The sequence below is a fragment of the Oreochromis niloticus genome, linkage group LG14 (assembly GCF_001858045.2).
Source record: "Oreochromis niloticus isolate F11D_XX linkage group LG14, O_niloticus_UMD_NMBU, whole genome shotgun sequence".
Taxonomy (NCBI): domain Eukaryota; kingdom Metazoa; phylum Chordata; class Actinopteri; order Cichliformes; family Cichlidae; genus Oreochromis; species Oreochromis niloticus.
Genome location: NC_031979.2, coordinates 15,251,745 through 15,395,923, shown reverse-complemented (window position 1 = coordinate 15,395,923; position 144,179 = coordinate 15,251,745). Strand labels below are relative to the sequence as shown.

General features: G+C 40.9%; 1 protein-coding gene across 1 annotated transcript; it reads left to right on the top strand.

Annotated features, from left to right (window-relative positions):
• The first annotated feature begins 49,898 nt into the window (after positions 1 to 49,898).
• clmpb (CXADR like membrane protein b) lies at positions 49,899 to 124,807 on the top strand. The gene is made up of 7 exons (XM_005474590.4): positions 49,899 to 50,372; positions 99,438 to 99,589; positions 105,612 to 105,816; positions 108,697 to 108,864; positions 115,848 to 115,970; positions 116,473 to 116,614; positions 118,867 to 124,807. Exons 1-7 carry the CDS (start codon positions 50,324 to 50,326, stop codon positions 119,201 to 119,203), a joined length of 1,176 nt encoding a protein of 391 aa, XP_005474647.1. The 5' UTR covers positions 49,899 to 50,323; the 3' UTR covers positions 119,204 to 124,807.
• The last annotated feature ends 19,372 nt before the right edge of the window (positions 124,808 to 144,179 follow it).

Here is a 144,179-nt window from a genome sequence, read left to right as displayed (position 1 = left end):
GTGGGAGGACGCCGGAGTACCCGGAGAACAGGAATACAAATCTTTAGCAAACAAAAATAATAAAGTACATCAGCTCCTTTGCTTGGACCTAGCAATATATCAGCAGAGTAGTGGCTCAGAAAGCTAAAATGAGCTAATAATCTCTAGTGATTTAGGCTACATTAGCTAACGCTTCTGACACTATTTAGAGAACAAATAAAAATAAGCGGACACTTTATAAGTCACAACATTGCCCTGCATTATCAGCACAGTGATAACTTTTTCTATATTCCAGTTAAAGTGTGCTTTAAATCTGCATCACTGATTTGTTTTGTGAAAGTATCTCTTCATCTTCTTTTTGCCACAGCAACTCAAGTCTTATTTAGGCGTTTAATGACGACCCACGCTGCTGAAGCAGCAACGCCTCGGTGTTAGCACACTGTAACATCATGACATCAATAACACTGGACAGTTTTCATTCTCTCCTGTCTCCAGTAGAGGAGTTGGCAAAGTATAACAATAGAACACAATGTCTGAAAATGATACTAAAATACATTATCATTACTACTGTTATTATCTTTTTTTTAGTGGTGCTGTGATTAAATTTAGGGGTGCCTGAGCCCCCCAGCCCCCCAAAAGAGTCTAAACTCGCCTATGCACACTGTTAATCCTGTATGACACCATGAACTTTGAGGGAGAAATTAAGCATTCAAAAACAGTACTTAATGATACCCCTATGTACAAATCACAAATGGTGGAACAACTAAAATACATATAGTTTTACTCATCTTAGAGAAAAAACCATCCAAATAATTGGAGACAGTAAGAAAGGCAAAGAGGGCAGATCCATTTATGTGGCTGCCATTGACTTTTTCTACAAATCTAATGAAGTTCAGCACTGATTGTTTGTAGAGCTTTTTTGGCTTAAAATATTTTCTGCTTTGTTGCTTTGATTTGAAAAAGTTTAAGAAATCATTTTGCTCTCATTGATCCCACAGAACCTACAAAAAAGGAAACCGGTCTGTTATGCGTGACCTCAGGACATTAGTCCACTCATAGTTTTGTGGTGCTTTGTTGCCATCCTTATTAAACTGCTCTCTCTGCCTCTTTGTCTCTCTCCTCTGATTCATTCCAAGTGCTGAATGGGTGAAAAAGAATCACAGCAGGAATATAAATCCAGAGCAGGTGGCGCATGAGTCGGCAACTGGCCTCTTCATTGTTCTCTCCTCCTACCTGATCTCCATCAGCAAGGGCTTCATTCCATTATTGCTGCTATAGCTTTGTTTATTAAGTACAGGCCAAGTGTGAGTTACCAGCAGCACTGTTTTCAGTGTTGGTTACCTTTAGTTTAGTTTCCCAGAACCAGGTTGGGGGAGAAGTCTGAATACGATGGCCCATTATGCAGCTGGTTCATGGTCTATTCGCTTTAGCTGGGGCTTCCATCTTGGATCGTGTTTTGACACCATCAAATAAGGAGTATTTAAACCTGATGGTCAATTTAAAGCCTATTATGTCAAATGTATTAATTTTTGGTGGGCTGTGCTTCTACCACTAGCTCAGTATTAAGATGATGACCTGCTGTGTTGGTATAGTTTGAATGTGTTAATATTCATTTGTTTTGTATGGTTTGCCGCCCCTCTTGGGCATAGTTGGTACTTGGGAAATATGCCCAGCTAGTTCAGTACAAGGGCGCAGTTAGAAGTGAAACCTTGGCCCACACGTGCCAGTTTCCATGGTGTATTATAACCTTACTATTTGATTTGTGCTGCATATATAATGCAAGCATACTCAGTTACTTGTTCTGCTGTGTGGCTATGAATCATTTGTAAATCCAGTGCTAGCGAATATATATTAGCATTTCTTTGCTAACTTGTTATGAGAAATAATGCTTGTTCACTGAATGTTATATTTGATTAGGGCTACTTCGAGATTTATATTGTTGCAGTTTGTCACATTTTACAAAAAAGAGAAAGGAGGAAAAAAGTGGAAAATGGATAAAAGAGAGCATGTATAGAAAACTCAAAGTAGCGTGCCATTGGAATAGAATAGAATAGAATAGAACAAAATAGCCCTTTATTGTCATTGTACATGTACAACAAAAATATGGGTGTTCCACACCAACTGTGCAGGAATAAAATATAAATAGTAAGACAGCAGGAATAAATAACAAAGAGGAGAAATATATACAATCAATAGGAATACATAGAAACTAGAGGAACAATAGAAAAGAACACAATGGAGAACAAAGTGCTTAGAAATAGTGCAAAGGCCTAAGTGAATATAGTCCGTATGCAAGTGGCCTAAGTGATGAGGGTTATTCAGACTGTGGCTCAGATTGGTGATGTGCTTGGGCAGGGGTGGGGTGTGGGGGGATAGTGTTTGTTGACAGTCCAAATAGCCCAGGGGAAGAAGCTGTTTGTGAGTCTGGAGGTGTGGGACCTGATTGAATGTTAAAAGAGCTCAACAAACACAACCAAACACACAGACTGTTTCTGCACAATTTGTGTCTGCTAGCTAATATACATGTCCCAGGAAGAGGAAAAAACCTGCACTAATGTGTCATAAATTAGCACAATCTTTCAGAGATTGAGAAAAAAAGAAAGGAAAGGAAGATGAAAGATTACTTTCAAAAGTAAGGAATGTTTAGCAAGTCAAATTTTATAAAGCAGAAATTTTAATTTGCATGAAAATACTGTGCTATGGTTTGTTGTACAGTTTAATGCAAGTTGAACTGGTTACTTTGCGGTACTGTGATGAAGTTTACAGCGATGCACTTGACCGGCGCGGAGCAAGCTGTGGTGTTCATGGCCAATGTTAGATCACATGAAGTGTAGTAGACAATTTAAATTTACTGTGATGCTGCTAATTAGATTCACTCACTGAACTTATGCCATAAACAATGAAGATAATTAAAGCTGTGGACTCATGACTCAAGTGGAAGCATGACCCAACATACACAGTGTGTCATTTTAAAAGATTTATTTTTCAGGAGTTCGGGATTAAACAACCGGAATTTGCAACAGAGAGCCACAGGAGAGCTTCAGTTCACAGAGCAGGAGGAGACTTCTGTAAGAGAGGAGAAGTAGGTTAATCCTCGTTGTCAGTGAAATACTGAAGACTTAGAAATTTGGATTGAATTGGATTCTTACTTGGACTTCCAGGTGAAACTGGCAGCTGAGAAAGCAGCTGGCCAGAGTTTCCCAGGAGATAAGAAGATGGTGTTGGGTGAGCAGGCAGGTGAGTCTGCAGATAAATGAAAACACAACTTTCTCCTTTGCAGCAATGGACCAGCTCAGGATTGCAGCTAAACAATTTCCACAGGGAGAAGGCCCTTCAGCTTACAAGCAAGGTTACTAAGAAGCAGAGAGAAGTGGCATCATCAAAGGTTTCTTGCGAGGAACTTCAGCTGGTATTGGAGAGGCTGAATATCAAAACCACCACAACAACAGGAGAGTCCTGAATCTTAAAGGTTGAACTGGTTTTTAAAGTCATGTTCCAGTTGCCTCGGAAGTCAGAGGTCACAACTTAGGAGTGACATCACTCCTGAGTTAGCGCTCTAGTAGGTAAGTGAGAAAAGTGAGGTAAAACAGGATTTGTTTAGCTTTTTAGCAAGGTGGAGCCATTCAGATGTCACTAGCATTACAGCATTACACTTGAGTTTTGCACCTAAGAACACTGATGCAGCACGTTTATGGATAGAGCCTGATCAGTGTTCTGTTATTGACCTATTTAGCAAATAACAAATACACAGAAGTATGAGGACAGATTAAAAGTTTTATAGATTTACTACTTGTTACATTCACTGCTGCTATCTTAACTTGGGGTTGATGGGGCTGCTGGGACTTTCCAAGTTGGAATCCACGAATCCAGATGAAACTTCTGACTTAATCTGGAATGCCTGATGAGGAATAGGTGTGTCAGCTGTACAGCAGAAAATTTCCACCAGCAGGCAGAGCCCAAGGAGGGAATTGCCCACCTCCACCTCAGCGCAGAGGTAAGGAAAGAGACGAGACAGGGAGCAAAAGAGGGAGAGAAAGCGTTGAGCGCCTAGACCAGGGGTCTCAAACTCCAGTCCTCGAGGGCTGGTGTCCTGAAACTTTTTCATGTGTCCCTGTTGCAGCACACCTGAATACAATTAGTACGTCATTAGCAAGACTCTATAGAACTTGCCTGCATGCTGAACTGTCAATTCAGCCATTTGATTCATGCTACAGCAGCTCATGAGTGAATGAACATGGTGCAATGAAAGTACTTTTAGAAGTTTAGAAATCTTTCCTAACACTTACATTTACTTAAATTTACTTGAGTAGGGTTTGGGGTTTGCAGTTCAGCATGCAGTCAAGTTCTATGCTCTTGCTAATGACCTACTAATTTTATTCAGGTGTGGTGCAACAGGGACACATGGAAAAGTTTCAGGACACCGGCCCTCGAGGACTGGAGTTTGAGACCACTGCCCTAGACCACGACATTTTATATACTGTCTAGGGTAGAGATGGGGAACTCCAGTCCTCAAGAGCCAGTGTCCTGCAGGTTTTAGATATCACCCTGGATCAGCACACCTGATTAGTTCATTACCAGGCCTCTGGAGAACTTCAAGACAGGAGGTAATCTAGCCATTTAAATCAGCTGTGTTGGATCTGTGAAGGACACATCTAAAACCTGCAGGACACCGGCCCTTGAGGCCTAGAGTTCCCCACTCCTGGTCTAGGGGTTAAAACTCAGCCATAATAGCTATCATAACATCTGCTTTTTGTTGAATAAGCTGGATAATTCCACAAAGAGCACTAAAAATTAGAGTAGTAGCACAGGTCATCAGATCACAACCTGAACACAGACAAATCAGCTTGAAATAGCTACAAAACTATAAATCACTAAAGCTAAAGTTACTCTGTTAGTTATTTCTAAGTAATTCTTTACCACATTATTTTTACTTTGGAGTTTTTTAGCAAAACTCTGAATCCAAGGAGAATGCCTGAATCCCTAAAAGACAGGTGTTCTTTTTTGCCAAATAAAGAATTTATTTTGTCAGTAAAATGCCCTTACAGTACAGAGAGTAAACACTGCAGGTCACTAGAAAGGACTTCAAACACATGCTACAGGCTGGAGTCTGTCAAATCAATAACACCTCCTGTGCATCACTGCCAAAACCACTCTCTTGATGACATTAAAGGCCTGTTGCAGACTGGGAAAGGAACTTTCCTGCAAGTTTGTGAACAAAGTAGCCAAACCTTAATAATGAAGTCACTGAGCTTCACACATACCCAACAGAGTAGAGACTTGCACTTGACTCTTGAAAGTGAACACTGAACAAAACTTTAGTAATCTTCAGAAAGTTATTTTTCTTAAAAGGTATCCATTCAGAATGTTTAGGTGCTAGAAGCTTAATTTGTATCATAGGTTTATACAACATGCCTGATATATACAAGCATTTTGTTCTATATCTAAATGCTTTCTATCTAATGTTCACACTAACAATAAACACATTGGAGAGCAACCTGGCAATCAGCATCTTGCCAAATAATTACGGTGGCCCTGAGAGGCCAAACGGACTGCAACGTAAGAAAACACCAGCAATAAAAAAAAATGCTGCAAAAGCACACAAAGAAATAGGAAAAACGACAACGGCAATAGGAAAAAAGAAAACAGAAATAGACACAAGGGAAGTGTTTCTGGGGAGACAATAACCTGACGGACCAGTTGCAGGAACCCAAAACATGCTAGGTGTGTTTTATCATGATTCATATAATACTGATGACGGATTTTTAGGCTAATAGTCAGGCTAACACACTTACCTCTCATCTTTTCTTTCCTCACAAAACCGATAGATCCTCCACTTCTTTTAAGTGTCTTCCAGCGCAATTCTTTGCATATTTTGGTTCCTGCAACTGGTCTGTCGGGTTATTGTCTCCCCAGAAACACTTCTCTTGTGCTTTTGGAAATCTGTTTTTTCCTATTTCCGTTGTCGTTTTTCCCATTTCCGTTGTGTTTTGTGTGCTTATGCAGCGTTTTTCTTATCGCTGGTGTTTTCTTAAGTTGCAGTCCATTTGGCCTCTTAGGGCCACCGTAAAGAATACTCTGGCATGCAGACTGCATGGAGAAACCAATCGCATCAACCTTCCGATTAACAAATGGCCTTCTCTACCTTCTGAGCTACAGCCACCCCGAAGTAACAGTATTAGAGGTTGAAGCGCTTTTCACAGATTAATACAAATATTAAAGCATTTCGTAAATGGTATCTCAATATCTATTTTATATGTGTAGACAGTATGATTTGGGACACTGACAACCAAATGAATCTAACAACCAGAACAATATTTTTGACACAAGACTGGGATGCACTCACTCTTCATAACCCAGGTAGATGTTTTTATTTATTTATTTATTTATTTATTTCTGGACAAATGCATTATTTTACAGAGAAAATCAGGCAAAGCAGTGTTTGAAAAGTTGTCACTGTGAATAACTGCCAGAATGTTGTGAACCACTGAACCGTTGCCAGTGTTGTGTCCTGCTGATATTCATTTTTGCTGACAGTCCCTTCCCAAAACCCCCTTATCACCCATTCTTGTGGACATATTATTGTAGCATGTCAAAGGAAGGTCTCTCTCACTCAGTCACAGGGATTCAACCATCCAAAAGCAGACACAAGAGTTTTTAGGTGTCGCTAAAGTATTCTTCAATCAGCTGCCCCATTCAGTGTGATGATAAGGAATGAGTTGAGCATGAGAGAAAAAGGAAAACAACAACACAGTGTCACTCGACTTGAGCGAGTGACTGCCTCAAGTTGTTATCGAACTGTGCAAAGCTGACAAATAAAAAAGGAGATGAAAACACTATGTCAGTTCTTCAATTTCACGCAAGGCTGCCTTGCATCATTGCAGTGTATCCCTATAATAAAGAGCCTTTGCGTTCTGAATAATGATTACTTCACCTTCACTGTGGCAAATTGCTGCTCATCTAGCTATTTTTAGGATTCCTCACACCCAGCTGTTGACCTAAGTTCAGTCACTTAATGAATGAACAAGTATAATATTTGTTTATTTTCGCAAGAATTTCTTACATTGCTCACTGGCAACATATTACAGAAGGAGCCACAGAAGCAGGTGACTTCCTATCAGCTGGGACACCTGTCACATGAACATCTCTCTAGGGTACTGCACCCTCGTGAGGGAAAAGAAAAGAAGGAAAAACAAGCGGCACAAGAGGAATTAGGCCGACAAGGACGCCTGTCAAACTAGCCAGCAGGTTGCCTGACACGATCTTGCAACTGTGAATGTGATCGATAACTGCCTGATGTTGCAGACAGATGCACAGACGCGCACACACGCACACATGTTCCCCAAGCTACAACCATCTCTATCCCCTGATTATCCTAACTCGTTTATTTATGTGTCCACTTATGCCAGCAAGAAAAATGTCTTGCATCAGCATTGTGCCACTGGGCTGTGTTTGCCATTAAGCTTTTGATTGCATTATGGGACATAAGCATGATTGATGCACGTGGGGAAAATGGTGATGCTGCAGAGGGAGGACAGCACCTCCACGGATAAATCAATCCGTTTGCAGACGGATCATTTTGATCATTGTGTAAAGCATTTGCTCAAACCAGGACTGTTGGAGGAATTGTGAACAATCTAGAGTGAAACCACTCTGAGAAACAAAAAAATTAATAAAGCTGCAAATTCTGACCCAAACTATTCATATTCAGACTTGTTGTTGTAGAGGCTAAGTGGTAAAGATAAGTGCAAAAAACTGAAATAATATTAAGAATATACTGACATAATAACCTAACAGAAAACACAACAAGCATCACAGGAAAATTATTTACAAAAGAGACATTTTTTGCTTTTCATGTTAAATAAAGCTGCTTAAAGTTAATAATAGTAAATCCAGGTGCTATAATTGCGGACTAACTATAAGTAATCCAGCTTCTTCAGACAACACAGCAAAGTGTAAACTAAGATGTAAAGAGTAATTACAACAATGCTTGTGGTTTTTAAGTGCTTTGAATGTGAAAACACCACACTAATAAAGTGTGTTTAAAGCCAGGAAGTAAAGCTGGGAAAAATGTGGACAGTGTAGGTTAATAGTCAATATTGCTAGCATATTGCTAAGGTTCAGATCTATAATTAACTATAATAATAACTGTTGCATTGTGTTCATTGTTGCAGATAGTCCAGTAGCATATGAGGCAATTTTAATCTTAGTTTTTAAGCTGCAACTTTGCTTGTATTAAATGGTCTGACAGCAAGTAAAGCACAAACATAAAAAAATAATAATTAAAAGCAGTAAGGAGGCTTGCTTGCAAATTTTATATAGCGTCAGCACAGTTTTAGTGCTCTGTTATAGGATTGTATTGCAATTTTAAGGCCTTAACAAACAATAATACTGCTCTAAAACTGCTGACAGCCAGTGGGGGTAAAGGAGTAGCCTAAAGTTGCTCCTACAAATCAATAATTTTTGAGACAATCTTTAAAACTATGAAGCATCTTACTTATACCTAATGCATTTGGACTGATGTGATTTTGCACATGATGATCTCTTAACTTTAACAATACCTATGCAGCATGAGTTAACCTTGTGATGTACCCATGTAAGAAGTGAGCCATGTGCATATGCCTGAAATCACAGGGTAAGCCCTGAACTTACCTCGCTAAACCCCAAATTTACATTCACTGTACATACCTGTACTGCACCCATGAAGAGTTCAGAGTCAACAGAAAGGAAGAAGGTAAGATTAGTTAGACTGGATTCATTGAATTTGGTATACGTGACATTATTTTTTAGCTACATTAGTAGGAGTATTGTGTCAGCATGCAGTACAATACTAATTGTGTGTACTGACTATATTTTTATTCTCTGGGTGTGAGGGAGTGTACTAGCTGAAATTTGACATAATCCCATTTCAGTGCACTGTCTTAAACGATATGATGCCAGATAAATGATAATATGAACATGTACGTGATGTCAAATCTTAAAAGTATTTAGAATTTTTTTTTCAGTCAAAAATCAAAATCATGTCAAGAATCAAAAAATGACCATGAATTATGGACGATAAAGATAATGGAAATTAATTTTCATAATGCTGTGGTATTTGATTCGGTTTATTCTTTTATAAAACACTGACTCTTCTTGAAACGGTGGTCCACTACTGCTCAGACACAACGGCTGCTTGTTTCACTCCTGATATGCCTTCCAGCGTACAACATGGAACAAAATATGGAAATGTTAGCGAGGTAGAAAAAAATTGATTTTCATTGGTGACCTTAAAATGATGTAATTATGCCTTGGGATATCGCAGTATAAAAAATGAATCTGTCTCTTAATAATCCCCTTGTAATACCATTAGTTTGTAGCCTGATCAACTGAGTAACAAGTAATTCACAGTTGTAATATGGCATTTGCCCTTTACGTTAGGTTTCAGTGCTGAGTCAGAACATTATTCAGCATTGTTATTTCCTAAGCTTCCACCTTAGGGCAGGGTCTGTGGATGATGACTATGACATATGACTCAGTTTTGGTGTTCTTTTTATCCACATATCTGTTTCTAAGCCATAACAGAACTATCACCAATAATATCCATTGTTGTCACTTCTGATTAAACAGATATGCACAGTCATTGTAAAAAGAAAGTATACCCTCTTTAAATTCTAAGGTTTTATGTATTAAGACATATTAAAAACACTCTAATCCTTAGCAGGTTGTTTAAGTACAACTTTTGATGACCTATAAAACACGACATGATACACTGAGCCATGATGCTACAGCGCTCTGAGAAACTGCAAAACACCCAATAGCTAAATCTCAGACTCTGACCTCAGTTAAAGTTGTGAAATGTTAAAGTTCATGATAGTAAAATTAGAAAAAGACTGTGCAAGTATGGCTTTTTTACAAGTGTTTCTGGGAGAAAGCCTCTCTAAAAAGAACATGGTAGCTGAATAAACCGTAAGACACAAGACCAACGTGCAGATGTTTAGCCATGAAGCACAGTGCTACATTTAGCAAAAAAACAAACTCAGCACATCAGCACAAACACCTCGTACCCACTGTCAAGTATGGTGGTAGACGGATAATGATTTGGGCTTGTTTTACAGCCACAGGAGCTGGGCACCTTGAAGTTCTTAAGCCAACCATGTCTATTTACCGGAGTATTCTGGAGTCAAATGTGAGCCTGTGTCCCACAGATAAAGCTTGGCCCAATTTGGGATCATGCAACAGATTTGCACATCAGCAAATATACAACAGAATGTAAAAGAAAACAATGGCCCAGTCAAAGTCCAGACCTCAACCTGAAATACTACAGGGGGAGCTGTGCATAAACAAATACCTGCAAACCTCAATGAACTGAAGCAATGTTGTAGAGAACAATGGGCCTCCACAACTATTTGAGAACCTTAAACAAGTCATAGAGAAAACAATTACTTCAAGTTATTTCTGCTAAAGGCGATTCTACAGGCTATTGAATCTTGGGGTTTACATGGTTTTTCACTCACGGCTTCTACATTTTGGCCTAGTTTTTACGAAATCGGTAATGAAACTGTGTAACATGATGTGGTTTTGTTCATCTGAGGTTGGACCTGCTATGGGTTAGATCATATGTTGCATTCAGTCTTTGTTGTCATTTACTCTTCTTTTTACAAAGTCTCTACTCTCATGCAGTACTTCTGAGTTTATTTTCATGCCTCTGGCTTAGCATTGGACACATTACTCCTTTTGTTTGGAGGGATATAGTCCAGCTACTGTACAGCTGAATGAGGCATGGAATATTCTATTTTCTTCCTCTTCCACTTATTCCTCCAAACCCCTTTTCCTGTCTTATCTTCACATTCTCCATTTTGAGAGAAATGACAAGTTGATCTTCTGGAGCCAGCCAGACATGCTCTACTGGGCGGACTTCTGTGTAATGAGTGACAACTGCATGCTACCCAGTTCCAGCAAATCAACATTCAAGATAGAGAGCTCATTCACAGGCCTTATGGACATCACTGGTACTGTAAGTGCCCGTTTAATGGGGCAGACACATAAATACATAAACACAGACACACAGAGAACACAGGAAGTCAGAGGGCATAAAAAACAAATGATAGTGTCGTTCTGTTCATCCCTCACTCGTGAAATCCCACAGATTCTTTGTCACCACTGCCATTTGATTATGTATGACTCCAAGAAAACTAGATGTTTAAAAAAGCAGGATATGCCTGCGACAAGGCTCAAGTGAGCTCCCATGTTCATTAATTAATTCATGGTTGTCACGGTTCTGGGTCCGTTGGACCCAGTATTTTGAGTTTATTATGCTTTGGTTTATTTTGCATCTGGGATTGTTTTATTGTTCTCTTGTTGTGGTGATGATTATGATGTCTATTAGTTTCATGTTTCTGTTTATTTGTGTTTAAGGAATGGTTCTTAGTTGTATCTCACGTTTAGTTTAGTTCAGGTTCCATGTGTCATTTTCCATGTGTCTCTCAGTGTCGGGTCTGCGTCTTTGTGTAGTGTTCTTGTTTCCTGTTTTATTGTGAAGGTCTGCGTCTCATGTGAGTGTGTTCAGTTTTACCTCTGTCTCGTCTTGTTAATTACTCCCAGCTGTGTCCACCACCTGTGTGTAATCTCCCTGTGTTTCTCTGTGTGTATTTAAGTCACGTCTTTAGTCATTGTTGTTGCTGGTCCGTCTGTGTATCCACCATGTCTCATCCGTGTGTTTCCCTGCTGTCACCATCTTGTACCGTCGTCCACCTTGCTTTATGTTCAGGTTCGTGTTCTTGTTCGTGCTCTGTAGTTTAGCTGTCCCAGTATAGTTTAGTTCTCCGTTTTGTCGTTTGCCTCCCGATATTTTTGTGTCAATAAATCACCTTCACACCTTCACGACTGCCTGCGCTTGGATCCTCTTTTTCCTTTTTTCACACGGCTCTCCTCACTCGCCGTGACAGTACGGACCAGCCAGCCATGGATCCAGCGGCATTCACCCCACCCCCGGAGCTTCGAGGGCTCATAACGGACTCAGCTACAAAATTAATCGATCTGTGGCTAAAGCATGAGGGAGAAGCGTTTCTCTATGCTGTGGAGGACAAGCTACAACAGCTTATTTCCGGTTACCCCTGGTTATTGGACTCACTGCACCCGCTCGTACAGGATTTTCTTCTTCACGAGCTTCACCTTCACCCTCCCGCCGCTACCGCTCGCCCACTCGCTTCAATGGAGGACGTGCCGTCTGACCCGCCGGACGAGGAGTTTCCCGGCCCGTCGGAGCGGTCTCCAAGGAGGAAGCGACATTCGCGCCGCCGGCGCAGCACCCCACAGCCGGATGTCGGGACATGTAAGCAGCCGGCTGTGGTGAGTAAAAGGGACACTTTTTCTGCTGCGTCACACTCTGTGACTGTTGTTTCTGGGGCAATTTTTTGTGTTTCGACTGAAGATAACAATGATTCCTCAATCTCACCTATGGCCGCAGTTTCTAAGACTGCCTGTTCTGAACCCTCGTTCCGAGTTTATGACCGTGTCCGCTCCGTTGTCCCATCCTCACTTCCATCCCAGTTAAATGCCCGGCCCGTAACACTGCCCGCAGTTCAGTCAGCAGCCCAGCTGCCCGCAGTTCAGTCAGCAGCCCAGCTGCCCGCAGTTCAGTCAGCAGCCCAGCTGCCCGCAGTTCAGTCCGCAGCCCAGCTGCCCGCAGTTCAGTCCGCAGCCCAGCTGCCCGCAGTTCAGTCCGCAGCCCAGCTGCCCGCAGTTCAGTCAGCAGCCCAGCTGCCCGCAGTTCAGTCAGCAGCCCAGCTGCCCGCAGTTCAGTCAGCAGGCCAGCTGCCCGCAGTTCAGTCAGCAGGCCAGCTGCCCGCAGTTCAGTCAGCAGGCCAGCTGCCCGCAGTTCAGTCAGCAGGCCAGCTGCCCGCAGTTCTGTTGGCCTCTCCACCACCTATTACGCCTTCACTACAGTCGTCTCCGCTACCTGTAGGTCAGTCTGTAGTCGCTCCGCTGCCTATAGCTCAGCCGCCACTTGTTCATCTGTCTGCTCACTCACTCATTCAGTCACCATCCTCACCGTCTCGTTACGAGCAGGGAACACACTTCATACAAACTTTAGCTGGTTCCCTTAAGCTGGCCACCTCTGTGACAGTTGCTCCCTCTAGGGCCTCCCCAGAGGCTGGGTGTCACTCACCAGCTGACTCTGGACCCCTAGAGGTCAAGACGCCAGCGCCAGCAGTTTCACTGGGGAACTCACCAGAGCAGTCTCGGCTCTCAGCGCCCCCTGAGAGCTCAAGTGAGTTCACCCGTCCGCCTCCGTCCTCTGCTGAGTGTATTGGGGAACACTTTCAGCCCTCTGAGGACTGCATCCCACTGTTGCTGCCTGAGTCTAGCCACTGTGCTGCTCAGTTCCAGCCAGTGTCCACAAATGGCCCCGGCAGAGGTCTGCGTACCTGCTGCCTCAGTGTCTGTTTCCGCTGGAGGGCCCGAGTCGCCCGTCCAGCCTCAAGTTTCGTTAGCTGGGGGTTTGGGAGAACCCAGCCAGCATCCTGCCTCGTCGGCTGGAGGGCCTGAGGAGCCCGTCCAGCCTCAAGTTTCGTCTGCTGGGGGTTCGGGAGAGCCCAGCCAGCTTCAAGTTTCGTCTGCTGGGGGTTCGGGAGAGCCCAGCCAGCTTCAAGTTCCGTCTGCTGGGGGTTCAGGTGAACCCAGACAGCATCCTGCCTCGTCAGCTGGGGGTTCGGAGGAGCCCAGCCAGCTTCAAGTGTCGTCAGCTGGGGGTTCGGAGGAGCCCAGCCAGCTTCAAGTGTCGTCAGCTGGGGGTTCGGAGGAGCCCAGCCAGCCTCAAGTGTCGTCTGCTGGAGGGCCCGAGTCGCCCGTCCAGCCTCCTGTGTCGTCAGCTGGTGGGTCCGAGGAGCCCGTCCAGCACCACACCTCGTTAGCTGAGGGTCCTGGAGGACCCAGACAGCACATCCTCCCGTCTGCTGGCGGTCCGGGGAGGGCTGTTCAGCCATCACCGGCTAAATCATCCCCCACGACATCTACATCTCCGCCTGCAGCATCATCATCTCCGCCTGCAGCCGCAGCTTCATCCGCAGCCGCAGCTTCATCCGCAGCCGCAGCTTCATCCGCAGCCGCAGCTTCATCCGCAGCCGCAGCTTCATCCACGCCTGCAGCCGTCCCGCTGCCGTCAGGTTCCGCAGCCGTCCCGCTGCCGTCAGGTTCCGCAGCCGTCCCGCTGCCGTCAGGTTCCGCAGCCGTCCCGCTGCCGTCAGGTTCCGCAGCCGTCCCGCTGCCGTCAGGTTCCGCAGCCGTCCCGCTGCCGTCAGGTCCGGCCTCCGTGTCTTCATCCACGCCTGCAGCCGCAGCTTCATCCACGCCTGCAGCCGCAGCTTCATCCACGCCTGCAGCATCATCGCCTGCAGCTTCATCCACGCCTGCAGCATCATCGCCTGCAGCTTTATCCACGCCTGCAGCATCATCGCCTGCAGCATCATCGCCTGCAGCCGTCTCGCTGCCGTCAGGTTCCGCAGCCGTCTCGCTGCCGTCAGGTTCCGCAGCCGTCTCGCTGCCGTCAGGTTCCGCAGCCGTCTCGCTGCTGTCAGGTTCCGCTTCTGCTCTGCCTTCGCCTGGCCCTGCCTCGTCAGACTCGTCCACGCCTGGCCCTGCCTCGTCAGACTCGTCCACGCCTGGCCCTGCCTCGTCAGACTCGTCCACGCCTGGCCCTGCCTCGTCAGACTCGTCCACGCCTGGCCCGGCCTCGTCCACGCCTGGCCCGGCCTCGTCCACGCCTGGCCCGGCCTCGTCCACGCCTGGCCCGGCCTCGTCCACGCCTGGCCCGGCCTCGTCCACGCCTGGCCCGGCCTCGTCCACGCCTGGCCCGGCCTCGTCCACGCCTGGCCCGGCCTCTGTGTCTTCATCCACCCCTTCTGCTCCGCCATCGTCTGGCCCTGCGGTTGCCACGCCGTCATGGAACCCGGCTCGTCCTGTTCCGCCTCCCCTCTGCCGGCCGTTTTCCAGGCCTCTAAGTTGGCGTCATGGCCGTCGAGGCCGGCCTCCTGAGAGGGATCGTCGCCGCTGCTGGCATCGCAGCCGACCTCCGGATCTGCTCAGTGGCCGCCACCGCCTTCCACGTGGCTGGCCTCCCGAATGGTTTTGCCTGCTCCACCGCCGCTGCCGTGTGCACGGTCGGCCTCCGGAACTGTTTGCCCGTCGCCGCCGCTGCCGTGTGCACGGTCGGCCTCCGGAACTGTTTTCCCGTCGCCGCCGCTGCCGTGTGCACGGTCGGCCTCCAGAACTGTTTTCCCGTCGCCGCCATTGCCGTCCGCACGGCCGGCCCCCTGACCTGTTTTGGCTCCTGTGTGGCCGACCCCCGGGTCGACCTCCTGAACTGTTTATGGACTCTTGTTGAGCTTTGGTTTTTGTATTTTCCTGTGCTTTGGGACTGTTTTCTTGTGTTTTTGAACTGTCTTGCTCCTTGTTTTTTGTTTGGTTTCTTTCCCTCCGTCCTTGACCCCCTCCACCCGCCCTGGTCTGGTGCTTTGTTGTGGTTTTTCGTTTAGGGCTGTCGGGAGCCAGCCCTTAGAGGGGGGGTACTGTCACGGTTCTGGGTCCGTTGGACCCAGTATTTTGAGTTTATTATGCTTTGGTTTATTTTGCATCTGGGATTGTTTTATTGTTCTCTTGTTGTGGTGATGATTATGATGTCTATTAGTTTCATGTTTCTGTTTATTTGTGTTTAAGGAATGGTTCTTAGTTGTATCTCACGTTTAGTTTAGTTCAGGTTCCATGTGTCATTTTCCATGTGTCTCTCAGTGTCGGGTCTGCGTCTTTGTGTAGTGTTCTTGTTTCCTGTTTTATTGTGAAGGTCTGCGTCTCATGTGAGTGTGTTCAGTTTTACCTCTGTCTCGTCTTGTTAATTACTCCCAGCTGTGTCCACCACCTGTGTGTAATCTCCCTGTGTTTCTCTGTGTGTATTTAAGTCACGTCTTTAGTCATTGTTGTTGCTGGTCCGTCTGTGTATCCACCATGTCTCATCCGTGTGTTTCCCTGCTGTCACCATCTTGTACCGTCGTCCACCTTGCTTTATGTTCAGGTTCGTGTTCTTGTTCGTGCTCTGTAGTTTAGCTGTCCCAGTATAGTTTAGTTCTCCGTTTTGTCGTTTGCCTCCCGATATTTTTGTGTCAATAAATCACCTTCACACCTTCACGACTGCCTGCGCTTGGATCCTCTTTTTCCTTTTTTCACACGGCTCTCCTCACTCGCCGTGACAATGGTCGGACAATCCAAAAGAGACAGGTTGTCAGTTACTAGAGTTAGAGTAGACTTAAAGAGGAAATGCTACACATACAATATAAAGCCTAATTTACATCATGGAGCCCTGTTCTCAAAACGTCTTCTGTCAGTACAGACCGTGACGTCATGTGGTTGGTTGGTTGGTTGCGGCTAATAGATGTACATTAGTTTATGCTAGCTAATTGGTGATAGAATCAATAACTCAGAGGAAAATAAGGAAAACTAAAACTGTTTGAGGAGATCAATTTTGTGCTGCCCCTAGCTGCAACAATGAGATTTATGCTAAGAAAGCAAGGACATACTGTCCTCTTTAACTCTCTGTCTCTTTAGCAGTAAGCAGCTCTGTGGTGTTTGGCTAGCTGAACTCAAACAGAAACATCCACCTGTTAACTGTAATGTTTGGGTTTGTAAAGCACTTGAGGACAGTGTGGAGGAGAGCCTGTTTGAGTCAGGTGACAGGTTGCTTATCTGAACCGACAAGCTGGAGTCAGAAATTCCCTTTTCTTCCGTTGCAGCTGTACCCAGCAACACAACCAGCTGATGTGAGCAGTGCTATTTTATGCAAAAAAATATATTCTTTGCCCAAGCACATCCAAACAGTTTAGTACATAGTTATGTTTGTGGTGTCGTGTAGTTATCTAAGTTTCATTCTAGCACAACCGGCACTGGGAATCCCATCAGCGGTATGTCCACAGGAAAAATAGGTCAAAGAGTGCAATGAAAAAACAAAAAAAACAAAAATGCAGCTCTGAGGAAAAGATGCCATACTTTCTGGACACCTTTTTTTTTTTCCTCACATCATCTCACTGGACTGGATTACTTCATATTAGAAGTGATGAAAAACGAATCTCAAATGTGAGTGAAGGAGACTCCCCAAAGGCTTTGCTAAGAAACAGTTATGCACGTTCCATACTGACAGAAGATGGTACTAAACATGTTTTTAAAACATTTTTTTAAGCACTTTTTTCTTAAATCCAGTTACATCTATGTCTGTTTTTAAGAGCAGGGCTCCATGATGTAAATTAGCCTTTATATATGCAACTTTTCATGTCCTCTTTAATGATGTGAAAATGCAAGATGCTTATTGCTGTAACGAAGAGCATCTGCAGACTTTCACCTATAGCCTTTTTTAAAGTTGCCTCTCTATTTTTTTCTTAAAGCATACCCTAGGTAGAGCTGGTGGCAGACAAGGGTTAGTAACTGTCTGGACACTCACCCCAAAGAGCACCCACTAAGGGAAAACCACCCAATATGAGGCCGTGCACCTATCATATTATATTTCGTGTAAAACGGTGATGGGTGGCACCTTTGTTGACAAGTGTACATTCTGTGTCTCCCAAATCCCCATCCTGACTAAATCCTGAAGCTCCTGGACACATTGTCTCAAACACTCATTCAGCCATCCCTCAGAGGCTGGCTGTGGGACAGATGGAGAGAGGTGAGGATCCAATGATGGAACTGTTTTCCCACAAAGGACTCTTAGCAGCTCCTTGTCTGTGCATTTTGATACACATGAGACTGGCAAAGAGTGAATAACAGGGAGCTTTGTGAGAAGAAATCAGCTGGAAAAAATCTCGAGGGCCACAGTGCTGAGATAAAATAAAGTTATATCTGGCCTCTGCCAGTCATCCAGGTGAGGGTTAGTGGTGTGAACCAGTTCACGTTTGTGCTGCTTTTTCCTTTAATTGATTACAGAAAAAGTTAGACAGCAAATGGACATTTAATAAATGATTATCTGTAATGGTAGCGGTTCACAAGTCCACTTAATCTGTGAGCTATCCTGCCATTTCCACACTTATGTGGGTGTTAAAAGGCTGGAGTCTCCACTTTCCCTAAATAGTAGTGTAGATGGGTCGCAAAGAAGCAGGGTACCATTGTGTGACCCGTGAGTGGCTTCTCTCTAAGCTAAAGTGAGACTGTAAAGGGAAACCACTGATGTTCTCCTCATCTTCACTGATGCCTCTCACTAAATGTAAAAGGGCAGGAATCCAATCAGAAAAAGGACTCTGGAGTAACAAGGCGTGATCTGTGGGCCTAGGCCTATGTGAGTGTCTAACCCAATTACTATGATGCTGGCGGTAAATTGCTGTCCAGAGTGTTTTGCTGTTTTGCAAGGCTCATGTTTTTGTTTGTTTGGTGCCATGACCTAACTGACCTAATTGCAGCCTTGACTGGAAAAGAGGAGTTCAGATGTAAACACAATTACTTCAGAGAAACAAATACAGAGTGGAAAAAAGGAACACGCTTAGAATTAAGGTTTGTTAAGCAATATAAAACAACTATAACTAATATAGTAACCCTATAGTAATGCCAGAAATTCTTTTCTTTTTCCCTTTTTTTATTGAACCTTCTGACTATGACACAGACTAACAGAGTATTTTTTTCCCCACAATTTAGAAAAATAAAGAATACTGTCTGGACCTGGTCAGGTAGCAAAGCTAAACCAGCTGTGTGATGCCCATGCAGCCCCTTCTGTGGACACCTACATTTGCATTAATTTATGCTGGAGCTAATTCAAACAACGGGCTGCGTGATGTCCTGCCAGCATCAGCAATCTCATCTGCTGCCTCACAACCTCACCAGCCGCGTGCTACTGAACCACATCTGACGTGCAGGAGGTGACGTCGAATTATCCTAAAATACATTCAGTGGAAGCGGCACAAAGTGACAAAGCTACCTCACGTGTGTCAACAAAACAAATGAAGGGCTTCTCATTTTAGTGTCACATCAGGGTCATGTTGCTTATCATTATCATCAAGCTCCAGCATGTAAATGTCACTGAATGCCATAATGAGATAGAATAGCCTCCTCTTATACATGTAATTGTTTATATTCATTTCAATACAGATTACAGAAAGATGCACAACAACCTAGAAGTGAGACATGGAATGGTTTGACATATTTTAGTAATAATTACAATATTTTCACATGTTATGAATCCAGTCATCACAACAACTGTAGCAGCTGCTTCAGATTAAGAGTGCTGCTGATCTCGACTGTGGATAAAGTTAGACAGTTAAAGGAATAATCAGACGATCTCCCACGGACACACCTTCCATAGAAAATGCACAGTCTGGAAAAAATCTCGAGGGTCACCATGCTGAGATAAATAAAGTTATATTTGGCCTAATGAAGTTAAATAAAATAATTATTTTTTCATGAGGGTGGATCAGATTTCGCCTATGTTCCTCACGGATGTGTGGGTGTAGACAGCTTATTTCCCATTCCCAGTTGTTCCACCGGAGGAGAGCCAAACAAACACAAACACTTAAGATACACTGTTTTCACAAGATTCAGAAATAATTGCATTCTAACAACTAACTACATTATTAAGACAACATACTAATATACACTGTACCATATTTTGGCTATAAATATAGTACACCAATAACTCAAAGCATCTCTCACATCATGTGATTTATCACAATTTCGGAGTTTTCAAATTGCACGTCATCCTGCTATTCTCTTGTTTATATCTGCTCCCTGTAAATGAAGAGGTTGCTCAGACTAATGTAGCATAGAGTATAGCTATACTTATACTAAGTGTAAACAGACGATTTCCTGCCTGGTGATCTGGATTTTAAGTGTTGGTTTCTGTCACAGTACTTACCATGTAAACAAAGTCCAGTGTCGCAGTGTGCAAAAGAACAGTGACACTGATGTGTAAAAAAGAAGCACAGGTCTCTTGCTTCTCTGCATGTTGTCTGTCTGTGGTTATTTAATGTGTGTTTGTGTGTGTGAAAAAGAAAAAAGATGGAGAGAAATGACAAAAATGCAACATTTATCTGCCTTTGAAAAAAATTCCCTTTCTTTAATTCACATTTCTAAACAGAAAGGTTTGGTGTAAAACAAAGTCAAGGCAGTATCCATGTCTGAAAGATCTCCTTGTGCTCTGTAACTGCTTTTGCTGCCATTAGTCCAACCAGCTCCTACTGTTCTGCGCAGGATATTGCCCATCATCATCACAAGCAAGGCAAAGGCCAAAAACACAGACCATACTTTCTTCTCCACAGGCCCATCTCTGCGGATGCCTCACCAACAGATGTCCAGGGATTACCCAGTCCCTTTGGAAAGGAACTGGCTACGGTTTTGTTTGTGAGTTTGCTTTACTCATTTTTCAAGTATTTTTAGACAAGGCTGTGCTGAAACGCTGAATCAGTGGGTGGAACAGAACATCGAAAAACCACAGGTCTTCTGCTTTGACAGCAGGTGATGCGTCACAACCACCGCACATCTGGAATATGGCACTGTTTTATCTTCCATTTAATCCTGTATACTGTATGACTGGAACAGAATCATTTATAGTTAATAGGACTGAGTATGACATTACTCCGGGAATAGCAATCAAGCTGTTTATCCTATAATCATGATGTTAGTGTTTAGTATGTATTTTGTTCAGTGGCTAAAGCTATTTATATACCATTTAACGTGCAACAGTGAGTCATAACGTTGTAATAACTTACTGAAGTCTCAGTCAGAGCATCTCTATAATGGCAAGACTTGTTGGGTTCTCCCAGTCAGCAGTGGTAAGTACAAAAGGATAGTAGTCCAAACTATTAACCAGACTGAGATATGCTGAAATAATTCTTGTATATGGCAACACCAACATGGATGGATTAATCCCTTCGTAGGAGATACTAAAAAGCATCTTTGTATAAATGTAGTGGTGCTAACAAAAGATGTTATTATTATTATTATTTTCTGTAGTCATTTATATTTGGTGATATTGCTTCATTGTGGAGGCTCCCTGCCCTTCACTGTAAAAACCTGAAAAGCCCAAGGCAGGAAAAGCATGTCTTCCTGCTCTTCCATGTACATACATAGAAAGCCTAAGGCAGGACCAGAGGGAGCACCCCACCTCAACTACCACTTCTCAGCTACAGAGTAGAGCAGACATTAATACCAACAAATAGGAAATTAATTTAGAGACAGCCCTAAATGTGGGAGCTTGAGTAGAGACACGTTACAAAGCAGCTTGCCAAGGAAACACGTGTAAAAAGCAGCTTATTCTGTGTAGCCAGCTGGATGTGTGTACGATGAGCCATGTGAACGTCTCAGGTGGCTCTATGAGACATAATATGTATAATAACCTGTAGGGTTGTCCCAAATAGATTTTTGTGTTGTACTGTGTGATCAAACCAAAAAACTGGAGGAGATGGTGCTCAAAATTCATCATCGTCTTGAGTTAAAAACCACAGTTGCTTCAAAAATGATTGTTACAGTTAAAAATTACAGTTTAAGACAGCAGGACAGTTTCATGTTAAATCTAATTTTTTTTCAGGTCTTTCACTGCTGACCTGCAGGGCTTAGTAGCCCTTTGACCTTGTCAAAAGTAGAAAGCAGATGCCTAAAGTAAACAGCTGACTTCTGGTCAAAATACCACAGCAAGGTGTAATATTTATACTTGTTCCTGAGAAAAAGGCACAGTAATACATTTAAATACAAATGCATTACTAAATTTAAAACATTTAGTAATACAAAGAACCCAGAACCAAGTGTCAGGGCCAAATTGAACTTTCAGTAAGGAATATTTTTCAAACTATTGATCACTTATGATGCATCGCTCATTTGACTAACAATGGCATACTTTTGTGTTTCTTTATTGTTGTCAGCCCAAATTACTTTGTAATTTTTTTTCTTTTTCATATGCAAACTAAAGCCTATATATATAAATCATGTTACACATTGTATATTATACAAAGTAACATGACTATAACACAGTCTGAGTAAGTTGGTTATCAGTGATCCAAATGAACATTTTCTTTGTTGCTTTATATTTGTCTGCAAAGTATATATGGCCTAGCATATATATACAACAAAACAACAACAAAACAGCTGTTAAAACAAACAAAAATGCTTTAGACCACCTTTTACATCATACACAAAGTTTTTTTTACAACTCAAAAAAGGTGTCAGTCAAAATGAACACACCCAAAAAGATCTGGGAGTTAGTCGTGAGGGTAAGCTCTTTGTTCTTATGATTAGTGGTCATCTGCAAGTCGGAGCATCTGTGAGAATAAATTCTAAATGTCGTCTTAAAGTATTCATTCGCACAATGACTTAAATATATAAGGTCTATTACATAAGGTCTATGCCCCGCTAAAGTAGTTAATATGCTAGCTAATTAAACAATTTAGTTACAGTAGGTACAGCTCATATCTGAAAATTAAATTGTTAAATCCACAAACTGTCAAATGAAGTATAGCCAGAATGGACAGGTATGGAAAGTTGGTGCTCAAGTGCTGTCGATGCTGAGGTCACAGTGTCTCGCAGAATTTCATTGTGTGTTGCCTTTGCTTCTGCCCCCTCTCTCTGTCTGTCTTAAAAGCTTTTCTGCCTGTCAATTATCTATTCCCACAATGACTCACTGCCATCTGGCTATGTGATGTACTGATGTAGATTAATGCCACAGAGACCCGTATTAAGTCGTAAGAGAAAATTTAGTTAACCCTTGCTCGCAGGAGAATCCATGTCTGTCACATTCATTTGCATACTGTTTATGTTCTCTGCCTCTTACACATCAATTAGCTTTTCGTTTCACTCAGCTGATTCTTGCAAATTATTCTTTTGCAAAGCCAAACACAAAAATAAATTCTCCACTGGACTAAAGTAAATATCGATCAATAAAACTATAGAGCAGTTTGAAGTGAGATTTTAAAAGCAGTCGCAGGAAGGTGATAATAAATGCTACGCACACTTTCTCACACATATAATCACTCATACTCTAAGAACTGCTGCTTCAGGAAAAAGGAAGACAACCAGGCCAGCGGCGAGGTGACAGCCTCCAAGCCAAGGTGACCCTTTTAAATCTATCAGCTACTCATAAGTGTGCACACATCTCAAGAGGCAACAGCATGCTCACTTATTGTAAAGTCTCTCTGGCATAAAGACCAGTAGCATAGAAAGCATTCACAGCCTTTACTTACATAAATCTATAAATAAATATCTGTGCAGGCATTGTTATGCAATCAAGCTTACTCTTAAAAGTAGGAACTTAAATAATAATAAATAAAATGTAAAGGCAATTCAGAAAAATGTGCATATTGTACAGTAATATCATTAGTTTTCTTAGGTCAGTGCTGGTCTTGCACTAATGTAAACTTTGTGCTCATTTTTAATTATTTTGTATTCAGCTACAAGTTGTGAGTTTAAAATCTTTTGTATGTATGAACAGATTTTTAAAAAAGAAAGTGGATGAATGGATTTTCTAGTTCCTTCTTATACTTTGAATTTTCTAAAAGTATTGAGATGGTTGTTGTAAGTGGTAAAGGATTACCAAGGGCCAATTTTCTGTCAGTTGACTGTACTTGTATAAAGTTTAGTTGTTTGCAAAATGTCAAATGTTAAGTGAGTTCTACATGATAATAAAAATAAATTCTTTGCAGGTTTGTCTCCAAAAATCTTGTTTTCTTTTTTAAATAATGAATAAATAAAGTACCTTGAGTAGATGTACACACTTCCATTAGAATGTAGAGAAGACATGATGTAACCTGTATATTGGTGACAGATAAGTGCTTAAGCGAATTGTATCAAAAGAAATACGAATCACCTCAAACGGCTGCTAAAAGCCACTGACTGTATCTGAGTTTTTTGTAGTTAAAGGTGGGAGCTAAGCAAATCCAAGTGTTAATGTGCAGTAAGGACTTTCCAGCCAAGGTCCTCTCTCAACACAGCTATAAAAATATATATATATATATATATCTTCCTTAGATGTAATTAAAGAGCTCATCCACTTGGACTGTGAGGCTAGCCCACGCTCCCTAATATGGCGCTAATTGAGGCAAACCCTCTCGTACTTCAAAGGTCACAAGGTTCTCCTCCCCTCTCGCCATAAATGTGCAGCCACAGCTGGCAAAAATCATCCTTCACGAATTGGTAGAAGCATGTTGACAGAGGGATGAGAATATATTCAATGAACCATAATACCCCTGGGTCAGTTTCACTGACGTGCTTGTCCTTGGGTTCTTGTACTTCTATAAATGGTGGCACTTCTTCATTGTCTTTGCCTCCACTTTTTTCACACTTTGAAGCCAACTCCTATCTATTTTCCTCTCGCTCACTCTTACCTCCCGCTGGCGAGAGTGCTGGCTCTTTCCTCCAGTTGCTTTGAGCAAACTAATTACAATAACTACACCTGCGGGAACCATTTTTTGGTTTGACACGTTGGCTAATAGAGAGCGGCGATTAACTGCTGTGATTCATTGTTCACCTTACTGCAGTCATGTGTCATTTAAGGGGTGTCTGCTCCCAGATTCTGTACATACAGGATATATTGTAGTTTTCTTTTATTTTGTTGTTACTTTTTGATTTTAGTAATGTGCCATAAATAATCCAATAAATTGCATTTTTCTCTTGCTGTAAAAAATACTGTTTTAATATGTGTGATTTAGTATCATTAATAGACACAGTTTCCAGTTCTAAGATGTTATATAACACACGACCCTAATGACATTGGCCGGTGGGCACACTAATATGTTCAGTAATTGTATGCACTAAGTAAACAGTACTCCAGCTGAGAAATTAGCCTGAGGAGCACATAAACAAATTGTGTCCCTAAGCTTGTTAGCCCACCCCCTTTCACAGGCTAATTACGACAAAGTTTGACTTTTCCATAAAATGGTCAGTGTTTCCCTGAGAACACAAGCACAAAAGCTCCCCTTTGAGTGACACCTGCCAGCAGACAAGGCATCTATCTGCATTCCCATTAAGGCAGATTCTTCAGGGCAATAGACTCTCCTTCCGTTGTCCTTTAAAATCAAGGTGGTGAAATAAAATCAATGCTGCTTTACTGTGGTTCTGCATCCACACATAGGATGCTGAGTGTATGGAGGTGGCAGGCATCACTAGGGGACAGGCTAGTGAGGCTATCTGGAGGAAATCAATAAAAAAAAAGCCCATAATAATAGCAGTAACAGTGTCACAATGTTGCTGAGAGTATTTTCTTTTAGTGTATTGATTTATAAAGATGAAAGCCTTATCTTCACGTGTCAATTACAGCTTTGGAATATAAAGAAAGAAAATGCGAGAACTGCAGGCACTGTTTCAGTCATGTTTCATTTACTGCTCCAGTAATGGCAAAGGGATTTGATTTGGCTGTCCTATAGTCGCTAAGAGGTCCCAATATATCTGCCAAGCCAGAAATGGAAAAAATCTCTTGGAAAGACCTGGAGAGGAAAAGGTTCCTCTGTAGAAAAGGAAAATGATGAAGGCAATCACCTCATGAGTGAAGAAAGATAAGGAGCTCTGAACCAAGGGGCTTTGCTCTTATGGTTTAGCACACTTGACCTCGTGGCCTCGTGAGATCTTGCAGCCACAGTCAAAGCTTATTGTTAACTCTTTGGGTGATGGAGACGTCCACAAATGATAGTTTCATTTGTTACATAACAATGTGGGCTTTTGTTTGTAGAGCCCAAACTCACCGACATATAACTGTTCATGTGAAATTAAATCATCATTTTACTATATATAATATTGTGGGGCATTATAATATCACATAAAATTAAATAGCCCTACTTGTCCTGAATGATACATCAGTTATGTATTCAGTTTTATTAAAGTAAGAGATCTAAGACACTGTGAAAATGAAACTAGTAAAGAAACGCTTGTGATAATTAACCTTATTCTTGGAATATTGAGTATGTCAAAGTGTAAGGATCCGATTACTGATATTTTCTTTAGTTACTTGAACTGCATCTCACTGAGTCTCCCACCTGAGATTTTGCTGCTATTGAAATGTACATCTATATGCATCCATAATGACTACTTATAGTACTGTGGTTCGTTTCTTATACTCAACTCTCTCTATATATATTTAAAAAAAACAAAAAAACAATTCCCCTCTCACTCCTGCGGGCGGTCTATCCTTCAAGCTCAGGTCCTTTACCAGAGGCCTGGGAGCTTTAGGGTCCTGCGCAGTATCTTAGCTGTTCCTAGGACTGCGCTCTTCTGGACAATGATCTTGGATGTTGTTCCCGGGATCTGCTGGAGCCACTTGCCTAGCTTGGAAGTCACTGCACATAGTGCTCCAGTTATCACTGGGACCAGTGTTACCTTCACCCTCCACATCTTCTCGAGCTCTTCTCCGAGCCCTTGGTACTTCTCCAGCTTTTCGTGTTTCTTCTTCCTGATGTTGCTGTCATTCGGTATCGCTACATCTATCACTACGGCCGTCTTCTTCTGCTTGTCCACCACCACTATGTCCAGTTGGTTAGCCACCACCAGTTTGCCCGTCTATATCTGGAAGTCTCACAGGATCTTAGCTCAGTCATTCTCCACCACCCTAGGGGGCGTCTCCCATTTTGACCTCAGGACTTCCAGGCCATACTCAGCACAGATGTTCCTGTATACTATGCCGGCCACTTGGTAAGGGCATTCCATGTATGCCCTGCCTGCTAGCATCTTGCACCCTGCTGTTATGTGCTGGATTGTCTCTGGGGCATCTTTACCCAGCCTGCACCTGGGGTCTTGCCTGGTGTGATAGACCCCAGCCTCTATGGATCTTGTGCTCAGAGCTTGTTCTTGTGCTGCCATGATTAGTGCCTCTGTGCTGTCTTTCAGTCCAACTTTCTGGATTTGAGACACTTCTTCTTTCTGCCTTATATATATACTGTATAAATATATAAAATGAGGTTAATTTGAGAGTTTGTGCGTGATTTTTACATCGGTATTATAGATACATGAATTTTCCTGCATTGTAGGCACAAAATCTTCACATAAAAGAATGCTAATTTGTGCTGCATCATTTCACATCTAAACATTGCATTTATTATTTATTCATTTTATTTATTTAAAAGGAGCTACTCTTCTATATGCCAGTGTTAGCCAGCTGGCTTATTTTCAGCTGCAGTTCTTTGGCGTGATGTTCCAACACCATGCAAAGCTGACCATCTGGCAGCATGCAAAGGACGTGGGACAACTTAACAATAATTTACTAAAAAACTGTTTTAATTCTAATACTAATAAAAAAGCACATGTCTGCTTTTCCATAAGGGAACACTTTTTTCTTACATGTATTTTTTTAAATAAGGCTGTCACATGTGCCTACAATGTTGCACTGATGGTGCCAATGGCTTTCAGCTCTAACACTTTAATTTGAAAGTATAGACACTGACTAATCCTTGTGGAATGAAATCACTGGTTGGGTATGTCACAAGTTTTCATTCGGCTAATGTTGGGCAGTTACCTGCAAGATTTAAATTCTTTAGTGCCCAAGGACATTCGCTGCCCTGTTAAAATCTCCATCTGTCCTGTCCCATCTGTGTAGAAACAGAGATTTGCTCTCTGCTTGCTCACAGGTGAACGTGCCCGGTATTCAAGGTGAACAACGACTGGCACACAACGACTGCTACTCTTGAAAGAGACTTTCAAATGCATAGTTTTCATAAGGAAATGACTGCTGTACACCGCTGGTAGTGCTAACCCATGTCATTCTCACCTATTACCTACTGAAAAACAGGCTCGCCACACATTACTGACATAAATCAATGGTCTGTTGATTTTTGCCTCTTTGAGGCTTCATTTCTGAAGAAACCTTGCCACTGATAGAAAAATGCTCATTATTTTTAATACTCATACTCAAATTAATTCTATTGGATAACCTTATAAAACAGGGGAAAAAACTGGGCGTTACATGGGCTATCTGTACAGGGAACGTGCTGAAAAACTGCTACTGGGCTTTTTTCCTCTAATGTCAGCAGCTTGTCAACAGGGGGACAGTTACTGAAATATTCCTCCTAAAGTCATAATTCCACTGACTAAGCATTGTGACCTGTTTTTAAAATTCAACTGACTAATTCAGCTGCTGTATCATTCCTCATTTTGTTCTATTCAGAAAGACACAGCAAAAAGAGAAAGCCATCTGGCCGTCAGCTTAGTGGATCGATACATTATTAAAAACATCTCAAACGCAGCATTTCTCTGGTAAGTTCCTGCCTCATGTCCCATTAAACAATCAACACAGACCCATTCACATTTGTCTTGATTTTTTTCGTCTTTAATGTTTGAGGCAATCTAGACATCTCTTCTTAAAAAAAAAAAAATTTCAGTGACTAAAGTGCTTCGGATCTTGAGATCTCAGAACAAGATGCACTCATGTCCATGTGAATTACTTTATAAATTCCAAGGAAAAATATTCCTATTTGGGCTTTTTACTGTTTTTAGCTTTTAAGCCTTCAAGTGTGGACAGATCCTATGCTCCTTTGTTGTCAGTTCTATTCCACTCAGCACACTTTCAGCTGTAATTGTGCCTGTTAGACAGAGGAAGTCTTAAGAAGTTCTACAAAGTTGCTGTCACAGTGTAAAAATGTGTGACTCATTTACGGTGCGTGCACTTTGGGTTAAAGAGGACGCTGAAGCAGAGTTTTCACTCACAGCAACTATCCTATGTATTTTATGAACTAGTTTCCATGAGACCTAAGAGAAACTGTCCCTAAGGGGCAATGACTTGAAACGTGTTATCCTAGATTTTTACATGAAAGCTTAGGCTAGATCTGCATAGAAAGAGGATACGGGCTGCAGTGGCCCTATTGTCTCTGGACTGAGACCACTGAACACAAGGTGCCATTTCAGCATGGTTTTTCAGGGCTTTCAATGATTTTTTTTCTTTCTACTTTTATTTTTCTAAACTAATTTCAACATCGTTGAGACAACTGGCTAATTTAATTTTTCTTATTTTTCTAACGTGGTATTTTTGTTCATTGGACTTCAGCTCAGTATCTTTAATGCTGGATTTGCCTGCTGTTAAGAAACGTTTGAGTTGCCAGTCACTTTTGTACTGGCCACATATTAAGGCATAGACTTACGTACAGACTGAAGAAGCCCATGTACTTGATTTGATTTCATTCTTGGTAAATGTGTTGGTTCTCAGAGGCATCAGTAGAAAAATCATTATTTTGATTCAGTGCAAAAGTGCAAAAATCAGGTTGATGAGTGATTTTTTTCAGTTTACAAATTAGCAGAGTATATCTGATACAATATACATTCTATTCTTTGATTTTAAGAATTGTTTTGTTTCTTTGTTAAGACACCATCTCGATCTAATTCTTCGGCTATATCCTGCACCCAGGTTTGCCTGTGAATCTTGAAAGTGGAGTCACTGTGTCAGGAAGTGAAGTTTTAAGCCCTGTGGAGGACCAGACTGGAGCCTCATGGCAGCTTCGCAAAAGGGAGCTTTATTTTTAGCAGTTGAACAACAGGAAGGAGAAAAGGAGGCCAGTTCTACCTGGCAAGATATGTAGGAATGATGACATCGGCTCAGTGGAGTGTAAACTGAGCATGTAGAGGTTGGTACAGTTTGATAGGTTGAACACTGTTGGGGCATGAAATACGAGTTGAAGAGAGAGAAAAAAATAGACAGTGGAGCAGTGACAGAGATCCCAGAGCACAGAACTCCGGTCAGGAAGTTCCTGTGATGAGCAGTCACAGGATTGGCTTATAGGATTTCAAGAACCATCCCATAAAGTGCAAAAATAAGAAGTGCAAGTATGCATGCACCATATCAACACTGGCTCATAACCCCAGACAAAGTCATGACAGTCAAGCCATTTGTAAACATTTAAATATCAAAAACTATTGTTTGTATCGCTAAAAAAAAGTAACACCTACAACATAAACAGCGAGATTTAGCTTCCTAAATAATTCATAAATAATACCCGAGTAAGATTCCTCTTATACTTATAAGTTATTTATATTAAACTTATAGTCATAATATTATCTTTTGCACTTTTGAAGCTTGTTGACTGGTGACCTGGTTATCTTCTCGGATTTCCTGATTACTCTGGGAGTTCACATAAGCTTACCTGCTGTTGGGAAAAGTAAAGGATGACTAATGATACTCAGATCACCACTTGTGAGTGGCCCACAGAACAAACCAGAGCACTGAAGGTTTGCCTCTCACCTTTCCCTGTGACGCTTTAGATGACCACAACTCTTTTGTGGTCAGAGAGCGCAGACTTTCATGGCTACTTATTCCTATAGATTTTAAATGCTTGGCTTTAAGTAAAGTATTTAATTGTTGAAATGTTTTTTTTGCTGTTGTTGCTGTTTTTAATAACTGGAGTTCCCAAAAGGTTGATTCTGTTCATCTGGACATAGAGTTTCGTCACTCATCCAAAAGTCTTCTTCAATTTCAGCTGACTGCAGGTTGTTCATTCAGTGGACTGGTTTCAGTTATTGTGCAAATGTACCGTTTATAAGGTTTATAAAGTTGGGGAAACCTTTTGGGATTTACTTACTTGGATGATTGAGCATGCATCAAGAGAAATAACTGGAGTTGTTTAAACTCTGAAACTCTGAAACTCACACTGGAGTCCTCCTTTGTTTCTCTGTATATGTCCTCTTCTAACCAAATTCCAACATTTTGACTTCATGCACTCATATCCCACTTTCACTTGTCATGTGTCGGTGCTAAAGCCTGCTGCTTTAGGGCCAACATAAGCTTATTTATGCTTTATCTTCCAGATGGATCAGTGTAATCATCTCTTGCCTGGACTTTGTGGGAGGAAAAAAGCTCACATTATGTTTGAAGGGAAATCTAAGATTATCTGAAAGCTTGTTCTAGTTGAATTCAGTGGAATGGCTAAATAGCTAAATGGTGCATTTCTGATTTGGACACTGGCCTCTACTATGATTCGTTGCTGAACTGTTGCTCTGCATGTTTTAACCATTTTATACTGGTTTTCAGTGAGTTACAAATATCTTTTAATGTGCAGCTACTATTAAATGAATGAACTTTTGACAAGTCAGGATACACCTCAGAAAATTTAAAACAGTTTTGGACCTTAAATCCATGGACTCAGGCCAGCTAGTAGAGGCAAGAGTCCAAATCAGAAATGCACCATTTAGCTATTTAGCCATTCCACTGAATTCAACTGGAACAAGCTTTCAGATAATCTTAGATTTCCCTCCATATCAGGCTATTTTCCTTTCAGATTAAAACTCACTTTTACAGTATGAGCCGATGAGATATATACATATATATATTTATAGTCAGTGTTTATCTTCACTTCTATGTTGTATGTATTTTTGTTGATGTAGATTAGTTTTTATTGTATATGTACCAAGATATATATATTTTTTAAATCCTTGATATAATAGATATATTATTGTTAGGTAATAATAATATAATTTTTTTATAAGAGTCTTGATAGTTACCTTTGACCTCTCTGTTTCCCAAAGCTTTTGTACACACTCAAGTATGCTTTGCTGACAGCGCTCAGAAACCGTGCGTGACTTGTATGCTGAAATCTCAGACTTGGCTCAGTGTGTGACTGGTGGTACTGCACACTGGAGATAGCGCTCATCTCAGTGATAGCCTCTTTTCAGCGATTTGTTCAGGTACCAGAAACCAGTGAATTCATTGCTCGTCTTATGACAGGCTGCAGATATTGTGCCTGCAGAGTTTGGCAAGGCGGGCTTTTCCTTTGCTTTATTGTTAGTTATGTTGTTTTGAGCATTGGTGTAATAGCGTGTGAAAAGACCTCCACTCCGAGCCACAATGTAAGCATTCAGCTACAAAGTGGAAAATACAATATGTGCTCAAACTGTTTGTACGGCATCTATTTGTCATCCAAGATAGCACAGCACTGCTCTTTTCACAAAAAGAATGAGTTGCATCCTGAAATTGTTTAATGTTTATTAAACTGAGAATTTAACAACAACAAAAAAAACAATTTGATGTTCAGTAGCCCACAATGAGAAGTTTAAACATCCTCTGTGTAAGATCTCATTTTTAAATCAAATAACAAAAGAAAAAAAAAATGACAAAGTCATAACCCACATTTAAGCTTTTTGTTTTGCTTGTGAACCACCTGTATGCTGCACAAACCTTTGTCTGACCCACCTTCAACCACCTGCCTCTTGAAGTACTGCCAGCACTTTAGATGCAAATAACATATCAGACCAAACAACATGGGAGCCTGTTCAGGGGGCAGTTGTGTAGATAGAGAGCAGTGAATAATTTAACAGCAAATCCAATCTGTAAGTCACAGGGGTGGCATGTGTGTGTGTGAGTGTTAACCTGGCTTACAAGGAAGTGCTTCAGGGGAAGGCCTCCTCTTCTTTTCATTACAGAAGGCAGATTGGGAAATGGATCAAGCCCTGCATTCATTAGTGTGCACAAGGAGGAGCGATTATGGCACATAGACTTCCAATTCCTCACCTGTCAGGATTCTCTTGCAGGGAAGTTTTTATCAAGTGGAAAATTAATGTTCTCTACCATAAACACCTTTGAATTTTGAGCTCTCTCCAAGTATGACAACCATTAGCAGTTTAAGTGGCATTAGAAGCAATTAAAAGAAATGACAGGGAGGTAATCGCTTGGTACCCAGAGCTATCGCCTCCACTGATGTGTCTGAAATATTCATAGGGAGAAAAAGGCTCTGGACTGGGTTCAGGCTCTAATTAAATGAAAATGCTCCAAGTAACTCAGATGTCATGGAAACAGCTTGATGATAAAGCCTAAGGGGAGGAAAGGTCAAGCTCCAAACCTAACTCTGGACAACATGTGTACAAGTTATCTAAGACTATCAATCCTAAGGCAAGTTTTCCATTTAGAAATCATTGCAAAAAAAAATAAATCTTTGATTGTGCTTTAAAAATATAAGGTTTTCATCTCGTCTGAACTCTTTAATAGCAGCGTTATGAATTAGAGTGCGCAATGAGCCAATTACCAAACATCTGATATCTCAATTCTTCCCAACTTGTGCATTTTTCTTGTTTCAAAACGTTATCAATAAATAATGCTGGCAGCATCCGGGCGAGTGAGTGAAATGCAAATGAGATTTGGTTTCTGTCTCCCATGTTCCACCGTTCACTTCTGGTCTTCCAGGGAGTTATTTTTGAGGCAAATTTGGGTCACGACTCACAAGGTGTTATTTTTAAACATCAGCCCCTTTAGCCAGTGTCTGAGCTACAATAAATTCAGCCAGGCTTGATTTGCATTTTTTAAAAGGACAGCTTGGAGAACTGGTGTACTTTGTTAGTCCTGTTGCTGTCTTTTCTCTTTTCCTCCTCCTTAGATGCAAGCTATTTCAAGAACGTGGACAGAAGCGTGACGTCGTGCTTTTGGTGGGGTCTGTTGTGATGTGGAATGAGACAGATCGTGCTTGAAGATGCTGCGTCTCCACGCCGTCATTCTCAGAATACTGAAGAGCATTCGGCTGACTTGTATGCTTGCATAGCACTGTGCGTCACACAGACTGGCTTTAATTAGTTCCTTAGTTCTGTGTTACAATCCACAGTGTCTATATTTGGATGTTGAAAGGCTCACTTCTTATATTTGTTCCGCAGTTTAACTTTTAGCCATTAGAGTTCGGCTCTGGTGACTGACCGCATTTTGGCATTGGGTTAAATTACTTCAAGGCCGCAGTGGGCGTGGGTGTCGCTGATGGCTTTTCCACTTGACCCCTTTTCCATTACAGAATTTGACAGAGCTAGTATTTAATATTCTGGCACTATTCTGGGCCTTTCAAAAATCCAATTAGACTCCCGAATTTACTGGATTATGACACAACCATTTGGGATTTAAAAAGCCTCTGTTCAGTCTTTGTAAAGGAATCATCGTAGATATTTGAGACGGGGAAAAATTTAATTGCAGCTCTGTTTATGCGCAAAAGGGTACCAATAAAAAAAATTTGCTCTTTGTTGGGATGACAGATCTTGCACATATTGTGTTTTTATGCAAACTTTACATTTATTAAATAAGCAACTTTGGCCTAATAAAGGTGGAGAAAATAAGTATTTGACCTCGTGCTGAACTTGTACGTTCGCTCACTTACAAAGAAAAGAACAGTCTCTAATTTTTAAGGTAGTTTCTGGATCAACCAAAGATCCAGAAAAAGAACACGTTAGATAAAAGTTATAAATTTATTTGAATGTCATTGAGTGAAATAAGTATTTCATTCCCTACAGTCCAGCCACAATTCCCTGATGTTGCACACAGATTACAATCAATTGATCAATTACAGTCTGGAGCTCCATGCAAAATCTGATCTCCTAGAATTAGGATGATTATTACAAAGTGGTGGATGAGCCCAAAACTACAAGAGAGCAGCTTGTTAGAAAATCTGAAGGCAGCTGGGACCACAGTCACCATAAACACTATTGGTACGATTACTAAGCTGTAACGGACTGGCCAAAGGAGGAGAAAGAAGCCACTGACATGAAGACGAGGAAGCTCCTAACCATGCATGGAGGGTTTCACCCCAAATCCAGCATCCTGAGAGTGTAGGCTAAGCAAAGGGATGGAGGCCAAGGACTGGTGTGTGTCAGAACCACTATCCAGGATGAGGCATCAAACATCCACGGGTACAGGGAAGATGGTTACAACCTACCATGTGCTTAGAGCAGCAAGGAAAAGAACGATCATGGAAGGACAAGCCCCTGCATGGTATTTAGCACCGGTAGAAAGAAGAAGTGGCTCAAATCCAGAAATCCTCCAAGTTCTTGGACAGAGCTGGACTAAAAGGCAGTGCAGAGACACTAGTCATGGCAGCACAGGAACGAGCCATAAGCACAAGATCCATGAAAGGAGGGGTCTACCACACCAGGACATCTTTTTGCAGTCTGCAAAAAGATGTCCCAAAGACAATCCAGCACATAGCAGCAGGGTACAAGATGCTAGCAGGCAGGGCATACATGGAACCATAACCAAGTGTTCGGCATAGTGTACAGAAACATCTGTGCCGACGCCCCCAAGGGTGGTGGAGAATGACTGAGCTAAGATCCTGTGGGACTTCCAGATACAGACGGACAAACTAGTAGCTAACCAGCCGGACATAGTAGTGGTGGACAAGCAGAGGAAGGCGGCTATAGTGATAGATGTAGCTATAGCGAATAAGAGCAACTTCAGGAAGAAAGAACACAAGGAGCTAGAGAAGTACCAAGAGCGCTGTGAAGGTAACAGTGGTAATCGGAGCACTAGGTGCAGTGACTCCCAAGCTAAATGAGTGGCTCCAGCAGATCCCAGGAACAACATCGGAGATCTCTGTCCAGAAGAGCGCAGTCCTAGAAACAGCTAAGATACTGCGCAGGACCCTCAAGCTCCCAGGCCTCTGGTAGAGGACCTGAGCTTAAAGGACTGAAGGATAAATAGGGATATATATATATCCTTCAGTCCTATATATATAAATATATATATTATCAAAAATCACTCTAATAACATACGTAGCCTGGCTTTTACAATACTCTAAAAACTGCACAATAGATTCCTATTTATTTTTATTAGTCTAGTGATCTGCCCTCAAAACACAAAAGCTCACTGAGAAAATTCCTTGCGTGGAACATTTAATTATGTCATTGGGTTCACAGCAGCTCGTCGTAACATAAACACATTGTCAATCTGTTCTGTTAAATGTACCATCTTGCTTTCAGAAGCTGCGTGCAGGCGTTTTCATGGAGGGAAAAGTGTGACCCACATGTTGTTAACGACAGGATCCATGTTGCACTGCGTATACAATTTGTGCCTGCAAATGTTTCACTCTGAAACAGTATTGCTTTTACATTGCCAAGGCAAAGAGCAAATTAGAAATCATATTGCAGAAGACTGTTTTCAATTTCCTTCTGAATTTCCTCTGAATGATGCCCCCACCCTTTGTGCGGTGAGGAAGCCTGAGCTCCTCCATACTTTATGACACAGGAGGTCTCGTTGGGGGTTTTTTCTGTCACATTTTGAGTAATCTGTTTGCTGAATCACACCAAAAGCCTCTCTCACTTCAACGAGCACACGTCAGGATCAGCCAGAGTAAAAACATAATGATAATAATACATTTTTTAAAAAGAGTTTCTTTAAGTAACGCTCCACATCCATGTAATTTTCTATTATTTTCCCCACTTGCGTGACTCGAGAGTGGAAAACACAGATTGTGTACTCACCGATCGCAAACAGCAAGCGACAGAGGATATTCCACCACAGTGGCCAAATATGTAAAATGTCTGGAAATGGATTATAGTGAGCACAGTGCAAGAGTGATCTGCAAGTTAATTGGTTCTGGTTTGCATGGGATTATCTAAAGTAAGGGAAGCATTTAATGAATTTCAAAGTCCTATTTAGTATTATGCTATTGTGGAGGGAAGCATCAATCATTTGTTGGACTATTCCCACATGGCCTTGTGTACTTGACCATGATGTTTCTGGAGTGGTGCTTTGAAAAGAATGTAATTAGAATCGCTGTATGACAACTGAATAACCTGGGGATCTGAGACTTTCTTCTAAAGGCTTCACGGTGTTTCCCAGGCCTTGATATTCCAGTCAAGACTGAAAATTATTCCTTTTAGCTTTAAAAACAAACCAGCAGCAACAACAAAAACATCCTCGTGCCATCTTTGTCTTTCAATCTCGATCCATGAGCTCATTACACAAAGCTAAGGGACTGGGTGAAGTAAGCGGTGTGTTCTCAGGATTACTTTAACATAATGCATCCCGCCTTCGGGCATGCTGGTCTGCCTCTCCCATCTCTGTTTGCAGTTGAGCTATGTGTGTGTATTTGCTATTATTAGGAGCTGAACCGCTGCAAGGTATAGAAAAATGTCATGGAGGGCAGCTATTTTTAACAGCCTGTGCTTAGTGTTGATCCTTCTTTTCTCTCCCTCTTCTTTGTGTGCTGGCTGGACATCAGTGCATTGCTCCCTCCTTCACCTCCATAGCAATTAACAAATAAATCACAAAGTGTCACACCCTTCCCTAAAAACGAACGAATTAACTCAGAAGCAGCCTAAAGATTAAAAAAAAGAGAGAAAGGAAGAGTAAGGGTATCAGAGACTTATGCGTGCTATTTTTAGAAAATGTCTTGGAATTACTACTCTGCCCGAAGCAAATTAATGAACTCCATAAATAGTTTTTTGCTCAAGCTTTGCAAAAAGCCATTCACACATTCACTGATAGCCACTAGTCCTCACTGACATTGCAGTGCTAATGCAGGTAGGAGAACTCCTCCTCTTCTACTATGCAAGCACCACAAGCTGACAACAACACAAGCAGCTCTCCTCTCTGCCTCTCTGTCCCTCTCTCATACATGTGCTTGCTCTCTCTCTGACACCCTGCTCAAACACTTGTCTCCTCAGTTTTGTTTGACTATCATTTCCTTCCCTCTATCCTAAAGCTACAAAACGTTTTCTTTTAGCTCCGGCTTTTTCTTCGACCTCTAACTATCCCTTTGTCTCCTGCCAAATGAGAACGCAGATGATGGGGTGAAAAAAGAAAAAAAAAAATCCTCCCCTTCCGCCTCTCAAATGCTTTTCCTGGGAGACACGGAGCACAATGTTATCAACCACTTTAAATATCATCAGGGAAGATAATCTCCTGATTGCTTTGATCATACTGTTTCGGGGGCACTTTTTAAAAGAGACAAAGAAATGAAAGTGATATGACACTGCGATTATATCATCCTCCAAAAATATCCAATTTGTGAGCTGTCACTCTAGACTAGGAGATAATCATTCTACCCATTCATCTGTGGGGAAAAAAACATGATTTAACTGTTCAGGGAGTTATTTTTGGTGCTGAATGTGACAGGTAGAATTACAGAAGCCATATGGTCTTTTCTTATTTGTATTCCCATGGCATGGCAGAGTTTTATGTTGAATTTAACAGTGTTGTCAAGGCTACCACACGCAGGATATGAGCCCATGCAGAACACGCTATTTTCTTGTTCTGTTTTTAAACCTTGACCACAAGCTGGACTGTGGACACGGCCCCATGTGCTGTGTTCCAAACTTAATGTGACTCATTATGAAGAGGAACTTGTAGCTGGTGTCAGATTTAAGAATCAGACAGAAGTCTGAAGTCAAAATACATAAAATGATTGCCTGTGTCTGCAAACGCAGAGCTATAAAGCGATCCTCGGGTATTACAATAGCAGTGAAAGCCCTCACCAAGGGAGACACAGCAGAGAAAGGGAAAATTATGATTATGAAACTCTGTAGATGGAAAATGAGACAGGAAGCAACCGAATGAGAAGACAGAGAGGCTGCACAGCTGGCATCGGCCCAGCAAACTCATTTTCTGAGGCCACAAATCAGTCAGTGTTATGTGAGTCAAGATTCACAACTTGTGTTTGCAGTGGATCGACAGCAAGTGCTGGCAGTATTGGAGCACGATCAAAGTGGATTGCAGTGCAAGCGAACGCACTGAAGCGGACCTGGAAAGCATTTCGCCTTTAATTTACTTAAGTTCCTTCTTTAGCTTATTTAATGAACACTTTTGTTAGAAGCATTAAATACAGCTGTACTCTCCACCTACAGTGTAGCAGCTGACCCTGCATGGTGCAGACCAGTTCAGTCATGCATAAATGGCAACTATCCCTGCAGGGCATGTTGTGTACAAAAAATACCTAGTTTAACCTTACCTTGTTAGTGTATATGCAGTAACACTGACTTTCCCTATTTTAAAGAGAAATCCTTGACTTGGTCCTGAAATTTTTAATAGTTTGTTAATTGCAAATCAGCATATTTGGGCTGTTAGTACCCACATCCCAATGCAACCAGAGTGAACATATGCCAGAATGCTTCCTTTGTGTACACTGCAGGGTGTCCTTATTAGAGAAATCTCTATATAGATTGCCTTTTTTCAGCAGCTGTAAAGCTTGGTACAGTAATGAGCTAGGTGATATTTAGTGGGTGGCCCTTCTGACTAAAGCAAAGTGACAGCTGCATGCTAGGTTGTAATTTGTTTCTTATAAAACCCCGGTTCAGTGTCCGAGCTCATTACATGTGAGAACATGTTGCAAGGAGTATTTCAGTGGTAAGTAAACAGCAGTTTCAAGCACACTGCATCTCCAGTCTAAAGGGCTGATGCAAGACAACATCATGCTGTATCTCAGCATGAGGGTTGTTGTTTTTTTATCTATGATTATTTTTTTGTTGCCGTTGTCGCTCACTAAGGGTGGTACGTTGTAAGTGTATATTTACATACATTTATATATTTACACACTCACTGATAATTTCGTTTGATACGTCTTGCTAACACTGGGTTGGACTTCACATCCATCACCTATGGATGTGTTTCACCACATACCAAAGATGCTCTATTGGATTGAGATCTGGTAACTGTGGAGGCCATCTAAGTGAACTCATTGGCATGTTCAAAAAAACACTTTAAGATGAGGTTCTGTTATCTTGCTGGAAGGAACCATCAGAATATGTACTATCTGAATGCGGCAGCAGAAATTAAGACTCATTCGATCAGGCAGCGTTACTCCAATGTTTTATTGGCCACTTTTGATGAGCCTGTGCAAATTGTAGCCTCAGTTTCCTGACTGACATGGGTGGCACCCAGTGTGGTCTTCTGCTCCTGTAGCCCATCTGCTTTGAGGTTTCATATGTTGTGCATTCAGAGATCTTCTGCATAACTTGGTTGTAACGACTGGTTATTTGAGTTACTGCTTCCTGTCGCTAAAAGCACACAGACCATACTACTTTTTCCTCAGACATCAACAGCATTTTCACTCTGAGAACTGCTGCTCACTGGATATTTGTCTTTTTTGGGCAATTCTCTGTAAACCCTAGAGATGGTTATGTGGGAAAATCACAATAGCTCAGCAGTTTCTGAGATACTCAGACCAGCTCATCTTGCACCAACTATATGTATATATATGTATATATATATATATATACATATTGTGTGTTATTTTGATGCATTTGATTATATGAAAGGAAAACATACTATCTCTGTATTTTTGTTGAAAGAGGCTGAAGCAATTTCTCTATTTCTATACAGAGTTAGCCACAGGACCTCCCAGAGGACTCTCATACTTGGAACTGCATTTGATTGTGTTTCTTCTGTCCGCGTCTCTCGAGCGTTTGCATTATAGTTTCCACAGTGTGTGCCACTTTACCTGATTCAAACACGACTGACATATGAGGCCAAGCGAGCCTCTATTACCATATTCATTACCTGTGTTATTGGAACCTGCACATGCAGCTCTGAACTTTCCCCCTCATACGCAAGCAGCCCTTCCCAGGAGAGTGGTGGGTACACCTGCCTCTTTCTCCAGCTATTGTTAGTCTTATATGGAATGACTCCCATCATGATTTGTCCTATTGAAGCTGCGACTAGGTGTGCGCATGGGAGTGAGTCCATCAGGACAAATTAGGAAGGTCACAAATAAACTTCTCCGAGGGAGATGGTGGAAAATCAAGATGGGCATTAGCGTGGCACATGTGAAGCCTTAAACTGCTGTTATTTGATTTTTCTCCAAATAGTTGGCCAGGATAAAATACGAAATCTAGCAGCTATGCTTTCATCACAGAGAAGATGTGCTGATCTATATCTCTTCTTTCTTCAAACTTTGATGGCAAATGAAAACTGTGCCCAGCTGAAAAGGTCAAGACAGAGATGGAGACTTGTGCGCTCAGCCAGAAAATAGATCAGTCATAACAGTGATAACTGGAAATTAACTTTTTTATCCTCATGGTGGCTGCTCCATTTTTGAAAATGCGCTGTTGTGACAAACACGTTTGATGCGAGTTGTCGGATAATGTTAATCATTCAGACTGTTTGCAGACACCATCATAAAAAGTAAGAACTGAAAATTGGGCTTTTCGGTAACACGTATTTTAGCTTCCATTTTCATTCCTTATTTTTGTGTTGCTATAATTCTCCTCAACAGACAGCAGCACATATTTAACATAAGTACACTTGTGTGCTAAAGGGTAAACTTGCTCAAGTGCTGCTTGTGAGAGCTGGAGTCAAGGAATCAACCAGAATCAAACACCAGTTTGGACAGCAAGTGAATGGATAGATCAATTGATTGATTAGTGTGTAAATCCTCTCTTGCAAATGCTCCTAAATCCCCTCTTCATGATTACCGCTTCGTACTGTGAATGCTAAGTAGCCAATACAGCACACACATCCACAGTGGTCGATAAGGATATTATTGCTTTGTGCTGAATTTTTCATTTCTTGTCTTCTTTTCTTAGCGGTGCTTGTCAAAGAAATGATCTCGCTTCACTGGTCACTGCATCAGTCACGCCTCAGCTTGTAGTTGCTCTGGAAAATTGCCTGGACTTTAGAATAGTTATCAGCTTGGGGCATGGGATTGTTTGCAACCTTTTTTTTCTTCTTCAAAAAATGATTTTTTGTCTGTTAAATTCAGGGGTTATTCAGGCAGCCCCCAAAGCACACACTCACCACATAATCCTACATCATCTTTTTATGTCTAGTTCAAAAAAAGAAAAATCACACACAGCTCATTTTATCCTTCGGCTCTATGTGTCCCTTTTTTATTTATTTGTTTGACTGGCTCTGGAACAAGATTTTCCTTATCTTCATATTGTAAAAATAAGTAGCTTCAAGCACAAAACACCACAAAAAAATTATCAAGTTGCTCTGGCACAAAAGTCAGAATCCATCCTTGATTACTGGACAATGTCTGATTTGATTAAAATAAAAGTAAATATAGTCGATATTTCATGGAATTCAGATTTTTTCCTTTACTGACCCAGAACCTACAAACTCCAGTTATTTATTCTCTTGCTTGCAAGTAATTTCAGTTTAGACTTGTTGTTTGCATGAACTGCTAAAAAAAACACAGTCTACTTGGTCCCTTCTGCCTCTTCGGGAAACAATGAATTTTAATTGTAGTTATATATGTATTTTACTCTCCTTTGCTCTTGAGGAAAAGAGCTTGTTGTTTAGCAAATAAATATTTAACCATGTTTATTAGGCACCAAAGTTCAATCAAAGCAAAATATATATGTGATGTAAAACAAACTATATTTTACAGGAGTACTCGATGGTGCACTTTTCATCAGATCACTAGATCCAAAAGTATTTGGACGGTGACACAGTTGGGTACAAGATGTGACTGAAGTGCAGACTGTCAGCTTTAAGGTGTTTAATGAAAGTATTCCATCAACTGTTTAATACAGCCGTTTACAAACAATTATAATTTTGGTATAATTATTATTTTTATTACCTAAATCAAAATCCTTTGCAGTCAGTTACTGCCTTAAGTCTATAACCTGTGTTTACACTGAGATACTCTGCCGGGCCTTTACTGCAACCACTTTCAGTAGCTGCCTGTTTGTGTGTCTCTTTGCATTCAATTTTGTATTTAATAACTCAAAAGCTGCTCCAAGGAGTTGAGATACAATTTAATTTGATTTCTATTTTATTTTATTTATACAATAACAGTTGCCTCAAAATGCAGGAAGGAAAAGCTCCCTTTTACCAGGAAGAAGCCTCCACCAGAACCAGGCTGAGGGAGGGGCGGCCATCTACCGTGACCGGGTGAAGGGAGGAAGACAGCCAGAGATTAATAATAAGTAACAATTTAATGCAGAGAGGTGAATTAGAAAATAAACTTGAACTGGTTAATAAACAACAAGCGGGCAGCACGGTGGCACGGTGGTGAGCACTGTTGCCTCACAGCAAGATGATCCTGAGTTCAATTCCACCATCAGGCTGGGGTCTTTCTGTGTGGTGTTTGCATGGTTTGCGTGGGTTCTATCCGCGTACTCCGGCTTCCTCCCACCAAAGACATTCAGTTAGTGTGTCTATGTCTGTGTCTATGTGACAGACCTGTCCACGGTCAGGTCTGTCAGCTGGGATAGGCTCCAGTCCCCACGCGACCCTGAAAAGGATAATAGATGGATGGATGGTTAATAAACACTTCACGGTTTGTTCTGTTAGCACTCACATCATCAGTGAACACTTCTGTACTGACACCCATTGCCTCTACTATGTTTGACAGATGATGTTGCAGTCTTCGGATCATGAGCCATTTCTCTCCTTCATGCTTTTGTCTTCCCAACATTCAGGTACATGTTTATCTTGGTTTTATCTGTCCAAACAATGTTTTTTTGTTTGCACATTATTCTATTTATATTCATAAAGACATTTATGATTGTAGACTTTGACCATGATATACCCGCCTCCTTAAAAGTTTTCTTCACTTGGCTAGAAGTCATAAAGTGTTTGTTTTTTCTTAAGCAATACAAATATTCTGCATTTATCCCCTTTAGTTGTGTTCATGGGTCTTTCAACCCTTTTGGTGTTGCTGAGTTTACCAGTGCATTCCTTCTTTTTAAGAATATACCACATTGTTGAGCTCACCACTCCTGAAGCTGCTGCTATCCCTCCGATAGTTTGGGGGTTTAGCCTATGACCTGACCAATGGCCTCTTTCCCTTGCATCAACATGTCTTTGGAGCTCATTTTAAGAGTTTCAGTGAAGAGCAACCAATTATGAGTTCAAAGTTCTAAATCTTTTATGAATCCCTAATTTTCCATCGAATAGTGAGGGAGGTGCTTCTCAGTTAATTGTCTAAGAAAATCTGAACCTCTGAAAATGTGATTCTATGTATAAAAAGTGATGAATTCCTAACTAGCTAATACAGGGGTAGGCAACTCCAGGCCTCAAGGGCCGGTGTCCTGCAGGTTTTAGATGTGTCCTTGATCCAACACAGCTCATTCAAATGGCTAAATTACCTCCTCAGCATGTCTTGAAGTTCTCCAGAGGCCTGGTAATGAACTCATCATTTGATTCAGATGTGTTGACCTAGGGTGATATCTAAAACCTGCAGGACACCGGCACTTGAGGCCTGGTGTTGCCTACCCCTGAGCTAATACAATACTGTGGCGGAGTTGTGGTCCCTGGCTCAGCTGGGGTGGCGCAGTGAGCTCAAGGGGGTGGTGCCAGGGAGGCTGGTGGGACAGGTGGTGATGATTTTCCTAATGATGAGTCTCCTTTTTATAGTGAAGCTGGAGACCAGAGGGAGAGGAGTGTGAGCTGGAGACCAGCTGGAAAGTTGGTGAACCGGGTGCCGAACCAAACAACACTGTATGTGTGAAACGTCAATAAACACTCCTAAAAGTGATCAAGATAACAGTGTGTCGGGTTGGTCCTTACAAACACTTTGTCAAATCCCTTGAATCAAAGTCTGCTCTTCAGCCACATCTTGGTTGTTAGGCTTAAAATTCACAGTAGTAGCAAAACTACCAAAAATCTGTCATCATCCAAAAACTTAAGGACCTAACAGGATGACCCTCACGCCAAATAGCAGATAAATTCTGTTCTGTAAAATAAATAAAGTCTTTTGGTCCTTAGCTAAGTGACAAACATTTTTGACACAAATTGCTTCAAAACTCCAACCACACATCTGACATTGCAGGATCTGGAAGGATGTAAGTGGATAGAGATGCACCTGTTAGTCAGTCAGCAGATAAATGGAGTGTATTTGTTGAAGAGGCCTTTGACATCACAGCACAAACTTTCATATTTTAATAGACACATAGTTTTGTCAGTTTGCCTAGCTGCACTTTGGTACTAGAAGATATATCTAGATAAGGTTGGGGTTTTTATCAAAGAACAATGTTTAAATTTCTTTTGATTGTAGATTTGAATCCTAGCGCCTAAATAATTCACCTACAGTGGTATGGACTTACTAAGACCAAAGGTAATTCAAAAGTGTACCTTGTGGTGTTACTTTTAAAGTGTTTATCTACACTTTGGTCATTTTCTCTACTGGTGAATGGAGACATTTTAAAAATGGATTCCTCAGCCCACACCTGACATACAGTATGATGCAAAGCATCTGCTGATTTATGCTGGCTCTTCCCAACCATACGGCTCACATCACTCACTCCCCAGTGACCGGGCTGAAGACTTCTTCATCAAAGAGAGGGCAGAGAGGGTAATAGTTGTGTTGGGTACTGAACAAGGGTGGGAAAGGACAGAGGAACTTCTAAATCAGACAAATCAAACAAACAGCACTTCACTCGCTTCCCTCCGCCTTCGCTTATACCTCAATCAAGCCTTGTTTATTTGCTAAACGAAGATGGGATTGTGAGCGCTCTGTCCTGTGTCAATAAAGCTGAAGAGGCAAAGCGATCAATGACAGAGAAGGCATTCAATTTACGCTTAAACCTGAGGCTAATCAGCTAATTTGCTAGCTTGTGACAAGGGCTCCTTGAATGTTCTGGTAATGAGCATTAAGACTGTTGTATCATTTCACAGAAGTAAAACTGTAAATAGAAAAGTTTGTCTACACATTTTCATTTGTATGAGATTAGCTGCCAAAAAAAAGCTAATGTCATAACACAAAGAAGCCCGTTTTAGGGAGCAAGTGAGACACAGAAGCTAACATACCCTGTAGATGTACTTTTGCAGATGAGCAGATCATGGCAATTATGTCGAAATGAGTTTATAAGTGGTTTGTTTTGCTAAAATTAAGTTTACTTGTCAGCAGTATTTGACTAAAAATATGCATTTTATTCTAGCATGGACTATATTTGTGTGATTAAGTTGCAAGCCTCTCAGGTAGCACATGACACCTTGGTGGTGGTAGTGTGGTGTTCAGTCAAAGCCCTACTTTGTTTAAAATCCATGTCTAAATAGCTCATACAACCTTCTCTAATTAAACATTTATTTGATTTTCTCCTTTTGGGTGATTGCTAGAGACAAGCAGAAGACAGCATTTTCCTGTAGCTGCTGGCATGGAAACTGTTAGTGTTTGGGGAAATAAATTCTAATGCAGCTTCCAATGCTGTGAAAATTATAGTCAAATATGATTGATCTGTTTATTCTGGACTGGAGCGGGCAACCATTTTTTAATTTATTTATTTTCTTTATCTCAGTCATGCATTTTCAAATGAAACAATCATCGCTCTTTCACTCTTCCAAATGACCCCATCATGTGTGCTCGGTTTATTTAGTCATTTTCTCTCGTTTTGCTTGATGATTTCATCCACATTGTTCATTTGCCCATTCCCATTCAGTTCATTCATTTACCTGCTCACTGCAGACTGAAAGATGTGCCATAGTATAATAAAGCTGGGCACGCTGTTAGCTTCTTTGATGCCATTCTGTTCGGCCTCAACTTTAATTAGAGCATGATAATATGTTTTTAAACCCCATCCTTCCCTGCCTCGTGTTTCCTGAGAAAGGCTCATAAATAAATTGAGGCAGACCACCACTTCTGAACTCACTGGGCTTTACAGTACACGGAAACAGGCATTGCACTGGCAGGAATGTGGAATGGGAAGTGGTCTAAAACTGTAAATAGCTACATCTTCTTTATCACACTGTATAAGCGATCTGCAGTAATGACACCAAAGAGTGCAGCTAACTGAATGATATCCTTTAAAATATCCCCACAGAAACACTGCATAATCAGATAATCATGATCCTGTAAATCGATGAACTTTCTGCCATATGTGCTACAAAAGATGCAAAATAAAAAAATCTCAGATGGCTCCATATTTGGGGTTGTTGTGTATACAACACCATCCACTGCTCCTTAACACATCACCGCTGGATGTCATGCTTATATGCTTAAGGAGACGACTACAATAACAGATGAAGACTATACTCATTTTATTGGCTAAAGAAGACAATTTGCCTCTGTGGCGTGGTTGCACAGTGCAGGAGGGAAAGAGCTTTACTGAACCATAAACAAACATCCAATTTGGATCAATAAGCCGCGTGGCCAATGTCGCCTTGAGATGTTCGCTGTAAATCTCAGAGGGCCGCCCTCTCCCTCATTAAATTATAAAGGATCCATGAGCCGTGAAACACTAACGGCAAAGCATCACATTGGTTGCTAAAAATAGGAAGCCCTAGACAAAAGAGTTTCTTTTTTTTTATCCTCATTCATATTGTTACTCAAGAATCCTTTTAACCATCCACTTCTATCTTTGCCTTAAGTCAAGTAGAGAGACATGGCCAAAGCCTGACATCCCTGCAGTGCCTCGCGTGTGTTTGCACGGTATCGTCCTTGCGTCAACAAAACAGTAACACGTCCCTGTGATGTCATGATGAGGGAGATACAGCTGTTCTGGCGGACGGGAACACAGTTGGTGAAGTGCTCCGTCTCTGACAGGAGGTCCGAGGTGCATCTTGTTGCTCCAATTTAAATTTCAAATCCACTTAAAGTACATAAGTCAGGAGTGCTCCCAGCTAAAATGCAAGCCGTGTTGGGCCTGGAAGATATTTAAAAAATCATGGATATTGCACTTGGGAGGATTACATCTTCATGTGCTGAAAGGAAAAGGACGAGGGAGAGTCCCAACGCAGCATCATCATCACCTGAAAAAGGGGGCACCCCTCACAGCAAATGATGTTTATTTTAAAACAATGGTTATCATGCCCTTAGCTAAAGCCTCGTAATGAATCTCGCAACCAGTCATATGCTTTCCGTGCGGTGAGATATTGTCGTGCTCTTGGTGATGTGAAACTAATCAGGGAGAAAGAGTGGTTTCCACACTGGTGACTTTTCAAGGCCCTGTGGTATAAATATCAACCATCTGTGAGGCCATCTGCATTGGGGTGCTATATCATGCACCAAGGCCAAACTACCAAACACAGACAGGTTGCCTTCCGTGGCACAATTTACACTGCATGCAAGACAAAGTAACCTATTGCACAATCGCTACTGTCAACAAAGGATATGCCCTCATACCTCATGTTGCGCTGTCATCAGCTTATACATAACAAAGCTCCTCATTTGAAATGATAGTGTCACTGTTGTTTAATGTATTCTACAGCCACATACTCTCCTCTGCTTCCAGATCTCATTTTTGTGCAGAAAGACTCATTTTAAAAGGGGAAAAATGATATATGTTGGCTGTCAGGTGCATTTTCATTCAAGTGTGTTTATCTGGACTAAGAATACAGGAGGACTGTTGTCACTGCAGGTGAAATGTGTCTTTTGAACCTGGCGATCCATCATGGTTACACTGCTAATATTGCATCAGTTCCGAGGATTTCTTGCTTTTGTATTTCACTACAGTGCATGCTGCTCACTTTCTGTAAATACTGACCTCTGCAGAAAAGATCTGTGATGAAACTGGGATGGGGTTTTTTTTGTTTGTTTTTTTCATGGAAAAGCAGAAGAAAGACAATGCAAACAGAGAAGAGAGACAAAAGAGACATGCGACACTAAAGACCTCAGTTTTACCACTTCTTAGCTATTTCTCACAACATCTGGAATTATGTTGTTGAGTCTCATCCTCTGCTTTCTGTGCACGTATCTTCTTTTCTGTTCTACTTTTTAAAGGCGTATATATGTGTGTGTGTGTGTGTGTGTGCGTGTCTACTTGTGCGTGTGAAACATTGTTTCAAGCTATCTAGTTATTGGAACGGAAAGGAATGGCGGAAGACTGGTGCTGAAGAGCAGGCCTCTTGAGGGGGAAAGAGAGAGAAGAGAGGGGCCACAGGCGAGTGAAAATCCTTTTTTGTTGTTTCGGCTGATTGTTGAGACACAGAAGAGGGGGATTAATTTGTCTCAAGGTCTGAGAACAACCATCAACAGACAGCAGCTTTCCCCCTTTTTTTTTCTTTTTGTTTGTTTATATAACTGGTGCCAGTACGGGGTGTGGGATGACAGTTTTGTAAAGATGCACAGAATAATCAGAGCATGGTCACATTATAACATGGTAAACGAGAACAAATATGCCCTATGATTCCAGACAAATCTTTAAATTTAATTCCTTTAATCATAACTATACATCATCATACCTGAATAATATAGTAACAAAATGCATACCTTTTCTGGGCTTTAACATGTGGACTGGATTTCCCTGTTCCTATTGTAAAGTCACACCAAATCCTCAAAAAACAGTTTAAGACAACATTATTTGAAATACTCATGTAGTATAGTAGCTGTAGTATCAACAAAAGACATAGAACTTTCCCACAAATATATGAACATTTGTAAAAAAAAAAAAAGTAAAATACTTATAGCAGATTTTAAAAAAACAACAACAACAACATTGTGTGGTTTTTTGAAATACTGTAGTTATGAGGAATACAAGAAAAAATAAGCTTTGGGGAAAATGTGACAATTATTATAGCCTGCATATTACAGTCTCTTAAAATATATGTTGGCTTCACTGATTTAAAAAAAATAAAAATAAAAAATAAGCCTTATTATTTCACATAAAGACACATGCGTGACATTTTCTGCAGCAGCTCGTAGCAAGAAGGGACACAAATATAAAGGTGCAGCTTTTCAAGACATCCAGTGTTATCTGAAGTGGAAAAATATTAACATCACAGAGAAATATAATAACAAAGACGAGGGTGGATCACAGATAGTCTTTTTTAAGTTTGATGCAAAACCTCTAGCTGCTATTTAACTTCTGGTAACTACACAGTAAGACGTTTTATACCAGTTCTAAAATATTTTGGTCTCTAATAACTGGTTGTAAACTTTTAAAAGTTTTGTCACACACTCATGAACCCTAATCACGCCCCTTCCTTCCTGTTTCTCCCTTTTTTCCCCAGTGGAACAAACACCAGTGCCAACCAGTCAGTGTTTTATTGATACAGAGCAGAATGCTGTAATTTTAAGTGTTAATGGCTTATGTTAAAAAATAAGAAGGAAAAATGTAATGATAAGGTTTTGTTATCAAAACTCTGGCTTTCAGCTGGTGAACGCTGCCTTACAAAGAGCATTGTTGATATACTGTATATTGCATTAATATACAGATCAAAGATACAAAAATATAATTCCAGTGTCTCAACTTCATATGCAGCTTTGTTTAATGGGACTGTGTGTAGCTATTTATCAGCTAGCATGATTTTCATTCAGTGATACGTAAACAGATTCACTCCTGTCTGCTGCACCTAACTATCGACTCCCAGCCACCCAACAAGCAGAGCGTGTGTTGCCGGATGCTCAAGCATGTGTAAGAGAACTTCAGACTCTAGAGGTCTCCATCCTTCAGCATCCCCTCATCATCATCCACCTATTCTCCCTCCTCCTCCTCCTTCCCCTCTCTGGCATTTTGTGCAGCGGAGGAGGATAGGAGGAGAGACTGCTGAGGAGGAGACAGAGGGGACTCTGAGACAACACGTCCCACGCCAGAGCCAGACAGCCAGGGAACTTTGATTTGACGCCAAGTAGCCTGCGATCAAAATTACAATGAAAAGAAAGAGCCTCGTTTCTTCCTCTTCCTCTTCTTCTTTTTCTTCTCGGGAGGCTTAGATATGTCGGGCGTGTGCAACATATGATGTCGTTGGACTCATAAGCTCAATGAAGATTTATTTATCTGTGATTTCGGTCCTTAATTCGCTGATGGTGCCGCTTCGTTGTGCTTGCGCTTAGGTCAGCCGAATGAATTTGAAGGCAGTCTGAGCGCATTGTTTCCAGCTCCGTTACATATGGGATTTCGAGCCGTGATGTCTGCAATCTCTCGCTCTTTGTTTCTGGGTAAGTCACTTTCCATTTCTTTAAAAGATCGGATTTATTTATGTAAAAGCAGCGCAGGCGTGTTGCTCTGAAAATTGCTGAGGATGTGAACACTGAGGTTCATTTTCCGTATATATTTGAATATAATTCTCTTTCGTTGTTTCACGTGTCGTTAACACCACATCTGACAGCTTCGGCTCAGAATGATGTCAGAATATATCTGTTGTCTATTTTCTCTTCCCCCTTATGACACTTTAAGATTTGGGTGAGAAATGATTACATTTCCATTTAGATTCATCTTCAAAAACGCAAACGCGCTATAGCCAACCGTGCGCTTTCTCTCAACCTGGGAGCTCTCGAAAATGGGACAAATTAAAGCAATGTGAAGGGGATAAAAGTTCACCTGACCCCTCCCTTCAAATCTGCTTTCAAGATTTATTGACCCTGCGCGTTCTTGTATTGGCATTTTCTTCAAAGGCAGGCCCGCAGCAGATGCACAAAAACCTCCTTTGTCATATTTAAACAAAGGGAAATAATTCATTAATTTCAGTAACCACCGAGAAAACACTAGGCTAGAAAAGATCTCTATTCTAGCTCTTCTGGATGTTAATGATTAGATTTGTTAGGATATTTGTTAGGATGTCTTGAAAGGATCTCCAAAAAGTCTTGTTTTAAATTGTTACTCTTATTTTATTGTATCATAAACCATAGATGGACCTCTTTTTATTTTATAGAAACAGAAGCTTCATTTGTCTCCACAGCTTGATTTTATCACTACTGCTATTTGCTGTGTTAACAGTAATCCTGCTTCTATTATTACTGTTACTAATATTATGGGATTGTAATGTAGAGGCGGCCTGGAACTGTTTCCAGGTCCGAAGCTCAATGAGGAATGTTTAATTCCACTGTGACCTCTCTGACTGGAAGTTACTGTTAGCACTGCGGGACGGTGTGTTAAAAATGACAGCCAGTACGAGGTGTTATTCACCCCACTGCTGTCTCATCACCTGCGGTGTAACTGAGGGGAAAACTAGTTTTGAAAGCCACAGATTTGAAAAGACAAACTAACAAAAGATTTAAAAGTTTGAAGAGTGTCTTTGACTGGGTGCTAGAAAAACTTTGAACCCCCACCCTGGTTGAGAGTTAGATTGGTTGAGTGTAGCCGTATGAGGAGAAATCCACACGGCTCGTGCGCTGTGGTCTGAGTCCTGAGGTCGTGCTCTGGTAGTTTCTGTGTGGCTTGCTGCTCGTTGCGTATTGCAGTCTGGAGAGAAATCAAAAGACCCCGGCATTTGTTTTTAATTTTCTATTCCATTAGTTTAGACATACAACTGATGTTATTTGCTTATGCTTGATGTGGTTTGTGCTGCAGGCTTGTAAATGCCTGGAGAGTTTGTTATCTTCGTCTCCCATTATTCAGTCACTGACATATTGTGGTGATATGTCTGTGGAATACCCTGTCCAATGCCTAATGCGTTCAGTGGAGAGATCCTCGTCCCTCTGGACCTGGTATAAAATAAATAGATAGTTGAAGGATGGAGATATGTATGGATAAGCTAACCTGTCATGGCTTACATTGGTAGACCAGCAAGTCCAAAGAGTGTGGTACGCTGTAATGCATACTGATCCTCTGTTAAACTAAAGGAGCTGACCCTGCAGAGAACACTGCATACAAGTAAATCTTAGGTTTAGGTCAAAAAGCACTCTGTAACACTGGGCAATGATGTAGGCTATTTTAAGCTAAGCATGCAGATTATCATAACACCAGCAGTGCTTTTCCGGTAATGGCGATCTTAAATAACGCAACCGGCTCATTCAGGAGAAGGTGAAAACATTACACATTATCCCTAAATAATAGCAGTTGTTTGCTTTTCTTAAAATAACCATATGACTGCGCCTTGAGTATTAAATGACTTGTTGCCATGGTGAGGTATTTTTTCCCTCCTTTGTCATGTTTAAGACAATGGAAAGAAAACTATATTAAACAGTTTGTGCAGCGATGTGTCTGGATGGCATGTTCAATACAGTTGGAACCGGGGTCACACGTCTCTCATCCAAGAACAAAACATCCATCAGTCATCCAAAAGAGTATTCACCCACCCCCCAACCGAGGGGATATATGCAGCTTTTCAAGCTCGGCTGCTTGGCTGTACCATACCGAAGGACTTTTTTCCTCTGAATTTATAGCCTGTATTAATTCAAGATCAACTAAAAGGCCAAGCAGAGGGAGGAGGTGGCTGTTTTATTCTAAAAGAGGATCAATAGTCATTAATAGGGGCTCCTTTTCTTTTAATTTGGATTTGGCTTCGCAAGTCCTGAGACATCCTTAAATTAATATCTGTTGGAAATGTAATATCCACTGGTCACATTACAGATAAGTAGCACAATTAATTGCCACAGAGAGTTCAATAGCTCCCTTCGGTAACTCTGCTGATGTGAAGTAAGAATCAGAACAAGGTCAAACAAAACTGAACAAATCAAGTAACTCAGTAAGAGCACAGGGCACGTGGCAATTCGGCCAGGTAATGGAGACCAGTGATTGATTGCGTGTCTGTCCCAGTGCCAGGATTAAATGATTCTGAATGGGGGGAATTTGAAAGTGAAATGACTGTCCAAAAAGTAATAACACAATCTAAGTCACTTGACGGAAATCTAATTTGAAAGTATGATTAGCTTTTATATGAGAGCCGAACCTTAGCACCTTTGCCTCTTCTTCTTTTTCCTGCATGGCCATTTGGGCCTCAGTGTCTAAGAAAACTGCAATGTGATCACTGCAGTACAGCAGAATCTTAGCATTAAGATGTGTGCTGATGTCCACATTCATACATTCGTACAGTATAATACCGAGAAGATGGCAGTGCCTATGCAAGTATGCTAGTGTGTGATGTAGATAAAGAGAGCAGTGGCTCCAAACAGAAATTCTGTCCCCATTCTATATTTAGCATGTCTGCCGGGGTAGGCAGAGGATCTCTGAAATGTGAAGATGACAGGAGCCTCCTGAGCCAGAGGTTATGAAGTGACATCTTGATGTGTTTGTGCCTGAATCACACTCCCACACACACACACACACACACCCTCGCCAAAGACTTCTGACATTCCTGCACACCCAAAGACGTTTCGATATTTGACGTCTAGTTATCATACATTAAGGCTTAGTTTTGATCTTCTTTTGACTCATGTCGTGCGTCAGTGTTATCATTTGGCATCCCCGTTCTATATTCTCAGCTTTGAAGGTATTTTGTTTTTGGGAGGGAAATATGTGGTGACTCTGGAAGCTCTGCTTTGCAGGACTTGAACTTGTGTGATGTTTGACTTTTTACTTGCATGAAGAGTAATCTCATGTTTTTAAAGTTTCACACATTGGGACTAGTGTGGTGTTTCACAGAGTGTGTGTAAAAATCCCTATCATTTAGCTCATGCATTTAGAATGCAGGACTTACAGTAAAGTGTAGCTGCAGCTGTTGAAGGAAATTTTGTACCAATGCTTTTGTTGAATGACTTCCCTTGCACCTACAATGTCAGTTATTTTACATGCAGAACGAAGTGTAAAAACACTTCCATCCAGAGAGGATTGTATTACTCAAAACAAAAGTGCAGAATCTGACTGGCTCATCAAGGGCAGAGCCCTCTGGAATACAAAACCTGCAACAATGGTGACTGAAGAGGCCTACAGATGAGTGCAGAGGTCCTGCTGTCCTCAAAACAATTGAACCATATCATTAGCAAACACTGATTTGCCTTCCAAGCACTTTCCTTCTGATGTGTATGGCCTTTAAATGACAGCATGGTTCCCTGAATAACAAGCCATCCTCTTTTCGTACCTGGGGGATTCTTCATGTTTCATTGATTGTGGTGCTTTTAGTTGGAAGGTCTTTCTATTCTGTCGCAGCAAACCGAATGCCACGCTTTGAATGAGAGCGTTTGTAGGTGAAAGTCTAACTGCTTTGTACAGTAAGTGCTTTTATTCCTGGAGGATCGAGGCAGGTTTGTGTTTTCACTGAAACCGAAGACATCCGAAGGAAAAATATACAAAGATTGTACCGCTGGAATCGTCTGCAGTTTTCCACAATATTTCTTTGTTTGGCAGTTCCTTCATCTTCGTTTCACCACACCCGCAATTTCCGAGCCACCCGGGCGTTATTCTGCACGAGCCGTTTGTCGCTGGCGTCCTGCGAAATAAAATACATATGCGTAGACAGAGGTGGGTTTGTGTAGTGTTTCTGACCTACACCCGGCCCCTTTCATCCGTCACTGGGAAAATTACTCCCAGATTATTTTGGAACGTATGAACAGGAACTGCCTTTTTCACTTTACTGCTAATCTTTGACAGATGTTCTGGAGAAGCTCACGTTCACATTAACCAGAGACACATGTGCAGTCTATGCTGGGCTGAACAGCAGTATTAATGAACGTCAAGACTCCACTGATAGTCAGGATGATCAGATTGAGCTGTGACACATTTTAAAGAGAAGTGAATCTGGTTACTGAGTGGAGGAAATATTTTCTCTCGTTAAGTCGCTAATATTTTGCAAATTAGCTTTTAGTGCTTAAACATTTGCTCGATCAGTTGATTAACAAATTGGAAGAAAATGAACCATCGCAATTAGGAAAAAAAGGAGATTAACTGTAAAATAAAACAGCAAAAGCACATACACTTTACGGGAAACATAACCGTTCCACCTGCATGTGCTTTTATTTTTAATGTTTGCATCTGGCAAGAAAATGTGCTCTAGCCATGTTCTTTACTTGTTTACTGCAACCATTTGATCTTTGTTTACAATATCCATTCGTAACAACTAAACCAGCTTAAATCTTATTTATGGTTATGTTAAAGGAACCCACACCGCATAGGGATAGGGAAAGATTGTGGTCTTTGTTATTTACTGAAAAAGTCAACAGTGGCTATAAGAATGAGACACAACTTGATTGCAGTATTTAGCACAGCATTGTTTAGAGTATTTAATGTTTAAACTAAAACTTCGGGATTCAGAACTTGCCCTCTGAATAGCTAGTATTCACCCCGACCATTTACCAGTGAGGCAAACAAATCTCAAGAACATGTTGGAATCAAGCACGCAGCAAGAATATGTTTGCCTAAAAATGTGTTGTGCAATCCAGATTAGTTCTGCATACGCATCATTTGTTGAAAGCAGTACTGAAACCAGGAATGCCTCCACTGGCTTTTTGTTTTGTTTCGGCTGTTTCACAGCAGGCTGGACAAGATGTCACCTTGGGGAAGGGGTGCGTCTGAATTGATTAATCAAAAAATCAATAGCTCATTTTGTCATTTTGATCAAGTGTCTTATTAGATGAGCTCAAGACAGCATTCACCTTACAAAATAACCCTTCACCTCATCACTTGACCCCACTTCACATAGCTCTCTCACCAGCTGACCTAAGCATATAGATTTAGTTAACCATGCTTTTTACTTAACCTGCAGCTGTCGTGAACAATACAATATTTCAGTGCTAAGCATGCATATTTCATATGATCACGTTAGCAGTGAATTAAAGTAGCAACAGCCTAACTTGCTCCCACAACCGATTAGCATGACCCTTTTTTGTTTCTTCTGCACCACACCATATTCTGCTTATCTGCTGATAAACTGATTTGATCTTTTGAACATCCTTTTACAGTACTGTGCAAAAGTCTTGAGCCAGTCCCTTATTTCTTTATATATGGCTTCCAAGGAATCAGATGTTTCTCCAGGGTTTCTGAAGGTTTGGACATTGGCTGCTTTTTCACTCAGTCTATTCCTTGTTTCTGACCATTTTTAGACCCAGTTTTTATTTGTCTGTTTGCTTGTTAAACTACTTAACACTGACTCATGAATCAGCACACAGTAAATACTGTGTCCTCACATAACAGACAAGTTGGAGCAAAAACATTGTTTCTTTAGGTACATGGTTACTAGCAGACTTGTGCAAAAACATTAGCCGAATTAGCTGAATCTATGAAAAATAGCAAAAATAATGCTTGTCACAGTGTGTCGAGGTTTGTTGAGGTATGTCAAATTATACAAGAACTGGACTGCTAATCAGTGACAACAGTTCTGAATCACAATTTGAAATTTCTGATTCAAACTGTCATCAGTACAAAGGTAGTAAGGAGAGAGTAGCTACAGCCATCTGTAAAACACAGTGGAGGCTCTTTCATTGTCTGGAACTGCATTTCAGCCAGTGATGTTATAGATCTTTGTTAAAATCCATGGAATTATGACCACAGAAAAATATAGTCAGATTTTAACTCACCATGCAATTCCATCTGGAAAGCATCTGATTGGCAAAGGATTCATTTTTCAGCATGACAGTGATCCCAAACACTCTGCCAGTGCACTAAATGCATACCTGGGCAGAAAAACACACAATGGATCACTATCAGTCATGGATTGGCTTCCACAGAGCCCAGACCTCAACATCACTGAAGCAGTGTGGGATCATCTTGACAGAGAACAGAACAAAAAGCTGCCAACATCCAAAGGAGAGCTTTGAATGTCCTTCAAGAAGCCTGGAGAGCTATTCCTGCTTAAAGGTGTTCATACCAAATATTTAAGGCTCCCTAGAATTCGACATATGCTGTTTTGCCTCATATACTGTATTTGCATTTATGTTTCCACATGTCTCAGTAAATTATTACACCTACTTCAGAATTTCTTACCAAAACATAAAGAAATGAGAGTACAGCACTTTTAGTAAATACTGCCACTTTGTTAGAAAACATGTTCTCATCCTTTTAATCTGCTTAACAAGCAATAGTGATGGATGGCCTCCATCCCTGATCTCGAGCACATCCTTGGTTACCAAAGTTACACATCCAATGACAGTGACCATTTCTGTCAAACTAACTTGTAGAAAATTATGGTGAAGATTTATCAAAAGCATTACAGGTTCTGACCAAGTGTCAGTATGAAATGTCTTTAAAGTGAGAACAGGTTGTAAAACCGGGTTGCAGATTTGCCACATTAGGATCAGATAGTACAAAAATAAAGCATGCTGTTTAAAATTTCAATAAACTATCATTCTGATAGGGAGAAAATGTGTAGGAAAGTGAATGAGTGGTTGGAAACATTGTGTTGTTCTCAGCAATCTGTGATCTATTCTACCGTGGCCATTTGCTCCAAAGGGAGGATTCTTGCCTCATTTGCAGAAGTGATACACTGTGAAAGTAAATGAAGCTAACTCGGTTACTAGCTTTATAATTTCTTGGAAAATCTGAAGTGATTTGCTGCTTGTGAGCATAAATGTTTTAATCAAGGTCTATGATTGTGTTATGTAAGCAGCGGGCAGATCAAAGAGTGAACAAAGCTGAGATAAACGCTGATGCGGTTGGTGAGGTGGAGCAAAGAAGTGTCTCCCATTGATTCAGCACACTGAAGGTCTGTCTTGATATTAATTTCTTTGCGGCTATTGACAGTACTAGAAGTGGGATGCGGCCTATCGCCAATCAAGCGTTCTTCAGCTGCAATCAAAATTCACACACCTTGCAAAAACACCATTTAAAATGATTTGTTTATCAGTGGTGGGGGTTGAGATGCTATCATCTCTGAGCTCCCAGCACTGTTGTGGTGCTTTCAAGTGCTTTCTGCCTTAGTGAAAACTGGCAGCGCGGAATAAAGCTGGCATGCTTGTCTTCTCTAAGCAGAACATGCTTTTGATCTATGTTCTCTGTCTCTGAAACCAGGTATATCTCTTGTTTTCTATGCAGCTGTGCAATCCAACTGTGCAGAAAAATAAACTGCTAAAAAAGCCTATTGCTCAGCTGCCTTTCATTTCCAAGCAGGTTGGGACAGTGCTTACACCCATTACTCAAAGAAAGTAAAGTTACACTACTGATTAAACATTTATAAGCAATTATGAGCACACAGCGGTCAAGCATCCATGCCTCACCAAAGTCACCTGGAAGCTTGTTAGGATGATTGAAAATAACAACATGTGAGTTTACTGCTTTCATATAAGTTGTTTACTCAAAAGACTGGACCTCGACCGAACACTCGGATGTCTTCATTTTTGGACAAGTCTCTCGCATGGTTCACATTTCCAGTGTACTGTCTGCCAATAATTGATCATTTCCTACCAGTCGTACTTTAATTGGTCATGGGGTGCACCTGTCAGAACCCAGTGTGTGTGGTGCCTCATGTCACACTGTGATTATTGATTATTGTGTCCAGATTCCAACTTGTAAGTTTAAATGGCATCATGCTGCTTAGATGGGAATCAGCAAGAGAGCACAGCCAGACTCTGACCACAGGGAATCCTCTCCATAAATCTACATAAATCAGAGAGGATTTTTTTTTCAATTCTGAAATGTATATGAATTAATTCCAGCGTGTCACCAATGCACAAAATATTGATTTTCTTTCTCTCTGCGTGGAGTTCGGCTGTAATTCAATTCCACAAATTGACTGCAAATGAATGAAAGCAACTTGCACTAAGCCAAACAATGAGATCCTAAGTGAGTTTTTCTTTCCACCCTCTTCTCACACTTTTCTGACTGACTGAACAGGAGGAAATGTTCCACGTCGCTCTAGTTAGACGCCTGCCGTTTCTTTCAATTTGACGCAGTCGAGTAGCCCAGCAAGCAGGACACTCCATTAGGTGTTTTGAATGCGCACGCTCCTTTGTCTCACTCCATTTCCTCTTTTGCTTGCCAGTCTTCCCTAAAGCCTTCGTTGCTTTAATCAGCAGAGGCCCTTCTGCCCTTCAGACATTTATCTTCACCTGCGCTTGGTCATCACAGCGCAGCCAGGAAAGACCCAAAGATGGATGCTGTTTTGGAGAGAGCGAGAATTCGATGGTCATTGATTAGAGAGGCGGAAGAAAAAGTGGTTACCTGCACGAGACCTGAGCACCATCTGGAGGATCCCTTCCTCCCTTAGTGCATGATAGCATGAAGTCAGATCTCTGCCCACTGTCCAGCTGAGATCTAGGACAGTTTTATATCAGCAGGGAGGCAAGAAAGTTGTAAATTTAGTAAGTTTAAACAGTGGCCTTAATCTCTTCATGGACTGCAACAAAAGTTTGGAAATGACCTTTTAAAGCTCTTTATAATATGCAATTCTGCTGATTAATTCTTCATAGGGAATAAAACCCCTTGTCATCAGAACCTCACCTTGTGTAATTGCGCTTCAGTAGAAACTGTAAAATCCCATAATTTAGGTCCAGTCTTGGGTTGGCAGTCCTGTTCTTCTGCAGTGGATGTTGCGTGATGGATGATTTCATTATCCAACCACAATGTCGGCCACTTGGTCTTTCATACCACAGCGAAAACATTGTAAACCCAATATCATTGATCAGTTGCTCCATTGTCCACAAATTAAGTATATAATACCGTTGATTGCATTGGAGTCAGTATTTTCAGATTTAAGCACCCAGAGCCTTTTACCGGGCGAAAAGGTTGAGAAGTTTTGTTGTTTTCACTTTTGATAAAGTAACTTATGCATGCACTCAGGCTGTGGTCAGGGTACAGCATGATGTCAGTGCTGAAAAAGCTTTTTTTCCCCTCTTGCCCTCCCGTTTCTTTTCCCCCCTTCCCGGCAAAGTGGTTCAGAACAGATGGCACCACCACCTTTTTTTCCGACTCGTTAGACTTGACTTGTTGATGAAATGGAGCCTTTACGCTATACTGCCCATGCAGATGTTTAGCTGTACATATTTCTATGTGTGTATGTGTGTGTGCATGTATGTGTGTATGTGTGTGTACACTCTCTTATTAACTGCCCTGCAGCAAAGGAGGGAGAGTCCACAGCCTGAAGGTATCTAAAGTATAAATGTTACATTTACATCTTAACAGCCTCTATATTTTTTCCAGGACCAGGAAAGCAACTATATGGCTTTGTATAGATATAAAGAGAACAGTGTGGAATGTCTTTGTGTTTGCTACTGCTGCATAGCCACATATATACCCGAGTGCTCTGCAGCACAACAACCCTCCAATTAGCCAATGCAGAGTTCATTCAACAAAAATTACGTTTTTGCCATTTTGTTTGTGACATTTTCTACAGTTTCTCCGAGTGCGGCCCTGTTTAGCCTGGTCTGTCATGGAGTTTGTCAGGCTCAACTTACAGAGTACCACATCTCTTGCTAAGAAACAGACAGGGGCTTAGGACTGCATTCAAGATGCCTGTTATGGTTTGGCAATGTTGTCCAAACTGTCACATTTTGTATGAAACTTGTCTTATTGTAGTTGCTGGATGAGTAAGACGAAGTGTTTAAGTGTCTAAAACTGTTATAGTAGCAAGCAAAAACTGTACTTTACTTCGAGTTTGATGCCTCTCTTAAAATTCTTAAGCATGTAGCTTTTTTCTATTTTGGACTTTCCGTTTTTCTCCCAGCATCAACCCTTTTTTTTTAATGGTATGTCTTTCTTCAATAGGGAAATCAAGAGTGCAATAGCATTTGGCTTGATTTGCTGTCTGGGATCCAAAGAAGCTGTGGAGGAGGAAATAGCAGAGTTTGCAAATTCAAGCTCTTAAAATAATTAAAGTTGGCGTGATGACTCTGCTTTCTAGACGGGACCAAGCTTTAAAAAAGGCAGCACTGGGAGTTACCACACAGCTACAGCGAGCTGTGTTGTACTCTGAAATTAGGAATAATGAAGGTTGCTATATGCAATATGCAGATAAGATTACATTAAAAATCTGTCAGTGTGGAGTGAAATAAAGCTTTTGGCCACTGACCCATCATAGTAGAAAAATAAACATTTTTTTCTATTTAGAAGAGGGAGATGTTGTTTACTCTATTAACCTTTCCTCTCGGTTGCACTCTTGACATTGAACAATGTGGAAGAGGCCGACTCGTCGCTGGCCCTTTTGCTAATGAGGCAATTAAGTCTATCCTGCGTTGCTTGAGCAAGGGGCCGAGAGAGCAAGCCAAGTCATCTGCTGTCTCAGCAAACACCAAGCATCTTAGCCATGCCGCAGTCAGAATATATAACAAGCTCTCCTTTGTTGTAATGGTCTTCCATTCCTTGTGGTTCTCCCTTGTCAGTGTGACCCACAGCACAGCTGGAGATCACAGGCACCATCAGGCTCTGTTTATCTAAGTGCACTGAATGGTGGCAAATGGAAACTGAAGAAAAACACTAGGTTAAAATGATGTTTGAGCTATACTCGGAAGCTGTTGTGAAGCTGTGGTGGAAATTGGGTAGCATAAATTTGGTCATTTGTTAAAATAATGTAAAAAACACAGTGGGCACTATTTAGGAATCAAGTTCCATCCATCCATCTATCTGTCCAACCATCCATTCTCTTCCACTTATCGTTATCAGGGTCGCGGGGGGCGGGAGCCTATCCCAGCTACCATAGAGCGAGAGGTGGGGTACACCCTGGACAGGTCGCCGGTCTGTCTCAGGGCTAACACACAGGGAGAGACAACCATTCGCACTCACATTTACACCTATGGGCAATTTAAAGTTTCCAGTTAACCTAACCGCACTAACTGCTTATTTTTGGACTGTGGGAGGAAACCAGAGTACCCGGCGAGAACCCATGGAAACATGGAGAAAATAGAAAGACCCCGGCCTGATGGTGGAATTGAACTCAGGACCCTCTTGCTGTGAGGCAAGTTGCCTGTTTTGGGAACACAGTGATCAAACCCTGATACAAGGTTGGTCAACATATTAAAATGTTCTAACCTGCCAAAATTAATAAAAAAATTTACATATCTATACAATTATCCTAATAAGACTTTCCGTAGGCGCCTTTGCGCTACTCTCAAACCTAAGCGAACAAAGCAAAATGGAAGGACTACCTTGTAGTTGGTATGCTACTAAATTAGCAAAACTAAGGTAATGTGCAACCTACTCGCCTAGGAAAAGACACGTAAAAATGCAATGACTCAACAAATGATATGTAGCTGGTATATTTGTTCAAATACCTAACTCTATTTGTCATGTTTCTTTTATAGTATGGCTTATTTGTGGAGAAAAAAGAAAGACTGAATGACTCTAACACTTCTAATAGACTGCATCCTGTAGTCAGGGGTGGTGTAGGTTGTGTTCGGAGTTTTATTTTAGTACATAATGGAGTAGAGTGAGGAACTGATCCTAGACTCAAAGGTTCTCTCTGTCTTTTGAACCTGTATGCTGATAATCATTGCAATCCAGGTGCATGTACGACACAAAGACATATTATAGAACCACGTGCATACATCATTGATAGAGAAGCTGTCAGTGTGTGAGGCTCATACCTGATTCCCGTTCTTGACACATTTGAGAGGCAGTGTGGAATTGTGGCTTCCTTGAGCACTGTCTAGGATAATGTTGATTGCTGTGAAATGTGCTGCATGCATTAAAAACATCCTTGCTACCCATTTAAATGTGTTTGACAGCAATTAGCATGTTTCCGCCCTCTTAGCCTACTGACTGTCTGCAATGAGCAGCTGCTGTGTCATACAAAAGGGGCCAGCGTTAGGGCCTAAGTTAATGTGTTTAAGGGATGCACAATTCTAACGAGCGATAACCGAAGGCTTACGGCTGCTCAGAGGGGATTAAGGGACGTCGTTGTCTGTCTTAAAGCTCAGGCTTAACCATCATATTCCTTTTTTTCCCTCCTCCATCTCTCCTCCCTGGTAATGAATCGCCAGTATTCCCTGACACAAGGCATGAAAAAAAGAACATCTTACTCGGTAGGGAATAAAGATGGCTGCTCATTAGCAGCGGAAAGGTGTACCGAACCAGAAAGAGGAGATGTCTGAGTAGATTTGTTTGAAATCAATGCTTGTCTTCTGAAGCTTCCTCTACAGTATGGGGCTGCCACAAGATATCAGGCAAGATTTCCAAAGAACTTATGTAGGCATGCAAGAGTGTGTGCATAAGCCACACAGGCATTTGTACATTTTTCCATGTTACAGCAGAAGGACCACGTGACCTGATCAATACGGAGAGATTAGCCATGCATGGCGTGAGACACAGGTGCCCCCGAAGTTGCAGGACCGTCACAGAGGTGACGGTTTTCAATTACAGGACATTAAAGATGCATAGTGGCAAGGGCACCACAAAAAGAGCACAGTAAGCAACAATCTGCATTGGCAGCTGGCCACATGTGTTCGCTGCATGCTGAAAGTACTAGCACCAAGCATGACAGGTTACATGCCTTTTCAGCAAAACATACTAATTTACCCTGAAAGCACATGAAACTTTCTTTTTTGTCTCGGTGGAGAAATATATGCTTGAGTTGTAGGCCTAATGCAGTTGAGGTTACAGCACAAGCCATTAAAAGTTTACTTTATGCTTTGGTGGTATTTAGTATGTAGAGCAACGGGTTAGAGGGACAATTTAAAGCAGTCTTGTTACAACAAGATTGAGGCAAATGATACGACTAACCTTTGGCTCCATGCATGTACCTGCATTGTCATTTATCTAAAGCGGGCGGTCCTGTGTTAAGATAGATAGACCAGGGCACAGTTTTTCTGAGGTAACATCAATAGCTCTGTCACTCGCCCCTGTGGCGCCCGATCGGGAGACCTTTTCCATTGACATGCAAGTTAGCGCTTGATTGTCATCTGGTAACTGTACTACATCGAGTCTTTGGGGAAATCACAATGCAACTGCATCGGCTTATTTTTGATTATTATCAAAAGTTATTGCATTGAGCATTCCTCGCGACATGGTTAGAGCACCGCCCACTCTAGCATCGCCTTCATTTCCATATTTCACTCCTGTTCTCAGCATGTATAATTGAAATTCTGCAACAGATTCAGTGGAAGGGAGAATAGAGGTTATGCTGTAGGGGTTAGAGCAGGGTATTTAATCCGCCCTGTCTTGTGGGTGGACATTTCGATGTATTACTGCACACATTATTATCTGAATTAATTAGCATGAGCAGCAGAACATAGGTTTTGCAAGCTTTCGTTATTTTATGTATTGATTTTTGTTTAACATCACCTGTAGCTGAGCTCAAGTAATCCCACTTATTGTTTATTTATCACTCCTGTCACAGCTAAAGCATATTTGAGTGGAGAGCAGAAAAACAAATAGATGCCTTTCTTTCTTTCTTTTTTTGGTAGACTCCAAATGTTCTCCTACATTGCCAGTGTTTGCCTGTATGGCATTGGAACGCAATAGAAGCATGACTGATATTTCAGTAGACTTACCAGCATGGTCATTAATCCTAATATTTGGACTGTAGCCACCATCCACTCCCAGCCGGGGCTTGACTACGTGTAATCATAGCCGTACACCCCTGTGTATTGGGCTGCGGGAAAAACACTACACGCTCAGAAGCTTAGTCCATCAATCTAAGAGGCCAGACATTTTTCCTCCAACCCCGATGTCAGAGGATTTCACATGGCACCCTCCCCCTTCCAGCCGGAATATGTTTATGAGCCCTTTCTCTTACTGTCCTGTCTCTTCCTAGTCCCCACTCCCTCTTATGAGACGAGGGGGTCTGAGCAGACAGCGCCCGCATAGCTCCCCGCTGCAGGGCCGTGATGGATGGCCACTCAGCTATACGTGCCTTACTCACCAGAGGCCGACCATATTTCTCCTTCACTGCCCGCGTAGGCCTGCATCTGCATGAAGACTGTCAAAGATGCTGTTTTCTGTGAGCTCAGCAGGGCTGAGGCAGAGTATTTGATTAGATGTAATGGAATTAAAGTAATCTGATTCCAAAAAGATGACATCTGTAATCTGTTGCAGTTACTGTAAATATGCAGTAATAAGATCACAGAGTTATTGCATTGCTCAGTACAACTGTGGCATCTAAATTGTGGTGTTTCCTTGTGTATTGTGAAATAGTAGATTTAAATGATCCTTATTTAACTGAAAACTCAGGAGTCTGACATAAATTAACTAACCTTGCCATATTAGCGGCTACAATTTTCTGCAGGTAATCAGCTCTTTTGGTAATTGCTTTTAAATGTAATCCTCCTAACCCTCATGAGTGGTGATGCAGTGAATAGTGGGCTGTGTGTGTGTTTGGTGCGATGTGTCGGGGAGGTAATAGCTACGGGATGACCTGAGGGCCTTATTGGAGGCCACTGCTCGGTCACAGAAGGAACACATGCTGCAGGATTCTCTGCATGGCAGCGCACTGCTGCTTATGGGTCAGAGACATAAAGGAGGTTTGAGGAAAGAGGAGAAAGGGAGAGAGAATATCTATCATTGATCCTATGGCATTAGCCAGGGCTGCAGTCTTAATGAAGCTAGTGCTGTGGGCTCTAGGAATGCATGTGTGTGTTTGTGTTACTGATAACTCCTGTAAATATCCACATCTGGAGTGTTTACATCCTGGTGATTAATTATAAGTCATGTGGACACAAATAAATCACTCAGAGTGTGTGCTTGTGTGTGTGTCTGTATGCGTGTGTATCCCCAGATGGCCCGGCGTGAGCATATTGGTGTGTGTGTGTATTGTATCTGTGCAGGTGTGCATGAAACCGTGTATATCTGCAGAAGCCTTTTTGTGAACATCTTGCACGGTACGCATTGTCACCATGTGAGTATACTGTCAGTGCATTTCCCTGACTTTGAATGCATGTTTGAGTTTGTGTGTGTGTGTGTGTGTGTGTGTGTGCGTGTGTGTGTGTGTGTGTACACAGTGGTGAGGCAGGAGAGGCTGCTTGGCGACTCATCCATCATTTTCCCCCCTGGCCTGCGATGCCCTCGGAGGAGCGCTGCGCTGTCACGGTGACATTGGGCTCATTTTGGAATAGAAAAATGGTGCATCCGCCCCCAGCGTCATTGCCGCACGTCGTTACCCCCCTCCAGCCAAACAGCCAGCTTAAGATGGTGCAGTAACAATCCCTCTAACGGTCTCAGACACGCTCCCTCGCTGTCAGGTTTACACGCCATATCCACAGGGACAGATTACTAATCAGAGGAAGTGCTCTGTTGAAGGGCCTTGCGATGTCCACGGCTGCTTAGTGAAGCTGCTTTAGGTGGCCTGTCATCTTTTCTTCCTCTCCCTACCCCGACCACTGCTACCTTTTCCACTCTCACCTCCCGCTGGATAACCTTGGCAAGGGTGGAGGAGGGGTAGCAAATGGGGTAGAGAAAGGGGAAAGATGAGACCACTTTATGAGTGTCCTGGGTTCCCTGTGCCCAGCGTTTCTCTCTTGCTGGTAATGTACAGGGTGAGTCAGCATGAGCAACTGCAGTATAGCGGCCCAATCAATTTGTTTACGCTTGCCTCTATAGAGACAATGCCATTGCCAGTGCTGCTGTGTGCGAGTGATCTCACCACTTCACTTCACAGATTTCCTCATGTCGGACAGCAGCAGCACACACTAGCCAACTTTCTGGCATTGCTCAGAGTGACACCTGCCACTCTGAGCAATGCTGGGAAATAAACACACAGTCAAGCAAGAGGTTGGAAAATGGGGAACAGAAAGAAAGCATGATAGATAAAGAGAAAATTATGTGCTGGCAATCTTTCTCAACCCTAAATTGTTGCATGTTGCTGCAATACATGGACGATGGAGTCCTGCTTTTTCATCTAGAGTTAGGAAGGCAGAGTGTGTGTTTATGTCTACGGTTTACAGTGCATGCTTTCTATTTCAGGATAGAGTCTTTCCAAGGGCATTAGGATAACCTGTGAACAAATTGCACACGGGTGATAAAAACAAATAGCAACAATTCCCACTCAGACACACACTCACACACAGAGAGATGTCACTACTCGACAAATAGACGCAGACTGTTAGCGCAGACAGCGATAAGCAGATAAATGCATGCAGACGTAGCTCACCTACCAGCTCCCATTATGTAACCGTGTTCGCCACATTTTAATGTCATTCCTTGTTGCTGGAGGAGGAGGGGGATGTGAGACACACAGAGATAAAATAAATAAATAAAGCGAGAGAGGCGAGAAAGGAAAGAACAGAGGAAGACTGGAAGAAGAGAGAGAAAAAATGTTTGGCCCCCCCCTCCCCCGCCATCCTCCTGCGTCCTGACACTTCACACGCATTCACCGTAGTTTCGCAGATTTACTGATACATCAAAAGAGATGCACACAAACACTCACACACACAGCTTTTCCTCAATAAGCCTCCTTTCATAGATAACCCCTCTCCGGCTGACAATAGCAACAATAGCATAAATCCTGATCCCAACAACAACAACAGCAGCGGAGGACAGCCTCGTCCTTCACTGAACTCACGTCAGCACATTGTCCCCTCTCTGTCTGTCCTCCAAACCTGTTTTTTTTTTTTTAACTTTTAAAAGGATCAGTTTCCAGAGCTGAAGTATTCTGGTAGGACATGCTGTGATGGTGGTGATTGATCACCCTGTTCTGTTGCTGGAGATCAATTGCCATCCATCCTCCTCCACTGAAGATCTTGTTTCCTCTAGTTGCCTGTAGCAGCTTTCCTGGGGACTTTATATTCCCGAATGACCCCACCTTTCCTAAAAGTCAGGCCACAGGTCAACACCTATTATAAAGTTGTATGACCTCGTCGACTATAATGCCCTGTGCCTGTATTGTCTTTCATACAGTCCTGAGAATAACTTCCTTCCTGGGCGGGAATCAATAATGTAGCTTGGTTTATGAGAAATATTATGCCATTTCCCTCCCAATAATGGCCGGAGTCATGGAGAATGTATGCTAGCCTGCATGAAATCAATAGCCTAAATGTAAACGTAAACCTTTCTATTGTCTTGCTTCAATGTCTTTATGTACATTTCAATACACTAAAAGCTGATTTCTGTCTGAGAAAGCCACACCGAACACATTTCACAGTGCTGGGTGCAAATATCACTCGCAGTTTTCCTTTGAATATCACATATCCCAGTCTTATGATGCACGGCTCCATGGCCTCTTATCACGGTCTCTCACCATGAAGGAATAGCACGTTTCAATCATCCTGTCATGGGAGAACTATAATCTTTTTCTTTTGCATGGCATATGTCCTTCCACTTCTAACTAATCCTTATTATGCCTCAGAAGCGAAGGTCATTGTCAAAGCCGAGGGGTGATTAAGTTAATCCACTTGTTTTCTGAATCCGATTTACCTCATTTTCCAAACTAGAGAACAATGTTCCAGCACAAAGACATCAAGATGATAGTGTGGCATGCATTAAGGAGGAGGGCCCCTACACTGGAGAGGATTCTTTTATCTGTCTACATCATCTGCATCCCATTCTGATTCCCAGTTCTATCAGCTGATTTCTAATCACAGCATTCAAAGCTATCTCTGCCATATGGAGAGCCAGAGCAAAAGCGAGAGGAGAGCAGGCAAGTTAAAAGCAGCATGATCGCTCATATTCCTGAATCAATCTATGTCGCTGCAGTATGAGACACTAGTGAAGCAAAGCACAGTGCCCTGGTGTGTGGGAGTCCCGCCATGCAGCCAGCAAGCCTCTGAGTTACGCAGTGCAGTGGCATACAGTTGACTTCATTAGCAGGTCCCTCCCTTCAAGGGGATGGGTTATTTACTACTGCACCGTGCAGGGCCAGATGCTCCACAGATATTATACTATAGAGATTTGCACAAGAACAAATAGGTTTGCATTATTGAGTAAAAGTGTGTGTGTTTTAGGGCCAAAGCTCTTTGTATCCCTTGCAGTCAGCAGTGAACCTGTAATAAATCCTCAGCAAAAGTATATTTGACTTCAGAGAATGCAAATAAGGTGATTAAAATGCATCCACGTGTCAGTGAGGGAATACGTGTGGATTATTGTTTTAAACGGCAACTCTGCCTATGAGCTCACATACAGTACAGACCAGCGAACATCCCTGATTTTAGCATCTGCACCTCACTGCTAATGTGTTATGTATCTTGTGCTTTTCTCTGTATATCATGCAAGTCAGCATCTATGAATATTTAATATAGATTCAGTTCAATTCAAATTTATCTATATAGTGCCAAATCATAACAATAACCACCTCAGAGAACTTTGACACTGTGATAATACAGAGAAAACATACGACCCCCTGAGAAAGTGGGAAGGAAAAACACCCTTTTAACAGGAAGAAAACTCAAACAGTACTGGGCTTAGGGACGGGAAACCATCTGGTGTGACCAGTTGGAGGTTAGGGTAGATTGCTTATTAGTGTGTGTGGCTTTTAGTACGTTAATATCACCATTAGCTTCTTCCTATCCAGTTTTATCGATGTCACTTCTCCTTATTTTGTAAACTAAAGACCATACAGTATTAGAGAAAATACCATAATAGTCAGATGATCCCCAATGAGCAAGCGTTTGACCTTCAAGGTCATCTGCTTGTGCATTAAAGCACCACTTTCACAATTCCTAGAAATCCACTTGCAATTGCGCGTCCCCCAATATGTCAAAACACCAACCCATCACTGTGGAGGAGAGGATGAAATTTAAGGGTCTAAATATAGTGAGCTGGGGGAAAAAAAACTCCTGCCTTTTAAACGTGCTTCTTCAGCCTTTGACATCATGGGCTTTTCGGCTGAACATTGTCTGGCCTCTGGAGATCAGTCCTAGTCACCAGTAATGGCCCTTGACATAGAGGTTGGGTCAGTTTGACACAGAAACTTCAGAACATGAAGAGAGCAGTGTCTGGCCCCCCAAGGAGATGACATTAAAGGAGATACTGGCCAATTTACAATACTGTGCAAAAGTCTTGAGCCACAAGTCATTTCTTTATATTTTACTCGGTGTATTTTTATTTTTTTTACATGTGCAAATAGTATATAAGGCAAATGTATAGTTTCTAGAAGTGTAATGAGCTTGAAAGTCAGTATTCGGTATAACTAACATAATTTTTCAACACAGCCTGAAATCTCTCGGGCAAGCTTGTAGTCTTCAGGAATAGTTCTCCAGTCTTCTGGAGGGGGGGGGGCTTCTTCTCAAAGAAGAACCTCCTTTTCTAGATGATATTTTTCTAGATGGTATTGCATGGTGGATCAAAATCTGATGGCACTTTCTGGATTCATAATTTTCTTCCACACCACCGGCTAAAATCTGATTCCTTCTGCAATAAAATGGGTAACTTATGTGTGATGAGTTGAATGACGCAGTTTTAAAGACGCATTGCTAACAGTGACTGTAACATTTAATGTCCAAACCCAACCTGAACTGCAGTATTCACAACAAAATGAGCTGAAAGTCTGACTGTTAAGCCTGCTGGGAGTTTGAGATGGGTTTCAGATTTCTGTTGCACAGTCTATCACAAGCATGAGGCAGGAGGGGCGAGAAAAAGACAAAGAAAGGAGAAAGAAAAACAGACGGGAAGGAAGAATGAAAGGAAAAAAGAGACTGAATGTGAATTAGAACAATAGACAGCAAGTTAAAAAAAACAAGATGTTTAAGCGTATTTAGCTCATCCTATTGTGAAGCTCTCAGTCAGTCGTAATAAGCAGACCTAATGCACAATTAAAACCACCTGGAGCCCGCCCGTCACTTCCAGAGTCAACCTTACAATCATTTCTTTGTGTGCGTGTGTTCCTCGTCAACCCTTCAGTCTATCACCCCCACAGCTTTGCAAATTAAGGTGTGACCGAGCCAAAATGAGATCTCTCCGTAGCCAGAACAAACACCATAATAGACATTTCAAACACAGACCCTATTATTTTTGTGTGACGGGTGTGCTGCATTTGAAGTAACACTGGTGCTTTGATAGGCTGTGGATCCTAAGAACCTTCCATTCAAAAACACCCACATCTCCCCCTCCAAAGATCTGAATCATAACGTCCTCGTCCTTTCACATAAATGTCTCACTCCTACACTGAACAATTATGTTTACATAACAAAAACGCTTTATTGCCTTTAGGTGAAGAACTGGGTAAGACAGATTTCCTTGAGGATAAATTGGTGCATATCAGGGTCACCCAAGTAGTAGTAGTCTTTTTGCTGCCTTGATTGTTGTGTGGCCTTGGATTTTGAGAAAATTCAACATCGCACAAATAGTGTGACTCTCTTTTAAATTCATAAAACAATGAAAAACATGTATTTTCAAATTGAAGATCTAGGAGATTCTGATTTTACGTATAATATCGGATTTGCTTTGAGAACCTTTGGAACTACCTTTTAATAGAAGGACTTTGGTGGAAGAAGCAGATTTGTAGTTGTTCCCATTTATTTAAATTCCTCTCCTTTGGCGTCAGACTGTGAGTATTATGCAGCAGGATGCATGAGGTGTGTTTAACTTGGACTCATTGTGGGGGAAGGCCAGAAGCTCAGAGTGAAATCTGCAAAAGCTCACATACGAAAGACACTTTTATCTTCTTTGTTTTTCTCCGGTTCATATAATGTGGATGTTTGTTCTTGCTATGCGGTCCCTGATTGTTAATGTAGTGTTGCTTTTCTCTAGAGGTAGACCAAAATAAAAACAGCTCCAACATATTCCACTTGTATTTTCCCTTCTCTGTAGCTCGCCACCCAGGGTTGTTGTGTATCTGCTACATTTCGCAAAGCAATCTTGCTTAAACAAACCCTTTGAACTCTGTCTGATTTGGGCTCATTTAGACCGGGGAGCAGAGGGAATAATCAACTCTAAAACGTCAGAGTTGCACCAATCTAAATATTTAATCACCTTTGACTCTGGATGATAGCTGAGCGTGAGGCAAGAAAGATGGAAGATTACCTCAGTGACTTCACACAAAAAAAATCTCATGACTGTATTGACTATGATTAACACTTAAATTAATTATTACAGAGCATTTCATTAGAGATAAAAAAACATACTGGAGGCAGTGTGATCTCAGCCCACTTACCTCCTTTATTGTTTGTAATGATGGAGCAGTGTCGGTAGTGGCCAGTGTGGGAGCTGATTCTTATCACTCTTGTTCTCATAGCTCTTGCCAGATGCAGCTCTTGGTGTCAATTTTGAAGCTGCGGCACAGTGAAGTAGGAAGTCCGACACACTAATGATAGAAGGCCTTAATGGTTAAAGCGTTAAACCTTGTCTCACCACACATCCTTATGAGCTGTTAAGAGTTTATGTTAATTAGCTTGTTTAACAGCCCGGCTGACCTCTCTTGGTCTGTCTAATATGTACTTTCTTGAATCCTGCTGCCTGTTAATGATCGCAGGTACTTTAATCAGTGATGAGTAAGAGTTTGGCTTTTTAAAGAGTGCCATTAGCTGATACACTAGACCCTCCAAATTTCTTTCCATTTGGTGAGGTTATGACCGATTTTATTAACTCTTTCCCGTCGCGCGAGTTAAAGTGCATCTGTCAAGGTCAGTGACTAAACAACTATATCACTGTCTACTTTGAAGCTCTGCCTGTCCCTGCAAATTATCTCTTGCCTCACCCTGTGAGGTGGAGTGCAATGATCCATTTGAGCAAGAGAGACACCTCCCCCATTACTCTGAAACTCCGCTTGGCACCCCTAACACTGCCATGCTGGTCATTGACACAGCTGACTAGAATTTGTTTGTGTTTGAGGTAAAGGTGTTTGTGTCTATTAAGTGTCCCTGAATGGATGAATCTGGTGCATTTGAGTGGTTGCACGTGCAGACGTGCAGCTTTATCAGAGAAGATTCCATTTTAAAAAAGCACAGATTACAAAAGCCATTGCATAACTGGCATGTGTCGTGTTTTATCAAGTGGAAGAAAATCCCCAAAAAAGACTCAGACGTGACTTATTTACACTGATCCCCCACACTTTTAAACCAGTGTCACAATTTGTAGGTTCAAAAACACTACCAAATCTTTTGGTTCCTGATGGTTGTGGGCTAGGACGCTGTCTTCTGGGTTCTGTGCAGTTTTGAGGATAGATCAACACCTTGGGCTATTCGTCATGTTTCAGGAGAAGTAGGTGGGTGGGGGGTTTATGCTGCACAAAATGGAGTTTTTTCCTATTCATGGAGGCTGCTGCTGGTGCAAAGTAAAACCTTGCAGCGGCTGTGCTTGGTGTGCGTGGTCTGCAACAATGTAAGGTAATGCTGAACAATGTAAGGTAAGTGTCAGTGGTTTTGTTGTTGTGGCTGGTCAATGTATGAAGATTTATTGAGAGAAAGGTTGTTTTGTCTTGCAGAGAGCTACTAATGAGAAACATTAGAGGCTGAAGGTTAGTGTGGTCTTTCTGGATCTGTATGTTCATCAAAAACTAAACTTTTTATTTTTGAGTTATGACCAGTGTCTTTCGCCTCAGCTTGGAGCAGAAAGGAAGCCCCAAGGTTCTGGAGATGAACCAGTTCAGGCTTTGCATTCTTGAGTTCTTGGCTAGTTTTTATTGACTTCTCTGAAAGCAAGTGGCTCTTGGCTCAGCTTCTTCTGCATAGTTGCTAACTTGCAAATCACAATAAAGCTGCTAATAGTCAAATATGAAATGGGAATCTTTTCATGATAGTGTAAATCCACAGGCATGCAACCAGCCAGCATGTCTTCTTGAGTATCATTTTCCCAGAGCTATTAATCACTCATTCTTGCTTTGATTTATTCTGCTTTACAAAGGTAATCTGTTCAGTCAAAAGTTGAAATGGTAAGCCCCAACATAGTACTTAAAAGTTCAGGCTAAAAAAATTCTGGAATAGGTTATGATAAGAATAAGAATAACTTTATTTATCCCGAGGGAAATTCTTTTGTCATGTACATGCTCAAAGCAGCAGGAGAGACAGAGGAAGAGATAAATAAGATGATATACAATATATACAATAAGAATAGTAGTATACAGTAATGTACAGTAGTAGGATAGTGCAAGACATGGTATCAAATAACTCTAATGAAGTAATATAAATGACTGTATCCTGGAGAATAAATAACTTAACTATCAGTGCAGGTGATTCTAGAAAGTGACATAGTATTGTGCAATAGAATAAAGGGAGTAGCAGCGTATGATGGGGGAATGAAACAAATATATAATATTCAATAGGGTACTGTTAGATAATATTGCACGGTCTGAAAAGGAACAGAATAACATAGGTAATAGTCTCAGGAAAATCTTTAGGCAGTTCATTTCATGAGAAAATATATTTCAAGTTTTGTGGCGCTACAAGGTTTGCTCACTCAGCTGGTATGTTAAAATGGACCAAAGAGGAAAAAGCCAGTCAGTGTGTAACCACAGAGAAACAAGCAAAAGCTTCTTATATTTATCAAATGAGAGGCTAGTGGTCTGGAAGAATTCAGCGAGTCAGTCGCTGATGGGCCAGGATCGATTGGTTGGGTTGAGTTCCAGATGTTTGTGGACATGCAAATAATACGGCCCAGCTGGTCCTTGCAGCATGCAGAAAAATGTGAAAAAACTTGGCACAGTAAAAGACAGCTTTCTCCTTGGCACAGTATGTTCATGTGCAAACTGCTTAGTCCCAACCCTCTTTCTGCCCTGCGTCATCGCCACTCTCAATCAAAAGACCCGAGGCTTTCACATGATGTCATGTGCTAAACTGTTCCGCTTCTTTTTCCTTTTCCATTTCTTAGCACTGTAAACTTTGTTGTTTTTCTGATTCAAAATGATGTGAAGTATTTGTTGTAACAGCTTTGGCACCATAAAGAAACAATACAGAAACACATACTGATGATATTGCCTTTATAAAATAATAAAGCCTATTTATATTCAAGGCGTGTGAATAGAGAAGCTAATCAAGGCAATCAGCAGCCGGTGTCTTGACAGCAGCTCTTCTCATTCCTTGCTTAGCTGACATCCGGCAATCATCTCAGCTGAGGTTCCTACCTAATGCTGATTGTTTCTTTCATCTTCGTGTGCAGAATCAGCTGCTTAACAGGTAGTGTAAGGTTTAGCCAAAAGTGCTTTGACTGCCTTTATAACGTCTCAAGGCTGTTAGTCTTCCTGGCCCAGGATTCATTCTGAGTTTATGGTGCAGCATTTTACTAACTTGTCACCATGTCTAAGGGGTCAACCAGAGTGCTTGCTCACTGACCTTACAGGTCAGCAGACATGCTTCACCCACCTCACCACTACATTGATGGAGCACCCATGCGTCCCTGAAGCTGATTAAAACACAGGGTGATGGGGATTATTTACAGCATGGCCCATGTGTGTGTGTGTTCTGTTTTCTCTTTACGTGTGCATACGTCTCAAGGACTCTAGTCCCAGGAGGATCCTAGCCTCATAACCTCCTCCATTCCCAGCCATGCCATGGATCATGTAAGGAAATAAGAAATGGGAGGGGCTGCCATTTCCTTCTGCTGGATGTGTCACCTCTTTAGCCTTGGTGAACAGCTAGCTGAAGGCTGAAGCCTGCTGAGAGACACTCAGACCATGACACACCAGAATGTGCTCGATGAGTGTACTTTATCTGGGTACTCAAGATTTGTGTGTTTTGTGCAGCCTATTAGGAAATAGCGCATGTGTTGGTACGTGCATGCATGTGCATGTGAGTGTACACCTTAGAAGGCATTGCAGCTGATGTCTTGTCACTGATAGTGGCCCCAACGTGAAACAAAGGTCACAGTACTCTCAGGGTTTCATCTGGCCCTCTCACTGGAGTACCGCTGTAGCTGTCAGCTAATGAGACAGTAGAAGAGTGCAGGGGAAATAGGAGATAGATTAAAAAAAAAAAGTTGAAAGAGAGAAAAAGAGAGCAGGAGATAGGGATTTAATAATGAAACTGAAAGAGAAGGAAAAAAGAGATTCTCTGTTTGTTTCGGTGGCTGAAACATAACAAAACATGAGAATAAGCACAGAAGGTGGGGGGGACAAAAGAGCAAACAGTGCACTACAACAGCAAAAAAGGAGACATCACAGCAAGTCGTGAGTTTAGCTCTTTTAAAAAAAAAGCACAAAACGGGGACAAGGAGGGACTAAAGAAAGGAAAAGCTTGAAGAAAATTAAAGGAAAACTCTGCTTCAGTTCCATCTCAGGGAAACCATAAAATGCAGTTTCACAGCAGCAGCTGCAAAGAGAAGCAGTTAGAGAACGGCCTCCTGCAGTCTGCCATACACCACACCCTTAGTGAAACTATCTGGCTCTGTCTCCTTTTAATTTTTATCTGTGCTCTTGTCTTTCTGTCTGTAACTCACTCTCTTTCTGTTTTGCTCCCTTTTTGACTTTTCTCCGTTTGTTTTCCCCCATTCCTTTAGAGAGGTATCCTAGACAGTGCCTTGAGGCCACCTAACTCAGGAATGATGGATTGGGTCGAGGGTGCATGGAAACGCAGGGGGTTGTGGTGCACTGCAGTCTAGCATGACTGATGGGAACATGCATTATTTTCCTTGAAGGCTCGTCCAGCATGCACCAAAATACCAGCACGTGTTAAAATGGCCCGAAGCATAAAGAAAAGAGTGCTTTTTAAATGGTCATCCTGTTGCTCTGTATCATGACCAGTTATGCCAACCCGAATGTATTAGCTAATGGCAATGACAGAAGAGGATATTGGCAGATGTTCAGGTTACACTGCAGAACTTATGTATGATTAGCTTGTCTTTAAAAGCCTGTTTGTGTGAGACTTGGTCGCTGACTCACCGCCACCATGGGATGTCATCCCAAAACCAGTTGCCTCCCTGTAGTACGCTGTATACGTGCATTACTTTGGCCACCACCTACCCTGTTTTGCTTTTCCTCCCTCAGGGTGAGCACATAAAGTGGAGTCTTTCCAAAACGGCATAAATATCCACCCAGCTGTTCGTGTAGTGCTTTTAATCACATCCCTGTGGTTTAACCCAAAATCAATATTCTTGACTGTGAAGTTCCTGTAACTTCACAAAAAAAAAAATGCTTGCATGTACTGTTGCCTTGGCCTGTCTCATTCATTTATAATGAGTCAGTTATGACTCCCAAGAGTTGTGCTGGAGACTAAAGTCTTATGGTTCAGTCAGCCCAAACCTGCTGTTGGAGCAGGAAGGTAGGGATGTGGAACCATACAGTGTTTGTAACAGAACAGCAAAGAAGTGCTGCTGCAATATTTGCATCTGGTGCATAAATGGGAACAGAATTATAGTTCTTTTTTAGACGCAGCAGGTGGTAATAATTGTAGATTTATCATTACAGAGCAGAAAAGCAGAAAAGGCAAAGCTCTAGCTTTCTTTCTTTTTTTTACAGAAACTTCATAAAAACCATTTACATACCATTTGCATGTACATCAATATATGAAACCGTTTTCTTAACCTATTCAATTATAAAAACTTACCATTGCATATTTGTGTGAAATAACTCGTTTTTCATGAATAGGCTTATTAAGGATAGAATAAAGGGAGATTAGCCACTGTGCTTCCACAGGAAATGAAGAGAGTAGGGCTGTCAAAAAAATTGATACCCGGATCCAAATCCAAGTACTATTATCTACAATGCTGGATACTCATTTACAACAGCATCTATACTAACACTTGGTAGGCAGGTACACAACCGCTCCCATTACTAGCAGCCCTAATATAAAACTGTTACATCACCCACTGTTTTCTGAAGTCCTGTTTTGAAGCCTTGAGATCAGCCTTTCCGCTGGCGAGGCGGGATGGATCTGACTCTAAAACTGGACGCTCACTGGCTAATGACTTGATTAGCCAATGAGCGTCCAGTTTCATACCACAAATAATCTTCTGTTTAGTTTTTGGTTCTGTGTGACGCTACTCCTTCTATAGCAGTGGAAGTCGTTTTCCAACTACAGCCATCGCCATCGGGTAGTCTGAAGATAGAATGTAGGTTTACTTCTGTTTCTGAACCTGAAGGTCTGTGCTTTATACCATCTATGCTAGCAGCTTAACATATCAGCTGGGGTTAATGCTTACAATACTGAACAACACTTTATAACGTAATTCTAGAGTTCAGTAAGGCTCCTGTTTCAACAACAGTTGAAGTTTCAGTATTAAACAGTTATCATGAATTCTCCCCTGACTGGTACGCACGTTTGTGTTAGCTAACTATTAGCAATTAAAAAATAGCCACATTAGCGTTGTTTTTATTAATGTAGTAGTGGCTGTGGTTAATAATAACCACAACTTGTGTTAGTTCTGCCTGTTTGTAATGTGTTAACATGATCATTATCTATGTCGAAAAAAGTGTTTTTTAACTGATTGAAGTTTGATTAAAGTCTGCCAGTAACAAAACCAAACAGTAGCAGCCTACCTTATCAATTTTATTTTATCAGCAAAAACAGCATGTCACCAGAAGCACAGTAGTACCTCTGACAAGCTACCCAAGAGAATCTTAAAAGCCCTTACCATAATGCCATTTTTTGTTTTTGTTTTTGTTGTGGTAAATCAAAAAGCTTAAAAATAGTGTTGCCATTGAAATTATTGTTTGTATTATTGTAATCCTTTTTTGTTATGCTTCTTTTTTGCCATCTTTGTATCAAAACTGGTATTATGTATTTTCCTGGGTATTGGTCCTGAGTTTGAATTTCTATTGTTGTGTCAACCCTAGAGGAAAGTTATTATCATGATACATCTGAAATTCTACTGTCAAGATATTCAGGAAATCATGGAAAAACAAAAATTACCAAGAAAGTAGGCTTTGATTGATAAAAATGTACTTTTTGACTATAGGATCTGCATTTGGAGGAAAGTCAAAAACTAGTCATTATTGGGAAAATTTAGTCCAAAAGTCAATAAGTTTGAAAGCTTCTGTCACATTTTTTAATTCAAACTTCCAAGAAAAAAACAATACAAACCAAAACAGGTCAGTCACTTTGAGGCATTAACTTTATAAGGCCTGTGACGCCTGTGGTATCAGGCGACAGGATTTAAGCAGCAAATCCTTTAAGTAGCAAGTTGGAGATTAGATTTGTTTCAGCATCTTAACACTGGTTCATGGTTCATCGCTGCTTTACCTACAACAGTGGGTAGGTTCCTACAAATGCCAGCAAAGTGATCAACATTGCTTGTTTGATCTGTGAGTGGCCATCATATTTTGGCCTCATACTGATATGAGAAAGGAAAAAACAATGGCACACCTTGGCAGACCAAAGACACTGCTAACACTTGAAGGAAAACTATAATATAATAGCCATAATGATGTCAGTGATAAAGCCTAGGTATGGTCTGTCAGTGTTGGAACAAAGTCCTCTGCATGGTCCAGACACTGAAAAGGTCATCAGTCCTGAACCATTAGTATCAGGCTAAACAACATTTGAGGCCAGTTCCTACAAAAAGATTACATTGTTTCATTGAGATATACATAATTGTTTTCAATTAATTCTTTATCTATTTTTAGCTATTTAGCCTAGCATGCATTAGCCTTACCGCATATGAGTTGCCTGCTCTGCCCAGAGAGCTAAACTGGTGCCCCATTATACATTATTTGGTTGCAGCTTTATTATTTTCTAGCAGACCTATCAGGAAGCATAGTCATAATCTTCCTCATAGCCTTCTTATAATTTAATGTTGTGACACTGCATAGGTGAGAAAGTAGTTTTTTTTCTTGTTTATTACTAGTTCAAACTTCTTAATAACCAGCAACAGCATTATTCTCCATCTGTTTAAATACCATTATCATTTGTTCAAGTGAGTTTAAGCCAGCATATTTTTGCCATTTTCCTCCTCAGGTAAGCTCCGTCGTGTTCTGTGTCACCACTACTCTAAGCAGTCTTGACATTTTGCTTCATTGCATCACTACTTTTCCTCCTTGCCCCACAACGAACATGTGTAAAATTCAATTTTCTTACATTGCATTAGCTTGGTATGCAAAAAGTGCCAAGATATCTTATGTTATATGTCAGCCAGTGGTACTCTTCTGTGCAAGGATGACTCCATTTATAATGAAGACAGGACTTAGTGTGAAATTAACTTTAGCTGCTGAGAAGCTGATGACACAAAGAGAACTCTTCTACTGACTGCGCTGACAGACCAGCCGCCTCGACTCAGCTTGGATCTCGCTGGAGTCTCTCAGGTGTTTTGGAGTCTGGGAACAGAGGCTTTGCGAGGAGAATAGACTGCTGCCAAACGCCTATAACCTAAACACTGTGAGAGCACACTTCACCCTGTCTGTCTCCTGTTGTGTGTTCTTTGTTTAAAATGTGTTTTTCCCTGCTTCTGTCTATGTCACATTCCTACGCTCACTGCTTTCCATGTACCTTTCTTTCTTTCGCCTCCATCGCATCCATTTTCAGCCTGCCCTGCTACTCATCTGCATTTTTTTCCTCCATCTTTCTCTCTGTTTTCTCTCATCCCTTCATCACACCCCTCCTCTCCTGCTGCGAACTAGTCGGGCTGCAGAGAACACAGAGCCTGAGGACAGGATGTCAGGAAGTCAGTTCCCATGAAAGGCAATGGGTCGCCACGATGCCTGTATAAGGCCAGATGACTGGCCATTGTCGTGTGCATCAGTGTGAGTGTGCGCGTGTGCAAGTGTGTGTCTATATCTGCATGTTTTTTAGTTAAATTTGCTTATAGCTGTCAGCTGATGTGCATGCGGAGGTGTTTCTAGATTTGAAGATACATGCGAACATGTGCATGTAGCTACTTGAGTACATGTCTTGTCATGTGTATGTGTGTATTTTGGTGTGAGTGGAAACCCAGCAGCAGGCTGACGTGTGCCGTGCAGCCACAGAGACCAGAAGGGTTCTGCTCCCTCTCAGCTAATCCAAACAAAGCGTAGGCTGAGCCAGAATGAGGAATGTCTGCACTGTTGGTCGTAGACGCAAAGGGTCAACCAGCATGAGTGTGCGTTTGCATGTGAGAGAAGAAGGGAAACAGAGATCTTTTTGTATTTTTTCCTAGGTTTTTGCTGTATTTGTTCATCTGTGCACACTATGTGGGTGTGTGTCTTTGGCTCAGTAATTCTTAATGTGCACTGTGTCATGGAGGGGCAGCTATTCTTATCCCCAGACTTACCTGATTACCATGTAAAGTCACAGAAAAAGGATACAGTAAAATAACCTCTGCTGGCAGGAATTCAGTGTCTACTAGAATTAAAGGCAGCACTTCCACAGAAACGCACACCGAGTTACAAAAACAGGCACCATAGCAACAGCTTTTATTTCTTTCAGCATTTTGTAGTTTTCTTTATATGTTTATCAATCTTCTTCACGTGTTTATCTGATTCTAAGTGCTTCCTGTGAGGCACTTTCTTCTGTATACAGAAACGACTCATTTTGTTTCCTGAAAGCGGAAACCTCAAGGTTTTGGGTTCTTTTTTCTTTTTTTTTCATAGTAACTTTTGCACGAGTCATTCGCATTTGGCTCTTTCCTTAGATTCCTGTTGCATTTCAGAACTCTAACCACTGACAGTGGAACTGTGTTTTCCTTGGGGTGACTGGTGAAATACAGATGGGGTTTGGAAACTTGACTGTTTGCCTGAGCCAGAATGATCATTAGGTACTTGTCAGTGACGGGCCTTATTGCATGTCATGGGTTTTCCAGACAGCTAAGGGGGGGCACAGCGAGTTCACAGAGGTTTACATTCATACATTCCTTTTGCGGAGATAAAAGAAACGGAAAGAGCACACTGTGCCCCAGTCTCAAGCACATTAACAATCGTGTCGGTGCAATCATAAAAATTGACTTTTGGTTTAAAAAAGCCTGACCCGTTCCCTCAAAACACACAAGACAGATGTCTTCCTGCTGCTTACCTTGAATAATAATACTCTGGGAGCTCATTTAGGTGCTGTGCGCTTCAGGTTTTACTGTGCTCAAGGGGCTATTGTGAGGCCATCAGCGTGGCACAAGTGACACCTATCACATACGACTGTCACAATTGTCAAATAGAAGATAAGGCATGGCAGAGCTTTTAAGCCCCTTTTCCGTTAGTACGTACTTGAATCGACTTGCCACGGTTTGCCACGACTTCACTCAGATCGACTGGTTTTTCATTACAATTTATTACCTCCTAATGTGCGTGGTCGTTGTCATAGCAATGTAATTAATATGCGACACAGACGCTACAACAAAAGGTGGACGTCGAGGCAAGAAAATGCATGCTACTCGGTCTGTGGCTTTTTGTCAGACTCAGGTATGACGGCGTTGTTTTTTGTATCCATTTCTCTCGTTGCCGGGTTTCAGAAATGGCAGTTTTGATTTTCGTGAATGTGATGCTCTCATGCAGTCTGACAACACCACATTTTAGTACCTGCTCAGATTGCTTGGAATCTCGGCCGAGCAGGTACTAAAGAAGTACCTGGCACCGGGTACTATGACCTAATGGAAAACCCTGAAAACTGTGGCGGACCGTGCCGAGTCGATCTGAGTATGTACTAATGGAAAAGTGGCTTCAGGTTGTGTTGTGATACTGAATGCTGTTTGTTTCACAAAATAATTCTGCAATGTAAAGTCACTGATGCCTGTGTGTGTGTTTGTGTATATGCAAGAGAGCAGTAGACAGCCAGAGAGTGAATATGTGTAACTGATTAGTCTCCATGTGTCCCAGGAGCCCATCGGCATAGGACTTTAGAGCAGCTGTGACTGGTTTGACCTCTGACCTTTGAATATTTTACTCTCGGGGTAAATCCCAGGGTACTGCATTTGCTCCTACAGTCTGATATTTTTTTCTGCATTAAAATGAAGTGCATTATGCGTACTGCTTAATTTATGATCTATTTTCCCCAATATATTGTCATTTGTGTTGCACCACTTAAGTTGAGTAGGAATGTTAGGAAACAACTTCAGCAGTCATTGAAAATGGTCCTCAGCTTATTTGCAATGGTACAAGTTCAGGCAACCATGTGGCTCAGGGTATGCTGAATTTGTCAGGATGCAATGAAACTATAGTCACTTATGATCCATCAGTGGCTTCTGGACATAAATAACACTACCATTTCACAAGCAGGCCAATTAAAAATCGGTGACATTCAGGTGTGGGAAACAGAGTGGCATTAAAGTTAATTCCTGCTAAAACCCAGTGACATTAGGAAATAGACAACTAGAGAGCAGGCATTCGCTCTCATCCTTAATCTATTGCGTTCTTTAGCAAAAAATGTAGCAGTATGCGGGGAAATTGCCAGTGGGAACTCAATAGCAATGAGCAGCCTTTCAAATGTCATTAGGCATCTTTTTCTCTGCCTTTAGCAACATACACTGGACAGGGTAGCTTGGGGATTGGAAAGAAGGGACATGGCCTCCTTCTAGTCATGATCAGCATCTAAACTGCCTTTTCAATGAGCGCCTTACCGTGTTATGTGCATTTGTGGAGCATGTGTTTACACACGTTAGCATATTTACATGTATTTACATGTACGAGTACGGTACTGTTACTGTATTGACAAGAATACATTAGCTATTTAGATTAGAAAGGGAGTTCCTGGCCATGTTCCTCTGATGGCTCATGCAGATGTTATTCCCACTCCTCCTTACTTGCATTAGTGAGGAGGAAAGCATCCTGGGATGAAGGACACTACGGCTTGAAGGTCAAACCATAGAATCAGTAGCAGATTGCTGTGGGCAGCATTGCTCTCTCACATTAGAGTGCTAGCTACTAATGTGACTATGAACTGCCGGGTCTCAACGATCTAAGTAGTATGTACATGAGTGTCATAACATGCTTTTGTGTATGCTTTCTCAAATGCATAATCAAATTTGCATTGTCCAGAAGAGGGCATTTGTGTTTGTTCCTGAACACCTAACCCCAGGCTACACTGTTGTGTTCGTTAAACCTTCCAAGAGTCTTCTTGTCATCCCATCACTCGTCCACAGTGAGGCTAAATCGGCGTACTGCTCTGTGTGGATCTTAAATGAACGCCAAATGAATGTCTGCACTAATAATTTCAGCATATCTCATTCAAATGCGCTCATAGTTCATGCACCTTACAAATGCTTTTAAGGAAGACATTATGCATAGATGTACAGCGTGCACGCAAACTAACAGTGGTGCCACATCTCAGGTGGAATAAAATCATCTCTCTCTCTTTCTGTCTCTGTCCCCCATTAGCCTTGCTTCTCATGCAGAGCCACAAGTGTCACATCACATCATTGCGAGGCACCCCTAATAGAAATATTAATAGAGGGAAGGATGATAGAGAAAAGCCATTTTCACTGCCTCTCGTTCTTTTTTTTCCCTTCAGCAAACAGATTAGTACGTAATCCACCAAGGATAAGGCGAGATAAAATGTCCCTGATTGGCTACATTGCGATAAATAAACACATGCCTGCTCCAAATGGATCTTCGTTGCAGAAGGCATTTTTTCCCTGATATTTAGCCTTAAAATTGCACTTTCTTTTGGATAATTGAATTCACAATTGCTTTCCAATGCAGTACAGGAGCTTTCCTGAAACAAATGTTTTAGTTCAGGGTGCTAATTAAGTTTCCTTTTCTCATAATACAACAAATTCTACTCATTGCGTCTCTTTCTTTAAGCTAGAGTCTGTTAGGAGCTCGGTGTTGGAGCTCAGGCTCTTATTTGGTTCTTTTTCTGTTGCTTAGTGATTTATTTTGGAAACAGACATTACGTTGGTCTAAGCTGTGGTGAGTTTACACAGGCCCTGCTAACTCCTCTGATGGTATTAGTAGTTAGGGATGTAACTTGCCAGCATGTGGCATAAGAGAAAAGCTAAGATGTCTGGACAGTTTCTTGTTGTGGACTCAGGGAAGAACATTTTCATCATCCTGGCATTGGTCCAGCCATGCATGGCTCCGGCATTATGTACTCTCCACTGAGCAGGCGTCACGCAGGGCAAAAAGTGCGCTTCTTTGGCAGTAACTGACTGTGTGCATGTGTTCATCATGAGATCTGATATATAGCAATGCTGAGAGACAGGACGGATGATGGGGGATGGGGCGGTGGAGCTGGTGTTGGTGCTATCCATAACCATTTCCCATGTGAAGGCAGATGCACAGGGATGTTTTTTTGAGATGTCTCTGCAACATAACCTATAGCAAGTAAAACATTTCATCTGGTGAAGTGAAAATCACATACTGTACAGTGATTTTTTTTTTTTTACCTGGTTATCCTCTTCCTTTTTTTATTTAATCTTGCATAAAGTTTTTATGCTAATCGCAACAATAAAAGTATACTTTGATCGTTAAGTCATAAGTTCCAGTTTAAACTCAGGAATATGACATTTGAGCAGTGCCACCACAATAATAAGGATAAGATTTTATCTCAACAGTTCTTCCAACAATTTGGATTTCTGGAGCCATCCAGACTCTTCTGGGATGGCCAAAAGTTAAAACGTGTGGCTTTAAGTTTCAGGGAGGAGAGGATGCACCGCAAGTCACCTGACCAGACAGACAGACGGGCGCTGTAATTTCCACCAGAGTGTGAATACATAATAATAGCTCTTCCAGCTCACCCACACAAAACTGAGGTGCTGTTAGTGGACGTACTGTAGGTTAAACAGTTTGTTCTCAGCTTACTGTGATATGCAACACTTGGACACATACTTGCACGTACTTGTTAAATAAAATGCATATTTGTTAACATTTCAGAAACTGGCATCTAATTTGTCAGTACAAGAGAGACGCGGGCGTAATGTAGTTTGTTTGAAATACAGCTGAGCTTCACTTTTTTCCCTTTTTTTTTTTTGTGGTGGTGAAAATGGGAGAGAAAATGTAGGATGAAAAAAATTGCTTCCCTGAGTGAGCAGAGCATCCTCGGTGGCGCATAAACCTTTCGCTGGTCAGAGGCTGTTTTTAACCTTTGTGTGGGATCCAAAATGTCAAAGAGCCAAACGTCTTTCATTAATCTCGAGACAAAAGCCCCTTACATCAGCAAAACCCGCAGAGTGCCAGCAAAGTGAGAATCATATCCCAAACTTTTAGAGAAGAAAAATACACGAGCAGACCGGGGCTGCTCCCTCCCAATTCTGTTCAAGCACGCTGCCTACATCGTTTTCCTCCTGCACCTTGTTCTTTTTTTAATTAGGCAGGAAATACTGCCCAAGGGCTGATGCATGAGGGACAAAGCACTTAGCATGTCTGGCCCGATCTAAGATTCTACATTCTGGTTCCTAAAATAAATCCATTTATTGCTTCCTCCTGGGTATGCTTTCTCATGCCTAAAAGGAGCATGATGTTGATTATAGCTTTAGCTGCCACACTCTGTAGACTACCCGAGCTTAAGCTGTGTGGCCAAATGAGAGACTGTGGGACATGAATTTGCATAATACAAACATACCAAAAAAAGGGGAGAGGGGCTCGAAGGTAAAGCCTGAGATGACTTCTATAGCTTCTATAAGGCACAAATTAAATAGTGTCCTTTCCCCCTCACCACCACTTACATCACCTCCAGATCCTGATTCTATCATCTGTTAAACTACCACCTCGATTCAATGACATATCCTCAGATACACCTCATACACATTCATCCTAATGTTTAATTCACTCGAAATTTGTGCACGGGGCATGTTTTCCTTTCCCTACGCTCCCTCTTTTTCCATTTCCCTGTGGCGATGTCACAGGGGATTAAGTCACGGAGGCCAAGGGACTTGTTTATGATTCATCTGGAGGAAGGCTGGAGCCGGTAGTAGTACCCGCAGGGCAGGCAACTAGCAGGCTATATCCCAAGCTCCCTAAGTTATGCTAACAGGACAGGAGCACTGAAAAGCGTCTAATGGAAATCACAGAGATGATGCGGAAGGAACATTATTAAACTAAGATTAGTCATTTCGTATGATGTAAAGGTCCGTGATGTAAATCCTGTGTCGTGGTTTGTGTTGTATTTATAGACGTATTTAAATTAATTATTTATGATCGCATTAGACGGGGTAATCAGGTCACACCACAATATGATAAACACGACAGAAGAGAAAGTGAACGTTTATTTATATGACTTTAGGGGAAAATATACCCTATTTTTACTTCTTTTTTTTTGTCTCATGATCTAATGAGCTAAATTGGCTCAACTTTTCTTTACCGACTCTTATTTTTGTTTTTATCTTTTATTTTGAAAGCGCCTCAGGCAGATTGCAGTAGGGTGCTCCTGGAGTGCATTATCCTAATAAATTACGGGCATTTAAACCTTCTGCAATTCAGCCCAACTAATTGCATGTCAAGTTTTTAGGAACCTGTTGGAGTTGATTAACATTTTTAATAGGTGTGTGGGTGCTGCGGTGAGGCTTACATTTAATAAACCCACTCACCGTGAGTAAACCACAGCCAGCACTAAAAGTTAGTTTGAAGCACATGTTCAACCTTTCCTTTTTTTTCTATTGTTGCAGTATTACTAGTCTCATTTGTTAGTAACAAAGTGATTTGTTATTGGTGACAGGCGACATTAGAATAGTCTCTTTTTTTAACGTCAGTGCACCGGTGTCACAGAAACTAACATATTGGGACTTACTGTCTTCTTTTAATTACTCTTTTAATTAACTTGTGTCTAACCTTCGTTTTGTCTGAGGATGCCCGAGCATGCCATTTAGCACAAGGTAATGAGATTAACCTCTCATTGACCAAGCAAATGTAGATTAAACGTTATGGCTAAATGAAATGAGCTGGGCTTTATTTACTCATGTGTGCAGGCAGGCGGCAGGCAGGCGAGCCACAACTCTCTCAGCGGTAACATAGCTGAAATGTCAGGGGGATAGAGGGGAGTGTGTTTGGCATTGAGTCGTGAGTGTGGCCGACCAGCTGCATGGGAAGGAAAGAGAATGCAGCCGGCGCTGGAAAAGAGTACAAAAGTCTCTCACCTATAATTCACTACCTTAGGAGAGACGACTACAGACGGCTGACAAAAACGGGTCGCAAATCAGTCGGTTCTGTGCGTGGAACTTGCATGTGAGTGCATCTACAGAACCCATGCTTCTTCGCTGTCACATTCTCCCGCTGTCTCGCTCTTCACATTTACCCAGAAAGAATGCAAACGACACCCTCTTTCTCCAGCCACACACATGTGTGCAAAAACATGACCTCCACGACTGTCAAGGCGCGCTCACTGGGTGTGCAGGCTAACTGGTAAAGGCAGTAGGAAACAACATGTGGCATGTTTGGCTGTTTTTCCTCTTTCCAAGTGAATTCTCGTCCAGAGAATGCAACATTGCACAACACTGACTCTAATGTCTGTGGACACAAACATGAACATTATGCCTCAGAGATCTTGGAAATGCAGTCATATCTTGTAAGTATTCAGGAGTTTTTGTTAACAGGCACACTGCACTCTTTAAGGTTTATTGTTCCTTTATGCTTCAAATGATACTTCAAAGGAACAAAGTTAAATTCTCAGGGGAGAATCTTTAAATCTAGGGTCTAAAAAGGCCCTACTATTAGTACATTAATACGAGGTATGTTGTTGTTTCTAAAATTCTAATAAGAATTCATATTTTGGAATCATATCACAAAACCTATTAAGCCTGATGGCTTTATTTGTTTTTCCCGGTATCAGATTCTTCATCTACAGCAACGTTTGTATGTTAATGACCCTTGCTCTACAATTCAGGCTCTCATTTCCTTTGGCACATCTGTTAATACACATAAGTGGCCTCCTTTGAATATCAAATTTAAAAGCCAACAATACATGCATACCTTTAAGGCATGTCAAATAGGTCTTTAGAAAAAGACTCTGGAATTTGGGGGATTTTTTTTTTCTTTTTAGAAATGTAGGAACTGTCTGTGCTTTTTCAATCCTCTACTGAGAGATTATGTGCAAATTTCCAAGACCTTAGGTGTGACCTTCGCCCCGTTTCCTTCTAGCCCAGGGTTTCTGCAACCAAATGTCCTTCTCCTAGCAAAAGAAAAGCTGCACTGGCCCAGCTAGAGCTGCACCTCGTTTTAATCAGGCTTTGGGGAGTGAAATATGACTCTGTTGAGCAGGCTGTACCCAAGCTCAATTCATCTGGTTTCAATCTTCTCTCCGCCCTCGTATGCGGCCGCGTGGGCATTCCTTTTCGAGACATGGTGGGGAGTAGTGCTGAGCAGCACAAAGGGCAAGCATATTTATTTGGAGGAGAGTTTGTGCGCGTGTGTGTGTGTGTGTGTGTGTGTGTGTGTGTGTGTGTGTGTGTGTGTGTGTGCGTGCACGTTTCTGTATCACAGAACCAGACTGAGACTTACACAAACTTTCTTTACTCGAAAATGCCACTGAGGACTATTGCTCTTGCACACAGATGCATTCCACACACCTTTAAATATAATCAAATAACAGAGTGGATATGTGTGCCATGTGTTAGTTCAGCTGCACACACATATACAGTGTAAGTGTGTTTTCAGCGTGTCTGTGTAGCAGGTGAATAAGTTTAGTATCCTGCACGAATGGCCTTAGCTAATCATAAGGACAGATGGTAGGTTGGTCCATTAGTTCTCCTAAATGAGCCTAAGTGAGGCCTTTCCTGGAAACCTCACAGCCCCTGTTGACCTCCCTGGCCATCATACAGCCACCACTCTGGCTCTGTCAGCTACCCCACCAGTCAACACCTTTCAGCATACAGCTGCCAAAACAGACGTGGCATCTGCTCACCTCCGGGGAAATTGCAGCCATTGACATGTCCTTCCAAGTCAGTGGCTTGAACGGATAACTTACCTCTTTGTCCTCTACAGGAGCAGCTACGGCAAGAGCGGCAGTAACAGTATCATCCTGTCATTTGTGTATGAGCTGTCCCCTGCTTTATTATTTTCCGCGTAACCAATCAAGTAAGAATGACGTGTCAGATGCATACCATAAGACCGGCGACAGCCCTAATATGTCAGTGACGCAGCCTGCGCTGGGCGGATGGAGAGGGGGAGTTAGCGCCCCGTCTGTTTTCAATTAGCCGATGAAATGTACAACAGGGGAGCTGCTCTGCTGTGCTCAGTTCCTATTCTCTCGTGGATCCAGCGAAGTAAATTAGCTGAGAGAAGCTTTGCCGTCGAACCCCAGGTGAACTTGGACTTTAGACATTGACAAATAATCGCAATGACCTAAATAATGGAAGCAAATCTGCATGTGCAGAAAGGCACGGAAGCAGAGGTGGAGAAGAACAAGGGAAGCATCCAGAATCCCCACACACTCATGATTATGAGCTCCCCAAATGCAGTGTTTACATGTCCAGATTGGATCTTATATTGCCTCTAAAGCTAAACTTTAGTGCTGCTACAAATATAGCACTAGCTGCAGACTTGTTTTCTTCTTATTCCCCTTGTTCGTCACGTGCCTGCAAACCTAACCATATAGCCCACTGTGGCTTTTATTATCTTCCCACAGGTTGTTAAACGTGTCTTTGAAACACAGCTGGGGCATTGAATTGCATTTAATAAAAGCCAGGGGTGCTGTAGATTATAGCGCACGAGGCAGATAGTATTTGAAGTTTTCATCGCTCGCAGACTATCGTGGAGCATCCATCATTTGGGCGACCACGATGCACCCCGCTTCTTGTGGCCATGCACCTAGTCAGCTCTATTTTCAACCTAATGGACATAAAAAAAAAATTGCAGATTGCAGCAAAATGGACTTGGCAGCACAAAAGCTTATTAAGTATTGATCCACTGAGGTCAGTCCCCATGTCCAGCCACTCCAACAATGTGAGAGGAGTTCATTCACATGCTTGCCAGCCACAAATTGAGATTAGACCACATAAATAACTGGGGAAATTGAGGAACATTTTGTGAACAGAGAACAGCTCCTGCAGTCACCTGATGTGCCAGCAAAAGCTGTAGGAGCTGTTTATATGTGCGCTGTGGGCTTTATGGCTGTAGCATAACTAGTCCATCTGTCCTAACTCCAGCAGTGCTTAGCTGATGATATCATACCATTTGAAAGCTCAACAGGAAAGCTTTAAGTTGATCAGCAGCAGGAGAACCTGTCTTCTACAGTCTTTTAATGAATACAGCTCATCTTGTTTCTGACTGCACCATCTGTCAGGCATACGGGGTCGAACAGAGCTTGAAGTCAGCAAAGAACAGCCTTCGACTGAGTTGTCTATTCTGCGGCGATTGTAAATACGCTAGGGATCTCTGTGATGTATATTTTTTCACTTATTCTCAAACTCCTACCAACAAAACTCCTTAATGCTGCTGAGATCAAGGGATGGTTGAGCCCTGGGATCAAAGTTTGTTGAATAGAGAAAAATAAGAAAAAATGGTCTTCGCAGGAATGGAAAGATAGTTTTGTTTGCGTGGGGGAAAGGCAAATCTGATTTCTGCCAAAGCAAATATAATTTCTGTAACTGGATTTGCAGTTGTTTTCGTTTGATATCCCAAATTGCTGACTTACCACTTTGAAAACGAGCAATTGTTTTCTGTTCAGTCGAAGACACATACGAGAGAGAATGAGTCCCAGCAAAGATATCCTCGGCAACAGCAGAGAGTTTGATTTCAGAGTGCTTTTTTGTGACTTCATATGTAAAAGGACTGACTCTCCTCTACTCCTCCATTAAAACGTGTTTCCTCAGTGGGGGGTGCAGCAGGTTTATTCAAGGCTGCGTGCATGTGCTGCAGGGAAGATGTGCCCTTTACACGCATTCACACGTACCCACACACAGCTTCAGTCACCTTGGTGATATGTTTCTGTAAGACGTTAACTTCCTCTCTCTCTTCTTTGCTGCAATGCTTTTCTCAGATATGGAGACTCACGCAGAATAAAGTGACTATCCACACATGCTGGTTTGTTTAGTCACTGCCAGATGTTGGGAGGGTCTGATGTTGCACAGAGAGGTCACTGTCCAAGCCCCATTTAGCTGAAGCGTGTTATCTGGCACAAAACAGACCATTTGACATTTGGGGGGGGGGGGGGGGGGGCTCTTTAATGCTGTTTTGCTTTTTTTGTGTTTGTTTGTTTGTTAGTTCCTTTAACCTGAATATAACCCTGTAAACGGTTTTACCCCACGCAGGCTTTTGGAGATTATCCTACAAGTCAGTCTCCAAGATGCATTGCTGTAATTAACAGTTTAAATGTGGAGAGTCCTTTATAAAATGATGAATTGGTTTTCCAAAAACAAAAGAAGATGAAGAAGAAAAAGATAGAAGAACTTTTTGCCAAAGACAGAGTTTTGTTGTTCAAGAGACTGGAGTTTGTCCAAGTCTTCTGCGCGTCCGTCTTTCCACTTGGTCTTTTTGTTCGTGCAAAAGCCACAGAAAGGTGGAAAGAATTACTCAGACTTCTTGCAGTAGTGTGTCATGTTTCAGTGTTCCCTTTAACTTTGATTATACAGTACATCTAAAATATGTGTTTATCTTCTCTTGGAAAAAAGACAAAACCAAAATTGAATGAATGGTAAAAGCAGCCTCCAGGCTGAAGAAAATGCTACACCGGAGACTTTGAGAAGCCTTTGCTTTTTGGATTGTTTAAGAGAAAACTAGAAGACTTTGCAGTTGAGCAGCTACACCCAAGAGTGTAGGTTGTGCCACCAGATGCAGAAGTGTGTATAGCAGTGTAAGCAGGTTTCACTGACTCTCTCAGACCCCTGGGGAATGATGTAATTATCTTTTTCCCATTTTCGGTTCTTCATTCTTATTATGCTAAGGGAAAATGCAGAATACTTTGGGGGAATTAAAAGTGCCTGTTGTGAAACTAATTTCGGATCTATTTGGGGATCTATCAGCGGGATGCTGATGCCATCTCTTGACATGACAGCAATGACAAGGCCATGAAAGGTATGCTAATGAAAGTAATAACAGCATCACAAGGTGAGCATTTGCCACATCATTCAGACGTCGGTGGTATTTTATCTCCTTTTTCTTTTCCAATTGGTCTTCCTTCTCTTTTCCAATCTGCCCTCCCTCTCCAGCTTCGAGGGATTATTGTGGAAATTATTCTGTTCATTTCCTCCTAAACCCACCCATTACTGCTCGAGCCAGATTTCTTAGAAACTCCTCATCAAAGATGAACAGGAACCGGATGGCCTTCACTTTTACAAGTTTTCGTGTAAAGCTTCAGTTTTCTCATTGATCTAGTGGCCCTCATATTTAATGGTGCTACAAATTAAAGAGGTTTAAATATTCAGATTGGCTGTACGAGCTCGTGATGTTGTGATTATTAACGGCCAGGCTTGTTGGGATTAAAATCTGTTTCACCAAAGACATCTGAGAACATGACACAAACATAACAGCACAGGATGCAAATGGCAACAGCAGTGCAAGAAGCCATCAGTTTGAAGTACTTCACATTTAAACAGTGCGCAATACCTGACAAGTGGTACACAATATTACATATATATATAGTAGTATAGTATTTAATATTGAGTGCTAGTTACTTACTGGATCCTGATTTAAAGTTAGAAGATTTAAATCAGAGGAGAGCTTTGAGATGACACGTTATTCTGGTTTCTTCCAGTTAACTATTTTGTTCAGAGGAAACCAATGAGTGCAATATTTTCCATTTGTAAAAGTACATAATGCACCTTTTTAAAGAGGTTTTAGCTGGTGTAGTATTGTTTGAGCAGCAGGGCGGTACAGAATACATCCACATTGAAGAACAGACATAAATATTGTTTAATAATTTAAAGGATGGAAAAAAAAGGCATCACCTGCATTCTTCAACTCTAAAAAAAGCCTACTTACAGCACTGAACATCTGGTTCATAAGTCATTGAATTTGAACCAGATGTTCAATATGAGTCTTAAATCAATGTTAATATAAACCAAAATACCAAATTACAATACCAAGGATTAAGCCAAGGTTGGTACTGCATTTGTAGTGACTGCTTGTCAGTGGTTATGGTTAGGGATGTGACGCTTTCCTTATATGGACACAAAATGATAATAGTGTAGTAATCAGAAAGTATGGACATATTTCTAGTAGTAATATTTAAGTAAAGAGTTATTCTGGTTAGCAGTTACTAATTAGCGCTTTGGTCTTATTTGCTCCTTACACATTACTCGTTAACGACTCTCTGTGCCTTATTGTAAAATGCTACTGACAAAAAATTCAATGTCAGCAGAGGGTTGCAATGGTCGCTGGGTGTGAGGCAAAAAGGATTATGGGATTTTATCCCTTCAAAGAGCAAGCCTCCAGTCAGGGAAAACCAAACAGCCTGTTTGATTTCCACAGGCACAGTATATATTCATGAGTTGGACCTTGAAACTACAAGGAGACCACTATAGTGCGCCATATGCAAAACATATGTTTTAATGTGGCGTGATAACTTGGAACATTTAAAGAGACTTACCACTTAAAAAGATATGACTAAAAGAGAGCGCTGTGTTTGGATGAGTAAAGGACTCTCTCGCAGAGCATGCATGGTGGCTCTTTTTGTAGACGTTGCATTTGTTCTAACAACTGAAGGCAGCCTCTCGTCTGCTGAAACATGTTTTGCACATTCCTCAATTTTTTTGAAATATCAGGAAAAAAAATAAAAAGGGACAAGATGTGACCTATATTTAGAGATGTACCACACTGGTAGTATATACACCATACTGTATATGTTTGGCATTTGAATGACCAGTTCAGTCACATAAGAATGCTGTGAGTGGAGGGAAGCTACAGCCTTTAAAACACGCTGACCTGTGAGTATGTTGCCGTTGTCTCATGCCCTGTGCTCTTCTCCAAGTCAGCTAAAAAACACTAGCTCTATGTCAGCAGCATGGATGGATAAATGAGATTTGTATTTCCTGTGTGAGATTTTGCTAGTTAAATGGATAAAAGTTTGATGAACTTCCTAACCCAGACTCTCCTCCTTCTCCTGCCCCTGTATTTAACAGAGTCTGTATTTGACAGAAGATAAACAGTTGTGGGAGAGATTGGCAGGACTGGGAGATGATTGTTGCTTTTCCCTGCTGCTGTAAGGCTGTAAATGTAACTCAAATGCGACTTCTGTCTGTATGTGTAAAGTAGCCATATTCCAAATCATAGGTCCTGATGCTGAGGCGCTGATTTGCTGTCAGCACGAGATAGTCCCTTGCATCTGGAGTGGAGGTGTCTTTGTGACAGAGTATCTACCCACGTAAAGCATAAATCATATACACCAGCAGCTGGGAATTTACATGAAATATAGATGTTTGCACATGACAAAAATCAGCATGAATGCACGCAGCAGGAAATTGTCAGAAATTGTCAAAAAAGATAAACCGACCGTCCCTCCAGTCTTTCGGGGGGGGTTTGTGCATATGCTAACCTGTGACTAAAACCACCTTTGTGACGGTATAATCCTTCATCCACACCAGTGATTTAGCCACCATAAGTGCTCAAATCAAGGCATTGCACCATTCCTCCACCCCTCCCTCAACCTATTTCTCCCCACCCTGTCACTGTCCCACACCCCTCCACCCCGCCTCCCCCCACTTTCTGATGTGCTATGTTTGAGTACCAGAGGTCATAAGCGTCGGACGTGGCAAAGGCCCCAGCCAGGCTGATGTGCTGACTGAGGGGATATGGGGCTTGACTTTGGGCAGTGCGAAAGATCCGGGCCTGTCTTGTTTGTCTGTCTGTCCGTCTCACTGGCTACACTATAATGAGATTGCAGGGCTCTGTAAGGCGGATTTACTGGAGCACAACTCCCCCTAGGGCCTTTTCATAGAAATTGGTTCCTCCATATTTCACCCAAGCCTCTCACTCTCGCTCTCTTTGTCAAATGTGTCCCGCACTCACACTCTCTCTCCCTAAACCTCCCTCTCTTTTAGCTCCCACTTTTGTTAATTATGATCGTCTTCTTTCCTTCCGTTCTTTCTGTGGCTGAAGACCGAACGCAGTCACAAATGGAGGCACGAAGCTGAGCCAAGCAGAGCTGTAACAAGAAGACATAATGAGAGAGAGAGAGAGAGAAAGCGGGATAGAGGATATGCTTTGGGATATGGCACAAGCCAACATATCGCAAGCCCGTACCACATTTATCTCCCCCTCGAGAAGACCGTGTTTATTTAGATGGTCTTTTCCGTGCCCCTATGGAATCTTATAAGGTCACGTGAAAGCATGCACACTGCTGTGACCAGGAATGTTATTGAAGCTGAAGGTGATATGGCTCACTTTTTTTTAAATTATTCTTTCTGGGTCACCTTAGCTGCAAATTGAAACCCAAGGTCACGAGCCCATACCAAAGCCAAACAGAATTTCCATAGTGTTTGCAAATCTGCCACCGAGATTAATTCTGATGTGTCTCATAGCTGATGTGTTGATGTTGACACAAATGATGGGGTCTTGCAGTCCAGCCACCCCAGCTGTGCACACGGTGAATGAGGCCAAACCAAATGCGAGCTCAAACTCACATCAAGGCAAGCTTATTTTGGGAGCACTGTGTCATCCATTCCACAGCACAAAAGCCCCTCTGCAAGACCATAAATAAATGGGAAAGTGGGTAGCACGGACTGCATATCAACCAAAAACCCCCGTCTGATTTGTTTGCCAATTCTTTCTGTTAAAAATGAAAAATATTTTCTGTCACAGATGGAAAAAAATATTAGGCATTTGCTTTTTTTTTCATTTCTAAGGAATAAATAAAATACCTGGAACTGAAAACTTTACTGTTTGATGATAAAGAGAATATTTAACACCCACAAGTCAAAGGTGAAGGTCAGTTTAGAGACAGCTAATGAAAAGTAAAGTACTTTGTGTGGGAAAAGATGGCAATTCCCCTCATTCTTCAGACACATTGGCCCTATCTATCTTTCAGGGGAACTCTTCCATTTACAGAGCCTACAGCTGAAGCGGTGGGCAGTTAAGGATGAGGTGGGAGGCGAGGAGGGAAGCACAAAGCTCTTATCAGGCCAGCTACACAGTGCCGGGTTCAGCCCCAGGCTGCTGATGACTGTGGGAGCACCGATTACAGAGGCTAGCCTGAGGAGCTGAGTGGGCACAGGTCTCCCAGCAGACCCTGTACCACCATCAAGCATTAACTTGAACCATTAAGCTCAACCAGCTGTGCATTCACACATGGCCTGAACTTTCTTCCTCTTGAATATTTTCTAATGCTGCAAAGCCCTCACTCTCTTTTCTGACATTCAAAGCAATATCAGCAGGGAGGCTAACAAGATGAATAACCCCTGCAAACGCTGCATTAAAAAGTCATGAAAGGGGATACCTTTAGGGTTCAGAAGCTTCTCTGTGAGTAGGGGTGGCCCATCCTTTTCTGCTGACTAATGATTTGAACTGGGCAGGTGGGCAAGCAGAGCAGAAGGACCTCAGCAATTTGTCCTGTTGCTCCTCGGGTGCCAAAGGGACACAGAAGCTCTCAGGCAGCCACAAAGTACTTTCAGTTCCCTCTCTTTGTTCCTCCCCAAATGGCAAATTCCAATTGAAAACTTTATATTTAATTGGCAACGAGTAGGCCAAATCTCAAGTTTATAATGTGGGACTCGGAAAGTCAAGACATAATGTTGAGGATTCACACTGTGCACAAGCTTTTATTGCCACTGGATGGCACACTAGAGCATCAGCTTCTCAGAGCAAAACAAACCTAACCAAAAACCCCAGTGAAGCCCTTTAGCAACAGGCATGAATCTATCTTAGGAAAAAGTTGTGTCATATGTGGTCTTGTACCTCTCTTTGTGGTTTTTCAGTGGAGAAAAAGTGGAAAGACTAACTTCTGCTAAACGCTTAGGGTTGCATATAAAGTGGCTTGGGAGGTTACTTTCTATCCAGCCTCTCATCCATCTTTTTCTTAACTTCTTTCCCTACTTAGGGTGGTCAGGAGTGAAGCGTAACCTGGCTGACGTCAGTTAAAGGGGTAAAAAAGTGAAGGGCTACCAAACTGAGACTGCCAAAATGTAAAATCACCAGTTAACCAAATAAGCGTGTCTTTGGTTTATTGGAGGAAAGAGGAGCAAGTACTTTCTAGTCTTTTTATAAACACAGAAAGGTCTTAGATCCGTTAATATACATGTCTCATGGCCACTAAAACATGGAACAGAGAAGCTACAATACACACCTAGGAATTGTGGCACAAGTCTCATAAAAAAATCATTTTAATTATCAAAATAATTAGGAATAATCTGTACACAAACCACAGGCTAAAAGCCTCTAGCTTAAAACTGTGTTGTCCCTCTTCGTGCTGCCTCTGTGAATGCCTGAACCCATGGTTTCGTTAGGAAAGCACTGCATCCTCCTAAGATGTTCAGTGTTAATCACTTCCCCATCGGGGGTTTTTCTTAACAACGCCGCCGACGCGCACAACCTTTAATCAAAACTTGAAGAGCAGCTGAACTCAAGCAGATGATGTCATCTCAGTATGGATGAAGCTCTTTAAGGAGAATTAGTTTCTGCGAGGTTACTCTTCATCTCTTTGTGTGCTGTCTCAGCACTGAGTCACCCGTTTCACAGCACTGAGCTGACATTTTCATTGGCCCTGAGATCACTTATGGGATAGGGTGCTAGCGCCTGTGAGGGTGAACCAGTTCACAAGTGGACAGGTGCTCAGTAAGCGCTGATGCATTCACATGGCTTCCCGTGGAACGTATATGAGTGATATATGCTAAACACAAAAGCATTCTGTCAGTCAGTATCAGTATAACAGACAAAACACCTGTCAGAGTGCACAGCTTTCATTCAGATGTGTGTCCCACACTACGTTTATTTATTCTGTTCAAACAGCAGGCCATGTTGAGTGTCTAGTAAGGTGGCATGATAATGAATAGGAGCAACAATATTTACACAGTCTGAACATTTCACTTCAAATGAGCATCTGTTAGGCAGGATAGCTTTAACTCCAAGCAGTCAAATTCCCCTGGAGCTATTGGATTATTCAGCACAGCACACTTAAATTAAAAGCAGGTAGTTAAGATGAATATAGCAGGGCCAAAACTGTACGTCACACGTGAGTGTGTAAGCACAGTCGAGCTCTGCAGTCTTTCTAAACATATCTCACCATTGCACCACTGCTTCTTGACACACACAGTCCAGCAGACATGCACGAACGCGAGCACGCACAAACACTATCCACAGTTTCACTTTCCCAGCATCCCCTGTGACGCCTCTGGCTAATTCCATTCAAGCCCTCTAGGCTGTCCAGCATCCTCCAATAAATTAGCCCTGCTGCTCCCCCGCTGAGACACAGGCCGTGCTAGTCTGGCCAGTGCCCAGACTCACTCACTTGTGCACACGCTCGCAATTACTGCTACCTTTTACTGCGACCGTCGTTCTTAACTGAGTCGACAGTGGGAGTTTTTGGTATGTGCGTTTTCTGTGCGGTTGGGACTTAAAATAGTTTCCATACTGACATTCACTGTTAATGGGAAGGTGGCCTGGGATAGCTTTTGGACTTTTTTGCAATAGAAGTGACTCATTAATTGTATCTTGTCGGGGTTTTCTGGCAGAATTGTCCATGTGTCAGATGTGTCGGCACAGTACCCGTCCATAATTCCCCCAAACTGCGGCCGTGAATAGCTTTTCTTAGTACTTTTCCTTCAACTCCTCAACCAAACTTTATTCCCTCTAAACAGAATCCATCTGTTCTGTCTCCCTTCAATATCTGGATGTATCCTCGACCCCGGTTTCCTCTATCATTGTGGTTTCACTTCCTATCCACAGCATCTGTCTCTTGCCTCAAGCTTAGATCGAGCTAGTGACCCCGTCTGACATGTCTCTACCTCTGTCTCAAGTTTTTTTTCTCTCTCTCTCTCTTTCTCTTGTTCTCCCTCAGTTCTAGTTAGCCTTCTGTCAGTGGGGGCCCAGACAGAGATGAAAAAGGTCGTTGGGGACAATGCCACCTTGCCATGCCACCACCAGTTCTCATCATCCGTCCCTCTTGACATTGAGTGGCTACTGCAGAAACCAAACTCCCAACAGAAAGTGGTAAGATTGTATTCCTTTTTTCCCTGCATTTAATACAGTTTAGAAGCATCTGAATTGTTAAAGGTTCCCTGCAGTCTTACTCTGCCATGACTTGGGTAATATTTAGTAGTTGCTACAAAGTTATTGCAACACCAAGACTGACCTTTACTGGGATGAAATGGCAATGACAGTGACATTTAGGCTAAAAAACAGAAGAACAACATGTGAGGTATATGTATAGACTGTATATACCTTGGATAGTTTTTCTTTTCTCCCTTTCCACTTCCCTTTTTCACACACAAAAAAAAACATTTTAGCTTTTCTCCATTTGTGTTACGCTCGCTGATTTCCAGCAGGACCTATAATAGTTGCACATTAACACAATCCCAAAATTACTAAGGCACTTCAACTTTCAGTGGCATTCACAAAGGAGCAATTGTGTTCACCAACACATTATATATTTCTAACCTTGGCACTTTTACTTTTAACTTTTTTAACCGGTGGGAGATAAACACTGTAACAAGCGGAAATGAAAAACAGACCTAATGACCTTTTCATCACTTTTCATCATCAAGCAAATTCATCTTAGTTTTGTAAAATATGTAATTATAGATGCAACTGAAGATTACAGCTGCAGCAACCTTCCACCACAAAAGGAATCGAAATCAGAAATTAGACCAAACAACAGAATCAGGTTCAAAATCTACTATTTAATAAAACATACAAGGGCTCACGTGCAATCAGGCATTCAGGGAGGCAAGCAGAATTGGCAAGGTTGACAGGAAACGGTCTCAAAAACACATCATACATGAGAACTCTCTGAAAAAGAGGTCAAAATCAGTAGTCAGGTGAAGGCAATAATCGTACGCTGTGGGTATAAAGACATTCTGGCAAATATGTCCAAATATTTTGGGGCAAGCAAGTTTTTTGCTTCTTTTTCTGTTTTATTTTCAGGGTTTTTTGCAGAAGTGTGTAGGCTTTTTCTGGAAATGGTAAAATTCAATGCTTTAAAAAAGGAAAACATCTGTTCCTAAAGTCTTTTCAGCCTGAACCAGGAGGATAACTGAAATCTTTAAACGTCTAATTTTGTTTTGTTTTTTAAAGCCTTTGGTAACATTCGGGTATAATTTCACTGGTGTTTGAAAAACTGCCATTTTTTCACCCAAATTGAGCGCAGAATCTGATAAGAGAGCGCGAGAGAGCAAAACATCTCGATAGCGTTCTGTTGGAAGGAAGGGACTTCCATTTTCTTCTGAACCCATTTGTTCATGCACTCTAGCATTGGCACAGAGAAAGGAGTGAATAGCAAAGTGTGGAAGGGAAGCGACGGGGCTAGGAATGAAAGAAAGGGGGAAACTGGTGGCTTATACTTTGATGATTCAGACTGGGGCTGCCACATTGCGATGAATATTTAACGGGAGGATAACATTGAAGGCACCATTAATTAAAATCAAGCGTTTGAAAATTTGATTAGGAAAGAGACTACGCCTGTAGCCGAATGAATAAATCATTCTTTTGTTCTGCTCGAAGGCCGTGTTGAGATGGAAAAGAGCATCTTGTCAACATTTAGCCTCTGTTAGCAAATGTACAGGCTACATGTGTTAAAGACACAGAGGGGCACAAATTTTCAACTCCACTTAGTCAGATGAAGAGTTAAAAAAAAAACTGCCCTTCTCTCACTGTTCTCTGCTGTGTTGGTCTTAAATGATGAGAGATTTTATAGCCTATCATAGTGTAGTTTCAGCAAAGACCAGTGATGGTTAATAAAGATGAAGTTATTAATTTCATTTCCATCCTTTCTTGGGAAATTGCTCCTGCCACAGTGCGATATTAGTTAGTGTGTATTGTGTGTTGTTGCTATTTGCTATGCATAATTGCTGCCCTTCAGCATATAAAGCTGAAGATATTGAACTGGCATTATTGCAAGGACAATTATCGTCCACAGAGGTGATAAATATAATCGTAGTAGTAGAGTAAAATGACAGAGTCTTTGTTGTATATTTGTTTCCTCTGTGTATTCTTCATTGACTATAAAATTATTTATGGAAAACACTTTAAAAACCAAACAGCTTAAATATTTGAATGTTAGCCACACTGTTCATATAATCTGCTCCTTATAATCTTTAACAAGCTGCTTTGATCAGAGCAGCAATTCTACTGTGTTAATGTTTTTGATCAAATGATATGATATAAAAATTATATATTGTGCTGTGCAAAAGTTTTGAACCACCCCTCATGTCTTTATAGTTTGCTTCCAAGGAGCCAGACTTTCTCCAGGCCTTCTGAAGGTCAAAGTTTTTCTTTGGACATGTTTCAGTCATTTTCAGTCCAGTCCTTGTACCTTTTTCAGAATTATGTTTTTTGTTTGTTAAGCATAAAACAGGCACCTGACTCAAGAACCAACATTGCATCTGCACATAACAGACAACTTAGCAAAGAAACTAATTAAATTGTTAACTTTAGGCCCTTTGTTTCTATTTGTTTCCATTTATATACTTAAAGCTATGAAAAGTGCACAACATTCACATGCAGAAATTCTGCCAAACTGTATTTTTGCACCAACAGGGTGATTCCCAAAGCTTTATTAGCTGAAAGCTTTCCAAATCTCCTCATCATGTACAGAATTGCCTTAAAAACATTTGAGGAAACTGGACAAGTGGCTGTCATTAGAAGGGAAACAAGGAGAAAAGACAAGCATGTCAATATTTGCTTCCAATTGTCCACGGTAAGCATGGGCAAAGTCAGGAGAACAGTACAACAGTGAGTGTCTACAGCCATCTGTAAAACACAGCAGAAGCTTTTTCATGGTTTGGGGTTGCATTTTGTCATCATTATCATCATTTCATGACCTGTGTGAAAAAGCAGACATGCTTAATTATCTGTGTACAGTATTTTACTGAATCAACAAAACACCTCGCCTTAATAGCACAATTCACTAACAGACACTACAGACATTACCAGAAGCAAAAACACATATACACATGTGGTTTGGTTTGTGAGTAATTAATGTTCTGATTTCATGAAGGCAACAGTTGCATGCCCACAGGACAGGTACAGGTTTGCCCTTCTTTGTTTAGGTGACACAGCCTGGTTACTTTCTGTGTGTAGCTGTGGCGCAGTGATATGTTTCTGTTTGCATTCACGGTGTGTCACATGTTTGGTAAACGGCAAGTTTGTGAGTAGGTCTGGGTATATACGTGTGTGTGTAAATGGCCAGTCATCACCTGTGATCACAGCAGGTGCCCCTGCTTCTTAGGCACTGATGCGCTGTGGCACCAGCATTTAGCGGTCCCCATCTGCAGGCTCTCACTTGCCCTGAGTAATAGGCCACTGTGACAGCTGTGTTTGTTTCTGTTTGTGTGTGTGGATGAAGCAAGAGCGTGAGAGAGCAAAAGACACACAAGGAAAGGCTAGAAATAAACAAAGACAAACTGTAAACAGCCAGGGAAGAGAAAATGAAAGCTTTCTGGTGCAGGTTTATAGATGCTATATGTGTACAGTGAAACTTCAAATTAGCTCATTTTTTCCCTTTGAAGACGCGGTCTCTGCAAACATCAGTGAGCCTTGGTGGTAAATATAAGGAAAAAAGGGGGAATAAAACATATTATGTCAATTGCAGGCTCTAACAACAACATCTTTTTGTGTACCTACAAGGAATTTCTGATTAAGGTTATCAGTGTGTTGAGTCCAGCACTCCACTGTTTAAGTGTGGGGTGCTGGTTCATACTCTTTCTTGTAGTCAGAACAGCAGGTGCTCAGGTTGATCTGCCTGGTCTTGGAGTCTTGGTGTTCTGCCGTGTCAAATAGCTGGTGCTCTGTTGTTTCCAATGACTTTATGAGATTTGCTTATGTGATGACTAGTAACTACTTCTTTTTGGTCTTTCATGTAGTACATGTTTTATTTATGAAAAAGTTTTTTTTGTTAAAAAAAAAAACTGTTATTACAGGAGCTAATGGGGATCTTAATAAACTAATTAACTAACTAATCTTGGTTGCTATGACACCTGAGCTTTCATGTTGCAGAGAAGCAGGTAATCAGCTAGGAGCTCAACAGCTTTGTGCCCTTATGGGGCACAAAACCTTTGTGATCAGGATTGTCCTGCCCTGTGTTAGTACCTGTTGTTAGCACCTGTTGTTAGCTCCCCAGTTATTTATGCTGCCACGTGCTCTGGAGTGCTGTAAGCTTCTTAAGCTAATAGGCATGAGTCGTGTGAGGTACTGGTACTGCCCAGCTATTTTGTTGGCCTTTGTCATTGATTTTGTTCTGGGAGGTTGCTGTGGTCTGCTCTTAGGTCCACCAGCCACTTGGAGTTGGAAGCTTTGTGACACCACATCTTTGCTCTTACTCAGTCTCAGCTGTGGTGAGATCTGTCCTCATCCCATTGTTGCCTATCCAAGGTGTTATGGTTGCAGCTGGGAAAACACCTTGGATAGGTCTTTGGAGAACAAGCCATTTATTCTCTCTGGTTGTGTATCCCCTTTAGCCTAATAGCCAGTGTTATGAGCCTTTGTTTGGTACTTTGTAGAAGCTCTGTTATGAACACATTGTTATCCTGTTATGGATATCTGATCTCTGTGATGATGCCTATCTGCAGCTCTGATAGCCAACTGTAATAGCCAATATTCTTCTGGGCTTCCTCCACGGGCACGCTCTGCACATATTCTTGAGCTTATAACCAAATGTTTCTAGGATTACAGTGGCAGTGGCATATACAAACTCACTGGTTTATGTGATACTGGTAGTGGGGGTGGTGAGTAAAGCTGTGTGACCTGCAAGCATCTTTTCTGAGGAGATTCACCTTTCTACCTTAGCTCAGGAAGTAGAGCAGGTCATCTACTAATCAGAAGGTTGGCCGTTTGAGAACTGGCTGCTCCAGTCTGCATGCCAAAGGTCTTTGGGCAAGATACTAACTCCACGTTGCTCTCCAGTGCACCCATTGGAGTGTCAATGTGTGTGAATGAAAGTACTAAAGCATAAAAGAAAGTGCTGCTGTGAGTGGCTGAATGAGGTATATTGTATACTGATGTTGTGTGGTCGAGTAGAAAAGCACTATAGGAACCAGTCCATTTAAAAGGGACTAATCATTAAAAATTATGGTGTTTGAAGCTTTAAGCCAAGCCTGATCATAATCTGACTAAAATGGCCTAAAAGCCGATTTTTACCTTTTCCATAAGTTTTTTAAAAATTTTCTTTTCAGTTTTATTTGTATATCTGTTGAAAAAGGGAGTTACAAAAGTGTCATTTTATAGCCATTTTGTATCATATGCATAATATTATGTAGTTTGCTGTTTCTGAACTTGTTTTCTGGTGACATCACTTTTAGTGCCACTGTCTGCACTTTAATCTTTTATCTTAGCACCAGAATAATAAAATAGAATTGTTTGGGAGGGTGTTGTGGATTTTTTTTTTTTTCATTTGACAGCTTTATTTGTGGAAACACCATCAAGAGATAACAACACTCACAGATAATCAGCTAAATGAACACTGGCAGGATACTGGCATTCCAGCAAATGCATTCATTTGTAAAATATTATTTCCCAAGTGTTAATTAAAAAGTGATTGTTAACAGTGTTACCCATGAGTGCTGGTATTCTGTTTTTCTCAAGACTGTGCCTCCAGAGAGGAACTACGTGGAACTGTCTTAACTGAGCATACACAGCCATTAGAGCCATGTTATTTAAAATGTAAATGGCAGCCTACCAGTGAAATATATCAAGGGTATTACTGTTGGGACATAGGAATTAAGCAAACCAAATGTGCTGTTAAGAGATGAAAATCTTATTTGGGGAATTACTTGCATAAATCAGTTAAGTACTGACATCACCAGCTGCTAAAATGTTAGTACCAGGTCCAGGAAGAAATTGGAGAATTCCTTTAAAAGAAAGATAGAATCAAGAAAAGTAGAAGCGGTGCAATTATGAATCAGTCAATCCCTCGCTGTAACACATCAGGAGTTTTTTCACTTGTGCAAGAATTTCATTTCAGACAACAGTCTCTGGTCTGAACTAAATCCTTGATTATCTTTTCTTTCTCCACATCTAGATTATTACCTTCTTTGGGGGAAACGTGTACATCAGTGACCCGCTAGATACTGAGCCCAACCATCTGTCCTTTGCTGGGGAGTACCTGGGTGGAGACGCCTCCCTACTCATCAGTGACCTGCTGCTGAGCGACTCGGGGGAGTACTACTGTAAAGTCAAGAGTGGGGGAAAGTACCACTGGAGCCAAGTCAACCTCATTGTTTTGGGTAAGTGTAGATACATCCATGCACATGCACGTACCATCGGGTTATGAAGAAATTCATTTGTACATGGAAAATCCTCATACACAAACACACACACACTTCTTACACACACAGACCTAATCACTGGATCATTAGCCTGGCACATTTCCTCTGTCATGCTGACTGATCTAATGATTCAATTTGATTCAGACAGTGTGATTTGATTTTGTTCGTGCTGTTTGGGTCCGTTTGGATTGGTTTGTTGATGAGGTGAGACCAGAAACATGCAAGTAGGTTTGGAAGGGCACAGAAATGATTGATTGAGTTAGAGACTGCATTATATGGGCAAATTTCAAGCTAGATTCTAATGTACTTGTGTCCTCTATGACATATACAGTACAAGAAAACAGACCAGTTTGGTGTTCATCATGTTAAAAAGTTAACTTACATCAGATTAAGTACAGATAAGCTACTTAGAAATATTAATTGTCCAAGTGACTCTTAGATCATATAAATACAGAAAATCCCGTTTTGGTAGCGCGTTGTTCTTCTAATTTGCACGTTATGCAGATGGCTATAAATGACTCAACAATACAACTACCTCAGTGGTAATGCGCTTCTCTGTCTGCATATCAGAAATAACTGAACAAGTATGAAGGACAGACAGCTGCAATAGCCGACCACAAAGTCCGGCGGGAGGAGTGAGATCGTTCTCAATGTCAAAAAAGCATGCGATTTATTAAAACATCATGGGAGATTAGTTCAACCCGTGGTTATTGGTTTTCTAATGGAACAGTCTGTTAATCCTCTCGCTCTCACTCCCCTCTCTCTTCCATAAAGACATTTCAGTGAGTTAGTGCCTCGAATTTTACAAATTGCCCTCAGCTTCGCAGTGACACTTTCGATTTTGAGAGAGACGAACATTTGCATTTTTTCTCTCACTCCCTACGCTAAGATAATGGCTTGGCAGCTGAGCTGGTAGCTGGCTTGGCATGAGACAGTGTGTGTGTGCCATAGTTTGTGCGCTTCTCCAGCGGTCGGGTATTTTCTGTGCAAGCTTGCACAATCACGCCTGAATGCGCGTGCATGTGAAGATTTTAAATGTGTATATGTTGTGTTTATTAGTATTGGGGTTATGAGCTGAGGTTACGCGGTCCAACTGCTCCTTCTGCAGTTTGGCTTAACCGACCCCGACAGAGCTCAGAGACGCACAGACGAATGCATCAATGCTCCCTGATCAGCTCCTCTCATTATATTCTTTACAAAGTCTGTGAGCAGAATACAGCCTGCAGGGTGTCGAGAAAAGAAAGACAAATAAAGGGAGAAATGCACATAAGCTATCTGATTTTTTTTCTCCACTGGCTACTGTTAATTCACTGCATGTTAGCATTTCGCAGTTACTACTGCTGCAACTTCACTGACAAGCATCCTAAGCCAAACACAAAAGTCAGCATTGGAAATATGTCAGCGTGACAAAAATACAAAATAGATATTTAAATTTAGCTCACCACTGATCTAAAAATATGTCACTCGGGAGGGGGGAAACAGTATGCTATTTTCATGCTTTTAAAGTGTAGCAGTGCCTTTCAGCATGTATCCAACAGAGCAGGGCTCAGCAGATTCTAGCTATACTGTATTATGCCTTTAGCTAATAGACTATGACCAAAACCTTTGACATGAGAACATATTACCATAAGTATTCACAGCCAGCCTTGGGGTTGAATTGATCCATTCTCTACGGGAGGATGTTGCTTTTTTCTTTAATTTGTGTAACCAGAAAAGACTGTGATGGCAAGGTAACTGAACATCCCTCATAAACAGTTGCACCAATAAAAAATGCTGATAGAACAAATCAAATAAAGTTTAAAATGTATGTCAAATATTTCAGCTTTATGCAACCTAACAAGCTATGTTATTATCTACATTTTATTTCTTTGCTTTTCATTTTAATGTAGTGCTTTATTCTGGGGGTGATAAACACAGGTGGTGGACAGTTTCACATTATAAAATAACTCCTGCTTCAGTAGATGTTCTGTTCAAACAGAAAGTCTATTGAAACATAACAAAATATAACAAAATATTCTGTCAGCCCTTACCTTTCAAAAAAAAGATTCATTTTATGAAATGCAGAGTTCCTATAATTGGAATAGGAGATATTGTGGCAAGTCCACATGATACATGTAGGCCACGATTTTCTGCAGAGTAGCTATGGAAACCATATTTTAATGCATGCGTCACTGGCAAATTGATGACTACATTATATGCACATATTAAAAATCAATCATTTGGGTGAACATGTTTCTTTTTGCTTAATTATTGTATTAATATATATGCTGCTTAACAAATTCACTAGACCACCATGCAGTTTAAGGTTTATGCCACAACTGCCCTAAATTAGCAGCATTGTAATTATAAAATAATTACTGATGTTCCTGTAATGGTTGTATGCTTGTGCAAGCTGTTTAATTGACATTTTTATTACTAAATATAATTTATGTTGTTATCCATGATTTTTTAGATTCACTGTTTTACTTATAAAAAAGTAGAATAAAATAAAGCACATTATTTCCTTTGGTTGAGATGCTAATTTACAGTTATTTACTTACATTCATGAACAGAAACATTAATTTTAGTGGTTGATTTATTTCTGAACTTCTTGGTGAAGTCCAGTGTGCTGGCTCAGATTTGGATTTAAAAACATGAATTCAGTTTGTTATATGCGTCTCAGCTTTAAACAAGTTTTTGAAAGATGACAATTTTAGTGTGTTCTTGTTTTTATGACATGTGGTCTAGTAAATATGTTAAACACTGTGAGTCTTTTATACACTTTATATTTAACCGTGATAAGAAGTTTTGTTGCAAATATTGATTCAAACATTTTTTGATTCTTATGTTTTCTTACAGTCAAGCCTTCCAAGCCGAGATGCCGGATGGATGGCAAGCTCCAAGAGGGCAGTGATGTCAAGCTGAGCTGCAAATCCAGCGATGGTTCAGACCCCATTAGCTACAAGTGGGAGCGAGTGCTGGACAAAGGCAAGAGCCTGGGAAAACTGCCAAACCTGGCGCTGATAGGTAAGAAAAATAATCGGCACTACGCTTACATGCTGATTCACTATTCGACCCCTCTGCAGAGGAATGCCACGAAGATTCATTTTCATATTAGTGATTTTCATAGGCTGCTTGTCGAAGGCAAGTTTTGCTGAGCGTGTCATCTTCCCTTCACCTCTTCCCATTTTCACATTCATACATTTGCAAACACTGACACCTAAATTTGCTAGTGCCAGCTATATTGTCTACTGCTGCTCCTTGAGCTGCTTCGCTGGAATAATTAACACTTGCAGCACTTTGCTCAAGGGCACTTTGATGGGCTCAGGCCGTCCCAGTTAATCCGCTGATTTTTCATGCCTCTATTATCTTTAGCTTGCCCCTCTCTCCAAATTTGAACAGTAAACCCAGGACCACATAATGTGTACTACTTTTTTTTATTTTTTCCAGAAAATCAAACAGAATACAGCCTTGTGATTTCTAGTTGTATTCTATTGGGATGACTTATATAAACACAAGAGCTGATGCTGTGATCTGATGAATATTTCTGTGACATTGAAATGTCAGCCTGGCTCAAGTGAATACCTACAAGCACGAAGTCAGTGTGAGTGTTTGTGTGTAAAGTGGAGAAAATCAAATGTAATAGGCAGAACTGGATTGGCAGCTCAGACTCTATTCTGTACCAAAGAGGCACTGGCTCCGCAGTAGCCTTGAGGCATACTTCACTCACATGGTGTGGATTCTGGCATTCCTCTTGAATCATAACCAGCCATATCTGCCTCTAAATAAGAACAGGGATGGTTTATAACAGAAAAGCTAATAGCAGGACACCTCCCCCCCTATTGTGTCTTCTCTAAACCAGGAGAAACAACCTCAGGGTGCCAATCTCTGTTTTCTCTCCTCTGTTACCATCAATATTGGTCTTTTGGTTCATTTTTAATGGCTTGCAATGTGACACAGGCATCCAAAAAGTTTGTGATTCAGTTGGAGTAAGTAAATTTTAGTAGTGTAGGTAACATCTGTGCAGCTCACTGATTGTGGAGGCAACAAGAGGTCAACATTCAGCAACAGTCTTCATGCCTTCATGCATAAGCCATCAAGAACATTTAATCTAATCGCATTCAGCTTCAGACTCACACCCCTATACTGCCCACACAGATCTATGCCTCTGATAACTTTGCCCATAAACTCTCTTTGTGCTCTGCTAAATGAGTGTTGGGACTGAAATATGAGACTCTAGGGGCTTTCAAGGTTTGCCTTGATTTACCAAGGTGACAAGTGTGAAGAGAAGTGTTTATCATGCTGCTACTTTAACTTTTTCAAGTTTGAATGAATGAACTTTGTTTGTGGAATTTAGAAATTGGTCTACACGGTCTTCACAGTTATGCCGTTGTTACCTAAATGTGTTGCTACTTTTACTTCTTCGCCTGAATGTTATCTTTTGATCGTATGTGACTGTAACTCGCTTTTTGCATCATGAAACCAAGATAAATTCCTTGCATGTGTCTTCAGCATTAGTGGGTTTCTGCAGCTCCTGGTTTTCGTGTTTAATACATTCCAGCACACAAGCAATTAAACACTATGAATTGGTTACACAATATTCGTGGTCACTTTATGATGGGTAAGTTGTACAAAGGCAGTGACTGATCACCACTAGAACATTTTGACAATAAACTGTATTTGAATAAAAGTGTTCCCTGTAGCCTAAATTATGGCTCTGGTACAGAAAGGTTGGTACAGAAAGTGAGAAAAATGGACTTTTAATTTACAAATACATTAACCCTTTCACGCATAGTGGTCACTACAGCTATTCAAAGGCTGTTTTCTTGTATTTGTGTCAGTGTTGATGGTACGCTTGTGTCACTCCATACCCTGCCATCCACTCAAAATGTATGTTGTCCACCTAAGTGGACATGTAAAAAACTCTTTGAAAAATACATGTTTAAAAAAATAAAGTTCAAAAATCTTTTTTCATGCCTGAAGATGAATAAAAATACTTTTTATTGAAAAAAAATCCAGCTTGAGGTTGTCATAATTCATGCATAAAACGGTTAATGCAGTTGACACAAGTTATGCAGGTTAAGGCGTAAAAAGGTAAGTGAGGTTACCAGGCTGAAAATCTGTATTTTCTGTTTGTGCACACAGTCCAGTAAAGACTCTCTTAGATATGATTTTTCAGGCTTGCTACTTCTTCTTTTGTCCTTCACCTCCAGAGATGGTTGTGTGGGAAAGTCCCACCCAGTAGATCAGCAGTTTCTGAAATACTCAGATCAAACCATTTCGCACCCGCAGCCATGCCACGTTCAAAGTCACTTCAATCACCTTTTCTTTGCACCATTCTGATGCTAAGTTTGACGTTCGGACGGTCATCGTGACTATGTCTGCATGCCTACTGTAAATACACCGATTTGGCTGATTAGAAATATTTGTTATTTCTGGTGATCAAATGAATTAATTTGGCACAGACAGTAACTAAATCTAATTTAGTCCTGACCCCATAGGCCCCGACGTGAACCTTGGAGCGCATACTTTTAAACTTCAGTTAATCATTGTCGTGTCCAAATCGCCCAAATAGATTTTGAAGTTTTAGAAGATGCTTTAGAGTAATTTTTCAGAAATTAGAAGTACAGTAATCACAGTGTACAGTGTAGTACAGAGTGTAAGTTTTGTTTTGTTTTGGGTTTTTGGTTTTTTTAAACCCACAGCTCCATGGTGCCAAAGGTCAAAAACCCTCCTGGGAACTTTTTATGGAAAAGAGAGGAAAAGTCATATTTATTATTATTCACATATTACACAGACTGTGTGTGCTGACTGAACAGGCTCAGACCAAGCAGTGCAGTTCCTGGCCTATTTTCAAGTATCATTAAAGTTACAGTATGTAAAATCTCACCATTTGATGTCAGTAGATTGCAGATTGCAGTCAATAGAGTCACTTTTCTCATCCCTCCTAATTCAAGTGCATGAACCGTCGTTCAATAAATCTTTGTTTAATCTCTTTATTTGCTTTTTGGACAAGTGAAGTTACAAAAATCTCTTCAATCATATTTGCTTTGGTGGACAGAAAACAACCTCTGTAGACTGTTTGGGGTAACTTTTAATAATGTGGGACTTTAATATTAAATTTTCAAAAATGAAATCAGTTCTTCTGACCAGCTCTTGCCTGAGGTTCAGGCCAGGATTAATGAGCTGTTTAAAGGGCCAGTTTATCCAAATGGCCAAAGCTGTGTATATACCAGCTGCTGTCAGGCTTCAAATGTATGCATTAGTCCCCTGCACAGTCCACTGTGTTGTAAGCCATTGCTTTACTGCATAAGTTCCCATCTACTGTTAGAAAATGGAGATAAGCAAGCATATAATATGAAAAGGCATACTGTAGGTTGACTTTCTATCTTTTCTGATTCATCATTTTGTATGCATCTTTTCACATGAGTGACCTCAGGACGGATGTAGCCACTTTATTTGCTTATATGATCAATAAAGTTTAGTGTAATGTAGTGCAAAATACATAAAGTGTTTTCTTTTCATTTAACAACATGAAACTCTCATCAAGAGTTTCCATACTGACCTTTCTAGAATTTTGCATTCCTAATTCAGCATCAGACTATCTGGTCTTTAAGTGATGACTGATGAACCCTGCTTCCGGGCCCAAAGTGTTCTGCTTTAAGGCTGTTGTGTTTTCAGCATGTTTTAATGCTTTGTATCTTGTTCTATTTCATCTTAACAAGCCCCTAAAAACAGTCAGTGATCACTGTCGGCCTCTCTCGGTTTTTATTACCGCTATTCATGTTAAAGCTCAGTTTTTAAACCTTACGATGTAACTACAGCCCAGGCAGTGCAGCAGTATATTAATGACGAACCTCGTATTGTGGATGGATTATCTCAGTTGTTCTCCTGACTTAAGTTTGGTTCGTTTACAGCATCCTCCCATGCAACTGCATTTGTCCCTAACCATCGGGAACCCTCACGTTAACCTTTATCGTGTGCAGCTTCACTGTGATTATATTATGCTAACATAGCTGTGTTGCTAGCTACCACGTAGCAAATCATTATATACCAGCTAGCCAAACTTCAGTAACTCTAAAGAACGTCACTGTTGTTTACTTTACTGTCTTCATTTATGTCTGAAGTGATGGCAAAGCTGTACGTCTTAATTTGTTTCAGAAATCCCTCAGTCAGAACAACGTATATTATATTTAGATGGAAGCTAGCGAGCTAACTCCCTGCTAACTTCTGTTTTCATGGATGCTGCATGGATGTTACACCTGGTAGAGCAGCCACACCGATTATTTTATAACAGATGAAAGAGTTTGGGCGGTTTTTCAACTCTCAGTGATGCCGCAGTGATCATTTGACTTAGGGACCTGCAGCAGAGTTTGGGCCCAGACACGGCGAATGACGTCAGACTTAAAGACTGGAGAAGAACAGGAGAAGAGCAGGAACCACAAAGCACCAAACTGCTCACCGCACAGGAGGTGGCGATAGAGGTCAATCCCCGCATCCTGCAGGGCTTCTGGGAGTTTAAGCATACTCTCCATGAGTGTCACCAAGGCCACTTTGGATCGTGTCTCCAAAAATCTCACAGTGATGGAAAGCCAGGCCATCTTTACCCACTCCATCTAAGACAATATGGTCCAGAGCATCCTGACGGAGATCAGACAGAAATATCCTCAATAAATTCTATGTAACAACATTGCGAACTTTGCACCAAAAATGCAAATACCCGATGTTCTTCCCAGTGAAGGAGTCCCCTTTGAAAATCTGCAAATATCTGATGTTCTTTCAAATGAAGAACGTCCTTCTGACAGTCTCTCAATGACCAATGTTCCACCAGCTGAAGAATCTCTTTCGGAAAGTGTCCCAGTGCCTGATGTTCCCTGTGAGGAACCTTTTGCTGAAACTGCATCCAGTCTGAAATCTGAAGACCTTAAGATCAAGAAGAAAAAGAAGAAAAGGGATTCTTCCAAAAACTTAACAGTCTGTTCTGTTGTTTTGTCAGACCCAAAGAAAATAACTGACAGCGAAACTGAAATTGGTGTTCCAGTCGTTGTAAATATGTTCCTTGATTATTGTTGTTCATGTTTTGGGGGTTCTTTAGTTAGTGATCTTAGTTGTGTTATCTCTGTCTGTGTTTGTATCTCTTTATTTGTTCACCTCCTGTGTTTTGCCTCCAACATTTTTGACGTCACGTTGTGCGTCGCGTTATTGTCTATGTGAGATGAATTTTTAGAATGGCTGATATAGACAAAATACTGTTGCTGTTAATCTTACTATCTGCAATTTTTAAAGGCTTACATATACATACGCAATTATTGTCCCTCCATTTAGAAAGACAGAGGCATCAGAGTGAAGTTCGGACGTGGCTTCTACATTCAACACAGACGCTCTCACAACCCAAATCCCGACATCAGATTTTAATACATCTTCTTTTTTTTAAAATTTTGTATGTTGTATGCATTTTGTTTATTCCTTAGTTGTGAGTCTACACCAGCCAAAATACTGTCTTTAGTTATTAACATTTGAAATGTTGAAGGCACTTGAAAAGTAACACAAAATTATCTGCCTTTCCAGGAAAACAGAAACTTTTCGGAAGTACTTAAGGTTTTGTGAGGGTACAAAACCCTGTTTAGTCGTTTCCTCCCAGGCTCCTAGACTTCTGATTTGCCAGCATTTCATTTTTAGCGTTTACATGTGGACGTTTTTTGTTTTTTTCAAAACTGCACGTGTGGACAGGATTTTTTTTTTAAACGGAAACGGAAAATCTCCGTTTTCAAATATACGCGTGTACGTGTGGACGTAGCTTTAGTAGGTTATTTTATTGCTGCCTGTAATTTATTTCAGTTTACTTTCATTTGTTTAATTAATTGTTTACTAGGTGTTTGACGTGTCAAATAAACTGCAATGGAGTTTGAAAACAAAATATGGGTGTGTGTGGTTGGAGGATGTGTTTTTGCCGGGGAGGTGGGGCAAAATTTTCTTGTAGAACAAAGCGGGGCTTAGGAAAAAAAGTTTGGGAACCACTGACTTGTAGTATGATTTCTGGCCCATTTACAACCAAAATTACCAAGTAAGTCCAGGCGGCCCGTATGATACTTGTTCAATATTAAGTAAGCTTTACTCCATTTTTTAGGCACGGGTTTGCATAGATTTTGTGTTCTGGGAAGTAATGAGGTTGTACAGTACACTCAAAATGAATAAGTTGCCCTAACTTAGTCATCTTAAGTAAGCTGTACTCAATTTTTTTAAAGGCAACGAGTTTTTATAGTTTTTTTTAGGTCTGGGAACTAATTAGATCTTTGATGAAAAACATGTTTAATGGGCTGAAATACACCGAATCATTCACCTGAACACATCTGAATGAATATTGAAAACTCATGTTCCTTAAATCACTCGAAGAGTGGAATTCTGTATGTTAAATGTCTAAATTCAAGAATCTCAAATGAAAAAAACAGAATATTTTCAGAATATCTGCTCTGTGTGTGTGTGTGTGTGTGTGTGTGTGTGTGTGTATCAGCGAGTAAGTGACATGCAGAGAACGATCTGAACTGGCATCAAGTGAACAGGAAAATTAGTTTTAAATCTTTAAGTGTTTTGTGGGTTTTATTTTATTTAATTAGTTAATGTGTTTTAGTGGGGAGATAAACTATACAGACTAAACACAGAGACATTAACTGGCATCCATAATTGCACATGTCCAACTAAAAACCTTCAAAATTAATTACATCCACCAAACAACACCTGTTCAATCTAATTAGATTTCACTGGACAGTAATACACAGCCATTATTTATTGGTCTGGGATGGCTGTCATTGGTGGGGATGACTAAATATCCCATGGGACTGTGGGGCTACATCGGTCTGTCAAACATGCTCCCGTGATAGGCTACTCTATAAGATAAACACTCCAATATCTGTCTGTCTCTCTGCCTCTAAGTTCTTCCTTCCGTCATTATAGACATTTCAGTTGTCTCTCCCATATAATTAATATTGCATGGTTTTTCTTGTTCTCCCCAGATCTGAAGAACCCAGAGATTGTGACCCTGAGGAATCTCACCATGGACAGCACAGGTGTCTACAGGTGCACTGCAAGCAATGACGTGGGAGAGGAAAACTGCACCATTGAGGTCACAATAAAACGTGAGTTTGGGGAGAAAAGGGCGATGGAGTTGACCTAACAGCATTCACCTCGCACCAAACTGCCACTCTGATTGATGGTTATTGTTTCAAACAGCAGCTAGAAATACATTTATTCCCCTCCCTGCCTTTCCATCTAGCTCCTTTCACCCTCTTCATTCTCCTTCAGTGCTTCAACTGGACTAAACCAAAATTGCTGGCTACGGTCACCACCCCTGCCCCATGTCATGTTTCACTCTAAAACTAGTACATTGCATCAAAGGCCCAGCACGATTATGGTCATGTGTAGACAAAAGGCACATCAAGTAGTTCAGCATAAACAGTTTTCAAGTCTTAACTAGAACTCAGGTGCTGTAGCAAAAAGATAAGGAGTGTTTTCCAGCAAATGGGCATGAAGGATAAGTATTTGTGAATTTAAGAGTTCATGGGAAAACTATAAGTAATATGAGATCAGAGACCGCAAGTGACTCAATCTTTCATCAACTACCTCCTTTCTTGTTCACAGACGTGAGGGATGTGGGGATGGTTGCGGGTGCAGTGGTGGGAATATCCCTCGGTGTCCTCATTGTGATATTAATCATCTGGCTCGTCTTCCGGAAGAAAGAGAAGAAGAAGTACGAGGAAGAGGAGACCCCAAATGAGATCAGGTTTATTAATCATCATTTGTCCAGTGATTGTTTCATTTTTTCACCATTTTGCAGGTTTTATGTGTGTTCGCGTGTCAGTCTTTGTTACTTGTGGGGCTGTTGCGTTCTGCTTAGCTGCAGTTTAAATTTTTTGTTGAACTCAAACATTTGTTTCCTGGCTGTAATCACTTGTAATCAATGGTGATGACTTTTTTGAGTATTTCTGGATTTTACCCTTAATGTAGTTGCTGCGTTGCACAAATCAGCTGACAACCAGCATATTCATTTTGCAGATACACTTGTATTCTGCATACTCTGTATGCAATATATTCTCACCCCTTCAGTTTGTACTAGAATGTAAGGGGCACTCCTTTTGTATCATTTTCTATCTGTATTATTTTCAAAAACTTTCGCAAGGCTAAAAGTATTTGCTTTTAGCACTGCTGTCCAAAATGAGAAAGATGCAAACTTCTCTGATTTGCAGCAAGCTTTTGTAAATTTCCTTGGTTGCCACGATTATGCACCCTGCAACGGTTACGACACCAGCAGAGCACTTTTGCTCACTGCATCAGTGATGTTGTAGTTCACCTGGCTCACGGTCCTTCACAGTTCACAAGTTACTGAAAAGTGTGAAGTACAGAAAGAAGGTGAGAAGTTTTCTTGTTTAAAATCCACTGAGAATGAAAAACGTGTACGTGACCTTGAGCACAGTTTGGGTGAAGAGCTGTTAGGTAACCACTGTGTGCAAGTTTCACTAAAATCTCACCAGTAGCCCAGTAAAGATTACCTGTTACAATTTTCATGAAAAACAAATATTCTGTTAATAATTTATATTTCAATGTTAACTGCTAATGCATGTTTAAGTGTCCATGTGACAGGTTTTTTTTGCAGACAAAAATAAAAACATAAAATGAATGAAATTTTTAAAAATCACCCTTAAGTAAAAATTGTTATATGGCAACATTCTTCTGAAATAAGATAAGTGTAAGAGAGTTTAGCTGCAGCGCTGTGTAACACAGGGTTGGTTGGATGAACTGATGTTGATTGGTGCATGTTAACCTGCTGCGTGTGAACACTGATTCCACTGGAACGGTTTTAAACTACAGCTAAGCAAGTCACATGCTAATTGAAACAGCAACAGCCCCTTTATGCCTGCATGTGCTCGATGTCATCCCGTCGTGCTGCTTGTGCGTTTTTGTGTATCTGTGTGTCTAAAAGCGGAAACAACTACAAGGTAGTTTTCATCGATTATCTTTTAAGAGCTTTCTTTTCAAACCACCCTTGTATTTCAGTGTGTGCCTGTGTGCTCATGGAGCTGAGCTCTCACAATAGTTTTTATTTATCGCTTTAAGACCTGAATGCACAGGTGGACTCTGTGGGCCTTGTAAGAGCAATGTTTTTGTGACAGAGTGGACTTGGTGTAGGTGCATATTTACTGATGTAACAATGAATAATGCAGCATAGCTTAGGAGTAAATAATGTAGGTGTAATGAAGTGCTTTCTGTTTTCATAACATGCTAAGTCTGAGCTTTTCCACTGTTGTGCTGTACCAGACCACCAGAGCGATGCAGATCTCATGGGTACGGCTTTTGAACCACACAACACTGTTTAAAAACTTTGTTCACTTCTTGCAAGGGCTATGGGACCCTCTGTGGTGTGCCTGGTGAGACGTTGCAGAGTTGCCAGTAGTGCACAGCTGAGAAGTTTCTATTTCTAACTTTCTGAACAGATCCTCACTAATTCAAGTACCATCCAAACACCAATGACAGCAAAAATGTCTTCAGAGCTGGTGATTAACAGTAGGGTCAGGGACAAACTCTTTCAGGCTACTCTTTCCCAGCAGTTTCTTGGAATATTTCTTGGAATATTTCTTGGAATATTTTAACCGTGTTATTAAAAGCTGAGGCAAAAGTAGAATTATGAAGTTTTCATTGTGTTCTCAGCAAAAACTTTTTATCCCCCCCTTGTAACAATTGTATCTGGGGAACAAGTGATTTCAGCAGATTTCATTATTTCATGCAAATGTGTCTCACAAAAGTTAGACGCTGCAGGAATCTCATGAATTACATGAGCCCCCCCCCCTACATAATACTACTCCCATGTGTCCTAGACCTTAGAATAATACATTGGAATGGCACTTCGGTGTACTCTTTTGCAGTTTATTGTGTGTCTGTACGTTTCTAATTTCAAGTACAGGTACAGTTAATTCAGCTAAATTAAAAATGATATGGACTTTTGTCATGATTGTCTTTTCTGTGTGTTTTTAACCACAGGGAGGATGCCGAGGCTCCCAAGGCCAAGCTAGTAAAGCCCAACTCCTTGTCCTCATCCCGCTCCGGCAGTTCACGCTCCGGTGCCTCCTCCACCCAGTCCATGGTGCACAACACTGCCCAGCGTGGTCACCGCCCTCGCCCACCTGCTGTAGCAGCTCTCAAGGAAAATGGACACCCTCCAGGCTTCCCCCAGTCCCCTCCATCCTACACTACAGTGGTGCCCCCTAAAACCCCTGAGCCCCCTGCCACTCCCAAATTCAACTCCAGGAACATGTCTGGGCCTACACCCCCAACCCTCATGGTGCCCGCCCAGACCAAGGCCTTTCAGACTGTGTAGGACTGAAAGCCAGCCCCTTCTTACAGCCATGCGAGACTCCCATCCCTTTCCAAGCCCTCCAGCCCCGTCCCAAAGACTAAGACTCTTCCATAAACAAAGAAATGCAACTAGTTAAAAGGATGTAATTAAAAGAATCAATACTATAAGTCCAAAAGTACTTTTAATGAATGCATATTTAAAAAGGGAAAAATAAGACATGCTTGCCCCCTATTGAATTACATAAAACAACAAAACAAAAGAAAAAGCAGCGATCTCAGTTTGTGTCTCATGGCTAAAGGCAGAACCTATTTTCTTGAGTTTCTTCACTTGACTTCAGAAGGCACAGGGAAGCGCCATGTGCAGTGAGGTGGAAGAAGCCCCCTAGTAAAGCTTTTATTTATTCATGAAATCCAAGGGTTAGGCATACGGTAGGTAAAAAAAAAGGGAAACAGTCTGGATAATAATGTAAATCTAACGTCTGAACCAATGGAGTCTCATTGCTGTTGAGCATCAGTTGTAAGATATGAGTGCAAGCAGGATGGAGAAAAAAAAGGACGAAAGCAGAAAAACGTATGACAGCAACTTTTTTTCTCTCGGAGGAGGAGGACGGGGTTTGGGGTGATTCTCGGATTCATGTCACCCTGCAGCCCCGACTCGCTGCTTCCACCACCTGCTCCGAAACCACAACCCCCCCCCCCCCCCCGCTTTGCTTCCCATGGGCTGGGCCGATCGTGCCCATCCGTGTGGACGGGCACGGCGCGTGGCATGTGCATCATCTGCCTCGGTGCTCTTGGTCTTTTCGTGCTCTCATGAGGAACCCATGAGAAACCACAGCAGTTGTGAGACTGATTCAGTTGCCTCACAAACAGCTCATCTGCTTTACCAATCAGCAGGGGATACTTCAGGTACAAGGATGTAGCACTGATGTTAAGTCAAATCAGTCTTACCCCCAGTCGTTAGCCTCCCCTCTTCCCCCTCCCGGATCCTGTGTGCATCTATGGACATCTTTTTCTGGTACCAAATATCCTCCCTGAATAATTAAATAGTATTTATTAGGCTTGTAGTGATACTTTAAATATAGGGATAAGCATCTATTAGAACCAGCTGGACTTGTTTTTCTTTTCTGTGTATCTTCTCTATGAACAGGTTGTAAAGAGTGACAGACAGCCATGTGTCCATTCATTCATATTAAGAAGTGCCACCAATCCCTAGGATGGGTTATTATTATTACAGTTATTATTGTTATTATGGCTTTTTTAACTCTTTTGTTTACCTACTGCATTTCTGAACTGAAACCAAAATTTGTCACCATGAATGTGTGCTGTACAAAGATGGTGGATCCCATTGTTTTCAGCCTCCTGTAAAGATACTGAATCAATACTCAAGCCAAGGCACAAAGAATTGACCACGAGGTTCAATTTGAATGAAGGGAGCAAGGAGTATGATTCTAGAGATTTCTATTGTACAGCGTGTGTGTGGTATCATTGTCAGTACTCTCATTGGATCCATTAAAGTGGTGTGGCACTTGATTGCTGTCTTGCTCAATCACCAGGTCCTGCTTGGTCATTGGTTAAACTGTGCTTATCAGCCAGTCCCGCTTTTGTCGTGTCCTCAGACATACCCAGTGCAATTTGATTGAAAGTAGCTGAAAAAAAAGGGCAAGTAGCCTATCTAGTGTGCCTTCGCAATCCCTCTTTCCTTTGATGTTTTTTTTTTCTTTGTCCTTATCTTCAGCACACCAGTGGTTAAGTCTCACATCCAGCTTTGAAGGTCAACAGCAGCAAATACTGAGAGGTACACCTAAACAAACTTGCCCCTAGTAATAAGCGAGGCAGCCTAGGGAGCGCCAAGCAGAGTGAATTATCCCTGGTGAGCAAAGCAATCCCATGCCACGGGACTATGTACTGTACATTCTGTAATCAGTCTTGTTTTATATTGTACATACAGATGGATATACGCACATGATGTCATTTAATTTAAAACATAAGGGTATGTAAGGGGAGATTTCCCCCCTTACAAAAGAGTCAAAAGGGAAACCCAAAGTGAATTTAGACCGTGTGTTTTTATACACATGCTGTGTGAACATGTGAAGCCCCTGTGTCACCAAGTTTACATCAAAACAAATTCAGTGCAACACAAGGTATAAACAATTCAAATCAATTTGTTTTTTCTGAGACAAGATCCCATCATACCTACTGGACAGATTCCCATAAGAGGTATAGATTTTATTAATCAGTGTGACAGTAATTGTTGTCTTTTTGTTTTAGTGACCCTTTGACCTTCCTCATTTTATCCTACCATTGGGACAAAATCGCCCCTTTACTAAATATCGACACATTTGATATGTAAAACATTTCCCAAATTCATTCCAACAACTGGCAAAAAAAGAATTATTAATTTAGGATTAGTTGGGTTTTAAATCATGCTAAACTATAACTAAAACCACTGCCAGCACTATCTTAACATGGTCAACAAAGGAAAACTAATCCTAACTAAAAATCATAAGAAGCTGCCTTCAGATAGGAATTTCAAGGTGAATGTATAAAATAGATATTTACTGATATTTAACTTAATATGTAAAGATATGTAATCGTTTTAAAGCAATCAGGTGGAGTTTTCATTTATGTTAGTAATATTAATCATGTTAACCAATTAGTGGCCATCCAGTATGTTGACCTTTGCTTACTTTATTTAAGTCAGCATGGCCTTCTGGAGAGTTATGTTGCACACACCTGTTCTAAATGAACAAACAGGTGGAGACAACAGAGAGAATTACATGATGAAGGTGCTCAACCGGTAACCGTGGCAATCCCAGCTTACCTAGCATATACTCTGAGATAGCATTTTAACTTAGAAAGCTATCATTGTGTATCCTTGACCAGGTCTCCACAGCGATACATTTACATGATGATACATTATGATGAAAATCTTCATCAGAGCAGGCTTTATACTACTCTGAACTCTAGCTCGCCAAAAGAAAAATTCACTGTTCTGCATTTTCAGTCCTTATGTTTTTAAATTGCTGAGCTCAACTATGAAAGTGGAAGACCACTAAATGAGCAAGATTTATAGTATAATCAAACCATGCACAGTCTGTATAGTTAATTGATGATGAATGTTTGGCAAAGAAATTAATTATCTTGGTTTGCACATATAAAAAAATGGGTTTTTTTGTTAGTTTTATGACACCATTGCCTCTCAGGACAAACGCTAACTGAAGGTCCCTTTACTGGTTTAAATTAAATTGCTCTTTCCTCCCTCAATACTTACCAATACTTATATACCTGTAACTTATAAATCTGAAATCCACATTATGGTGAAATTTTTCTTGTGCAATGAAGTTTTTTAACCTAAAATGTTCAGAAAACCAGCATCTGTCTGAAAAGCACACTTGGTTTGATTTCACACATGGGATTTCACACATGACTTAGTGTGAGGTAAATTTAGAAAAACACGAAACAAAACAATGCCTTTTATATTTAACTACAGACAGCAAGTCATATTTGAGCAGGGAAGCTACTGTGTATGTGTGCGTCTGAGTGTGCGAGGGTGCATGCGTGCATGCATGCATGTGAATGTGCGTGAGTGTGTGGGTGTATGCATGTAAATTCGGTACAAGCCCTCGGGCCACACCCACACATTCCCATGTTAGCCATTCACTGAATGAGAAGGATCCAGCCAGGCAAAGCAACTTCTATCCAAATTGATATGACTGCAGACTGGCAGTGTTTATTTTAGTTTTCACTGACTTGTATGCCTATTGAACTTGGCTTCGCAGGCGGTAGTCGTGTTTTTGCTCGTGGGGGTGGCGTCTTGAGACAAAGCACGTCCATAATTCATAACTATCATGAGCTCTGGAGGCCACTTGTGCGCTCCCTCCTTGCTCTTGCTGTCTTTTAACACAGAATGCACTTGGCCCTGGGTGTACTGATGGCATCTCAAGGTGCACGCATACGCACATTTAACACAAACAGGTAAAAGTTGTATATACACACACATACAGACATGTATACGCTGTATTCAGTAGCACACAAAAACACAGGTGTGTGCCTCATGTACATTCACAGTTGGCACGCACATCCTCACAAACACGTACACGGTGTGCACAAACAAAAGCCAAACCACATTTCTTGTTTTTTCTGCTCCTTCAGAATCAATTTGATGGATCGAATGTCTGAAGGTATTACGGCTGACTGATGGAACCAGGATACTAAATACAGCACAGAAAGGGACACACAACAGTGCATCCACCCAGAGGACATCTGCTGTCTTACACACACACACGCACATATACAAAAGCAGCTAGTGTAACAAAACACACACACACACTTGCACTTAGAAAGACAGACACTGCTGTGCATCTTAACAATCTGGATGGCATATGCCTAAAGACTTTTTTTTAGGAATCTGCGAGTGTAGTCCTGGGAATTAGGAGTGGTGTAACAGGATTGATACTGAGCCAGGACTGTAGGCTCTTGTCATTGAAATTCCCTCCACCACTGATGAAAGTAGCAGTGGCGGTGGAGGATGGGATGTGAGTCTTCCAGCTGTTAAATTCCTCCAAGCTTTTTGATTTGCTTTCCAGCATCTGCAAGTCTCAGGTGGCAGATTCCCCAGTTTATGAGCCCTCGCGTTGCATCTCTCCTCTCATGTGTGCAGCTTAGTGGCCCGGCAAACTTGTGCTCTTTCCAACAAATGAATTTTAAGGCGCTTCAATGTCAGTTCAGCAGAGAGGAGGAGGAAAGTCTTAAAACAAGTCAGTGTCAGCAGCACATCCACTATCATCCCTTAGTACAGTAGCCATCAGTACTATATACTGTCTTATTATCATCACTCAAAGGTGCAGTAAAATCAGTAATGGTTATCTTGCATTATATGATAGGAGTATGACTCTCATGTAGCCACATTGTTTTATGTTTGAATTAAATGTCAGTTGTGTTCTGATTAAAGTTGTTGAGCGGGGCAAAGTGATGCTCGGACTTCGTGGTTTGGCCTTGTATGTCAGCATAAGGGAATGTGATGTATTAATACTTTTTTCCAAAAGGAGACTGATGGGGCGTAATTCAACTTCAAGAGGGAAAGAAAGCAAAGATACCTGCATGTTATATAGGAAATGAGCAGATGATTGGGAATGCTTTGCTTTGATGTAACATAACTGTAATCGGTTTAAAAAAATAAATACAAATCAAAACTTGTAAATATATCCACATAAAAATTTTATGAAGCTTTATTTTATTATCTTCCTTAGTTTGTTTTATTTGATTTGATTTTTTTTTTTCTCAAATCCTTGTATTTCACACTATTTTGTGCGCCAAGCTCATCATCGGCCTGTGTGGGATCTGAGTGGTTGGCTGTTTCTCTTGGCTCCATTGTTTCAGTGTCAAGGGGAGACACGCTCATCACGGCGTTACTAAAGGGAAATGTAAGACACCTTTGTTTTCTTTACTCTCATTTGTTTTTCTAATGTGGCGTCTCCTTGGTTTTGTAAAACAGTATACGATTTTTTGGTTTCTTCGTTCGATGAAAACAATCCATGTAAATATCACGAGTCAAAAAAATGTATATTTTTACGATCTCTGAGTTATTACTCTTTCATTTGCAAATAAAATATTCAATGACAACTTATATTGTCGTCTGGCATCTTGATTTGGATCGTAAATTAGGTTTTAGGTTTTTCCTGTATTTTTTTTGGTTGGTTGGTTTTTGCGTACAAAGTTACATGTTTAAAGCTTCTTCTTGTTCATATGTGTGCCAGAGTGTTGTGAAAAAAGCTTTTGCCCACTTCTTAATTTCTTACTTTTTTGCATATTTGTTCAATTTAAATGTTTCAGATCATTAACAAATTTTGATATTAGACAAAGATAACCTGGATAAATACAAAATGCAGTTTTCAAATGATATTTTTATTTGTTAAGAAAAAAAAACTATCTAGACTGGCCCTATGTGAAAAAGTAATTTCCCCCTAAACCTAATGACTGGGTGTGCCACCATTGGTGGCAAGAACTGCAATCAAGGATTTGCAGTAATTTGCAATGAGTCTTTCACATTGTTGTGAGGGAATTGTGCCCCACCCTTCTCTGCAGAATTGTCGCAAAAGCCCTAGAAATGGCTTTGTAGTCCTTTCCAGACTGATAGATGTCAAATATTATTTTTATATAGAACCTGGTAGGTTTGGATAGCTTTTTTTTTCTTAAAAAAATAATTTTCACACTGCATTTTGTTTTTCCTCGGGTTATCTTTGTCTAATATTCAAATTTGTTAATGATCTGAAAAATGTATGTGTGTGAAAAAATAGAGGAAATAACACTAAGAAAGGAAAAAGGTAAATACTTTCACAGCCCTTTCACTGCTCTTTAGCAGATTTTTTTCACTCCCTCATATTTTGCACATTTTGTTTTTTTCAGACATGTCAAGAATTAATGTGGAATATAAACTTGCTTGATGTTCGTTACTGAGTAAGGTACTGTAAATATGTATTCACACAATCGTCATTTCATATGATTTGGCTGATGGGACTGGAATTTGACAGCTGACAGCAACATTTCATTCATGACCTACTTGCAGGAAATAATAAAACGCTGAAGGGGAAAACATAAGCAAACATGAATGTTAACAGTGCATGCTTTTTGAAAAAAGAAGGTAAGTGCTGAAGACTGTGAGCCACTTTGCAAAGCCTCATATAATGTAGCTTTGCAAAATGGTTATTGTGTCAGAACTATCACTCTTAGGGCGTGTGTGCTGTACAGCAGTGGTCCCCAACCCCTGAGTCATTTGGTACCGGGCCGCGAGAGTTGAGGCTCGGGTGTGAAATTTATGGTTTTCAGGGTTTTCATCAGTTTTTATAGTCATTTTTAAACGTTTTTATCGTTTATTCAGTTTCCCTGGGTTTTTTCCCGTGTGTTATGAATAAATCTTCTTTTTTTGGTAGCGGTACTGATTTTATTTTCTTGTATTTATCCGCAACACCTTAAAGGCCGTCCGTGAAAATATTCATGGACATCAACCGACATAAACCGCTGCTGTACAGTATATGGACCTGCAGAACAACTTGCCCTGAAATTATTGGTTCACTACAGTTCAGAACACTATAGTCAGTTTTTTAAACATAAATTTACTGTTATAGTTCTGCATATTAAAAACAGCCATTACATTCTGTACTAACTAAGCCCATCCAAATGTGAACCTCTCGTCTGCTTAGGAGGCAGTGTTTGTTAGAGGGCTCCTTCTTCTGCTTCCTCCTCAACCGTCTGCTGTTCTCCTGCCTCTCAACGTGACACTCAAGCCACTGACAACAAGGTCAGCGATATATCTATCGACCTGTCAGCCACTTATTGACTGACATTCATCTCTTCCCTCTGAAAAGTTCTTCTTATGTTGACAATCTGTCCAGCTGCCAAGACGGAGTGCATGCGTCTTCTCTGGTTAAGGAGATGGGGGTGACTTTGCCTCTGCTTCAAAAATGCATAGTCCCATATGTGGAGGAAAACACAAACTGTGAGGGATAATACAATTACCAGTGTGTTCCCTGACATCTGCTTGTTAAGTAGTTGGCTGCAGAGTGCTTGCTAAATTTACATCTTTTCAAAACACAGCATCCATATTAAACAGGATCACATTTTCAAGGCCAGATCACATTTCTCCACCCCCTGTTCCATGCCTCCGTGCCCATTGTTCCACATGATTAGCCATGTGTGACGACACCATCATAAACCCATCGCACTGCCATGCCCACCCACACACATGCACAAACTTATCAATGTATGAGTATGCAACATCAGTGACATTTAGGCACACACTGGGAAATGTGAAAAGTAAATTTCCAGATTTGCATATTACAAATGTGTTCACGTATCACGCATGCATGTCTCTGCTATTTTTATTAAATAACGGCAGTAGCTGTACGCTGGGCTAATATTGTAAAAATATTAATATTCAGTAAAAACAAATTGTGCGCATTAATCAAACAAGCATTAAATAGTTAGGTGCTGATGTGAAGCACTGAAATTAATTTACTTTTCAGACATGATATTGGTAAGCACTTCGGTATGCAAGCAAATTTAAATGAATAGACAATTAGGTAGCTGAAAGAATAAGTGATATGATAAGTGGCGTTATTTTACAACAACAACAAAAGCAAACCTGGAGTTAAATTAATGAACTGCCTGAAAGAGTGGATTAGACTCACAGTAACTTATAAAAAACATTAATCACATTATGAGGCATGTGTTTGCATAAACCATGCCTCATAAAAAAGAGATTTCAGTGGGCGATGGATAGATAGATAGATAGATAGATAGATAGATAGATAGATAGATAGATAGATAGATAGATAGATAGATGCACACCACTGGTTTCTTCAGATCATCTATTAACATGATGTGTCACAATAATGAAATAGCACAGACACACTAATTAACCCAAATAAATACTAAAATGATCTAATGTGTCATCACACAGATAAGAAATCTTTTGGCTCTGAGCAGGCATTATAGTTTAATTAATAAAGATTCATATTTTGCCCTCGGTGGCCCTCTGTAATCTGCAAAGTAAACCACAGACTGCTGCACGAGGCATCCTGAACTGAAGACACTAATATAATTGCACCCCCTGGTGTTGACTGGTGAAAGCTCTCACTATCTGTGAAGCAGAGAGGCTCTTAATGAGATGACTGAAGTCGCACACATTTAAGCATCAGTCGACAATCAGAAATCTCAAATGAAAATTAAAAAACTAAATGCAGAGCGACAGATAACTTCTAGAATACACACCACACATCATTAAGCCTGTTTGTCAAAAAGAAAGCAGAGTTAGCAGATTATATAGCTGCTTGTGCTGTTGTTCAATATGCCCTAGGACTAGGAGAAAGCATCCAAGTAATAATGTCACTGGGTCTCATGCAGGTATTGTATACATGAGGCTCTTCTTAAAGCCTCTGGTGGCACTTAACGTGTACAAAGACAAACACACAGGCATATAGAAATTAATAAGAAGGGGTTCAGACTCTTGTTTTGAAAAGGTGGGATATGCTCAAGTCCTCCCTTTTAAGACGTGTCCATGTCCATGCTAATCCTGAAATATTATTATTATAAGTATTTTATCACAACACTGATAGCAATACAGTGTATGGACTTACCACATGGCAGGAGTCTTTACACAGATCATTTCTGGATAATGAATATTGCACTGTGCCCCACATCTCAACTATATTTAACTCTTTGACAACTGTACTAATTATAGTGCTGCCATCAGTTCAGATAGCGAGGTTAATAGTGTTACTATATTTGGCCGTCATTCTACATAAAAAACACTCAGAATTATGGAAAAATTATGCATCTGTGGGTTTGAACTGTACAATAGCAAACTAACACTGACAGCCCAAATATGATTACAGTGAAATACCTGATAGACTTTAGTATTACTTTAAATTACAACTATAATTTGTTGCTTATTTTTAACTATGTGTATGCAGGATTTCTCACCTTTTTGACGCTATGGCAAAAATCCCTGTGCACTAGGCCACAGTGTCCACAAGACATGGTTATTTAATAATGAAAATATGAGACTTAAAACACAAAACAATATGAATCGATATGAATTTAGTAAATTAGAATGTTATTGTTACAGCTATTAGCACACCTAACTGTCCCCGTCCTCTTGCAAAAACAACCACACAGCTGTGGACTTTACAATCAAGTTCAGTCTTTGATAGTAAACACATTTAACACATAAAAAACAAATACATGTTTTGCTAAATCTAATGTAATCTAGCATTTGCTTGCAGACTGCACAGGAAACATTTATTTATATATACATAACTCACAATGAGCACAATGAGTCACACATAGCTATTAGAAGATTCATCCAAATCCTCTATGACCATAGGAAATGATGCAGGTGGTTATTTGGAAGAGGAAAATAAATGACACAAAAAGGTGCACTGTGTGCTCTAGCACTAGCTTACAGGTGTAGGACTTTGTTTTATTTAGCTAATATGCCATATGCTTTATGTAGTTCTGTTAAAAAAAAAAAATAGAAAAACAATAGTGTTTAAATTATGATTTCTTTCACGGTCCTTCTGGATATTGTCTTTAAACATCCCATTTTTAATATATAGAGAGACAAACAGGAAGGAATGATGATTTTATAGAGAAAAAATAACAGCTCACTATTGAAGCAGTGTGTGAAATAATGTCCACATAAACAAAGACCTCCGGGGGGAATTTTGCCTGACTCTGCAGGCTTCTCCTACTTCAAGTTAATGTGGGCTACTGTGGCTGGTCTACAGTTCAGATAGTACACACCATTTATCACTATCAGTGAACTGCGGTCTAGCTGCTCCTTGAGCAACAATAACAGCGCACACATTTTCTGTGGATATTGGGCATCTTCTCCCACAGCTAAGACTGGGCGAGGTAGCAGAGAACAAGCTTTTTGAAAAGCCCTATCCTGCATGGATACCATTAAGTTATTCAAGATTTTTCAGTCAGAAGAAACAGTTGTGAGTGCAAATCACTGTTTTGGTTTCTGAATGTCACAGATTATGGGTGACACACTGTTGAGCGAGGATAACTTAGCTGCTACCTGAGGAATAGAAAATAGCACAGCTAGCATATTAGCATATGCTAATAGCACAGTTAGCATATGCATCTAGGAAGCTCGGGATATTTTCAGTAAGTAAATACAACTGAGGAATATTCATAAAAGAATTGATATTACTTTAATGTTGAGCAACTTCAGAGTTCTGTGCAATGAATTTGCTAACGTTTAAAGTATGCTTTTTTATTGAATAAAGATAATACCTTTTAAATCTTCTCATTTTGCATGAGAAACAATGAGCATGTGCATGTACGCTAATCAAAAGGCTAAAACCTAAATAAATGCTGAAATATCCACTCCTCGTGTAGCTAGGTTCAGGGCTCCTTTATTGACTAGTTGCTTCTCCTGCCTGTGGTCAGTTATTCTTGTTAGTGAAGTAAAGCTGGAGTTTTTTTGCAGTGTTTTACCATGCAGAACTTTAAAATCTTATGTTGGGTTCTTCATTTCTTGTGTGCACATTTTATTCATGCCATCATGAGTGGAAAAAGAGATTTGGGAACTGAGACAATTTTTTTTATTCACAGTGAGTTTTGTATTCATAGTGTGATTCTACATCCAGATGATGGAAAGTTTAATGAATCTTGAGCTTTAGTTAAAGTTTAATAAACCTGACTATTTCAAGATGTTACAACAGAGTCGGGAGTATGAGATATTACTGCAGAACTGTAGGTAGACATCTCTGTCTGTCACTTTGGGAGCAGTCACCTGGGACAATTAGGAACTAATTTGGGCTTTGTTTAATATGAAAACTGGCTGTTGGCAGCCACAGTGGTAGGGTGATTAGGCATCCACCTCTTCCTCTCTTGAACAGTAATCAGCCCCACCGATGTTGTAAATCTATCTAGTGAATCTCTGGGTAGAAGTGATGTGTGCCAACTATGTCAGAGCCACATTACACAGCTCAGTGATGGTGTTGAAGCACTAAGGGCATCTGTCTAATGATGTGGCATCTAACGCTAGCTTCTGGTCTGAAAGAGCTGTTCTGCACAGGGATGAGATTAAACCAAAAGTGTGAAATATGCCAAATTTCTTATGACATACCCTCACTGTGGGTTGAAATTTACAAAAGTACTTTCTGGCCTAAGGGGCCACTTTAATGATGTTGCTTTAATCGCGTAGGGACCTTGATACCATGGGAACATATATATATATCTTTTATTTTGCCTATATGTCTCACTTTGACCATTGCTGGAAGTATTACAGCACTGTCTTTTCTGCTCAAAACAATTACTGATCATCATCCTTAGTGCCCCATTAACTGTGACACTGCTGATCGCACTTAAAAGACTTTTTATTAGCTGGAAATTGTTTATTTCACTGCTACAAATTTCACACAAATATGTCGGTGGTCTGCACCATAATGGTTAACCTTCCTTTCAGAAGAAGAATGGGTAAAAATAGTTTACTGTGAAATTATGAGCTGAAGGACACTGTGAGCTCTGCTGAATGGTGCACACTTGTCACTTGCCAGGTGCCCGAGCTTGTCTCAGGAGGATGTAATTTGAGGTTTTATATAATCGTGGTGCCAGCCCCTCTGGCTGTCTCTGTGGCAGCATAACGCTATAAAAATGTCACTGCTGTCCAGACAATTACAGCTACACTGCTGCTGTTTTTTGCTATGAGCAAGTTATAAATCTGTGACGTTCATCACTGAATCATTTCTTGCAGTGCTTGCAAATGAGTTTGTGGCATTCACATATCATCTGATAATGTGACAATGTGACAAGTTTCTGTGAATGCAACTTCTTTTGTGTGTTATTGGGAAAAAAATCCCTTTAGCCCCCTGTTACCCTTTTAGGGCATACTGTACAGATTCAATCTGCAGAAACTTCACTGCTAGCCCATTAAATTGCTCCTAAAGAAGGACTGTCTCATAACACTTCTCCTAGGCTGGTGTAACTGCTAAATGATACTTATGGATGCTTCTTTTACTTCACCAAATTGGTTCTATTGAGCAAAATTAAAAGCCACTGGTGCCAACGCTGATGTCATCATACACATATTTGAGATAATAAGGGCAGAGAGGGAAAGCTCAGGAAATACGCTATTAAATTCTGTCCGAGATCCACATATTTGTCTGGAATGTTTGTCGAGCTGACTTGTGTTTTCATTAATGTCAGCACCTCTTTGATTAAGCACGTTGCACCTCATTCAGAGTTTTTATTGCTTTCATTTCTGTGCTTCTGGCAGTGGATTAGGATGAGCTGAAGTGATGAACAGGTTGCGTCAGACAAGATCAATGTTTATGCTTATTATAATGACTGTGTTCTGTCTGGTTTGCTGAAGAAACCTGGCCTAAGTAAATACATGTAAGTATTAAGTACATGTGGAAAAGTAAATACTGTGAGCTCTATTCTTAAAGCCATGCATGTTCCCTACGTCTACAAATGTCTTTGTGTGTTGCAGGGGACTGAGGGGTTTAAAGTCTTGTGTTTGAGCTCTGTGACTGATCCCGGTGCACTTTCTGCAACACTGGCCTACATGGATGCTGGCGTATGTGTAACGTTAATAATGTGGATTTAGTCAGAGCTGTGTCTGGTAAATGAGGCAGAACCCAGCTTTGGTCAAGCAATTGATCTTTTCTTTTATCCCAGAAAAGTTTTATGAAGTATCTCCCTCCAATAATCCGCAAACACATCTAACATCAAAGTTACAAAACTGTGCATTTTAAATCTGGGGTTAAGAAACTGGGTTTCGGATCTCAGTCTATTTTAGCAAGCAACACTATTAAATCACTGATTCTCTACAATGGAGAGAGAGTAACGCTGCTGGATTACTACATTTTCATTAAAAGTGTTTTTTGGATAAAAATATGGTTACAAGCAGCATTATCCCACGGTCCATAGATAGATGGATAGATGTTCATTTGCTGTAAGAACATAAACTTAAAAACTGGCAGACAGTCCATCTGGTAAGTCTCACTCCTGCAACATATTAGGTCCTTTGTATGCTGTATTTCATACTGCTAATCTATGATGTTGGATTCTCAGGAGCATGAAATGAAATGCAACAAATAAAATGTGGCTGTTGGATGTAGGTTTCTCTCTAAATCCTGTGTTAAAGCTTATGAGTGTGAATTAACAGTGGAAGACTATTGTAAGAGTCATTATGGATGAAGGAGCTAAGGGGGAGTGCAGAAAATTCCAATGCCAGAGTAAAATGTGTGTAATGCAGTATTAATATATGTTCAACAGGAGCCATGTCTTCTGCAAAAAGTAATATTATTAAACCAGTCTGCTATAGGCCTCTTTTTCCTTTGTTTCAACCATTTAATGATCAGATGTGTAATTCTTAGCGATAGTGTTAGACCAAGTTTTAGACAATCTCATTGTGCCGTTTAGCGCCTTTCTGTCTAACCTTTATCCTTTGTGTGTTAGCTGCAGATCTTTGTATCTGCTCGCATAGGTTTTATCGCCTAAAGGTTGCCATCTGTTTACCCAGGCAGGTACCTCGTAAAATGTTTAATTGTCCTGAACATGCGCTTTTAGACTCTAAGTCTTGAGTGTCCTACACAAACACAGGCACTGACAGCCGGTACACCAGCACAGAACGGATGAGATGCAGTCTGATTGTGCTGACTTACCCCTCTGGAGGCAAAAGCCAATATTTGGGGGTTTTATTGTAAATAGACCATCCAAGACCTCCAAGATGAGTTTTTTTTTTTTTTCCCCGCAAGATATTCTTTGCCTTTGTACATTCAGTACTGTGCAAAATTCTTGAGCCACTCCGCCTTTCTTTATATTTTGCTTAGAAAAAACTGGATGCAGCAATTTATTGAAACATGCAGATATACATGGAAATACAGCGTATATGGCAAAAACAGAGGTTGTACAATTCAGTGTTTGATATCCCTGCCTTCATTCTTCAATACAACCTGAACTCTCTTAGGAACACTTTCTTGTAGGTTCTTTAAATAGTTCTCTGACTTCTTGAAGGACATTCAAAGCTCTTCTTTGGATGTTGACTCCCTTTTGTTCTGTTGTCTGTCAAGAATCCTACACCCAATCCCATGACTTATACTGTTCCACTGAAGCAGATGTGTCTCTCCCGTGTCAGCTCTTTGCTGGATTTTTTCTTAAGGACGTGACTTTCAGATACTTTTCATTGACTGCAGATCGTTTTTTTAGGCATGGTACTTATTTTGTCCTCTACTTGTCTAGTTTCCTCAGATGTTTTTAAGCACAGCATGAAGCATGCACACATTCGCACAAGTTTTTAGCGCTTTGGGAATCACCTTTTTTGGTGTAAAAAAATATACTATTTTATGCCTGTCAAACTGTATTATCTTTGACATTTTTCATATATTCAACTAAAGAAATGGGAACAAATTATGTGTTTTTGTGACAGGCTACTTAGTCCTACACAAGTTTGGAGCCTGGTCAGTGGTGACAGGTCAGTGTTAAGTTGTTTAAGCAACAAAAAGAAATGTCTGAAGGTGGTCAGGTACAAGGATTGGTGTGAAAATGAGCGAAAAAGCAGCCACTTGCCAGAGAAAAACTTCGAAAGCCTCGAGAACTATTGCTGATGACCATAAAGGTTAAATGAGAATATAAAGAATTGATGTATGGGTCAAGGCTTTTGCACAGTAAATGTTGAAAATACATACACATTTTCAGCAGACAGCAGCTGATTCTTTCAAAATTATCTGTGGGCAAGTAAAGCATGTCCAATTGTGATTGGTCTACAGAAATAAAACAGATGAATAAAAAATAGAAACTTCTGGAACCGAAAATCTTCCCTACATATTCTTCATATTTATATACAGATATCTGTTTATAGAGAATAGAGCTCCAAATATCAGCCAATATTAGCTATTGGCCAACATATCAGTATCATTTTTATAACCACCAATAGATAAAACATTTTCAAATGTAAAGAAGAGAACCAAGAAACACTGTTACACCGTGCTATGAGTGTTGATGTTGTTGTCTACCAGAGGGCCGTCAATATCAGATCAATATCGGTCTTATATCAGTTGGACTCTAATGGAGTTTAGGTGAGATGTAACTGTTCAGATATTGCTGTAAGACTGTAAAGTGCTTTCAGCTGGAAAGTCTAAAAATAAAAGTGTTGTAAGCTTATAATCAGTGAGAGTGTCTCCGTGTTGCATGCAGAAAGTGTGAAAAGGCTTTGTTGAACTTTCTGTCTCTTATGTTATGTTTTTGCATAAACTGTTTACTGTGGTTTCACAATAATGTGGACCCAAATGTAGATTTACTTTTTTATATTAGAAGGTAAATTCCATTATATAATATAGATTTTAGCTAGATCTGCCAGGTTCATAAATTATCAATTTCCCCAGCATTCGGCTGCAGCAAAGCAATCAGGCCAGGAGGCTGCAGAGTCAGTTAAGCTCCTCTGCAAGGTAATTAGATTCAGATAATCCAAACAACAAAAGCTATAATCCTGCTCACATTCAGTGCATTCTTTTGGCATTGAATTGGCAGACCTGTTAACAAACTGCAGCCAGAGAGATTATAAAACTGAGCTGTTTATTGGATCACAAGGCTCAAGTTTAGCCACATTAATGTTTTGCCATATGTCATAGTGACGACTAGATAAATGCCTTGCTGTCACAGGGATATATTCCTGTGCACTTGAGTGTGTGTTATATATGTCTCAGTAGTCCAACAAATTCAGCAAGTGACCAACAGTTAAATGCTTTATGTTAGCTTTTTTTCCATGTTGTTCAGTGGAACCAGGAATGTCAGTGTTGGAACAGTTTACAGTGGTGGTTATTTAGTTAAATGTAGAAAACTAAGGATATATAAATAATTCCCCTCTCACCCCTGCAGGCGGGCTTACTTGCATAGTAGCAACAGCCCCCTGTTCTCATCTCTTGCCCACTTGTGCCTTCTTGTTTCAGTAGCCCACGTCTCATCCATGTGTCCTGGTTCCTTAACAGCTGGCTAAATTACCCTCATTGGAAAACTGTTAATGTGAGAATCGAACAATCAACAATAATCAACCAGCAGAAAGTTTTACTGCCATTTTTGTGTTTATTGCAATGTACAGAGTTCCAGAAAAGTCAAACTTAGACTTGGTTTCCAGTACAAAAATTAGAGTGTAAGAAAATGTGCTAACCTTGAAAGGTTTTAACAGCCAGCTGCACTTTGTGCTGGGATCCTTATTTGATGTAAGCTTAACCTAGTGGTTTTGAAATTTATTATTGAGAAATATTTCATATAAGTAAATAAATGAAAAAGACGTAGATGAGCAATGTCATGTTTTTACTTTGTATTGCAGTACAGGATATATTTTTGTGCCTATCTTACTTCAAGAGCATCACCAGAGAGCGTAGTTCACCCAAGGGCCCGAGCTAATGAGACAATGCAGCAAAAATGATTTAGTCTCCACCTTCCTATCTCTATTCTGTGCAGGGCTTTCATAAAGCAGGCTGAGTCCCCAGGGTAATGGCTCAGTGAGGACCTCCAAACGAATTTCTTTTCCTCTCACTTAAGAGCCTGAATCATTATGGACCAGCAAAATCTTTGATCAGGTGTAATTAGGGAGCGTATTGAATGGATGCAAATCTGCACTGTTAGCAAGTACCTAAATAGTTGTAAAGATATGTAAACTGTAATTACTTTACACATAATTAATCTGCAGGTGTCTTATTACAAGTGTCTTATTTCCTGAAGAAACACTGAGGTGTTAACACAATCTTCTCTATAACAAAATATTTCAGGGGTCAAAATTTTATAAGCAAACTAAAATGACCTAAAAAAAAAAAAACCCACCTCTTTTCAACCTATATACATGTTTCTTAAATACATGCTTGTAAGTGCATTTAAATTCCCAAACCTTACATTTTGACAAAGCTCCAACATGTTGGAGTTGATTTGTAACATATGCATCTGTTATAAAAATGTTATATGGTACACTCGATGTCTCCAACCAGATCTACTACTTTAGCCAGAATGCTTTAAAAATAATTGTAGTCAAACTAAATCTGGGTCACTGAAACATATAGTGATGCTTAAAATTGTTGGTTTACTCTAGTTTTCATGATATGCTGCTAGATCAGCTCTAAATGAAATGACTTAAATACATTTTGATGCCTGACATTAGGCGAAAATAGCCCAAATAGGGGTAGGTGCTGAAATTCATACCTCATACTAAACTATTCATCCAGCTTTGATGAAATTGGAATTTGATGTGATTTTTCAAGAAGCAGGAAATCTGTGAGGCTGCAAAGTAAAGTTGCAAGTGTTTTAAAGCATATTGTGTGTGTATATCTATCTGTCTATCTTTCTATAGACATATATATATATAGACCTAGACATAACATCCAGTCTGGTGAGTATTAAATCCTTTTGATTGATTGACTGATTGACTGATTGACTGATTTTAAACAGCAGTGGAATAACACTTATTGCCGTCTCTTTTAGAGGGAGGAATCATTTCTATACCTTTTAATTTAAGAGAACTTATATAATGTCCAGTTCTGATTTTACAAATTTGGTTCTACAAGAAATCCCCTTTTTAAATTTAAACATCCTCCCAGTGAAAACAAACATACCAAGAACCTCAGAGATACATTAGTGAGGGCTGGTTGCCTTTAATAATCACAACATTTTTTATCTTTATCTGTTTTCTCTGATGAGAATTCCCCATGTCGAAATGTCCATGGTACTCCCACACTTATAGGCTATTGCCATTAGTCTTAAATTACATATTGATGGCTTACTGATGAAATTCAACATGTTTTTGGTCTTTAACAAACAACTTTACGTATTTTTTTTTCCTTTTTGAGAATGAGCACCCTGTATGTCATCTAAAGACTTCGGGTAAGCATACTATTACTTTGTATTCTAGACACATATTTCAAAATCTAGCCTGAAAAACAAAGTACAGAAAAATGCCTTCACTTCGGTGGGAATGTCGCACATTAAAGTGAATGAATGAATTGAAAGACTAGAATAATTCCTGAAGAATTGCTTGGAAGATCAATTTACGCTCATACATCAAGTAAAACAAACATTTTCCATTCTTACATGAATGTGGTGTAGATTACTGTCCACATGGTGGCACAATAGCATTTCTCTTCCTCGCTGATACTAAGGAATTATTTATGGCAGGCACCCCCGGAGAGTTAAAATCTGTCAAATTTTCATCATAAATGGAAAAGGCTTGACTTATTTACCAACCAGCCTTGAGATTTTTCTCAAAATATATTATGTCAGAACTGCCAGAGAAGTCAAATGATGCTGCAGCCACAGGCCAAAGAGTAATGTTGCACTCCCTGTGTGGATCCAAACAAATCTCTGACATCGCTGCTGGTGCATCAGGAGCACAACCATAGCGATACACATACACACACAGACTACTTCAGAGAGCAGCTAAGGTTAAATAGAGTGTGTGAGTTAAGCATGGAAGTTACTTTTCACCAGCACTCACAGGGGACAGACGTGGACAGGCCATCTTTTTTATGGATTATATGAAAAATCATGATTTAAAAAAACAACAACCCATATTTGAAGAGCGTGCATCATATTTAATTGTATGTCCAGAGTTGTATTTGTAAGCTTCAGACCATTTATCAATGCTATGTGTGAAGCAGACAGTGCTAAATAAAGCGTGCATTTAATGAGCCCATGCTTTCAGCAACGGCTTATGAGAATAGAATGCTCATGCAGTTTGAAGTCCTATTCGCATTGCAATCCTCTGAATCAAGATAACAACGCAGCCCAGAAGCTTATAAAATATTGACGTATGTCTTGCTCTCCTTGCAGCAGTGTGGCTATTATACCACAAAACTAAAAATGAAAATACTGCTATGGATATAATCTGTTCATGTGGTTCAGAATATGTGTGCACGTGCACTACTGTTGAGAAAAATTCCATACTGGGCGATATTAAAGCCAAGTCTGTTAATCATGCAGCAGCTGTATTTTACAGCACTTGATGACTAAACAATGCTGTAATTTAACAGTGTTCACTTCCTGGCTGAGACTAGCTGGCAGCTTTGGCTTTATGTTTAAAGGACGAATAATAGTGTTGTACTATTGATTTCCTTTCCAGGTCTTTGTATTCCTCAGTCTAATCAAAAAACCTGTCCCTTGAGCTAATGCTCTGCAATTCCAAGGCATTTAAGACGCACATGCTGTTTTCTTAAATGATGGAGAGATTGACAAATAAGTGAAGAACCAATGTTATGGTACCACGGAATAATAACAACCTTACATTGGCATGTAAAGGCTATTAGCTTCTATACAGTGTGTATTTCATAAACCACTTATTATATGTGTAGAGAATTTAATTTACTACATTAATCTACCAGTAAATAGCCAATACACCAATGGAGCATATAAACTGACTCCCACATACAAGCGCATCTTCTCTCTAAAGGCATCCTGCTTCCCCTTTCCTTTTTCTCCAACAATATCTAGCATTTCGCTCACATACTTAAGCCTGATATTATCTCCTTTGTAATCAAGCACTATTCATCCGCCCAAGAAGAACTAGCACAATTTTTTCTGCTGATTATACCTGTATTGACACCAAATACCAATTTGTGTCATATAACACTGTGCAGCACCTTCGTGCAGGTGCCTCGTCCAAACTAAGCATGTAATTTTATCCTCAGTGCGCGTACATCGTGCAGTAAAACCAATTTTAGTAATCCTCCCCAAATGTACAGTGCTGTTTTTTAACTGATGAAGAACAGGAAAGAGAGTTGCAAACCACATATTCCCCTGCGCTATGAGTTTAATCTTCCTGTAATTATACTCTGACTGTTGCTTGCCTCTTTCATTGCTCTGGAGAGAGAGAAAGGTTATGTTGAGCACTCTCCAGTGCTCGAACCTTTCAATTACCGTGTTGTTGAACTGAGGAGAATGAAACTAGAGAGAGAGGTCAGTCAGATCTGAATTAGCCCAGAGAAATACTGGCACATTTACATGAACAGAAAGTCTGCATCTTATCAAGACTTTTAATTTTGTGCCAAGCATTTGAAGAAAAAAATCGATGACCTAAAAGAAGCTGAGAAAATTGTTACCTAAGCCTTTAATAAGGCTTGGGTAACAATTTCAACCAATCAAGTACTTGTAACTCCCTTCACACTACAAGCTGTAATTTGATTTCAAAATACTGTATGAAATATTAACCAATGTTGCTTTTAGTGCACGGTCCTCAATTCTAAACAGCAGGCAACAATCACTGAAGACCAATGCACAAATCAGCCTACAGTAGGGTATCTGCCGTTGCATCTCATTTTGGATCATCATGAGGCTTGGAATAATAGATTGCTTCTGACTTGTACAATCATGCTGATTACAATTTTATGCCTATTATTCATAATTAGAGCATGGAGTGAGCTACTGCAATTTGGTTTATTCAGAGAAACTGATCAAAAATACTTTTTACAGTATCTTAGTATTATTATTATAGGTGCTTTTAAGGATGACACGCCATCTTGATGCATTCTCAATCATCCAGGAAAGTAAATCTCCAAAAGTTGAATCTGTTCATCTGGACGTAGCGTTTTGTGGGAGAAACGTTTCGTCACTCATCCAAGTGACTTCTTTAGTCTCAGCTGACTGCAGGTTTCCCCAAACCTTATAAACAGTACATTTGCATAATGACTGAAACCAGCCCACTGAAGGAACAATGGGCTGTGAGGTCAGTTCCTTAATCATAATTATGCAAATTCCCATGACCATTGATCAACAATCACTGACCAAAACCCACTGATCAAAGAACACTGATCACAGCCACAGAAACAGCAATTCGCAACAACAATATTGCAGAAGTGGAAGCAGAGCAACTACGGACAAAAGTTTCGGCCTGTCTCAGCAATGCAAAGCCCCCAGCATCCAACATCACCATGGAGGAGAGGAAGGCACTCACTTCACTTAGTGATGACAACAACATTATCATCCTTCCGGCAGACAAGGGTAGGTGCACAGTATTGCTTAACCAGAAAGACTATCATGAGAAGATTTTGTCACTACTCAGTGAGGAAAATACTTATGAGCCCCTGAAACGAGACCCAGGAAGTGGCTACAGGAAGAGGGTCATAGACTGTCTGAAGCAGTTGGAACAAGACAAGGCTATCGACCGGACCTCATACCACAGGCTGTACCCAGGGGAGTCTACACCAAGTCTGTATGGTTTACCGAAAATACATAAGCAGGGTGCACCTTTAAGACCAATTGTCTGCATGATCAACTCGGTCACCTATAACATCTCCAAGTTTCTGGCTTCGATCCTCAACCCGCTGGTGGGCAGCTCTGAACACCACATCCAGAACACCCTGGATTTTGTTGAGAAGGTGAGAGATGTCATTATGGAGGCAGATGAAACCATGGTCTCGTACGACATTACATCTCTCTTCACTTGCATCCCAGTCACGGAAGCGTTGGAGGTAGTCCGTAAGAGATTACAGGATGACACCAACCTCAGCAACAGGACCACTCTCAGCATCGACCAAGTGTGTTTGCTTTTGGAACTGTGTCTTCATTCCACCTACTTCACATACAAGGGTCAGTTCTACAGGCAGAAACATGGGTGTGCCATGGGCTCCCCAGTTTCACCCATCGTGGCCAATTTGTACATGGAAGAAGTGGAAAAGAGGGTGGTGCTATCCTACCCTGGAACACCACCAAGCCATTGGTTCAGATATGTGGATGACACCTGGGTGAAAATCAAATCTCAGGACGTACTACATTTCACGGATCACATTAACTCGGTGGACCAACACATCAAATTCACCAGGGAGGATATGAAAAGTGGCAGGTTAGCCTTCTTAGACTGTGAGATTTCCATCAGTAATGGGGGACATCTAAAGGCTGACGTGTACCGTAAACCTACACATACGGATCAGTATCTAAGGTTTGACTCTCATCATCCACTGGAGCACAAACTGGGTGTCATCAGGACGCTACAACACAGAGCGAACACCATCCCCACTGACACAGCGGCCAGGGAGGCAGAAGAACAGCACATCAAGAAGGCCCTGAGTAAATGTGGTTATCCCAGCTGGACTTTTGTCAAAGCGGGAAAGGCACCTAAAGAAAGCTCCAGCCGATCCAGGAGAGAAGGACAACCGCTGCCCAGGCGAAAACCTGTAGTGATCCCATATGTGTCAGGAGTATCGGAACAGTTGAGACACATTTTTTGCAGTGGACACTCTTTCAATGATGAGGATGTACACATCCTGGACAGGGAGGAACGCTGGTTTGAGCGCGGAGTCAAGGAGGCCATTTACGTGAAGAGGGAAAGACCATCTCTGAATCGAGGAGGGGGCCTAAGGGTACATCTTTCGCCATCTTACAATGCTGTGATTGCAGCCATTCCCCAACTCTCTGTGAATGGTACTCATGGCCATTGATCAGTGTTCTTTGATCAGTGGGTTTTGGTCAGTGATTGTTGATCAATGGTCATGGGAATTTGCATAATTATGATTAAGGAACTGACCTCACAGCCCATTGTTCCTTCAGTGGGCTGGTTTCAGTCATTATGCAAATGTACTGTTTATAAGGTTTGGGGAAACCTGCAGTCAGCTGAGACTGAAGAAGTCACTTGGATGAGTGACGAAACGTTTCTCCCACAAAACGCTACGTCCAGATGAACAGATTCAACTTTTGGAGATGACACTCCATGATTGTTTTTTTTTGTTGTTTGTTTGTTTTTGGTTATGACAAGAATTTTCTTTTAAGTTTAAAAAAAATTGGCTCACAGAAAAATAATGCACTGCACGTGGCACAGAAAAAAAACTTGACGAGGTCATTGATTGTAAAAAAAAAAAAAAGTCTTTATTTAGTCATATTATAAGTTCATAAGTTTTATGAACTAGTCATCTTACTTTCTAATGATTACAAAAATCAAAAGTATGGCAAGTTACAAATATAAGCAAAAAAAGCACAATCATAATTGCTAGAAGCACTGAAAATTCATCCAAATGCAACATAAAAACATCTGCTAGGATGGACCATTTTGGTATTACTACAATTTTTAGAGGTACTGTGGACAAAGTTACTTTCTATGAATTCAGAGATGGTTACAGCCCCAAATTCTGGGTATCTGCATAGTTCAAGCACACAAGGCAACATGGCCGTTGGTGTGCATGTACTTTTAACCAGATGTTGGTGGAACAGAGGATGAAGCCCATGTTCATGGTAATAACACAGTGAAAAACATTCCCAGTGAAAAGTTTATCTTACTACCCAGTTTAGAATGAGCTCTGAGTTTGCTGATGTTGGTGGCAGTGATCATCTTGAGCTATTACTGTGAAAACAGAAAAGAAACAGCAGTCAGTATAATTCCACAGTCCAGCAGTTCACTACATGTTTATGTAGAATGCTTTTTTATTTGTTTGTTTTCTGTAAATTTCCTTTACACAGACTAAACTGTGGAAAGTTTAATGGAAAGTCACAATAACAGTTTATGGGTTCACATGGGTTCAGTTTATGGGGACCTTTTAATGGCACTATATCCTGTACTGAGAAATATACAAAAAGATAAACACAGTATCATTGGATTGGAGCTCATTTATATTGCAAAATGAAAAGATTTTTAATGCATTTTCTAAAAATAAAAAAATCAAATGTGGTAATTGCTGAGATTATACATTAAAATGCATGGAGAACAAACAGCTTTAACACTGTTATACATTGAACAAACTTTATCATAAGTATTTGCAAATGAACAACACCGGGCTCCAAAAAATTAACAGACATCTTAAAGCAGCTACATTACAACAGTAACTGAGGATGTTGATGATACTAACAAAAATAAAATGTCATTTAGAAACCAATCTTTAAAATATAAGAAAACGAGTTTTAATGTGCTCTGTTATTCCAATCACACAGAGGAGAAAAATGTTTGTTCTTTAATTAACTGACAGAAATGAAAAATTTCAGTCAAGATGTAGGTGTCCTTTGCTATCACAGAGCATGTCTATCATCACATCACATAAATGTTCTAGGTCAAAATGACATTTGTTTCATGGTCACAATGGCACAGAACTGTCAGAAGTAGTTACTTCTAAACCAAAGTGAGATCTCTAGAGAAGGGTTTTAGGCAACCCCTGATGGTTGGTACATAATCAGGGGAAAGCAGCAGATTGTTGTTCCTGTGTAAGGAAAAGATTAACAGGTATTGTGCCTGTCAGTGTGACCTTCACGCAACACAAGTTTACATTGATCTATTTTAACATTGCAGGGGAACCAATTTGTAGCAATTTAATGTTAATGTTAGAGTTGTCAGTGTAAGAAAAGTTACTGATTTTATACTGACATCTGATAGTGATTCTAGGTTTTTGAGCACGCTCAGTGATTGCACTTATCAAAGCAAGGACATTTTACTGCTTTTCATTTCACTGGTATGCCTAAAAGTAGAACGAAAAATTTATGTTTTTTTTGTTTCTTTCCTATGGACATATCACTGTATTTGTGTC

Excerpts from the sequence above, each read along its gene's own strand:
- clmpb (XM_005474590.4), top strand. The coding sequence starts at position 50,324 with ATGGGATTTCGAGCCGTGATGTCTGCAATCTCTCGCTCTTTGTTTCTG. Across the intron at positions 115,971-116,472 it reads CATTGAGGTCACAATAAAAC|ACGTGAGGGATGTGGGGATG; the intron begins GTGAGTTTGGGG and ends TCTTGTTCACAG. Across the intron at positions 116,615-118,866 it reads GAGACCCCAAATGAGATCAG|GGAGGATGCCGAGGCTCCCA; the intron begins GTTTATTAATCA and ends TTTTAACCACAG.